The 144,179-nt window shown below is 40.1% G+C and overlaps 2 protein-coding genes across 4 annotated transcripts; both read right to left on the reverse strand.

Annotated features, from left to right (window-relative positions):
• Positions 1 to 18,317: 18,317 nt before the first annotated feature.
• PLEKHO1 (pleckstrin homology domain containing O1) lies at positions 18,318 to 27,718 on the reverse strand. Its single transcript, XM_006049212.4, has 6 exons — positions 27,379 to 27,718; positions 26,557 to 26,703; positions 21,828 to 21,968; positions 20,946 to 21,050; positions 20,472 to 20,573; positions 18,318 to 19,134 (listed from the first exon to the last, which is right to left on the reverse strand). The coding sequence occupies exons 1-6, from the start codon at positions 27,406 to 27,408 to the stop codon at positions 18,430 to 18,432; spliced, it is 1,230 nt and encodes a 409-aa protein (XP_006049274.2). The 5' UTR covers positions 27,409 to 27,718; the 3' UTR covers positions 18,318 to 18,429.
• Positions 27,719 to 32,732: 5,014 nt separating this feature from the next.
• VPS45 (vacuolar protein sorting 45 homolog) lies at positions 32,733 to 99,353 on the reverse strand. Of its 3 annotated transcripts, none has more exons than XM_025287938.3 (15): positions 99,130 to 99,353; positions 98,365 to 98,499; positions 95,776 to 95,836; positions 91,410 to 91,489; positions 90,290 to 90,358; positions 90,031 to 90,168; positions 89,482 to 89,592; positions 86,253 to 86,387; positions 85,707 to 85,820; positions 85,140 to 85,307; positions 73,635 to 73,793; positions 73,144 to 73,251; positions 71,975 to 72,096; positions 57,939 to 58,070; positions 32,733 to 33,744 (listed from the first exon to the last, which is right to left on the reverse strand). In XM_025287938.3, exons 1-15 carry the CDS (start codon positions 99,220 to 99,222, stop codon positions 33,657 to 33,659), a joined length of 1,713 nt encoding a protein of 570 aa, XP_025143723.2. In that variant the 5' UTR covers positions 99,223 to 99,353; the 3' UTR covers positions 32,733 to 33,656. The 3 variants fall into 3 exon arrangements, with proteins under 3 accessions (XP_025143723.2, XP_025143724.2, XP_044800362.2); XM_025287939.3 differs by lacking the exon at positions 32,733 to 33,744 and adding an exon at positions 57,128 to 57,480; XM_044944427.2 differs by lacking the exons at positions 32,733 to 33,744; positions 57,939 to 58,070 and adding an exon at positions 66,487 to 66,883.
• Positions 99,354 to 144,179: the final 44,826 nt, after the last annotated feature.

Below are 144,179 nucleotides of genomic sequence, written 5' to 3' on the forward strand. Positions count from 1 at the left end.
GGAACTTCTGCTCAGTTGCTAGGAATTAATTATTGACCTTAATATTTGATCTCTTCTCATTCCATGCCTATGCCTTTAGATTTTCTTTCCCATTTAAGAGCATTGCTAAAAAAAAAAAAAAAAGCATTGCTAAAAGCATAAGTAACAATCTTAACCATCTGCTACTTAAACCAGAGGGGATTTATTCCTTTTCATTGAAAGGATACTTGTTCCAACAGAAAGGTATTCTTTAGCGACGGAAGCCTGTGGCAGCACGTATATTGTGGTCACTGCTCTGCAGTCACGTCGTGTGTGTGTGTGTGTGTGTGTGCAGGGGGGCGCTCCCCAAAGAGCAAATAACAGATATGAGAGCTTGAGGCCAGAGAGAGCACTGCTGGTCAGGGAACAGAAAGTTTAGTGCACGGGCAGTGCGGCTGGAGAGAGGGGTGAGCGGGTGCCGGGCCCTGAGGCGTCTAGTAAAGGGAGCGGGCAGAGGGAAGGCGAGTCTGCAGAATCCAGATCCAGAGGGCCTTGTAAACCGTGTTAAAGAAAGCAGACTTTAACTCAAGGGCAATGGGGATATGGCTATGAGATTTAAATTTTAGATCACTCTGACTGCTGTTGGATTATGGAAGAGGGAGAATGAGAAACAGTAGAATCAGTGAAACAGAATCAGTGAAACTAATAAGAAGAATGTCACATTAGTTGAAGAGAAGAGCTGATGGCCTGAACCTGCAGGGGCAGAACTGTGAATAACAATTTTGGCATTCAAAGCAAACAGCTAAAAATTGACCTTCAAACAATTCTGTATTTCAAGATACGGCTTGTAAGTGGGTGTGACTGTGCTGTGCCTTCCAATAGCTTTCAATTTAACTAAATATTCTGAATAACCAGGTGCTGCTATTCCTTTAAAATACTTGTTTTTTAAAAAGCAAACAAACCCACACTTCCCTCTCTACATTTTTGTCTCCACAGGCAAAGCACCATCAATTCCTAGTAGTTAACCTCAGGCAGAGGCAAGGGGAGGGAGGGAGGTGATCAGATCAAGGAGATAGTTGAAAAGTAGGATGGACAAGGAGAGCTTTTGAGGGAAAAAGATTTTAAAGTTTTTTTTTTTTTTTAATTGAAAGAGTGACACATACCACAGCAAAATTCAAACAGTACTAAAGATGTACAATGAAAAGTACGTCTCCTTAAACAGAGTCAAGTACTGTTACCAGTGCTTGTGAATCCTTCTAGAACTTTTTGTACTACTGTAAGCTTAAATTTTTAGTATTTTTATTTAAGTTTTCCTTTTTATGAAAACATTTAATATTTTTCTTTTTATAAAAGTAGGAACATACGATACATCCTGCTCTTCCCTTTACTAATTCACTTACATTATATTGTGGCAATTTTGCCACATCTGCTTCATTCTTTTTAGTGATTGTCCATTGAATGAAATGTGTTATCATAATTTTTTGAAATTGATCTCCAAAATGATGGACACTGGGGCTGTTTCCAATTTTTGTTATTTGATTTAGATTTGTACATAAGAGAAGAGGCATGAATTAATAAAGAAGGAATTTTAGGTTGTGAAAAAAAGGTTTCTCTATAAACTGGATCCCCTGGCATTTTTGTAACTGCGGAATTACTCTTGCCTTGCCTAAGCCTTAGGGTGAGTATAGTTATGAGGGTGGAGGTGGGAGAGTAGTGAATGTTTATATGCACCTTTGAGTCTCTGAGACCTAAGAACTGGGCGTTTCTAACAGGGATGGATTGAAGCTGGCATAGTCACTTCTTCACCAAGATCTTTCAGGGCAGGAGGCTGCCACAACTGTGGACACTGACCATGCTCCCCTCCAGTAGAAATGCCCTCTTATCCATCCATGGCTGTCAGTCATGGTATTGTGCCCTAAACCTACCTGCTGTCACAGTTGTTTATCTGGGCTCCCTAACCATTGTGAGAAACAGGAAGGATTTGTAAAAGACAGAAAGTAGGTTTGATAGCTTGGGAGGAATGAGAAATGGGTCGTTTTGTAAGGCTGCCTCCCACGAGTTCCTCCCTTTGGTTTAAGCACTTTGTCCTCTCCCCCTGATGTTGGAAGAGTTAGTTTCAGATGCAACTATTTACCAGTTGCATGATCTTGCGAAAGTCTCAGCATCTTCAAACTTCAGTTTTCCCCATCAGCAAAATGGGTATAATAATTCCTGGTTGCCACAGTGTTGGTAAGTTTGAATAAACCAATGGATGTGAAAGGGCCTGTGTTTCATTTTTACTTTTTTCCAAGGCTTGGCCAGAATGGAGTTTCTGAAGTAATATGTAATCCAACCCAAGACAGTGAAGCATATTCTATTCTTTCCTGGGATGTGCCTGCCAATGTAAGCCTCCTATACCCTCAGCTTTCGTGATTTATTGAATCTTTTCCTGAAAGGTCATCACCTTTAGGAAAATATAACCAGATTTGTATAGCACTTTATGGCTGGCAAAGATACCTTAGTAAAAATGATCTAATTTGAGACTCCCAGCAAACCATCTGGGATAAATAGGGCATACTTTATTCCCATGCAACAGATGGCATAACTGAGATCCCAAGAGATTGGTATAAAGAAACTGAGACTCAGAAAAAACACGGTAATAAAGAGTAGAGAGCAGCAAGAGGTCCGTCTAGACTACTACATTACTGCTTTCAATCTGCCTAGGTTTGGAATTCTTTGGGTCTTAGTTGGAGCATGTAGGCTCTAGTGCCCTGACCAAGGGTTGAACCCAGGCCCCCTGCACTGGGAGAACACAGTCTGAGCCACTGGACCACAAGAGAAGTGCCTAGCTTGGAATTCTTGAGTCTTTCTCCCCAGTCATGTTTTATATCCTAGTAAAATACATGTCACTTTAAAAATAATTTCTCATTGAAAAAGAGTAGTATTAGTAAGATACTTTACAGTTTGCAAAATGCCTTAAAATCCATGGATGCATTTGATTCTTACAATAACCCCATGAAGTAGGTAGAGCAAATGTGAGTAATTCCATTTTGCAGATGAGGAAATAGATTTAGGAATTGAGACCTGCCCAAGGTCAAACTATCAATAAAGAGAAGAGTCAGGATGGGAACCTGGCCTTCTGGCCAGCAACTTCAATGCCTTTTTATACTTTTATTATTGTTATTATGCTTTTTATTGGGCTATGTAATTCTTTTACTTAAAAATTCAAACTAGATAACTTTGTGCACACATTCATTAAAAAATATTTACTGAGTACCTTTGTAAACTGCTCACCATCTAGTTGGAAGAAAGGTAAATAAACAAATGGTTACCATCAAAGACAAAATATACTCATCAGTTTGGAAACTTTAGTAAGTGGTTTTTAATGACAGCATGATGACAACTTTTCTTCAAAAATTGACGATCACTACTGACTTTTGTGAAGAGTGGGATAAAGAAGCCATACATACACATACCCATGTGTGTGACCGCTCCCCCTCCCCAACATCAGTGAAAGTCATCTCAATTTTACATTCTAATAAGTAATTTGCTTGGCATGTTAATCTGTAGGAAATTATAGGCTGCTGTTTGTAGTATATCATCAGAAAATGTCAACTAGATTACAGTATTATGTTACTTTGATGTCACTGCCCAGCATTGTTTTAGTCTTTTTCTTACTAACGGATACATTTGCTAGATCTTATTTCAACAACATCATGTAAAAAAAAAGAGAATTTGTAATAATTTCCTTTGTAAACAGCATATTTCTTGTTTGATAATAAATAAGAAATATGCTTGCTTAATCCTGTCCTCTTGCTTTCTTGGGGCCATGATTGGTTGTTGGTCTGCTCATCTTTCTCACTCTCCAGGACAACATGTGACCTAAAGCAGACTCTAAAAGAGGAAGGATAGGTCAGACTCAGAGATTCAAGATTAAACAGAACAGCATGTTTAGAGCACTAGACTCAAGAGTTTTTTTTAGAAAAGGAAGAGTAAAACTCCCCTGTATAATGAAGAATTATCTTTACCCAAAGAGATGTCTGGCCTTTGCCCTCAGCTGCTGGGAGGTAATATCTAGGCCCCTCAGATGTCCTACCTGATAGGAGTGTCTTTGTCTGCCTGGGGGGTTTGGCTACTGGCCAGTCTAACAATGTGATTTATGATGGGGGCTTTGAAACATGCCATCCATATCAATTCTGGCTTCCAGAGGAGCAGTAGACTACAGGTCAGAGATGTGGGCAGTGTGTGACTGAGCCTCAGTAAAAACTCTGAACACGGGAGACTTGGGTGAGCGTCTCTGCTTGGCAGTGCTCTTGAGAGCTGGCACACATTGGATCCAGGAGGAGGTGATGTCATCCAGGACTCCACGGGAGATGACCAGAAACTTCATGTTTGGAGCTCCCTGACATTTCACCCCATCTGTCTCTTCCCTCTTCAGATTTGTGTCCGTTTGTAGTGATAATACTTTAATAGTGTGTACGGTGCGTTCCTGAGTCCTTTGAGTAGTTCGAGCAAACTCTCAAACTTGATGGAGTAGCAGGACCCCTGCCTTTGAGCCTCGTGTCTGAAGTGAGGGCAGCCTTGTGGAGGACCGCGCCCATAACCTGTGAAGTTCGGTGGCCTAACACTGGCAGTTGGTGTCGGACATCATTGCATTTCCCAAAACCCGATGTTAGATTTAGATTTTGGCACTTTCCAGGTTGGTTGCTTCTCTCAGCTTCAAATTTTTCAAACACTTATTTTTTAACTTTATTATGTTTTTAAATTTTTGGCTGTGCCCATGGCATATGGGATCTTAGTTCCCCAACCAGGGATTGAACCCATGCCCCCTGCATTGGAAGGCTGAGCCTTAACCCTTGGACCACTGAGGAAGTCCCTCAGCTTCAATTTTTTTTTTAGTCCTTCATCTGGGGGTCATTTCTGCCCTACTTTCCTCACAGGGTTAATTCTTAAGATCAAAATAAATGAACAATGTATGTAAAAGCTATAAATAGCAAACAAGAATATACTATTTAAAAACTGTGACGAGCCGTCAAAATATATTAATATTATTACAATGAAAGTAAATGGTGGGGATGAATTTGGCAGAGGTGTGGGTGGGTTAGGTACCATTTTATTCAGTCATTCATTACACGAACAATTTTTGCCTTTACTTTGCGTTCAGAGTGTTAGGGAGATAACAGTGAAGAGTCAAGACCCTGTCCCTGTGGGGGTTACGTTCTACTCAGGGAGAGAGATAATAACACAGTAAACAAGGCAAGTAATGAGACTGTGCTAATCGTTGCTCTATTTGAGGGATATGATGGGGCAGGTCCATTGGAAAGGGTGCTTCTTCAGATGGATTGGCCAGTAAAGAGTTCTCAGGAGAGCTGACATTTGAAAAAAAGATTCTAAGAAAGAGAACTAGAGTGCTTTTTAGGCTGAAGGAATGGGAAAGGGCAAGGTCTTGAGGCAGGAAAGAGGCTGGTGCATTTGAAAAACAAAAGGAGATCTGTGTGGCTGCTTCTGGATAACATTGGTGGGAGGTGTGCCTGGTCAGACGAAGGGGAAGAAGTCTGGATTTTTATTTTGTGATCGACGTGAAACTTGGATGATTTTAAGTAGGCAAGTAGCATGAATTGCTTTAAGAATCCAGCTGCTGAGTGGGGAAGAGGAGAAGCTGGGGTAGCTCACCAGGTCCAAGGGACTGAGAAAGGGAGGTCTGTGCAACAACCTCCGGCTATTACTGTGGTTGGTCTTGGGGTGACAACTGGTAACTTATTGTCTGCCTGCTCTGTTATCTAAATTCCACTCTCTCTCTCTCTCTGCTGGAGATGAGTCCACTGTTACCACTGCTGGCTTACCTGATGGTGTAACCCACACCCTTATTCTTTTTTAAAAAATATTTATTTGGCTGTGCCCGGCCTCTTAGTTGTGGCATGGGGAATGTTTGATCTTCGTTGAGGCACATGGGATCTTTAGTTGTGGTATGTGAACTCTTGGGCTTCCCAGGTGGCTCTATTGGTAAAGAACCCGCCTGCCATTGCAGGAGATGTAGGAGAGGCAGGTTTGATCCCTAGGTCTGGAAGATCCCCTGGAGGAGGGCATGGCAACCCACTCCAGTATTCTTGCCTGGAGACTCCCATGGACAGAGGAGCCTGGTGGGCTATATTCCATAGGCTCACAAAGAGTTGGACACAACTGAAGTGATTAGCATACACAAGCACACACATGTGAACTCTTAATTATGGCATGTATGATCTAGTTCCCTTACCAGGGATTGAACCCAGGCCACTGCATTGGGAGCACAGAGTTGTAGGCATCCAGGGAAGTCCCCTCACACCCTTATTCTTGAGGTGATCTGAGCCCTGATACCCTTATGCTTCACAGGCTGGGCTGTGCTTGCCATTCATGTCACAGTTAGGCCACAGAGTGCCCAGAGGTGCCCAAGTGGACACCTGTGTTCTGTGGGTATCCCTGCCCCACATAGTACCAGGTCTACCTCTTTTTTTTTGCTGATCAGGGTCAATATTCCTGCCTCAGGCCCCTCTCAAAGCTGCAGCCTTGGGAAATGACATGTATGATATAACTTATATTTTTAAAATGTCACTCTGGCTGCTGTGTGGAACCTGAAGGAAAGGGAGTCAGAGTGGAAGCAGGGAGATAAGCAGAGGTTCCTGTGGTTGTCCAGCTGAGACATGGTGGTTTGGGCCAAGGAGGTGGCCATGGAAATACTTCTACTTGCTAGACTACAAACTCCAGGAAGGCTCAGAGCTATGTCTTGAATACTTATGTATTTTAAGCTTCTAGAAAGTGTCTGGCACAAAGTAGGTGCTCAAAAAACATTAGTTGGGTCAATGAGTGAATAGTTTCTTTCTGAAGTAGACAGGAATCAGGTTTAGGATAAATAAAAGTGTAAGCTCTTCTAAAAAAAAAAAAAAAAAAGCTGCAACTCTGTATGTCCCCCAGTACATCGGCTAAAGCAGTATTCCTAGGGGTGGAACATATTGTCTTGAGAACAAAGAGGTTCACTAGAGATTGTGTTTTCATCTTTGTGGATGCAAGATGCAGCAATTTGTCTTCTTCAGATGAATGTCCTAGCATAGTAGGCTGCGGGACCCCAAATGACTTTAATGAAAGGGCAAGTCCCTGAACCTTCATGGAGTTTATATCCCACCCTCTTGAGTGCTTCTGTCTTACCATGGCTTTAAGGTGCTAGTCATCTTTTGCTCATTCTCCCCAGTCAGCATAATATCACTGATATAAAGGATCAATGTGATATTCAGTGGGATGTCAAGACAGTCTAGATCTTTACTGACTATATCAGGACATAGATTTAGAGAATAACCACGGCCTGGGGCGAAAAACAAAATGAATGTTGTCCAGTTCATATGAATGCTGTTCCTGGTCCTCTTTCCTGATTGGGATAAAGAGGAATGCATTTGCTAAATCAGTGGCCACATGTCAGGTACTTGAAGTTATATTTATATGCTCTGGCAATGAGACCATGTCTGGCATGATGGCTGCCATCAGGGCTTGCATTGAACTGGCAGCAGTCTATAGTCATTCTCCAGGATCCATCTGTTTTCTTCAGGGCCCAGACTGATGAATTAACCAGAGATATGGTAAAGACCACTATCCTTGCATCCTTGAGATCCTAAAGAGTGGTACTGATCTCTATCTTCCCTCTAAAATGGGATATGGTTTTTTTTGTTTGTTTGTTTGTTTTTTTAATCTACCATCTTGCTGGGGAGCAGAGGAGTGGGGAGAGGCACACAGTTTCAGAGGTTTCCATTTGCCCTTCTCCACTGTGACAGCTCTTATCACTTAAACCAACAGCCTAAGGTGGGGGCCTTGCCAACTAGCAAATATAAATCAATCTCAACTACACATTCAGGGACTGGGGCAATGACCACCAGGTGGAGCCATGGACCCAGCAGGGCCATTTGAAGATGACACCAACCAGGGCTCCATTATTACCTGGCCCATGTCCCAGCACTCTGATTTGGGGTGGGGGGAGCTCATAATGACATTTTAGGTCTCTCAATATCAGTATCATTTCAGACCCTGTGTCCTGTTGGATATCCACCTCCACCCCCCTCCACCGCCTAGTTTACAGTCACCCAAGTGAAATGGCTGTGAGTCCCTTTGGGAGAAAGACTGGTGGAATTATTATAGCATATACTTTCTGTGACATTGCAGGGTCCTTTCTCCTGGAGACTTGGACACTTTTTCATTCAGCAGATTTCAGGTCTGAAAACAGTTTCAGGTCTTTGAACTGGGCAAGGGATTATGACTTTTTTTAAAAGTGTTTTAAAAAATATATTTAGCTGTGGTAAAAAAAAAAAAAACAAACACATAAAATTGATTAGCTTAACCATTTTTAACTGTACAGTTGAGTTCAGTTCAGTTCAGTCGCTCAGTCGTGTTTGACTCTTTGCAACCCCATGAATCGCAGCACGCCAGGCCTCCCTGTCCATCACCAACTCCCGGAGTTCACTCAAACTCATGTCCATCGAGTCGGTGATGCCATCCAGCCATCTCATCCTCTGTCGTCCCCTTCTCCTCCTGCCCCCAATCCCTCCCAGCATCAGAGTCTTTTCCAATGAGTCAACTCTTCACATGAGGTGGCCAAAGTACTGGAGTTTCAGCTTTAGCATCAGTTGAGTAGTGTTAAGCATATTCACAATATTGTGAAACCCAGCCCCTCAAATTATTCATTTTATAATTTTGAAACTGCACCCATTAAAAAGCAACCCATTTCCCCCTCCCCACAGCCCCTGGAAACCACCATTCTATCTTCTGTTTATATGAATTTGACTACTTTAGATACTTCATATGAAGTGGGAGTACTTGTCTTTTGTGACTGAATTTCTTAGCAGTCCTAAAGGTTCATCCATTAGTAGTATATGACAGGATTTACCTTTTTTAATGCTGAATAATATTCCATTGTACATATATACCAAAATTTGTTTACCCATTCATCCTTTGATGAATAACTTGAGTTACTTCCACATCAGGCCCACCTTAATGATGCTGCAGTGAACATAGGTGTGCAAATGTCTCCTCAAGATCCTGCTTCCATTCTTTTGGATATATACCAGGAGCGGGATTGTTGGGTCATATGGTAATTCTATTTTTTGAGGAACTGCCATATTATTTTCTACAGTGGCTGCACCATTTTACACTCCCACCAACAGCGCACAAGGGTTCCAATCTCTCCACATTGAGGGATCATGAATTTTTTTTAATTGGTGCAACAGTGCTCAGCCCCCTGTTCATCTCATCTTGCATTCTTTTTATGTATTAAACAATGCCCATCTGTTTTATCACTGCTACTGCTAAGTCGATTCAGTCGTGTCCGACTCTGTGCGACCCCATAGACGGCAGCCCACCAGGCTCCCCCATCCCTGGGAGTCTCCAGGCAAGAACACTGGAGTGGGTTGCCATTTCCTTCTCCAGTGCATGAAAGTGAAAAGTGGAAGTGAAGTCGCTCAGTCGTGTCCGACTCTTAGCGACCCCATGGACGGCAGCCTACCAGGCTCCTCCGCCCATGGGATTTTCCAGGCAAGAGTACTGGAGTGGGGTGCCATTGCCTTCTCCACTGTTTTATCACTAACCAACTCAAATATCTGTGGGTCAAGCCCCTTTGATCGGCTCTTCAGTCTTCCTGTTCATTAAGATAGTTGTGACCCCCAGGCTTCTACTGTTGCCACCTGTCCTCCATTGGTGGTGTGGGGGAGGGGGGTTTGATTATCTCCATTGCTGTCAATAATCCCAACTCTGTGGTTGCCTCTCCTACCTTCATCCCAGTGTGCAGAGATGGGCCACCACTGAACTTAGTGATGTTGATGCCCCTCTAATGACTGGTGAATGGTGTGTCTTCTGGACTGTCCATGAAGTCTTCAGGCCTCAAATAATAGATCCATTTTATTACGTCCACTTCCTAAGCTTTTTAATCCTTTCCTCCACTGTCTGATGTAACTTTGCTCAATGTGGGACATTACTTTTTCCAGGCTTCTAGGAGCACTCTAATAACACGTTGGAAACATCTCTGGGGTGCTTTCTAGAAAGTAAACCCTGTATCCCAAGAGCATGCCTCCAAATTAATAAACTCTTATTCAGCTTTATATTCTGGTACTCTTGATCAAGGGCTGCCCAGGCGGCGCTAGTGGTAAAGAACCTGTCTGCCAGCGCAGGAGATGTAGGACGTATAACAGATTCGATACCTGGGTGGGAAAGATCCCCTGGAAGAGGGCATGGCAACCCACTCCGGTATTCTTGCCTGGGGAACCCCATGGACAGAGGAGCCTGGTGAGCTACAGTCCATGGGATCGCAAAGAGTTGGACATGACTGAAGCAACTTAGTATGCATGCACCCTTGATCAAGCACATTCAAAATCGAATCCATGGCATCTTCTCCTGCTCCTGCTATTACATGCTGGGTATTAGTTCCTTTTCTCCTTTATGAGGTCCAGCATGTTCTTAAATGAATTGTGTTGAACTTAGCCCTAGATGTCATCCTGGCAGCTAGAAAAGGTGATGGAGCAGATCCTGGTCCCTGCCACCTTTTAGGGAGGGGCCTTTCCTGGGGACAGGTGGTGCTAACTCTTAATGGGGAGGGGTGGGCCACCTTTGTATGGGTAACCAAAGTCTTATGGGAGGTCTACCATCCGAGGGTACCAGATGTCCCTGCTCTGTGTGTCAGGGTTCCCATGCAGGTTTTCTCAACTAGGGCCCTGAACTTGGCTCAATGGATCTACCTTGTCTAAAGGTTCTAGTTACCTGCCTCAGCTGGAAATTCATCTTTGAAGTTCTGCATGTCTGCTAGTTTCTGGGTTGAGCCCTCATTCTTTATTACTCTCTTAATGGCAGGAGAGAAGAACCAGAGAAGCCTCAGGCTTTCACACTTCGTTTCTGTTGGTTTGGAATCGCTTTTCCTTATCTCCCTGTAAGATGCCAAAGCAGTTGAGTAACTATCAGCCAGTTTTCTTGTCCTTGTATGAGTCATTTCCCTATCCTTTTCAAATACCTGAATCATTTCACTGGCTAGGAGGTCCCCTCCACCAAATCATTCTCCTAAGTTACCAGCGGTAAGTTTTTCTGGCTGGAGACTGGTCCTGCCTCTCTATAATTTTTCCTTTAAATTTTGCTTGCAAACCAAATGGTTCCTTCTTTAGTTCCTTTCTCTTGCAATACCTTATCATTTACAGCTAAGAAAAGCTTATTAGTACATTCGGTATGTTTTCTACCTTCCTAATACCATAGGTGACAGTTTCTTAAATTATTCCACCACTGTTTAACACAAGGTAACCCTTTCTCCAGTGTCCAATAGTAATTTCCTCCCTGTTCATCCAGCCTCTACTAATAGTCTCTTGGCTGCCCTTCTAGCCTCTGTTGGCGGCCTTATCCCAATGCCAATGTCCTGTGTTTTAGGCTTTAATTATGGCAGTTTCCCACTTCAAAGTTTCAGTTTCTACTGCTAAATAACAAACCACCCCAGATTTAGTGACTTTAGATAATGACATTAATTTCTCATGGTTCTGTGGGCTGACTGGATGGTTGGTCTTTGGGCTCGAATGGTGTGCTGCATTTAGGTTGTGTTTGCCCATAGGCTTGAATCCTGGGATGGTTCTGTGTGGTTTCACTGCCTCTTCCCCCATGTGGCCTCATATCCCAGAGATGCTTGGCCAGGTTTCTTACATGCAGCTAAACTTTAAAAGGGCCAGAGAGGAAACTGTCAGAGCTCTTAGGGCCTAAACTCTGGAACTTATACAATGGCATGTTCCTCTGGCCAAAGCAAGTCACAAGGCAAAGCCAGATTCAAATAGCACTTGGAGAAACAGCAATGCCTCTTGAGTAGGGGAAGCAGGAAACTCACAATGCAAGAGCATGGAGGGAGGTTGATTCATCGAGGGTCACTATTTAAGGATCTACCACACTTACTGCTAAATTGCCTCAGTCATGTCCGACTCTGTGCGACCCCACAGATGGCAGCCCACTAGGCTCCCCTGTCCCTGGGACTCTCCAGGCAAGAACACTGGAGTAGGTGCCATTTCCTTCTCCAATGCATGAAAGTGAAAAGTGAAAGGGAAGTTGCTCAGTTGCGTCTGACTGGTAGCGACCCCATGGACTGCAGCCTACCAGCCTCCTCCATCCATGGGATTTTCTAGGCAAAAGTACTGGAGTGGCTTGTCATTGAGGTGCCTATTAAAATGGACTACTACTCAGCCATAAAAAAGAACGAGATTTTTCCCATTTGCATCAACATGGATGGACTTGGAAGGAATTATGCTAAATGAGATTAGTCAGAGAGAGAAAGACAAATACTGTATGATATCACTTATATGTGGAATCTAAAAATATAACAAACTTGGGAATATAACAACAAAAAAAGCAGCAGACTCACAGATATGGAGAACAAAGTAGTGGTTACTAGTTGGGGGGTGATATCAGAGTGGGTGGGTGGGAGATACAAACTATTGAGAGTAAGGTAGGCTCAAGGATGTATTGTACAACACAGGGAGTATAGACAATATTTCATTATAACTGTAAATGGAAAGTGACCTTTAAAAACTGTATTAAAATTTGTTAATAGATCCTATGAGTTCTTATCACAAAAAGCAAAAAAAAAAAAAAAAAGATGGGAGTTCCCTGGTGATGCAGTGGATAAGAATCTGCCTGCTAATGCGCGGGACACAGGTTCCATCCCTGGTCTGGAAAGAGTCCACGTCTTGGAGTAACTAAACTCGTGAGCTACAACTACTGAAGCCCGTGTACCTAGAGCTTGTGCTCTGCAACAAAAGAAGCCGCTGCAACGAGAAGACCTCAAAACACAACGAAGAGCAGCCCCCACTTGCCATAACTAGAGAAAGGCCACACACAGCAACAGTGCAACCAAAAAAATAAAAAATAAAAATAAATTATAAAAAACAATGCCTGTTAGACACCCAAGTAAAGGCGCCAAAAAAAGTATTTAGCTGTAAGTGCCAAGTGCCTTGATCCCAGAGTTGGGGGTTAGGCCAGGAAAGAAATTGGGAATCAGCACATAGCCTTGATGCTTATGTGCATCGTCCTGCCCTGCAAGTTCCTGGTTGCTAAGGCAGAGTGCTAGCAGACAGCAGCCCTATGCACAAGGCTGGGAGAAGCCTAGGGGAAGAGGAACATTCTGCTCTCGCCGTGGCTCCAAGTCCAGGTCCCCACTCGGGTGTAGAGTATTTCACTAGCGCTCTCTTTCCTGCCAGAGCCTAGGCATTAGGGATGAGGTTAGGATGACTGGCTTGCACGCAGAGGATGTAAGACAGGAAATCATTCCACTGTCTTGTCACTTAAAGAAAGGAACCCAGGAAAATGGGGAACAAGCCATCCATGATGCTCTGCTCAATCTTTTTTTTTTTTTTTTGCTGTTCTGCATTTGCTGCCAGGTAATGGACGGAGGAGCCTGGTAGGCTGCAGTCCATGGGGTCGCTAGGAGTTGGACACGACTGAGTGACTTCACTTTCAATTTTCACTTTCATGCATTGGAGAAGGAAGTGGCAACCCACTCCAGTGTTCTTGCCTGGAGAATCCCAGGGATGGGGGAGCCTTATGGGCTGCTGTCTATGGGGTTGCACAGAGTTGGACACGACTGAAGTGACTTAGCAGCAGCAGCAGGAGCAATTTGCAAAAGCAACCATATTCCTATTGTTACCACCTCTGACCACTTCCTCTCATTCTTCATCCAGAAGATAGTAGTTTAGACATCACCCCAAGATATCTTCCCTTGTGGCTCAGCTGGTAAAGAATCTGCCTGAAGTGTGGGAGACCTGAGTTCGATCCCTGGGTTGGGAAGATCCCCTGGAGAAGAGAAAGGCTACCCACTCTAGTATTCTGGACTGGAGAATTCCATGGACTATTAGTCCATGGGGTCGCACACAGCTGGACACGACTGAGTGACTTTCACTTCACCAAGATATCTGACATCACTTTGTTCAACCAAAACTGATTACCCTTATTTTAGATTTTTTTTTGTGTTTCTTGGGAGAAGGGGCTGTTTGCAGTCATGATTTTACTAGCAAGAATGAGACTGAATCTAGTATTTTTGAAAGAAAGAGGTGACTTCAGAGCTATTCCAAACCAGCAGGAAAAACAGGGGAGATAAATCCAGCTTGTCCAAAGGAGAAAGCAAAGAGGAGGAGGGAATGAGTTGGAGGCTGTTTTGCAGATCAAGGGTTCTCTGTTGCCTGCTCTTCTCTGAGTTACTCTTCTCCATATTCTCTTTATGAAAATGAAAACTCCCTTATGTCCCTCGTTTCTGCAGCTATATCAACCTCTCCATCCTGATAACTTAGGAGAAACCGGGAATCTGTATTCTCCAATTGCTCCCCAACCTTCACGTAGTTCTCTCCACACTCGTTAACTCTCCAAGAACTTATTTTTAAACTGGTTTTGCTAATTTTTGCATTCTCCCCAAGCCTGCTTTCAAGAAAGCTCAGGCTGGGGTTGGGGTTGGGGCGAGGCTCGTACAAGAGTTTCTGGCTCCATCTCTCATTTCCTGAGCTGTGAGCTGGGCTGTACTAATTGACCTCGAGGGTCTCAGCTGCGCTAAGTTGGGTGTTTGTTAGATCTCGTTAGGATTGTAATTAGTGCAGAGAATCTGGGTCACAGGCAACTGGTTGGATTGATGATCTCAGGGGGCATGAATAAAGGCGGGGAATAGCAAACAGGTTCCTTGTTTCGTGGGTGGGATGAGCTGGGGCAGGGAATGGTGGGACTTACGTTATACACACAGACAGACACAGGGTCGCGTGCAGAGAGGCGCTCAAGCTCTTAGGGGTGCACGCCTGTGTGTGTGTGTCTGTGTGTGTGTGTGGTGTGTTCCCTCCCGCATTTACTCGGGTTTCTTTCCAATCTCTCCATATATGGTGTGGCTCTAGAGCAGGCTGGGGATTGGCTGCTGTTGTTGGGAGACTGGGAGGTAGGAAGAAAGCAGAAAAAGGAACGAACCCAGCAAAGGGAGGGAGTGTGAAGGGAAGGGGGCTGTAGCCGAGCTTCTTCAAGGGGCGCAAAATGGGCTGGGTCCCCTTGCCCATAACGTTTAAAGAGGGGAGAAATTCCCTGGGACTGTTGTTTTGTGGGGAATGAGGTCCAGTTTACTGTTGCAGAGGGGCTGGCAGAGGGTAGCTATTTCCCTAGGGTCAGCATGGCATGGCTTGTGAAGGCTGGACCCGGGGTAGAGAAATTTGCTGTTTTTTCCTCCTCCTTTTCTTTTCGCCCTAAACAACCTACAGCTCTGCTGTGGAAATAGCATGCAAATTAATTCATCAGTTTTCCAGGTCAACACCTCAGATATTCTTCCTAATGGAGGCAGATCAGGACCGTAGTTCTGTTCCCCAAACCTCTACTTAACAATTTAATGGGAGAAGAACAGGAAAAGTTGAGGAAAATGTCACTGAAATAGGAAATGACATTTAGTTCTTTACCTGCCTCTGTCCCTCACCCCATTTCAACTCTGTCCTGGATCTCCTCATCTCCTCGCCTGGGGCCTCCCAAAAGATTCTCCCTTTTCCAGTTCATTTGTGGAAGAAAAGAATATAACAAAGATGTTGGAAGAGAGGGAAGGAGGAAGAAAAACACACATCCTGAAAAATGTCAGCAACTATATTGTAAGCAGGTTGCCCCACATCCCTTGCTCAATCCACCCATTTACCCCAAAACATGTGACTGGGAAGAAGTAAGGGAAATATTGCAGGTAAAGAAACTGGAGTGATGGAGTGAGGGAAGAGGGGTCTGGGAGGAGGGGAAAGCTAGAGTTCCAGCATTGTTATCCTTCAGCCGCGGCGCTCCTGCTCATGCTTTAATTGACATCACAGGAGCAGCCCACCAACAGGGTATACTCTAAGATGTTCTTCTAGTGGGAAGCCTGGCTTTGTGCTAAGCTCTGAAATTTTTGACGACAGGAGCTCCAGCTCTCCTCACCCCACCTTTCTATCTGTAGCCTTTAGCACAGTACCTGGCATTCTCTCCTTGAAGAAAGGCCTATGGGCACAGTCCACGAACTGGATCAGCTTGTGTACCAGGATGCAGTGACAGTAAGCTCATCCTCTAAGCCTCATTCAGACTGTACTCCCACCAGCTGAGCTACAGTTAACAAGCCACTGAGTCAAACTAATCATAGCAGCAGCTGCCACAGCTGCTATTCACCAGTCAGCAGGCATTTGCCATACATCTCTACGCTTCCATTTTGCAGATGAGAAAACTGACACTTGGAGAGCTTGTGCCTTGCCCAGGGCCTCATAACTAAAAAGTCAGAGTTTGAACCCAGATCTGTCTGGTTCCAAAGCTGGCCTTATTTTACTGCCACCTTGCGGCCTGGTTTTGGTGCCTGAAGAGCCCAGCAGTTCCATGGCCAGTTCTCAGTTTCCTGGTCCCTGGTCTTTCTTTTATGCTCCCCCTCACCATCCTCCTCCTCTCCAGTATCTCCCTCCATCCTCAAGCTCCCCTGGGAGACAACAGATAATTGGCATTTTGGGATATATATGTCACTCCTGCTTTTGTCTTTTTCTTCATTATGTGGGAACAACAAAGATAAAAAAAGGGAAAATGCTAGTAAAATAAATTTATAGAAAGATGCAGACTTCTATAAAGGAAGTAAATACCATTTTAACCTAGACTATTTGTGACAACGGGTATCTCTGCTGACCGTTCTTGGAGTTTAGGTGAGTGAAGCTCGGTTGGAGGACGGAAGTCTGGAGACCCAGGTCCCTCCCCTCCTACCCCACGAGACTCTGGGAGTAACATGTTGGTGGCACCCTGGTGTACCCTCCTCACTCAAAGATGCATGTAATTATGGAACGGCAGGATAGATCTAGGAAAATTCTTCATGACTGCGAATGGTGGGGACCAAAGGAGTGTGAGAATCTCTCTTTCCTACAGATGTTCAACTAAGGTTCCACCATCTTGCTTACGTTGGGTTATGGAGTAAAGTCAGAGCACAAGAATGGCAACTGAGGGTCTTGCCCAAAGGGTGTTGTTTCCCTCCTACCCATCCTCCTGAGTGTCACATGAGGGCAGTCTTGTGGCCAAGATGTCTAGTTTGTTCCCATTTTCTCTCCTTCCTCCCTCTCACCCTTAGGGGAGCTCCAGGTTTTGGCTCCTAGAGGTTAGAGGAAATCTAAGGAAGAGGATAAAGAAGCTAACAAGCGGTCTGCAGTTGACCCTTGACTAACCTTTGACCAAGTTTGAACTGCACAGGTCCACTTACATGCAGGTTTTCAACAAATACTACAGCACAGCTTGTAGTTGCTTGACTCATCAGATGCAGAGGAACCAGGGTTATGGCTGTTAAGTTAAAGGTGGATTAACCCTTATATTTTTCAAGTGTCAACTGTACTTCAAAGGGTTTTTTTAACCCTTCATTTAATTCAGGGGGCTATCTGTCCCCTTCTTTCCAAAAATCATTCCTACCTGGCCTTTATGACTCATCTCTTGACACTATCACTGTTATTAACTTGATCTTAGAAACTTCAGAGGAAAGAAGCAATCAAAAAGGCTCCCCACAGCCAAGGATGCAGGGGAGCCTGGCGACTCCAAAGGGGGTCGGGAGGATGGTGGTGTGAGTGTAAAGATGTTTTTCTAAAGCTGGGGCTTGATTAATATTGGAAGTGAGGTTTGAGGAAGGAGAGGGAGAGGCTACAGGAAACCCGAGCTTGGCCGAAAGAGGAACCCAGGCACATATTTGGTTTTCCCCTTCATCCTATGCATCACAAGTCAGTTTCTTTTTTAGTCTGGTTTTCTGTCGGGTTGACTATCCCTGGTTCTCCTGTGCTAGGCGCCCCCAGCCAAATCCAAAGCTGTCCCCTCCGTCCAGGGTTGTATCTCTGAATCGGGAAGGGTATGAGAGATGAAGGGGAGAAACACCTATTAAGAAAGCTGGGCAGCTTGATCTCAACCAGAGGCTGCTAGGCATGAGAAGCCAGTGCCTGGTGAGGGCCAGGGTCAGGGAGGATTTTAATTGCACAAATCTTCCTTGGGGCTGGGATAAACTTCACTTGTGTGTGTGTGGACAGGTGGCACTGGCTCCCACATCTCTGGAGTTGAGCAGGTGAAATTTCACCCTCAGACTGAAAACTTGGAATGGGACATGAGAGACCCCTCCCCTCCCCCTCTAAACTTAGGAGCCAAACACATGGTTGGGAGCAGCAGGTTATTCCTCACCACACCTCAGAGGGTGTGTGTGGGTCAAATGGCCAAACAGCCTTCATGACCCTCTCTTCATCCAGGTGAAAGCTTCTTAATATTGCTGCAGGGGTCACCTGCTCCTCACACCTGAGGCTTTAGGGCTCAGAGACAGAGGGGAAGGAAGGAAAGGAGGTTGGGAAATGAGGGCTGTAGGAGGGTCAGGCAGCAGCAAGAGCAACAAATTCGATTGTGTTTTTCTTTTTTGACTGAGGTAAATAAAAAAGCTTTTATCCTGCAACACTTGGAGATAAGAATCTGTCCACCCCCACGAGTTCCAGACTCTGGCACCGGCCTTCACATCAGGCTCTTCCGGTACTGACTGTGCTGGGTGGTCTGTCTGAGGTGGGAGTCGGGGGTCTGCAGGTCCATCTGTCTGTACAGGTCCCTCAGCTCCCTGACCTCCTGCAGCACCCTCTTCGCTTGGCTCCAATTCGATGATGCCTCTCCCAGCAGCCGCTCCGTCTCCAGTAGCAGCTGCTCTGACTCAGAATCGGGAGGAGACCGAGGGGGCTCCTTGGCCTTTCGCTTCCCGTCTCCCAGTCCCTGAACCTCTGCCAGCAGCTCCTGAGTCTTCTCCAGTTTCCTGGCTACCAGGTCCTGGATCCGGGACAGCTGCCCCGGGGGGTGTGGGATGGGGGTTGGGGGGTCCTCGGCCCGTCGTTGGATGGTGTGGGCTGGCGCAGCGTCCCGCTGAGACAAGATCTCCTCCAGGGAGGCACAACGGCTTTTTTCTGTGGCGGTCAACTTCTTGGGTGCCTGTGGGGTGTAGGTGGCCCCTTTGTCTGGCTTTTCCCAAAGTCGGGGAAGGCCGCTTGCCCGGTCCGAGGAGGGCTGGATACGGTCTGAGTCTGCTCTCCGCCGGCTACCTGCTAGCTGGGCCACAGACTTATCCAGGTCGACCCGGAAGCTTTCAGCACAGGAGGTTGGCTCCTCAGGGGAAGGGTCTTCCTCCTGGATCAGGTCCAAAGTCAGCATCCCATCGGAGGTAGAGGTTGAAGCCTGGAGAGGGAGAGGGCGGGAAGGAAGAGGGTAGATTGTCATCCATGGGCATTTCAGGACTGACTGCCTGAGAGAGAAGCAAGCTGTGGTCATTTCCCTCCTCACTGTGCCTTCCCTGAATGAGAAGTCCCCACTCCTGACAGAGCCCTCTGACTTTGTTTGCTCTTTCTTATTCCTTTGATGGTGATTTGAACTTAATTCTTTCATTTTTCTGTGATTTCAAGTAATTTCTCTGGTTGCCCATATTTTCCACTTTACCACGAGCTTCCCCTTACAGTGTCTTTTCCTTCTGTGGACTCGCAGCATCAACTGGGTCTGACACACACAGGATGCCTGGCATGGCAGGGCAACTTTTCTTCTGTATCCTCTGAGCCACACACCTCAACCCCCTCTGCTATTTGGACCTCAGAACCCCTTGCCTTTAAATAAAACTTGTTCTATTTCCAGAATACTGTAATTTTTTACAGGGTAAAATACTGTAATTTTTTAAAAGATAAAAAAGTAATACTTTAAAAAAATTATTCAACACCTCATATGTATTGATACACATGTTATTTTAATCATTCCTCACAGCAGCCCTTCACATGGGCATGATTACACCCCACTTTACAGCTGGAGGTGGGCAGCTTCAGCAAAGCTGATTCCAACCCAGCTTTGTCTGATTGCAAAGCCCGCAAAGCCCTCACTCTTTCTACTATACCTGAGTGCCTCATTCCCTAGAGACTTTGAGCTCGGACACGTGAAAGAAAATCCTTGCTCCTCTAAATGCCTGCAATATGTAATGCTCTTACCTGTCAGGATAGCTAGCCACCAGACATCAGCTTACATTGCCTTGTAGTATTCACCTCTTCTATTTCTCACTTTCCTTGTGAGTGTATCTCATTTTCTTCAAAGGATGCTAAATCTATTAGGCATCCGTGTGTGCTAAGTCGCTTCAGTCATGTCTGACTCTTTGCGACCCCATGGACTGTAGCCGTGCAGGCTCCTCTGTCCATGGGATTCTCCAGGCAAGAATACTGGAATAGGCTGCCATACCCTCTTCCAGGGGATCTTCCAGACCCAGGTATCAAACCCATATCTTCTGCATTGGCAGGTGGGTTCCTTACCACTAGGACCAACTGGAAGCCCCTATTGAGGGCATATCTTTCAAATTCACAGTAGGTACTAAATATTTTTGGTTTGGAGGAATCAAAAAAGGGAACAGGGTGAAGGGACTTTCCTAGCTTTTGACCTTGGTACACAAATGCCTCTGGTGGGCTAAGATACAGTCCTGTCTGAGATGAACTGACATGGAGTTAGCCCTTCAGCAATTTTTACTTTCTAATAGTCTTACATACCACAGCCATTAAGTGTCCCCGAGTTGGAGGGCGGCGGGAGTGCTGGATTTTTGCCCTGTCTCGAGTCGGGTGGGCGAGATAGCTGTCCTCCTCAACGGTGACCTGAAGAGACGCACTGTGAGTCATGGGTGCTATTCAGAGACTCCTAGTCCCAGACCAGCTTCCCCTGAGGCCTGAACATGCCTGGCCTGGGAAATAACTCCCAGCTCAGGAACTGCTCCTGAGCAAATCCAAGGGCAAGGATTTATGGGACATGAAGGGGCTTCTTAGGCTTGCTCATGCGTCAGAAAGCGGGGAAACAGGAGCTGGCAGAAAAGACTTAGAAGCTAGGAGGAGAGCAGGGCTTTCCAAAGGAGATACAGCAGCGGAGCTGGTGGGGAGGCAGACAACAGCCCGCGCCACCATCTTCCCTCTGTAACGGGCCACCCAGCTCCTGTGCCTCGGCGTCCGCCTCCCCACAATTACCCCCCTAACCTCATCCAAGACTCGGTTCTTGGCTCGGGTGATGGCGGAGTTGAGGGCATTGATCCATGATTCCTTCTCTTCCGGACTCACTGCCAGGAAGATCAGGTTAGGTGCCTGTGAGAAGATTCGCGTTTCAGTCAGGGTTTTTACAGAGTTGGCCTCACCTTGACAGTGAAGAAATGAGAAGTTAAACTTCATTCTCTTAGACCCAGCTCTTGGAAGGACAGAGATTCTACTTCTGGAGTCACCTGTAACTTAAGGAAATCATCCTCTATTCCTGCAAAATGCCGTTGCTTGGAGACTGTTTTAGAAATGACCGAGAAGAGCTCAGAAGGGTACTGGATATTAATACAGCACTAGATAATTAGAAGAGGTTTGGTGAAGGACAGGTACTAATATAAAGATCTTTAAATGTTTGAAGAAATAGAATGTGACAGGAATGGTTCAGAATTTCAACCACCTACCATGGAACAGGGAAAAGTGGCTGCTTCCCAAGAGGGGGGTGTGTGTGTGTGTGTAAAGTGGCTGCTTACCAAGAGTATGTGTGTGTGTGTGTGTGTAAAGTGGCTGCTTCCCAAGAGGGGTGTGTGTGTGTGTGTGTGTGTAAAGTGGCTGCTTCCCAAGAGGGGTGTGTGTGTGTGTATCTGACAGAGACAGAGAGAGAGAGAGATGATTTTTGCGGCTGGACAGCTTAAAGGCTGGCTTGCCAGGAAGGAAGGAAATGGCCACCATATTCTCAGATTAAATAACAAAAGCTGGTAGGAGAGCAGTAATTCAGGGCCTCTGAGTCAGAGAGCTGAGAGAGATCCCAAAGGGGAAGGTGTTCTCCTCTGGCCTCCACACCCCTGACCCGGTCCGCGTTCCAGGGCCAAGGTGGCAGGAGGAGCATACCGTGTTCCCGGGCTGTTTGGAGTGGGCAAGAGTGAACTTGCTATGATTCTTCTTGCTCCTGCTCTTGGATTTCCTGAGCTCTTCACACTTCTCATAGTCACTCAGGTCAAACACCTCTTGAATGTTTTTCTCATCTTTTACCTAGGGGAGGATTGGAGGTGAGGTGATAAGGATTAAAATTACTTAGTCCCTTCTCCCAAATTGTTAGTTTAGACCAGTCTGAGAACCAGAAGAAGCCTGAGAAGGGATGGATGACAGGATAGGAAAAGGCTGTCCCACCCAAGGGTCACAGAGGCCTGATAGTTGGGGGGGACCCCAAGTCCTGATTCCTTGCATGGGTTTCCATTTAAACTCCTCTCACAACTCCCCTCAGCCAAGCTACTGTTTCCAGAACCCCAGTAGGTCTCTTCATTATGACTCCTACTTTGTCCTTCAAAGGACACCATTACAGGGCTCATACTTTAATCCTACCATTCTGAAGTAAGCAGACCTGGATGGCCCTTGATTGTCCAGAGAAGATAAAGGCAGAGCCAACATTAGGGGATTTCTGGAGAGAATGGAGGGCTGCCTCCAGCCTCCCCTTTCTTACTTGTATGTTCATGCTTTCTTACCCTCATTTAGCTCCTTCCTTAAATATATTCTATTATGATGAGACTCATTTATCTCCTTCATTTCAGGAGCTTTAGCACCACAGGGTGGAGAAGGCAATGGCACCCCACTCCAGTACTCTTGCCTGGAAAATCCCATGGATGGAGGAGCCTGGTGGGCTGCAGTCCATGGGGTTGCTAAGAGTCAGACACGACTTCTGTCTGTTTAGTTTTAACAAGTGCTGGTGGTTGTCGTCTTGGGATGTCTTCTTGGGATGAGCGACTTCACTTTCACTTTTCACTTTCATGCACTGGAGAAGGAAATGGCAACCCGCTCCAGTGTTCTTGCCTGGAGAATCCCAGGGACGGGGGAGCCTGGTGGGCTGCCGTCTATGAGGTCGCACAGAGTCAGACACGACTGAAGCGACTTAGCAGCAGCAGCACAGGGACAGCCACCCCTGTGTTCGGTTTGTTCAGATTGGGTGAAAAGTACACCTGTAGTTCCTACCCCACCTTATTCCTTCCAAGGTACCATGACAACCCAGTGTAGCTCCTGCAGGCTTGAGAAGCCACTAAAGTCACTCCATGTGCTCTAGGCAAAGATACGTTTATACTCTCCCTGGAGGACTACTTGAGAAGAGTGTTCTGCTACCTCTTCCCATGATTCCAGTTTGAGCCCTTTTAAGTCAGGAAGTTCCTCCTTGTGTCTAAACTGAGCCCTTCCTGCTTGTAGAATCTATCCTGCAACCGGCTCCACCCTTAGCAGCTTTATCCACCATTTGGCTCTTAACTCTCTTGCTGAACGTCTAATGAAAGACCACAACTCTGTCTATATCCTCTGACCCCACAAAGTGAGCGCCACAAAGCAAATTCCATTAAATTTCTGCCAAGGTCCGTTTTAAACCCCTCAGGGATTTTTCTCTTCTCCCCTGAGGTGTTCCCATGGCTCTGGCCCTCTGAAGTTGTGATCTGGCTTACAAGAGGAGAGAAGACTTTGTCACTGGTCCAGACAGAGGAGTCTGTGTTTAGAAAACCCTTTCACCCTCTGCTACTTGCACCTGAGGTTAGAAGACCCTGGGGAATGAGCCTGTTCACGTCTTCTTGGGATGAGAGACGACAACCACCAGCACTTGTTAAAACTAAACAGACAGAAGTAGCGTCATATGTTCCTTGGATGGTATCTACCCTCCCTGGCTGGAATTATTTCACAAAAGAGTCCCCACTTCACAAGTTCTGACATAGGAACTGTGAGCATGGAGGTGACTTCATCTATCTGCCTGGCTCTCTCTTCCATCCCCCAACCCATCTCTGCTCTTGTGTCTGCCCATCCTTCTGACTTGCCGCTGGACCCAGGGGACACAGGCCCATTCAGGTGAATGGCCGCTCATACACCCACCTTTGTTTGTTTCAACACGTGTGGCTCCTCCAGGCCTCTCCCCTATCCTGGCTTTGGGCTAGGAAGTGACAGGGGCCTTGAAGGATTGTGGGTGGAAGTGGACAAGATGCTGGCAAGGGGTGTCCCAGAACAATTCCCAGAAACATGGGAGCATGGATGCAGGGTGGTGCATCACTCCTCTCCCCCTCCTTCCTCAGAGCTGAGACTATCAGCAGAGGCCAGAAATCTTGGAGAGGAAAGTGCTGGGTGTGTGTATGTAGCCAGGGGAAGAGAATTACTTGTTTCTGTTTTCCTTAGGGGAGGGGAGGGGAAGGGAAGGGAAGGGAGGGAAGGGAAGGGAGGTATTCTGGCTTGGACATGACTGATAAGCAGCTCTGGGGAGCAGGAGACACAGACAGAGGTCAGCCCTGCATAGGGCAGGGGTAGGAGACAGGGTAAGACAAGCAGTGAGACAGTGCCTGGGGAAGATGGACAGCTCCAGGACCCCAGTTCCCCACTGTATTTTTTTCCCCCCATCTAATTCATACAGTCTCATTTATAATTACCACCCAGCAAGGTCAACCCTTCCTTTCCCCTGATTCTTTGTCCTTAAGCCACAGAAAGGAATTTTTCCTATGCTTGCCAAAAAAGATGCCCTGAACTCAATTTCCTCTACCATGAGGTCTCCGGAAGGTCTAGTTTCTGTTCCTATACATCAGCCCCATGGTCAAAAGGTGCCCTTTGACTGAGAATGAGGAGAACAGTTATTAACAACAAACACAGAAGGATTTCTTTGGTTGAGGCAGTTGCAGGAAAAAGACTGGTGCAAATTCTAAGACAGAGGGTTAGGGATTTCCTTGCATTAACATGTAAATTACAGATATCATAGTACATTTTTTTAAAACTCTTTAATTCTATGGGCTCTGGAGCTTTCAGGAAGGGGACAGAATACAGTCTACATCCTTGATCAGTTTCACCTTTAGTCTAGGCCTTTGAAGCATGGAAACTGGCTCCAAAGAAGAGTAATACCAATAGGCTTGTTCCCTCTTCCTATGCCTTCCTCTGCAGTGGGCAGTTGGCCCCATGACTGGTCAGATGTTCCTGACTCACGGGACACCAGACATCCTAGGTGGAGGTCATTCCATTCTTTCCCCTGTCTCAGTACCCCTTCCTCCACAAACAAGGGTCAGTCACACTCTTTCATCCCCAGACTGTTTTTTAGATTGCTACAAATAAGAAAAAAAAATGTCTTGTTCCTTCTGCCCTTTCCCTGATCTCATGTTTTCCCCACTGACGTGTGGGAAGTTCTCCCCGATTGCTCACTAGAGTTTCCTGCCATTATGAAGTTCAGGGAAGACAGGAGATACACTTGGACACTTGCTCTAAAAAAGAAAAAAAAAAAAAAAAAAAAAAACACCAGAAACTCAGCAAATTGTGGGGGGGGAAAAAAAAACACTTGGGTAGGATTTGGGGTTGGGTAGAGGTGACCCTTAAAGATAAATTCTCCTGTCAAAGTGTTTTCTCACCTCACTCCAACACCAAGTTCTCAGCTTAGTGTAAACAGCAAGGTTTAAATACCCTTAAGAGGGATCTCTTTGGCCCTGGCATAGCTTAGGTCTTTCTTAGCTGCTTCGGTAGATGTTCTGTTCAAGATGAATACTTTCTCCAGGACTGCGTGTGTGTCTTGTTTCAATACCATAAAAGGATTTATTTACCTAAATATAGTCTAAGCAGAAAGCAGAAGAGGTTAGAACTCAGGGAGGACTTCCCAGTTAGCCCCTGGTGAGGGAACTCACCCTCACCAGGCAGGGGAGGGCCATCCTACCAGCGGAACTCAGGACAGTCTCCTAGGCAATGCTGCCCTAGTCACAGAGATAGGGACTGGAATGACTTCTAACCCACGGAGGGGCAATTTTAGTTTCTCCACATTCCTATGTGTTACTGAGCACAAGAATTAGGGATAAAACAGAGAAGAGTTTGGATTCAATATGTGGGTTCAGGTTCTGACCCAACATGGACTGTTTTCATTTTAACTATAGACCCAAAGACACAGAGACATGCAGGGGTTCAAAACTCCACTCTCCCTTCTGATATAATTGGTGGGGGGTGTTGGGTAGGAAGGAATGGAGAATGAGTTCCTTGCTTCTTTGTTTTTAAGTGGAGTGGGGGTGGGGAACAGAGAACATGTTAATTAAGGACACTGGCTTCAAGAGAAATAACTGCCACTTAGAAATACTCTACCTGAGGTCATGTGAGACTGCCTCTGGATGGTATGTGTGTTTTCTGTGATTTGGAGCAGCTGTACTACTGATATGACTTGCATATGTCTCTGTGAGAGACAGGAAAGGGGAGGCTAGCTGGGCTGGCGGGGCAGGAAGGAGGGAAGAATAAGGTGAACAGAGTGTTTCAGCAGCAACAGCAAAGGAAAAAGAATCCTACGGTCAGCTTGAGGCCAGGATAGGGGACGTTAGGGGACACTTAAGAGTTTTGGGGACATCTTGGGAGGGAGTTATCATGGTTATCAGAAAGGTGTTTTCAAACGAAAATCTTTAAATAAGATGCAACTTCTAACTCGGGTCTTCTCACTGAAGGGCGACCTTTCTCTGCAGATAAGATGGGGGTAGAGACCAACCGGACCGCTGAACTCGCTTTCGGAACAAAATGAGGAGTGAGGTAAGGGGGAGACGAGAAGTACACATAAGACCCCTTCGGAGAGAACAGGTCAGGACTATGAGAAAACTGGGTAGTTCGCGGCAAGGGCACCTACCTCCTTTTCAGAGATGTAGAGCTGGTCCCCTTTCAGCACCACGTAGCGGTTTTTCCAAATCTCCCTGAAAATCCCTTTCCCGCAGAATTTCCGGACCCAGCCGACCTTCTCAGGCGGTGCACACTGATGGTTTCCATCCTGAGGCCCCTGCCCCCGCGAGTCAGATGAGAATCGCACGGTTAGGTGGTATGCAGCTTTTTCCTCCTCGCGTTCTGTCCCCCGCGCCCTCCGGAGTCCCCGGTCCCCTCCCCGCGTCCGCCCCGCCGCAGCTGGAGTCGGGGAGCCCCGCGTTTGCTCCCCACTTCTTCAAAGCCTTTCACTCCAAGGAACTCGCATCCCTATCGCTCCCCTCCCCCGTCTTCCAAATAAACAACTGGAATTGCCCGTGCCAGGGGTGAGGGCCGGGCTGGAGCCGAGGGGTGGCCTTCGGGGCTCCGCCGGGCCCCCCGCCCCCTCCCCCAGCTCCCCTCCACGCCGCGCCGGGCTTTACGGCATTTTATTTCTCATTGTCTCCTCGCCGCTGCAGAGCTTGGTGCCAGCGGCCGCCCGCCGCCCGGGGAAGGCGAGGCCGGGGGTCGGGGCAGAAACTCAGCCAAGTTAGCCCCCGGCCCAAGTAAACAAACAAAAGCCCCCGCGGTTCCTCGTCGCGGGCCCGGTGCACCGAGGCCGAAGCTAAGGGGACCGGCGACCAGGCTGGGCGGGAAGTAAGGGGCTGGCGCGGGGTGTCCCCGGCCCCCAAGGCGGCCGCCCGCGGGTCCGACGGGGCCGGGGTCCCCGGGGCACAAAGTCAGCGGCGGCCACGGGGTGGGCGGACGTACTCACCCTCTTGGTGGAATTGTTCTTCTTCATCATTCCGGGCTGCCGGGCGGGCGCCGAGGGGCGGCCCCGCGTCGGGGGCCGAGGCCGCTTCGAGGGGGCTCCTGCCCACGGGGAGGGTGCGCAGAGGCCCCCGGCACCGCCGCCGCTCCTCCCTCCCTCTCCCGGACTCTCCCCTTCTTTGTAGCTCCGGTTACACTAAAGGCCGGCCTCCCTCGCGCTCGCACACACACGCACGCCTGCTCCCCGCCCCTCGGCGCCCTCCATCCCGGCGCCCACGCGGCCCGGTCCCCCGAGCGCGCCCCCGCCGCCCGCCAGCCCGGCCCGGCCTGGCCGCTCCCCCGGCCCGGCGCGATGTGGGCGGCCCAGCCCGCGCCCCGCAGCTCCATCCACCCGCCCGCTGACGTTGCGAGTTCAGAATAAAGGGCGAATCGCCGAGCCGGAGAGAGTGTGCTCCCCCCACACCCTCCTTTGTTTCTGACTCACTGAGGGTGAAGAAGACAGACCTACACCCCGCCGGGGAACGGCGTCTGGGGCGGCGGGGGCACCCAGACTCGCACTGACGGCCGGAGCGAGAGGTGGAGCCTGAGAAGACCGCCCGGGCCGACCTGCCGAGGGAGCCGGCAGGGGCCGATGGAGCGAGCGATGGAGAGACAGGCAGGTTCATAAAGACCGGCGATAACCTAGATCGAGATCTTCTCCCAAACCCCAAACAAAAACAAGAGCGTGAGCTGGGAGGGCGTGTTACCCAGGACTGGCATCCGGAATTCACACGCCCTAGGTGGTGGAGTAGTGGTCTGGGCAGGTCAACTGTTAGGGAAAAGTTTTATGCTTCGGAGGGTACTGATGTGTAGGGGCTCTCCGCTGAAGAACTTAATATTAATACACATTTGTTCCAGTTTACAAATTATTAGGCCTTATTTGAGCCTTGGGAGAATCACCCTATGTATGAGGTAGATATTATCTCCGTTGCATAGAGAGAAAAGTGAGATACAGAATTTGCAGACACATTGTAAGTGCTGGAAGGAATAGAATTCTTGTCTCCAAAGCCGTGATCTGTTAGACCAAGTGGCTTTTTTATAAGCACCAGGTAAGGCTTAAACATCCTGCTATCTGGTGTCTCTCCCTAGTGCACTGACGTGTACAAATTCTACCCTGTCTACCACAATGCCCAGAGGAGGCCCTGGCTGGAGGAAACTGCTGATCACTCCTAAGCCGAATCTGCCTCCGAGCCCACACACCAACATCTTGGTGACTTCCTTTTCCCCCTCAGTACACATTTAATGGGAAGAGGAGAGAGGGAACCTAGTTTGGGTACTGGTTTCATCACTGCTCTGTGGCCTTTGGTCAAGTCACTGAATTTCTTTGGGCCTCAGTTCCTCTGTAGGAACTGACTGCCAGTTCCACCAATAGGAAAGATAGGAGAATACATGAGATGACCCATGAAAGTCCTTTCAAAATACAGTATTGCCCTCTAGGGCTAATTACTAAATAATAATGAGCTAACGAACACACTGCCTGGCATATGGCAGGCACATAGAAACTTCCAAATGAATAAAAATCCCTGGCACAGAGGAGCAGAGGAAAGGAAGAACCTCTTTTTCAGAGATGTCTCAAGATTAAAAAAAATGTTGGTCAAATTGAGGAGTGAAGTGGTCTTGGCTTTCTCTGGTATTTGTCAAATGAAGGAGGGGGTCGTCTCTTTTTTTTTTCCAGCTCCACTTTTCTCCCTAATCCAACAATATTCCTCTTAACCTCTTCTCATTTACATACTAATTTATTCCTCTATTTTAGACTGATACAGAAATGTATCCTTTCATAATGCTCTCATATACAGTTTCTTTAAATCTTTAGTGCCACCTTGTGAGGTATAAATATTATTTCCACTTGGAAATGAAGAATAAATATTATTCCCACTTGGAAAATGAGGAAACAGGGCATGGCACGTCAACCGACTTGCCCAAGTTAACACAGCAAGTTACTGGCTAACTAGGTTAGAATCCAGGTTTTCTGACTCCACAAAGCCTAACACATACACAGTCCCCTTCTCACCATCTCTGTTTTCCACCCTCCGTGGCAAATAGAAGGGGGAAAAGTGGAAGCAATGACATTTTATTTTGGGGGGCTCCAAAATCACTGTGGAAAGTTGACTGCAGCCATGAAATTAAAAGATGCTTGCTTCTTGGAAAGAAAGCTATGACAAACCTAGGTAGCATATTAAAAAGTAGAGACATCACTTTGGCAACAAAGGTGTGTATAGTCAAAACTATGGTGTTTCCAGTAGTCATGTACAGATGTGAGAATTGGACCATAAAGAAGGCTGAGTGCTGAAGAACTGACGCTTTCAAATTGTGGTGCTGGAGAAGACTCTTGAGAGTCCCTTGGACGGCAAGGAGATCAAACCAGTCAATCCTATGGGAAGTCAACCATGAGTATTCATGGGAAGGACCAATGGTGAAGCTCCAATGTTTGGGCCATCTGATGCGAAGAGCCAACTCATTGGAAAAGACCCTGATGCTGGGAAAGACTGAGGGCAAGAGGAACAGGAGGTGACAGAGTATAAGATGGTTAGAGAGCATCACCAACTCAATGGACATGAATTTGGGCAAACCCCTGGAGACAGTGAAGGATAGAGGAGCCTGGAGTGCTTCAGTCCATGGGGTTGTAAAGAGTCAGACAGAACTTACTGAACAACAACTATTTAAAAGTGATTTAAAAAAGAATGAGAAAACCCAAGTTATCTTCATAAGCGAGGAAGGAAAATGTCCCAATATACTAGTGAGAAAACTACCCTGCTTGATGTTTTGAAAGCTTGCTGGCCCAGGGAGACAGGAGTGGTTTGGACTTTTAAATAGGTTCTTGTTTATGGGGAAAAAAAAAATTAATTCATGACCTGCCTCATCTTCCTTTAGTCAGCAAATACTTGAGTACATCCTGCATGCAAGTTACTAGAGTCTGCTGTGCTGTGTCGGCAAGGAGCTGGAGCTTTGTGGAACATCAGGCAGGGTGACTGCTAAAATATCCAAACTCTCCAAAGTAATTTTCAGATTCCAGAACAGATGCTTGTGGGCTGGAGAACCTTCCCTGTCTATTTGCTCCTGAAGCTGTTACATAAATTTCTGGCTTTTCTTTCTTCATTAACCTGTACGGCTACACTCCCTCATGTTACCATCCTGCCCTACCCTCCCTCGCTTGTCTGCTTTTGTCCGGTTCCTCATCCCTCTTTCCCTAAGCCGTGCTCCTCCCCTGGTCTGTTCTTTAGGCTTTACTTCTCTCCACCAGGCGATCCTCGTCGTGGCACCTGAATTGGGATCTATGAATTGGGACTGTTTCCAAAGACCAATCTTTAAGTAAGAAATCTTAGGGTAGGAACTTATGGGTTCTTTTTCTCATTTTCATAGCAGTCTCCTCAGTGAGCTTGACACTACCACACACACAAACCACAAAAATAACTCAAAATACCCCAATTTCCTTCTTTGGTGGAGATAAGATACTGGGGGTACTTATGGTGGCTTACTTCCCTAACTGCACTGCCATGGTAAGACCCAACTGTCAGTAGCTTTGTTCTTAAACTGGCTACTTTATAAGTAACTTCACTTAAAAGAGGAAGAAGGGAGCCATTAGAGGTAAGGATTGTGAATTGCTGCCTGCACATTCACAGGCCAGAAACTGTTAGCCAAACAGTTGTTTAGCTAAATTCAAGCATCTTGGCTTTTGTAGAATGAATGGGACTTAGAGGTTTTGACTAGGGCATTTCAGTCTCCTAGAAGGGAGGTCATTAAAAGCATATGAGACCTTAATTAAAATGTTTTTAGAGATTTCTCCAGCAGTCCAGTGGTTAAGTCTCCAAGTTCCAATGCAGGAAGCACGGGTTTGATTCCTGGTCCCAGAACTAAGATCCCACATGCCATGTGATGTGGCCAAAAGTTTTTTTTTTAAATGATGTTTTTAAAGGGAAAAAAAGAAAGGGCCAGTAATAATATTATCAGCTCTATAAATCTTAAATAAAAATATGAATCTTTGATCCTTAATAAATGAAGAAATGCCATCTTCTGGTATAAAACACCTTGAAGGAAGGGCTCATTTCTTAAGACTTTAAAATTTTCCCCTTTTTTTGGCTGTATCTTGAGGCATGTGTGTGGGATCTTAGTTCCCTGACCAGGGCCCCCTGGAGTGGAAGCACAGAGGCTTAACCACTGACTGGACTGCCAGGGAAGTCCCTAGAATTTTTTTTTATTACTTATTTTAATTGGAGGGTAATTACTTTACAATATTGTGGTGGTTTTTGCCATACATCGACATGAATCAGCCACGGGTGCACATGTGTCCCTAGACTTAATATTGCTAGCTGAGCAGGCATGATGGAAGCAGGTGAATAATGAAGAGAACGATATTAGAAAAGTGTTCTTATTCCAGAGTTATCTTGCCAAGAGAAAGGCAAGCACAGGTAATCCTGTTTGGAAAAAGGAGGTTTCTATTTGAAAAAACTATGTAACTTGTAAAATGCTGCATTTAAAATTTGTCTCCCCTAGCCTTAAAAGTAAGGCTGCCTTACTTTTTTTTTATTATTTAAAAATAAAAGAGAACAGAACTTATTAGATCTTAGCCCTTAGCTGTAATATGGACAAAAGCCTTAGGGGCTTCTCATGAGTGTATGGTGAAACAATGGCCGAGAGCTGAGAGGAGAGGAAGGTGGAGATGGGTCCAATGACCCTTAGGCTCTTCCCTCCTACTTCTTAAACTGCTCATTAATGTAGTGGGAGGATGACAGAAATTCAGTCATTTTGTGTAGTGATTCTGTATCCCCAACTTGGAGACAGAATTCATATTATTTATACTATAAGTCAAATTTCATTGGGTGGTTTACTATGTATCAGACATTGTTCTAAGTGCTTTATATGTATCCTCTCATCTTATTTAGTCCTTACAGTCCTATAAGGAGGAATTTAATTACTCTCTTTTTGTATTAATAGATGAGGAAACTGAGCCACTAAGAGACTTAATAACATTCCCAAAGTCACATAACTGTGGCACAGATTTGAGCCTAGGCTATCTGATGCTACAGAAAATTTATCAACATAAAAGGAAGGTTTAAAAATTTTATGCCAAGCACCAGGAAAGGACTGTGGTAGTTTTTGAGCACACCATTATTTCCTGGTATTAATGACATTATCAATTTCCACTGCTTTCAAGAGAAGTGAAATTGACACCAGAATATATTATTTGCCTTGACATACTTTGCCTATCCTTTGGGTCCAGGCCATGCCTTCTCTCTGTTTGGTGTACAGCCAACTCATGCCTCATGTCATAAATTCCCATAAATAGTTATTAACCCCAAAGAAACAAAAACAAATCACTTGTATCTTTTCATAAAATGGACTTTTATTGTCTTCATACATGGTTTCTCAGTACCACAGAAAACTGCAATTTAGGGACAAACAATTTTTGGATGGTTCTTATAGAAATATGAGTTTTCAGAAATGATTTGTGTAGAAATGTGACGTTAATGAAAAATAAAAGGGGTCAAGAGAAGAGAGTCTGTAGTATATGCATCTAATTTTTACTTTTTAAAACTCCTTTAAGCTCTAATCCTGTACTCAAGTAAGAGCCCAACAAAATTCATCAGAAACTGAAGTGATTGTGCTATCAAATACAAGGAATACATTTTTTTGAACTGATACAAATGGTTTAATTGTTAATTCCAAATACTGTAAACATCTGTACATACATACTTTTGTTCTTACTATTCAGTTTGCCTAAATTAAGTATGAGTTCATGAGCTATTTAAAAAAATTAATTTTTATTGAAGTCTAGTCCCTTTACAATGTTGTGTTAGTTTCTGCTGTACAGCAGTCAGTCAGCTATATGTATACATTATATCCCTTCGTTTTTAGTTTCTTTCCCATTTAGGTCACCACAGAGAATGGAGGAGAGCTCCCCGTGCTATAGCTGTATACAGTAGGTCCTCATTAGTTATCTATTTTATACATAGTAGTGTATATAAGTTGATCCCAATCTGCTAATTAAGCAATACACTTATTTATTTGATAAAGAAACCATGAGAAAAGTGGAGTGGAATGGGCTCAGACTTATTCTCAACTCATCACCGGGAGTCTTGGTGTCTGTGCCAACAGTTCAGGAATCAGCAGGCTACCTGGATGTGGGTTATAACAACAAACACAAAACCCAAGGCTCTTCTCCAACATGCCTCTGGTCAGTGGAGAAAGCCTGCAGCGACGCAAGAGGGGAAGTTGCACCATTCGGCTCACCTCTCCATCACCATTTCATCTTCTGCTTGCTGACCTTGATGTAACCTGAGAGCTTTCCTTGCTTCGGCTGTGCAGTCCAGAAGCCAGAACTTCCTCTAGGAAACTGACCAGTAGACTTGAGTTACTCAAAGGGGAAAAAGAGAAAAAAAAAAAAGGCATCTCCAAAACAGAGTATCTTGCTTATAATATCTATGTAGATGAAAGGATATCATGAGTAGAACACAAGAAGCACTGGTCTGATATCTGGGTGCAGAATAGAGGCAGCAGTTGAGCACGAAAACATCTGGACTGGGAGAGTACCTTTTTGCACTTCCCCAGAGTTCTCACTGTGTTTTTAGTTTTAAACTTGCAGGATTTTTCAAGTTTGAAATTTCTAGTCTGAAATCCAGAATTTTTAAGGACAAGGCTGTATAATCTCAGAACCATATTATATCAGTACCTCTTACTTATACTCTTAAAACTGCCTCAGAACTTTTATTGTGCCTCTCATCTATTCTTTATCCAATCTGCTATCCAAAGTGGCATCAATTTTCTAAATACAAGTTATATCCTATTGTATACTTTCTCCTCTTCTGCTTTAAAAACTTTCTTTTGCTTATAGAATCATATACAAATTAAAATTCAAGGCTCTTTATAATGTGGCCTAATAATAACTAATAGTTGTATTTATTTTGTTCTGAGAATTGGTTTAAGCTATATGTGTGTATACATATAAACAAAAAATATGTATTTATGCTATTATCCTCACTTTAAAAATGAGAGATTAAGTGACTTGAGAAGGTCACAACAGCTAGTTAAGTGGCTTAGCTGGGATTCAAATCCAGCTCTCGAATCCACACAATACTCTCACTTGTCTGGTTCCATCTCTCACCAGCTATGCACCCTATGTGCCTTTCGTTCCCAACCATTCATTGTTCCCTAAATGTGTCCTAAGCTTTCACACCTTTATGCTTTTGCTCTTATGTCCTAAGTCTTAAATGATTCACTACCCCTCCTTTGTCTGATGAAATCCCTTGTATCATTAAGGCTGAGGATTAAAGGCCACCTTTTCTGTGAAGCCTTCCCTAACTCTCCTCCATGCTGAACTAGTCACCGCCGTCATTATCACTCTGTCCTAGAGCTGTTTTAGTACCATATTATTAATTAGGTACTCCATACAGTATTGATGCCAGAATAGACTGTGAGTTACTTAGGGTGGGACTAAGATTTATTCATCTTAGATCTTCAGGGTTTAGCACAGAGGCTGACACTTAGTAGGGGCCCAATGAAGGTATACTGAAGCCTTCTCTGTAATACCGGAGTTTGGGAGGCAGTACTTAGAAGTATGCTGGACTCATTCTCAGTATACAGGTCTAGTAGCAGGCAGAGGGTTGGTGAAATGATCAGGTAACTTAATATTACCACAGTTGTGGCAGTTTTAGACCTGGAAGATTCTAGGCTTAGAGAATTTAAATTCCAAACTCCTTTGCAAAAGAAGAAAATGGTGAAATAGAGGGAAAGGAGTAGAAGCTAAACTCATCTATTCATCCACTGAACACCTCTGTTAATAATGGCACCTCTGTCTAGCCTGGCTCTTTGGCCAGTTGGCCAGGAGACACTTTGAGGTCAGAAAATAAGTGTCAGGAAATGAGGCAGCATTTTTTTTTTTTGAAAGATAACACAAGAAGTCTTTGATTAGTGATTTTTGGTAAGAATGAAACAAATATGCTGGGAAACCCTATGAAAACCTATGAGGTGATCTTTGCTTCACTTGAGACTGTGCTACATGTGCAAAGGAAAGGAGTAACCTTCCTGAAACTGTACTTAAAGACCCTGCTCTGTGGGTCAACAAGACCCCACATTCTTGCCTGCAAAGAGAAAACACTCTTTATATCTGCTAGGCCTAATTTTGTTCCCCAGGGCTATTGTGGCTTTTTAAAAAGTATCTATTTGGGGACTTCGATGAGTCACTTCAGAATGCTTTAAAAATTATGGGTGATGAACATATTGGTATTTGTACCCCAAATTTAGACTGTTTAAAAACAACAAAACAGAATGATTTTTCTTCCCAGATTTGTTTTAAATCCATATTACTTAAAAAGCAAACTCAAAAATCCCCTTCCCCTGTGGTACTGTAAACCCAGTCAATTCAGCTCAGTTCAATTAAATGTAGCAGTATTTACTGAGCAGCCGTTATATATTAGGCACTGAATGAGGTGTATATATGAACACTTGTTATGACTTCTAAACTTTAAGGGACTCTGAGTCAGAGGGATACACAATCACAAAGCAGCGTGAGAGATGGTACCAGGGGCTAACCTAGTGGATTAGCACTATCGCTTGTCTTGGTTTGTGCTGTCATTTTGGGCTCTATGGATAGAAGGAAGGTGGGCAGAAAAAAGCCCTAATTTTTATTTTTATTTATTTATTTATTTTTTTAAAAGCCCTAATTTTTAAAAGTCAAACTCAAAAAATCTTGCATCACACATTGAAAAACAAGTTTCTTTACTTTTAAGTCTTTGGTAAGGGACTAGAGACTAACACAGAATTTAAAATTTTAATTACTAAAATAATTGAAAAGACTGTGTTCCTAAATAAATCTATATATTATAACAATATCTATTCCTTTAAAAAAAACAAAAAACTATACTCCACAGATGAAAATTACATGTGAGTTTCTTACAACAAAAACATTAAAGGAATTTAGAATCAGATCTGAAGAGTGGTATAATGGAAAAAAATGAATGGAATTTCCAGGGAGCAAGAAAACAGAATAAGACATTCTGAAAAATAATGAGAAAAAATCCAAGATATTTGCCTTAATGGAGTAATAAACTTCTAATTATAGCCAAATACTTAGCTGCAATATCGGAATGGGGGAGAGAAAAAGACAAGATGGAACTTTTAATAGCTCAAAATACTGATTACAGTTGTCAGAGCTACTAGTATGTTTCATGTTTCTTTGCTTTTGCATATACTATTCCCTCTGTCTAGAAAGCTGTCCCATCCCTATTGCATTTTACCTAGTGGACCAATGCATCTTGTAAAACCCAACTTGCTCTCACAGTACAACGCCTCTAGGAATTTATTTGTTTTTGTATCTATGTTCCATGTAAGCCTATGAGTTTTTTGGGGTACGAGTAATACATGAATATATTCTTTCTGTAAAAGTGTTAAATAGTATACATAAAGCTCGTCTTCTTTGACTCTTCTTTTCCCCATAGTCTTTCCAGAGATAACAATTTGATCAACAAATATTTATTAAGTGCCTATGTGCCAGGCACCATTTTAAAAGCTGTGAATATAGCAATAAGTGAAGTGAAAAAATTCTGCGCTCATGGCATACATATTCCAATGGGGAAGGAAGGAAGATAAGCAAAATTGATAAGTAAAATGTAATAATAATAATGGTAAAAAAAATCACTTACTACATGTGAAGTACAATTCTAATGAGATAGAAACCATCCTACTTCACAATGAAATTAAGGCACAGGAATCAAGTCTTATATTTTGAACATGACCAAATTGGGATGCAAACCCAGATAATCTTGTTCTCTTATTCAAGAGAACAAGAGTTTGTTCTTTTAACCATGATGCTACACTGCCTCTCTGTAATATGTCAGATGAAGAGAATGCTATGGAGAAAAACAAAGCAGGTTTGAAGGAGAGTTGGAGGTAATGATGGTGGTGTGAGATTTTAAATCCAGTGGTCAAGGAAGACCTCACTGAGAGACTGACATTGGAACCAAGACTTGAGTAAGGCAACGGAAGACATATCTGCGGGCTTCCAAGGCCTGGTATGTTCAGGGAACAGAAAGGAGGCAGATGTAGCTGGAGTGAGGTGAATAAGGTATTGATGCGATTACAGAGATTAAGGGAAGGGGACGGAGGGGAGAGTGAAGATGAGCTCATGTGAGGCCTGGTAATAAGGATCGTAAGGATTGTGATTTGTACTCTGAGTAAGACAGGAAACATCTGGAGGGTTTAGTGCAGAGATGTGACATTATGTACTTTCACAGATTTGCTCTACTGCTATACTGAGAACAGACTACACAGGGGGTTAAAGGTAAGGCATCCTGATGGGAAGTGATGGTGGTACAAATCAGGCAGTTGTGATGAGAGGGTATCAGGTTCTGGACATGCTTTGAAGGGAAGGATCACAAGATTTACTGATAAATCAGCATGTAGGTGAGAGAAACAGGGGAGCCAGGAAGACAAAGTTTTTGGACTAAGCAAATAGGAGAATGGATAAGTCTGAGGGAAGATTATATTTAAGAAGAAATACTGGAAACCTGGTTTGATTACTGTTAAATATGGATGTTTATTAGACATTCAAGTAGAAGTATCAAGTAGACAGTTGGATATATACATCTGGAGTTTGGGAGAGAAGCTCAGATTAAAAATAGTGATTCTCAGGACTTCCCTGGTGGTTCAGTGGCTAGGACTCTGGGCTCCCAATGCAGGGGGCCCAGGTTCAATCCCTGGTCAGGGACCTAGATCCCACATGTGGCAGCCAAGGAGCCCTCTTGCTGTAACTAAGACCCAGTGCAACCAAATAAATAAATAAAAATATTTTTAAAAATAGTGAGTCTCAATGGAGAGGTGTGTGATTTTATGTTCAGGGTACATCTGGCAATGTCTGGAAACATTTTTGGTGGCCATAACTGTGGGAGTGTCACTGGCCTCTGGTGTGTAAAGGCCAGGGATGTTGCTGAACATCCTACAATGTACAGGACAGCTCCCCCCAACAAAGAACTATCTGTCCTCAAATACCAACAGTGCTGAGGTTGGAAAAACTCAGACTAGAGATATAAATCTGGGAGTCATTAGAGGCTATAGTTTAAAGCCATAAGACTAGCAAGGAGTGAGGTGTACACAAGAAGAGAGGGAGTCCAAGAATAGAGTTTTAGGGACTTCAAAAATAGGAAAAATGAACAAAAGAGACAGAGAAGGAATGGCAAGTGTGGTAAGAGGACTAGCAGAGTGTAGTTTCTGGAAGCTAAGTGGTAAAAGTCTTTCAAAGAGAAGGAACTGGTCAACAGTGTCAAATGCTGCTGAAATGTCAAGTAAAATGAGTACTAAAGTTGATTCTGAGTTTAGCCACATGGAAATCCCTGGAACCACAACAAAAGTGATTTCGGGGAATGACAGGCATGAAAGGCTAAATGGAGTGGCTTAAGAGAAGAGGTAAGATTTAAAAGAAGATACAAGTTTAAGGGAATGTATAAGGAGAGGAATCAGAGGTCGTGAGTAAAAACAACTCTTGAAGAATTTTGCTATAAAAGAGAACAGAGAAATAGCATAGAACCTGGGCAGAGACAGGAGGTTAACAGAGAGTTTTTAAAGATGGGGAAAAAACCCAGCATGTTTCTGTGCTTCTATGAATGATCCAATAGAGTGTGAAAAACCCATTCAGGATTGAGAGAGAAGCAGGTCTGGAGCGATGCCCTAGAGAAAGTGAGGGAATGGAATCTGGTGCCCAAGTGGGAGGGCTGGGCTCAGCCAGCAGCACTCACCACTTGATGGGACGGAAGGCGGAGGACAGCGGCAGTGTGGGAGCTGTGGGAGTTCTTGTCTAAAGACTTTTTACCTGCAAGTCCACCTCAAATAATAGCTTCTTGATCTGTGTATCCGCAATATAAAGCAGACACTGAATTAGGTATTTGCTGAATGAATACATGGATCAGATTTCTATTTTTTAAAAGAAGTTGAGACCTCAGCTTAAATGTCACCTATTGTGCTAAACTCTTCCTAAACATCCGGCAGCAATTTTATCAGGAGTAAGGGAACAAGGTGGCTTTGATATCTGCGTCTGAAAATATTAAGAATCTCATACATAGAGATCATACTGCTCTTCACTGGGTGTATACTTTACCCATTTAGAACTCATTATTTCTCAAATGCAATGTACCTTTCCCCACCACCTCCTGTCTTCAGTTATGCTGTTTTCTCAGTCCTGAATGCTCTTTCTTCCTATGGAAATCCAACTTACTCTTCAAGGTCTAGTTCAAATGCTATCTCCACGGTGAAGCATTTCCTGATTACACTGCCAGAATTAATTATTTCTTTTTTGGACACATTTTATTTAACTTACATACATTAACACTTCTCAAACTTTTGTACCTAAGAACCCCTAAACAACAGAAGAGAATCAATTTATTAGTATTGAGGGTACAGTCCAAATGGTTTACTGGCTTATATCTTTCTTTGAGGGCTGATATTTTGCTTTAAAAACACATAACAATTTTGTTATTTTTCATAAAAGGGCCTTTTAAATTTCAACATAAACATATTTTTATTTTTTGCATAGGAGTTGACCAGTTAAATTATTTAATTCTACTCCTGGAATTAGAAGTCCCACCGACTTCTAAAGAAAACAGACATCCCAAAAGATGTGTCATGCTTATTCTGTACCTTTGTGTGACTCTGGTACTAATCATATCCTAATTTGAGAAATACAGGTTTGTTTGCGTTCTCCACCTGAACCATAAGATCATTAAAGACAGGGATCTTATTTTCTTTGTATTTTAGGCCCTGTCTTGGAAAAGTACCTTATATAAAGCAGTTACTCAATAAATATCTTCCTCCCAAATAGTATAATCATAACACTCTGTCAATACCCTTGGCTCACATTTTTTTCTTGCTGCTCTGTGATTAAACCAATAGTAATAGCAACAGTAAACAAAACAAAAACCCAATAACTCAAATGTCTATGGACAGATGAATGGAGAAGCAAGCTGTGGTATATTTACACAGTAGAATGGTACACAGTACTGAAAAATGAATGAACAAAGTTACAGGGAATAGTATAGATGAATCTTAGACATATGGCCAGTGGAAAAGTATGATACAATTTTCTTTATTAAGCTAAAAAATAAGCAAGACTAAACAACGCTTGCTTATTCTATGTTTAGAAATACATAGATTAGTGATAAAAATACAACTCTCCCCATCAAAGCAAGGGAATTAAACACAAAATTTAGGATACTGTTTACTTGTTGTAGGGAGATAAAGGATATAACTGGAGCAGAACATACAGACAGACCCATGGTACTGGGAATTTCCCAGTCCTTTGGTGAAGGATCCAAGAGTATTCATTATATTTTCTAACTTATATTTACATATATTCTTGTTGTTTAGTCGCTAAACACTTTTGGAACCCCATGGACTGTAACCTACCAGGCTCCTCTGTCCATGGGATTTCCCAGGCAAGAATACTGGAGTGGGTTGCCATTTCCTTCTCCAGGGGATCTTCCAGGGATTCAAACTGTGTCTCCTGCATTGCCCATGGCTTCTTCACTGCTCAGCCATGAGGGAAACCCAAAACTACTATGTTAAGATAAAATTAAGATAAAAGCTTCTATATCTAAATGGTTTCTATACTCTGACGTTTCTCACAATCTTTAACAAGCTAATGTGAATCTCTCTACTTTCCAGGAGGATACAGTGATTTAGTTGTCCAAGAAACTTTGAAAAATATCTATCAATATCTCCCAAACAAGTCTTCTATAGAACAAACCGTGGGAAACACTCAATTAAGACATAAATTATTTCCTTGATTATTACCAACTCCAATGAGGTTACTTTACCCCATGATACTTTCTTACAAACAATGTAACCACCTATTGTAGACTACTCCTTCCCAGTTACCACCTTAGTACCAGGACACCTGATTTATGAAAAAATAAGCAAAGCAAAGCAAAACAAGTAAACAGGAGCTCTTGGTCTTACTTCCTCTCCCTCCTGTGAAGAAATAGGGAAAAAGGCAACCAATGGGATTCTGCATGTATCCAACACCTTGCATGTGTCATTCATGTGAGGAGAAAGGATTATCCTCATGGTCCATAGGGCAAAAGATGGACTCCTCAAAGACTGAACTGCCTGTAACATCACTTTCATAAAGGTATGAAAGAAGATTATCATCTGAGAAGAAAGAGAGTGATAGATGTACTTTCTCACTATTGGGAACATTCAAGACCACATCAATTTGTCAGAGCAAGAACTACAGAAGTAGAATGGTGACCACCACACCCAAACAGACAAAACCCCCTCACTCCCCCAAACCAACAAGAAACAAAGCTCCAAACAACCTCTCTGTAGCAAGCATGGATGTTAAAGACTCTGTGAAAGTCTATTAATTATAGAGGTACCGAGTCTGGAGGTTTCAAAGGGGAAATTTGCATGAGCACAACTGGAAATCAAGCTACTAAAGTTTTTCCTGCACAGACCACAAAAGTCACCTGGCATTTGGCTATCTTCATAGTAAATTTTACCATAACCCCAGTATTGCTGGGCATAATAACAGAATTCTGCTCTTGAATTATGTTAAAGTAAGAGTTTTCAAACCAAGTGATTTGGAAGTATGGGTGACAACAGAGGTGGTGATGATGAGTATCCAGCCTTTTTTTACTTGATTTTCCCCAAATGTAATGCTAACAGCAGCAGCAGCAGCAAGCAACACATATTAAGTGCTTCTGCTGTGCCAGATTTTCCTCTAATATTTTATATATATTATATCATCATCCAATCATTATAACAATGATATAAGGAGCTATTATTACCTCCACTTTACAGGTGAGAAAATGGAGGTACAAAAAAGTTAAATAATTTGCCAAGGTCATACAAGTGGGCACATGCAAAACTAGGATTTATAAAAGGTAGTCTGGGGACTTCCCTGATGGTCCAGTGGCTAAGACTCCGAGCTCCCGATGCAGGGGGCCTGGGTTCGATCCCTGGTCAGGGAACTAGATCCCACATGCCACAGCTAAGACCTGATGCAGCCCCTGCCCTCCAAAAAGGTAGTCTGGCCCTACAGCCCTTGGTTTTTTAAATTAAAACAAAAACAAAAACTGTTTATTTGGCTTTGCCAGGTCTTAGTTGTGGCATGTGGGATATAGTGCTTCAATCAGAGACTGAACCCAGTTTCCCTGCATCGGGAGCTCGAAGTCTTAGCCACTGGTCCACCAGGGAAGTCCCTAGAGTTGTTGCTCTTAACTGCTGTGCTACACTGCCTCTTAAAAGATCAAAGGGTATCAAAAGGTGATTTATAAATAATAGGTTTCATTCAAGCTGAGGAGTTCTAATGATAATCCTAATGAAAGAACTTATGTTCTGAAAGATGCATCATTGAACTGGGGAAGTTAAATACAGTTTTGCAGGGCTGTGTAGAGGGTACTCAACTATATACTTTACTACTTAGTAATTGCAAATGGTACCAAACTGACTTTCAAAACTCTGTGGAATATCTTAAAATTTTTCTCATTAAAAAACATTAAAATGCAAATAACATAAGAAATAAACAAGTAAATGAGTCGCTCATGTCTCAGTACACAGAGTTAGCATTTTTGAGTTTTTCCTTTCATTTAAAGTTTTTTACTGTCTAACCCAACAAATCCTGAAACAAATATGCAAACACTGGATAGGGTCTTACATACTACACAAAAAGGCATGTCCTATAAACTTGCAAAAGAGAATATCCCTTTTCCTTAATGGCAAACTTCTGGTTGCAAGAAATAGAAACCCATTCAAACTAGCTCAAGCAAAATAAAAAAAGTATCCTCAGTGACATAGCGGTGGGGGTGGAGGTCTATCACTGAACCAGCGTAAGATCAGTGCCTCTTAAAGGCACTGTGGAGAGCCAGTGGGGGCTGCTTTGAAACCACACAGTATCTGCCTCTGCCTCTTATTTCTGGCTGTCTCATTTACTGGTCTCTTACTTCACACTATCTGCTGCTGCTTTTTTCTCTGCATTTGAGTTGAAATAAAATGTTTTTTAACCAACTTTCTCTGTACAAATTATTTTTTAAATTTGCTATTTTTAAAAATCAGGAGCAGTTAACCTTGGGGTTGGAAGGGTATGATGTGAAGGTATAAACAAAACTTTTCTGGATGGCAAATTAGTATTTAAGCATATTAAAAAAGTTAATAGTCTCTGATGCAGTAATTTCACCTCAACATTGCTAGCAGTGCATGGAATCTAGGATGACAGAAATCTGAACCTGAATTCTAGCTTTGCACTTCCTTGCTCTATGACCTAAGGCAAACTACTTAATTTTTCTCTTAATGTTCTAGTTCTTTCACTTGCAAATTGGGACCACAACAATATTACCTTCTGGATCATCAACATTAAATGAGATAATATATGAAGTGAAATCAGCAGATTGTTTGGCATTACTATTATCCTAAGAGAATACATGGACAAGTGTGTAAAGATGTATATAAAATTATTTTGCTATAGTACTGCTTATAAGAGTAAAAAGTGATAAACAATGACTATCAAACAATATTTGTTTTGTTAATCACCATGTATCTAGTTTCAAGATAGCTTCTGGAATACATAAGTGCTCAGTAAGTACTTGTTGAATGGACAAAAAACTGACAATTGGTTAAATAAATTGCAGCACAATCACACAACAGAGAAGGCAATGGCACCCCACTCCAGTACTCTTGCCTGGAAAATCCCATGGACAGAGGAGCCTGGTAGGCTGCAGTCCATGGGGTCGCTAAGAGTAGGACACGACTGAGCGACTTCCCTTTCACTTTTCACTTTCATGCATTGGAGAAGGACATGGCAACCCACTCCAGTGTTCTTGCCTGGAGAATCCCAGGGATGGCGGAGCCTGGTGGGCTGCCGTCTATGGGGTCGCACAGAGTCGGACACGACTGAAGTGACTTAGCATAGCATAGCACACAACAGAATACCATTCAGTCATTAAAAATGACATATAATTATTTTCACTGAAAGTACATGTATAGTATATTCCACTTTATTTAAACATGTATATGTATATATTCACAGGAAAAAATCTAAATCATCAAGACATTGACATTTCCAATGCTGAGATGGTGGTAGTATGAATATTTTTATTATCTTCTTTTTGCTTAGCAGCAATAAACTTTTTTCCCTACAAGGATTATATACTGATTTTGTAACAAAAAGCGATTTTTAATTAAAAAATATGTTTCAATATACAAATAAACTGGAATCAGGGGACACACTTAGATTTGAATCTTGGGTTAGTTTTTTAAAAAAGCATTGTATTAGAGTTATTCATTTATATGCCTATTTTTCCATCAGACATTGAGACATTTAATGATACAGAAAATGTTTTCATTTTTCTAACACCTTGCACATAATAGCGCTCAATAAATACTTGTCAGTGATAAGCGATACACTCCATCACAGCTCTTGGCAATGGTGTCTTAACATTTTGTTACAAGAGAAAAATCAAACTCTCCCCCAAATCCCTACCAAGATGGTGATAGTTCCAACGGTTTCAAAACTGGTTCTGAAATACCTACAAGTGAAGAAGTGTCCTCTGGATTCCTCTTTCTTTGAAATGCAAATTCTGTCATAGGATCCTAATTTTTCAGTAAATAATTCAGAGATCAAACCAACTCATGGTTACAGGAGAAGGTCCAAGTTTCTAGTGTTACTTGTTTAAGTAGAAATCTATAAAGAACCTGTTGATAATATGAATTGACATCCTCCCAGCTTCCTATTTATTTATAGAACTTCAAACTATAAACTGTTTTCTAAGCCCTAAACTGTACTCTCTCTAAAAAAAAAAAAAAAAAAAAAAAAAAGAACAAATCAGAATTCTATTATTACCAACATTCAGGCATCATCTCAGGTAGTAATAAAACTAATAGCTGCCACTAGTTAATCAAATTAGTCATTTTTACCCAAAGAGCAACACTGTCTTAAATCTCATTCTTAATTATCATTGGATGGCAAAAACCATGAAAGAAAACTAAACAATTCCTTACATTTGTACTGTTTTTTTCCCTGCTTTGGTTTACAGTATTTTTTTAGTAAGCAGAAAGCATCACACAATTTCCATTAGGTAAAAACACATCTTGGCTATCTTATAAGTGACATTCATAAGCAAGGGATTTAAAAAATCATAGCTAGATAAAACTTCCTAAAATATTATTTCAACTGTGTGCTCAGACTGGAAACAAACTGAGTTCAATTCCAGCTTTGCCACTGAGAATCCCAGGGACGGGGGAGCCTGGTGGGCTGCCGTCTATGGGGTTGCAGAGTCAGACACGACTGAAGCGACTTAGCAGCAGCAGCAGCAGCTCTATGACTGGAAAAAGTACTTATCTGCTCTAAGCCTCATCTGAAAAATGAGGTTGATGATAATACAAATACCTACCTCACTGGGTTGTTATGAGAATTAGACAAAAATTTAATGAATAAAACATTACTATCCCACAGAAATGAAAAGCAAGTCACAAAAGGGAGTGGCTATGTAATTTTAAATGTTCTGATAAGCACATTAAAAAGATAAAAGAAACAGGTAAAATAAATTTTAATTGTATATTTTATTTAACCCATATAACTTAGACATTATCAACTTTAAAAATTGAGATATTTTATAGTTTTTGTGTATTAAGTCTGAATCCATTATGTATTTTATACTTGTAACATACCTCAAACTAGGCTAGCCACATTTCAAGTACTCAATAGTTACAGAGGCTACTGGTTACCTTTTTGGAGAGCACAGGTATAAAGTACAGTGTCTAACACATAGTATATGTTAAATAAATTTTAACTTCTTAGTGTTATCATAATCACCTCTTCAGAGTTGCTATAGGTCACTGTTTCTCACATCATGTGCTCATAACACCAGCTTATATCTGGTGGTTCCCGGGCATGTCACTAAATAGCACTGAAATACATAATGAGAAAATTACTTCTGCAGCCATGGACTGCAGCCCACCAGGCTCCTCTGTCCGTGGGATTTCCCAGGCAAAAATACTGGAGTGGGTTGCCATTTCCTACTCCAGGGGATCTTTCTGTTCCAAGGATCGAAGCTGCATTTCCTGCAGTGCAAGTGGATTTTTACCAATTTTTTTTATCCTTCTGACTATATCAAGGAAAAAGTGTCAGTTTGGTACTACAGTGCTATTTTTCAAAATTTTAATTTTTTAATTGAGATATAATTCATAGGCAATAAATGTACCAATTTTAGGGATATCATTTGATGATTCTGAAGAATATATCCAGTCATGTAACCATTTCCTCCATCAAGATATAGAACATTTCCAACACCTGAGTCAGGGCTTCTTTAAAAATCAAGAAACAAACAAAAATCAAGAAGCGAAAAAAACCTCAACAACAAGAACCATGAAGTCAACCCCATGCCTTTGAATGTTGTTGTTTAGTTGCTCAGTCCTGTCCATCTCTTGTGATCCCATGGACTGCAGCCCACCAGGCTCCTCTGTCCATGGGACTTCCCAGGCAAAAATACTGGAGTGGGTTGCCATTTCCTATTCCAGGGGATCTTCCCGCCCCAAGGATCGAAGCTGCGTTTCCTGCAGTGCAAGTGGATTCTTTACCAATTGAGCCACCAGGGAAGCCTCATGTTGCTTTCCAGAAAAGTTATGGATTTACATTTCTAGTAGCAATATTTGAGACTGCCTCACTGTACATTTATCTTGAGAAAATAATTCAGAGGTAGGACAAGGATTTATCGATATACATGATGCTTACTGCAATATTTATATCAAGCAAAAATCTATAAACAATCTAAATGTTGAACAGTAATAGTTAAACAGAGATACACTCTTAAAATGGAAACTGTAGAGCTATTAGGATCATTTAAAATAATTTAAATAATATGGCATAATTAAAAGTACACTTAAAAATAAGCAAAACGAGTCAAAACTTTAAAGACAATGAATGTAATGTGATCCTAAAACTCAAAAACTTTCAAGTAAAGGAAAAAACATCAGGAGGGGCTTCCCTGGTGGTCTAGTGGTTAGGAATCCGCCTGCCAATGCAGGGGACTTGGGTTCAATCCCCGCCCAAGAGGATCCCACATGCTGCGGGGCAACTAAGTCCACGTGCCAGAACTACTGAGCTAGTAGGCCCGCAAGTTACAACTACTGAGTCCACGGGCCACAGCTACTGAAGCCTGCATGCTAGAAGCCGTGCACTGCAGCAAGAGAAGCCACAGACGAGAAGCCCAAGCAACATAACGAAGGGTAGCCCCCCCTCTTGGCAACTACAGGTAGCCTGAGTACAGCAATGAAGACCCAGAACAACCAAAAATAAATAAAAATAAATCTTAAAATAAATTAGGAGAAAATATACCAAAATATTAACAGTGGTTAGCTCTGAGTTGTGTAACAGTATGAATGATTTTGACTATTATACTTAATTTTTATAGTACAATAAGCATGAATTAGTTGGGGGGAAGCCTATTTTTCTTCATTTGTCTTTGCTAGTTAGAAAGAAAAATAACTGAAAAACGAAACAATTATTGTGCAGGCTTATAGTTAATGAGGGTTTAATTGGATTCAGTGGAGTTATAGAGAACCTACTATGTGTAATCATTATTATTGGTTTGAAAGGGAATCTGGCAGTCAGAGGCTGGTTGATCTAGTGTTACATTTCCCCCTTGTCAAAAGTCGAAAGGAAGTACTGAACCGACGGACAGCAACGCGGAAGACTGAGGCGCTCTCTTCACACACATCAGGGGCTCAGGCAATGCTGGCAGCACTACTGATACATCACCTCGCCGCCCTCTTCTCCTTCACTTCTACCCTGTACTCCGAGAAGACAGGGGCTTTCATCTACTGGGAGAATAATTCTATCCGTTCTGATCTGGTTCTTGACCTCTCGGCTCACACAGCTAACCTAGCGTGTCAACTGCTTCCAGCAAGGATCCAGAACTCCTTAACACTGATTGACTTGTGAAGTCGTCAGGCGAGCCAGCTCAAAACCCAAATCAAAATGCTTATTTATTTGCAAGGTAGGATCACATGCTTTGGAAACACAACTAGAATAATGACAGCCTATTGTGGTGGTGTTTTAGTCGCTTAGTTTTGTCTGATTCTTTGTGACCCCATGGACTGTAACTCTCCAGGCTCCTCTGTCCATGGGATTTCCCAGGCAAGAATATTGGAGTAGCTTGCTATTTCCTTCCCCAGGGGATCTTCCTGACCCAGGGACTGGACCCAGGTCTCCTACATTGCAGGTGGACTCCTGCATTGCACGCGGATTCTTTACTGAGCCACCAGGGAAGCCCCCAGTCTATTGTAGGTGAATACATAATGGGTATAGTTCATGTACGGGCTTCCCTGGTGGCCAAGAACAGTAAAGAATCTGCCTGCAGGTTTGATCCCTGGTTCAGGAAAATCCCCTGGAGAAGGGAATGGCTACCCACTTGCTAGTATTCTTGCCTAGAAAATTCCATGGACTGAGGAGCCTGGCGAGCTATAGTCCATGGAGTTGCAGAGTCAGACACAACTGAGCAACTGACACTTTCACTTTCACATAGTTCATTTATACAGTTCATTTAGTTTACTTCCCAGGTGGCACTGGTCGTAAAGCATCCATGAGACATAAGAGATGTGGGTTCAATCCCTGGGTTGGGAAGATCCCCTGGAGTAGGAAATGGCAACCCACTTCAGTATTTTTGTCTGGAAAATTCCATAGACAGAGCAGCCTGGCAGGCTACAGTCCATAGAGTCACAAAGAGCTGGACATGACTGAGAGTGCACGCACACACACACACACACACACTTAGCATGCATAGTTCATTTATACATGTCTGGGAAATTTGCATTTTTATAATAACCCCTGTTCATTCTGAACATTTTAAGATAAATAATACTTCTCTTAATTCATTTTAGCTTTGATCACCATGGTGATTCTGCTAAAATATAAGTCAGATGTCATGATTCTGCTCAAAACTTTACAACACACACAAAAACTTGTACAGAAATGTTTATAGCAGCCTTATTCATAACAGCCAAAAGGTGGAATCAACTCAAATGTCCACCACTGACAAACAGGTAAACAAAATATGGTATTTCATTTCACACAATGAAATACTATTCATCCATCAAAAGTAAAGACAGCTATAACACAGATGAACCCTTGAAAACATTATACTAAGTAAAAGAAGCCACTCACAAAAAATTATATGTTACATGCTTCCATTTAGATGAAATGTCCACAACAGGGAAGTCGATAGAGACACAAAGTAGATTAGTGGTTGCCTAAGGCTGGACGATTCTTTTTGAGGTGATGAAAATGTTCTAAAATTGACTGTGGTGGTGTTTGCACATGTCTCTGAATACACCAAAAACCACTGAATTGTATACTTTAAAGGGGGGTGAGCTGTACGGTATATGAATTTTATCTCCATAAACCTGTTAGAAAACAAAACCCAGCTGTACGGTATATGAATTTTATCTCCATAAACCTGTTAGAAAACAAAACCCCAATGTCCTACGATGCTCTCTGACTCACAGTAAAAACCAGCCCTCAAAATAGTCTCCAAGGCCCTCCATGATCTGGCCCCCAACACCTCTCTGACTGCACCCCAGACCCCAGTCTCCTTGAATACACTGCAAGATCCTGCCTTAGGACCACAGCCCTGCTGTCCTGAGATGCTCTCCCCGACATGTGTCTGGCTCATTCCCTCACTTCCTCCAAGTCTCTGCTCAGACCTCTTCTTCATGAGGCCTTTCCTGATACACTGAGTAGTGTGGCTTCCCTACTGCCTCCAAACACTACAGATTTCCCTTCACTTTGCTCTACCTTTTTCCCCCACAGAATTTATCATCTTCTGATTTACTATAAAGAATACTTATTTATTAAGTTATTATTTATTTCTGTCTCTGCATTAAAATGTAAGCTTCATAAGGATTAGGATCTTTGCTTTCATTCACAGAGGCATTCCAATATTCAGTAAATACAGCTGTCCTCATTTGTTCAGTAAATGTTTATCTATTCTAGAAAAGATAAACTAGGCCAAAATGACTTCTCACTGTTTCACGCAAAGTGGAAATATCTGTGGTGATCTAGAACAACTCATGTCATGTATAATGCCGGAAGTTGAAATTTGAATTATTCCCGCCCTAACTGAGGATCTATTAGGCCAGTATGACTAATGAGATAAATGAAGAGGGAGGGAGTAAGGCAGGGGGAAATACTTCCATAGGAAGGGCGAACACTGAGACAGGAGATGAGAGTCTACACACTGAAACCTGCCTGGACCCCAGAGGCAGAAAAGACTTACTGCTTAGGGCAGGCACTTGCACATGTTCAGGGTACTGTTGAATCCATTTACCTGGATCCTTTTTCAGGGCAGGTTCTCTGCTTTCAAAAAGGCATTAAAATTATGCCCTTAAAGAAGTCCCTGTGATTGGTTACTATCTTTTATTTCTTTGTATTTCATTATATAACAAGGAGAAGGGAAGGCAATACAAAATTCATATTAAACTTCATATGGCTATAGAGAGAAGCAAGTATTGACTACCTCCCTTCATTTGGAAGGCAGTTTTATTAAGAATGTTGCTAAGGAGATAATTAGCTTCTGCAAAGTTCCTTGGTGTCTTAGCAGCAAACACACACCATCTATTTTAAATGGTGTTTAAATCTAAATAAAGATAATTACAATTACACCTAATCAGAGTAGGCCCTATAGAAATAAGTCATATAACTACAAAAGAACTGTAGAACTCTGCTTCATTGTGACCAGTGTTTGAATCATTGAAAAAATATCATAAAAGAACTACTTTAAAGAATTAAGGTATTACTACTTAAGAGAGAGCAGCTTAAAGCAGAACTCTGAAAAGCAAGTTGAATTTCAGATTCAATTAATGTATATTTCCTTATAAAATCTAAGGGACATATATCTTCAGCTAACTTCTGACTTAAAACTTGGCTTACTTATCAGTCAGTCAGTTCAGTCGCTCAGTCGTGTCCGACTCCCTGCGACCCCATGAATCACAGCACGCCAGGCCTTCCTGTCCATCACCAACTCCAGGAGTTCACCCAGACTCACGTCCAATGAGTCAGTGATGCCATCCAGCCATCTCATCCTCTGTCGTCCCCTTCTCCTCCTGCCCCCCATCCCTCCCAGCATCAGAGTCTTTTCCAATGAGTCAACTCTTCGCATGAGGTGGCCAAAGTACTGGCTTACTTATACACGGTCCCTATTCTTTCACCAAAGTTACACTGAGTTCTGAAAGTACTTTCGAGAGGGAAAGAAAGCTTTTTATTTTTTGTTTTTGTTTAACATTAAGATTTTGTTTCAAAACAAAAGTAAAGGTAATGTCAATGTATTTTAGAAACAGAAGGTATCCCAGGATAAAGACTATTAAAGTTGCTACATGAGAGGTACAGATGATTTTCCAGGATGCAAGAGACCAATTTTGACCCATCTACCTATTACATTAATATCTTGCTCCAAATCATAAACTAGTAAGTGGTAGTGCTGGGAGCTGACTGTAAAATAAATCAGATTTTATTTAATACACCAGGAAAATCAAGTGACCTGTATCCCAGTAATATCCTGTAACAGGCATTTCCCACTAGGGAAGGATAACAGATTCTATATCAGCCTGTAACACTCCGAGCTACAAGATATGATTTTTCTTTTTTTTTCCAGCCACACCTCTCGTGGCTTGCAGGACCTTAAGCTCCCCAACCAAGGCTTGAACCTGGGTCATGGCAGTGAAAGCAGTGAGTCCTAACCCCCACACTGCCAGGGAATTCTCAAGGTATGATTTCTGTTTATTGTAATGCTTACCAATCCAGATCTTCGTGGGGCATACCATATTTTACATAATTCTAAGTATAAAAACGAGGGCACTCATCATGACACATCTAAAAGTATAGTGTTTCCTGGTCGTCACAATCTCTCAAAATAATACTTTTGTGAGGGAGAGCTGTGTCATTATCAGTTATTCCTTTGGACTTTTTCTTTAGAAACAATCCATGTATTACACAGGAAATTGTACAGACGCCCACAAAAATTAAACCCTAACAATTCACAGAAACAAATCATTCAAACTTTCTCCCCCTATATATTATTGCTGCTCACAGCCCGACTGTATTGAGGTATAAAGCTGATTTTTAAAAAATATTAACCTTCTCATTTACTGAGAGTCTGGGATTTCAATATGTATTAAGAGTTGTGAACTCTTAATTACTTAATAGTCTAGTAATAGCCAAGGTAGTCCACAATCATCATGAAAAATGAGCTTTTCCTCTAAAAGCTGAAACTGTTGCTTTCAATTACTTAAGCTTTTACAATAACTGGTCTCTGAAATACAAATTTCACTATCTTCTTACTGATAGTGAAAAATTTCACTAGTTACTTCTTGCTAGAGGCTATATATTTATGAAAGTAAATTATAAAAACCAGTTTTTGGAACATTTATGTATTACAAATATTAATTTTTTTCCAGGTTGGTAATTACCATAGCAACTCCCTCTTTCTAAAAGTTTCATTGATCAGGGGGCAGTGAACAATTCTGTCCAAGATTTTATTGAACCTTCTATTGCTAAGGATATCTGCTCAAAGGTAATTTGGTATGAAAGTGAAGTCGCTCAGTCATGTCCGACCCTCAGTGACCCCATGGACTGCAGCCTACCAGGCTCCTCCGTCCATGGGATTTTCCAGGCAAGAGTACTGGAGTGGGGTGCCATCACCTTCTCCGAATTTGGTATACTGCTTAACATATAATTAGGTCAGACAAAGAAATATTGAGCTGGCTAGTTGGAATTATCTAGTCTATAGCTTTCACAAAGCTGCTTTACTTTATTTTTCTGCCTTACTCTCTTACTTTTACATTAAACATTATTTTCTCAGGACCTGGGACACTAATTTAAGGAAAAACCTAGATATTTAGGGTCTCCCTCCCATTTTTAATAAAATATATTTTTATTCACAGTACAATTAATTAGCCAAACATACCTGAAAATATATATTTTTGTTTATATGTAATGTGACTTAATTACAAAGAAATGTGTAAAAATCTTTGCTAATCTAGCTTTCCCTCTAAATCCAAAGTATTTTTTAAATTGAAAGCGAAAGTGAAAGTCGCTCAGTCATGTCCGACTCTTTGCTACCACATGGACTGTCCATGGGATTCTCCAGGCAAGAATACTGGAGTGGGTAGCCTTTCCCTTCTCCAGGGGATCTTCCCAACCCAGGGATCAAACCCAGGTCTCCCACACTGCAGGTGGATTCTTTACCAACTGAGCTATCAGGGAAGCCCCCCTTTTAAATTGAGATACAGGTAATTAGTTTTAAAGGTCTAATACTTCAAGTTAAAGAGAAGATGCTATAGTTCTTAGGTATGGATCAGGAGGCTACAAACACTCAATGGGAAATATTAACTTTCAGAAAGATCACTTAAGAGTCAATTAGCCTTTTTAGATTCTGATAGTAAAGCCTATTTAAAAGCAGATAATTATATATACAAACATGAGGGAACTCATTTAGATTAAGAAAATAAAATCCTATATGTCTATCTAGTAATAAAACATTTTAAACCCTAAATTATTAAATATTATTTAGAAAATAATACATTGTCGGGCTTTCAAGTAATATTTATGAAGGAAATGAAGAATGATCAAAAGCATGGACTCTGGCTCTGAGAACTGGCTCTCTTTGTAACAATGTTTACTTGGGCAAGTTATTTAATCTTTCTGCCTCAGTTTCCATAAGCAGAGTGCTGAAAATAATAGTATATACCTTATTGAGGATTAAATGACTTAATATATGTAAAGTACTTAGTAAGTGCCTAACACATAGTAGATGTTCAATAAATATTTACTACGATTATTACTTTTATTAGCAGTAGCAGGAACAATAGGCTTCCCAGGTGGTTCAGTGGTACAGAATTCGCCTGCCAAGCAGATCAAGGTTTGATCCCTGGGTTAGGAAGATCCCCTGGAGGAGGAAATGGCAACCCACTCCAGTATTCTTGCCTGGGAAATTCTACAGATAAAGAGCCTGGTGGGCTACAGTCCATGGGGTCACCACCACCAGTAGGAGCAATGGGAGAAAACTGAATAAAATAGTCGTGATATTTTGTGTCACTCAGTGCTCAAAAATATTCAATGGTACCCCACAGACTACTGAATTAGGTATAAAATACTCAGTTTGACACTTTAGAATGTACCGCTAAGCTTCCAAATATCACCTAATGGTTTTCAAATTAGAGTAAACTTCATGTAATACTACCAATTTAAACTTTTCCAAGATCACAACCACACTTATACTTCCATTTCTGACATGAAGGCCAACTAGATAAGGTGGAATTAAATAAAGCATATAGAAATGCTGGATAAAAAAGTGACAAACATACTTTTAATTGAATAGCTAAACCTCTTAAGAAATTAAGGGAAACTCTAAGTCATCACAAAAAGGGAACCAAAACTTAGGTTGGCAAGTATAAACCAATGCTTGTGACTACCCGCTAAGTATATGGCAATGTTTATAAACAAGGACACTGTATTTTAACAGCCACAAAGGATCAGGATACAGGGTTTAGGACTCAGTAAGAAAGGGAATTAGAAGACTCTTGAGTAATTGAGAGGCCCTCATTGAAAAGAAGGAATAGAAAAACAAAAATCTGCACAGGAAGATCACAAGGAAACTTAAAATAAACAGGTATAGGTTCTGCATGGTTCAGGAACTCTTCAGGACAGAAGTTAACTTTAAAAAAGTTCTGAACTGATAATACTCTTTGTGTACCTGGCTTAAATGAAATAAAAACTATGCAAAAGAGCTATATTTTCAACTTAGGCCCCTCATGAGTCTTCTCTAAGATAACTCATAACCCCAAATTACAGAACACATGCAGATATGAGTCATCATGAGTTAATATCAGCAGGCACAATAGCAGAATTAGATCTCCAAGGACTTCAGATAATAGAATTAATGTGGTTAAAGAAAAATTTGAACAGGATTTGAAAACATGAAAAAAAAAGAAATTAACAAAAAATCAGGCAAATTGGAAAAAGAAGCAAACAGAACTTACAAGCTTAAACACAGATTAGGCATGGCTGAAGAGAGAATTACTGTACTTAAGTATTAATATGAAAAAAATTACACAGGAGACAGCACAGAGAGATAACAGGTAGATAATATAAATAAGAGGTTAAGAGACATGAAAAAATAGATAAATGCCTAACATATAGCTAACAGGAATTCCAGAAGGAGGGACTAGAGGAAGTAGAAAAAATGCAATATTTAAAGAAATAATGACGGGAAAATTTCCAGAAATTATGAAATGCCAAACATATATTTTCATACCAACTAAAATCAATAAAAATAAATTCACATTTAGATATACAATACTGAAACAAGAACATCAAAGACAAAAAGATAATCTTAAAAAGAGCCAGAGAAGAAAATATTGCCTCCAGATGAGACACAATTATAGATGTTGAGAGTAGACTTCCTAATAGCAACAACTGAAAATAGTATTTCATGGTCATTTTCTTTTTAAAAATTTTTTCATTTTGGCCACACCACACAGCATGTGGGATCTTAGTTTCCCAGAGATGGGACCCATACCCCCCTGCAGTGGAAGTGCAGAGTCTTAACCACTGGACCATTAGGGAAGTCCCTGTATTCTGGGACTGTCTTCTGATTTCTAAGTGCTGGAAAAAAAAAAACTAACTATTAACCTGAAATTCTAAACTTGGCTAAACTAAGATATTTTTAGACAAAAACATCAAGTTGACCATGACCTGAAAGAACTACTATAAGATGTTTCTAGTAAGAAGAAAATCGGATCGGAAAGAAGGACCAGGATGAAGAGCGAGGAGAAGTAAATATGTGGAAAAAATACTGAAAATGAATACTGAAAATAATGATTCATTTGGGGTTATAAAAAAAAGTGGAACAAAAATGCTCGACAAATGTAGTTTATAAGTTGAAGGGGATTAGAGATTTGTCTAAGGATCTATTTGTAAGAAAAGCAGAACTGATTAATTTTAACCATTCTTTATTCATTCAACAAGTATCTTTTATGGACAGGTAAAACTATAATAACAGAAGTCATAAGAGCTATTATTTTACATGGAGATGTGCAAAAAAGGGGACGTGAGGCATAAGGAAGGGTTCCAGAGGTGCTGATAACATTGTTATTTGATTTATGTGGTGGTTACATGGATGTACTCACTTTGTGTTATTTCATTGAGTTGTCTGCTTATCATTTGTATACTTTTCTGTATGTAATTATGTATGTATGCACATGTAATATTTCTGCAAATTTTATAAAAATAAGCTCTAATACACAGTTTACACCAAAATAAAACTTTGATAGATTATAAATACAATTTGATAGATTATAAATACAAAAAAACTTTAAATACAAGCCCTAAAAGTCATGGGAAAAAATAGAGCTTAGTATTTATATAATCTTGACTGGGAAAGAACTTTCTAAGCATGACATCAGAGGCAAAAATCATTGGTAACTCTGACTACATAAAAGTTAAAAAAAAAAGAAAAGTTTTATACAACAAAACAAAAATACCAAATAGAGGAAAGTATGTTTTGCAAAATATATAACAGAAAAATGGTCACTATCCTTTATATAAGTGACAAAGAACATGAATTGGAAATTCACAAAAAGAAATACATAAATGGACAGTGAGCTCTGGAAATCGACAAAGCGGTTAACTAATTTGCATAAATTCAAAAAAATGGTAAGAGGGAAAGATTTGAATCCAGTCTATCTTATCTTTCAATTAATATTTGTTTATTGAATGATTATATATTTAGAACTATAAGAAGTTTTTACCATAGGCTACAAAATGCAGGTTATAAAACAGAAAGTGCAATGAGGCAAATAATACAAAGTGAAAAAGTACACAAACACCTCTAATGCCTTCCTGTGTATCTATGTATACACGGCTCAGCATGGATCTCTCAGGGCTCCCAATCATTAAATTTAACTATCATGCCATGGGTCTCTAGTTTCCTCCTCATCCTTTGTCCTTCCTACCTTTAGCTTCCAAATTAATCTTCCTAAAATACTGTGACCTTCTTGTAACTGTACTGCTTGAAAACTTTCAATGATTCCTCATTTTCTACATAAGAAAGCAGAAAAAAATTCTTCAGCATGGAATTCAAGGCCTTCCACAATTATGGCATTCAGTTAACCTTTTCACTTATTCCATACATTCCAGCTAGTTGACTACTTGCTGTTCTTTTTCTATGTATGTTGTCTATAGCTTTCCGTTACTTGTTCATGTGGTTAAATCTGCCTAGAACGAGCTCTCCCACCTTATGTCCATTTTTTATCCAAGGCTCAGTTTCCACACTATCATCTTCATTAAACTAGTTTCTCTTAGCCACTCAGAATCCACGGCTCTTCTACCTCTCTCTCCAGGCGTTTATTTTATTATTTTTTATGTTCTATCTTTATCTTACTCATTTTTGTATTCAGTTTGGTCAGCACTGACATTACTTTTCCTACATAAAGGGAATTCTAGTCTTCCTCTCTGGGAAAGGGCAAAGAACTACAGGGCTGAATGTTCTCCCTTACCTTTTCGTGTTGTGCACGGTGGTTCCTCCTAGGACAATCCTCACTCCAGGAGTGGTACGGTTCAGGTTATAAACTGTTAGAGCCTCTTCGTAGGTGGCTCCTCCAATGATAAACACAATGATATCCTGAGGTCTGCAATAATGTAGAAAGTTAGTTTTATAGGATAAGGGGGAAAAAAAGGCAAAGATTTGCTGTACTATTATACACACAGTTTTAATTTCTGAATCTTTCTTTTTTGGTAAAGGAAGCAGAATTAAAGCAGAATAAAATAAAAGGTTTAAAAAAAGTTTTAATTATCTCAAATTGGCAGGAAACAGAGCAGGAAATGCTGAATAGTGATTTGCTTTCTGTTTATGAGCGGATGTCTTATAATTCTGTGCTGTGGATTTCAGAATAGCACAATAGTGTTTGCTAGAACCAAATGTAGAAATATTCTTTTATATTCAAGAGGCTGAAGAGTACTTCACTGTGATATGATATCAATATAACAGTAATTTATGCTTACACATCTCCTTTCATATATAAGCCCTTTGTCAAATACTTAGTACAGTGTCATTATAATGGCTTCTGTCCAAGCACCTCAAAGTATTTTGGAAAGTACTGGTATATTTGGATGTCCCCATAACACAGGAACTAGAAACATTTAGTATTTTGAGTGCAAAAAAAGAATGGGACACATAAATTAATTCTAGAATCCCACCTCTTCTTAAAATCTTTGTTCCTCAATCCTTTGACAAACCAAGAAAAAGAAACCATGGAAACAAAGAACTCGTGGGTGGTTGATATTGGACATTCTGACACATCATCTCAGTCACTAGCCTCATTTAGGTCATACTGTGTTGTTTCACTGTTTCAATCGTTATCAAAATGGCTTTATAACAAAAGTGAGTAGTCCTCCTATCAGGTCCTTCTGTAGATATTAACAAGAAGGAGATCTTGTTATTTTCCCTTGTTTCTACATTATTTTCAAAATTGTCAAAATTTGCTCTTTTCTCATGTCATCAAGAGAAGATAAAATTACTTAATCTTAGTAGGCAAGTAACTCTGTTAAATCACTTACTGGACATTACTTAAAATTACATCAAGTAGAAGTATCTATTTTGGAGGTTACAGCACAAAATTAAATAGAAACATCTTTAGTCAAAGGATGTGCATGTTTATGTATAAATCATGAAAAAAAAGCTCCCCAAAGCCCCAACAACCCTACACTGGCCTTTCTGTTTGTCTCTCTGTCTTATTCTAAAACATCTTAAAGGAATCACTAACCAAGAGAGTATTTGTTCTTGTGGGACTTCATGAAAACAGAATCAGAAATTGTGGCTATTAAAAACGTTCCGGTGCAGCCATTATGGAAAACAGTAGGGAGGTTCCTCAAAAAGCTAAAAATAGCATTGCCATATGATATAGCAACCCCACTCCTGGGCATATATCCAGACAAAACTATAACTCAAAAATATTCATGCACCCCAATGTTCACAGCAGCACTATTCACAATAGCCAAAACATGGGGACAATGTAAATGTTCACTGACAGATGAATGGAGAAAGAAGGTGCGATACACAAATACAATGGAATGCTACTCAACCATAAAAATGAATGAAATAAAGCCGTTTGCAGCAACATGGATGGACCTAGAGATTATCATTCTAAGTGAAGTAAGTTAGAAAATATGACACAAATGAACTTATTTATGAAGTGGAAACAGACTCACAGTAAGAGAGAACAGACTTGTAGTTGCCAAGAGGAAGGGGAAATGCAAGAGGGATGGACCGGGAGTCTGGGGTCAGTAGATGTATTACATATGGAATGGATAAACAAAGTCCTACTGGATAGCACAAGGAAATACATTCGGTATCCTGTGATAAACCATAGTGGAAAAGCATATAAAAATGAAAGTATATGTGTATAACGGAATCACTTGCTGTACAGCAGTAATTAACACAACATGGTAAATCAACTATACTTCAATTAAAAAACAAACCAAACCAAAAAAATATTCGGAGACTTCCCTAGTGGTGCAGTGGACAGGAATCTGCCTGCCAATGCAGTGGACACAGGTTCGATCCCTGATCCAGGGAGATCCCACATGTCGCAGAGCAACTAAGTCTGTGCACAACTACTCAGCTTGTGCTCTAGCGCCCAGGAGCCACAACTACTGAGCCCACATGCTGCCATTACTGAAGCCCGCGCACCTGGAGCCTGTGCTCTGAAATAAGAGAAGCCACCGCAAAGAGAAGCCTAAGCACTGCAACTAGAGAACAGCTGCTGCTCACTGCAAGTAGAGAAATAGCAAGGAAGACTCAGCACAGCCAAAAGTAAAATAAAGAAAAAAAAAATGAAAAATATATTAAGATAATCTCTGAGCTTCAGAGATACGCAATGAAGACTCCCAATGATGAAGGGATAGTTATTTTGCAACTGATTCAGCAGAGTCAATTATGACATTTCTATGTGAACTTGGGACTTATAATTATGCCTTTGAAATGTTACTTTTTAAGCCAAAATAAGTTTCATTCAAATCTACCCACTGGAAAAAATGTACTTAGCACCACAATGCTTTAAGTGTTACATAGTGCTGTATATCGGAGAAGGCAACGGCACCCCACTCCAGTACTCTTGCCTGGAAAATCCCATGGACGGAGGACCCTGGTGGGCTGCAGTCCATGGGGTCGCTAAGAGTAGGACACGACTGAGCGACTTCACTTTGACTTTTCACTTTCCTGCAATGGAGAAGGAAATGGCAACCCACTCCAGTGTTTTTGCCTGGAGAGTCCCAGGGACAGGGGAGCCTGGTGGGCTGCCGTCTACGGGGTCGCAGAGTCAGACACGACTGAAGCGACTTAGCAGCAGCAGCAGCAGCAGTGCTATATATTCTACAATCATTTTCCTAATTTTAAAATACCTTGTTTTGGTGAATTCCCTGGTGGTCTGGTGGCTAGGACTCTTGTGCTTCTACTGCAGATGGCCCTGACTTATTTCGGGTAGGGGAACTAAGACCCCACAAGCTGTGTGGCATAGCCAAAATAAAATAAAATAAAAATAAAATATCTGGCTTTGACTAGATAAATGTTTGCATATGGTATAACATAAAAAAGGGTATATTGTAAAAAAAAAAAAAAAAAAAAGGAAAAAAAAATGCTTTCTTCTCACCTCAGTCCTCTTGTACCCCAGTTTCTTTCAAGAGGCAAACACTTACTCATCTCTTATGTATATCCTTTCAGAGATACTATGTGTATAAATTTGTGTATATACATGTATTCACAAATTTACATATTTTTATTATAAGATACACGCATATATATGTATATATTTAATATATATTTTATATACAGTTTATAAACTGCCTTTTATATATAGCTGTGTGGACATATTGTGCATTTTACATTCTGGTAGTTATCTCCAAGGTGCTCCACTGATATCATTCTACCAGCAGTTCAGGAAAGTGCCTACTTTCCATATCCTGTGAGTACTGTGTATTATCGAGGCTTCTGGTCCTTTTAAATTAAGTTGATCATTTGGTCTTTTCTCAAAATTCTTTTTTTACTTGGTTTCCAGGACATCATATTGTTTTGGTTTTCTTCCTACTTCATTGGTTTACATTTTTCAGTGTCTCATGATGGTCTCATCTCATCTCCTTGACCTCTTAATGGTGGAATATCCAGAACCCAGTCACTGGTCCTCCCTTCTTGATCTACACTTACTCCCTGGATCTGGCTAATGTAGTAGCCACTAGCCACATGCTGCTGCTGCTGCTAAGTCGCTTCAGTCGTGTCCGACTCTGTGCGACCCCACAGATGGCAGCCCACCAGGCTCCCGTCCCTGGGATTCTCCAGGTAAGAATACTGGAGTGGGTTGCCATTTCCTTCTCCAATGCATGAAAGTGAAAAGCGAAAGTGAAGTCGCTCAGTCGTGTCCGACTCTTAGCGACCCCATATGGCTATTTAAATTTAAATGAATTAAAATTAAAAATGCAGTTCTTCAGTGTAACTGGCTTATTTTAGTGCTCAAAAGTCATATGTAGCTAGTAGCCTATCTTATTAGATAGCATGGATATATAGTACATTTCCATCATGTAGAAAGTTCTATTGAACTGCACTTCCCTAGGTGATTGCACTCAGTTCTGTGGTTTAAAATGCATCTATCTGCTGATGACTCCCAAATCTCTATATCTAGCCCAGACCTCTCTCCGAAAGGCTAGCCTTAAGTATCTATTTGACATTTCTACTTGGCTGTTTAGTTTATATCTGAATTCAGCATGTTCAAATCCCTAATCTTCTCCTCCAAGCTTGTTCCACATATAGCTCTCCCCATCTTAGCTGATGGCCAATCTATCTTTTAACTTGCTTAGGACAAAAACTTCAGAGTCATCCTAATTTCTCCTTTATGGCAGGTGTGAAGCATATAAGAGATATAGTGAGAGGAGCCTGGAAAGTCACTGGAGCCTGGCTTGCTGCAGTCCATGGGATCGCAAAGAGTCGGACATGACTTAGGCACTGAACAACATAGTGAGAGGGAGAATCTCGAATCTCATAGGTCATGGGGGGATCACCAAAGGGCTGTAACAGGTTACCATGATCAGATTTGCCTTTTTGAATGATAATTTTGGCAGCTATGTGAGAATGAATTGGGGGCTGTTGGTGGGAAAATTTGGGGAACAAAAGGCTACTCTTAAGACTCATGGGAAGATATGATAAAATTTGGAACTAAGAAATACCAGAAGTGGAGGGGAAGGACTGGATATAGAAGATACAAAAAACGTAGACTCTTCAGTATTTGGTCAATGATTAAATGTGAAGGATGAGGATAAAAGAAGAATCCATGATAACTTTAAGAATTCTGGCTTTGGTGACTAGCTATAGTAGTTTAAGTTTGAGAACAAAGAAAGCAAGACTGACTAACTTAAAGGAAGACAAAAACATGCTGTCTTTGAGATACCTGTGGAATATCCCAGTGGAGTTGTCCACCAGACATCTGGACATTGAGACCTGGTGATTTCCCTGAAAACAAGCGGCAACTGAAGCCATGGGAACAGATGAATTCTACCTAGGGAGATCAAGAAGAGTGAGAAGAGAACCAAAAGACAGAGTTGGGAGTGGATTCTTTAAGATTTACAGGAAAAGCAAGAAGAGTAGCTAGCAAAGGCTGCTGAGAAGGAGACTGTCAGAAAGGTAGGGGGAGAAGCAGAGGGAGAGGCCAAGAGATAAGTCTTAAGAAGCACAGAATGGTTAAGTGAGGATTGAAAGAGACCACTGTGTATATTCTTGCAATGCAACTTTTCAAGAAATGTTTCAGTGTATTAGGGTGAAGCAAGAAGCCAGGGTATATGGACTGAAGAAGTAAGGAGTGAAGGCAGTAACTTTATCCAAGAAGCTTGACTGTGAAGGGAAGATAGGTTAGAAGAGAACCCTGACTCAAGGGCTTTAAACTTATTACTTAACAGAAAAACCTGAGTAAATGTGGAGCCTGCAGGAAAGTAACCAGAGGAAGACAAGCTGAAAATACAGAGGAAGGAGGGAGAGGGAGAGAAAGAGAAAGGAGAGACAGTGCAAATAATTACAAGAAAGGCTTCAGACGTGATGGTAGGAGTCTAAAACTAGTGATAGCAAAGAGGTTAGTTCTAAATAAGGAAAAGGATGTATTTCCTTTAGAATGAAGGAAGGAGATAAAGGTAGATACATCTAACTAATCCTATACACATGGGCTAGACACTGAGGGCAGAGGAGGCAACGGCACCCCACTCCAGTACTTTTGCCTGGAAAATCCCATGGACGGAGAAGCCTGGAAGGCTGCAGTCCATGGGGTGGCGAAGAGTCAGACACAACTGAGCGACTGCACTTTCACTTTTCACTTTCATGCATTGGAGAAGGAAATGGCAACCTACTCCAGTGTTCTTGCCTTGAGAATCCCAGGGACGGGGGAGCCTGGTGGGCTGCCGTATATGGGGTCGCACAGAGTCAGACACAACTGAAGCGACTTAGCAGCAGCAGCAGCAGCAGCAGCAGACACTGAGGGACCTAATGTCTGACATATGCAATTTTTTTCACTGTGAAGCAGAAACACTGGTGTGGGTTAGGTGACTTGGAGATTATGGCAAACATTCTAAACTGATGTGGTGAGTAAGACAAAGAGAGAGGGTTCTCCTCTCTCTTTATGTATCTAGGGATACATAAGTCTGATTGAGTACCCCTGAAGGCCCAAGTGAGATGAGAAACAATGAATTTGTAGTGGCCCTAATATATAATTTGTATGATCACCTCTAGTAGTACAGAGAAGTAGATATGAGCCTTAAGGCTGTTACTAATCCAATAGTAATCTGGTGCTTTAGACTACACACCAGATTATTTTATAAACTTCCTATAAATTTATAAATTCTTTATAAACTTATAGGAAAGCATCATCACTGTCTACGAATGACTAACATTTTCTACACCATCAAGGTTTTTTCCTTCACGTCTTTGCTTCTAGTTACTGGCCAGCTTTTTCTTGCGGAAAAATTTGCTTAAGAGTTATATAACAGTGATAGTATATTTTTCTGCAAAGTATGATGATCTCTCAATTATTCGGAGACTGACTATTCAGGCAAAATACAGGTCCTTGTCTTTTCTTACATCTGATATGTGTTGTTTCAACTCTTACTAATATTTCTACAGAAGTATTTCTCTTAGAAATACTAATATTTCTAAGATTTCTACGAATATCTAAAACTCAAGTTCCGCTCTTGTCAGGATCTTTAGGGGTTTATTTCATGAGAAAGGGATCAAATAAACTACAATTGGTTGTAACTTTAAAAACTGGTATGAGTCCCTGTAACTTTTACCATAGTAAAAGTGAATAATGAATAATCACTAAATTTCTAAGGATGTATGTTTTTAATTCTTCCCAATATATTGGTTCTAGAGGTACCAGTGATTCTGAGATAATAATGGCTTCTCAAGTCAGTCTCAACTGGTTTAATATTCATTAAAGGATGAGTTCTGTGGGGAAAAAAATCGAATGTTGTAAGAATGTGCCATCAAGAAGACAAGAAGACATTCTACCAATATTTGGTCTATGTAGGGTCTAACAATAGGTCTAGCTATCTAGGGCTAGCCTACATATTTAGAAAACAAGAAGAGAAAAAAATACAGGCAGTTACAGTATTCAGAAATAATAAAATCCTCAAAACTGAAATGATTTTTTGCCAGAAAATGAGTATTTTTTACAGTAACATTCCATAAGCAGTGCTCTTTACATTAAGGGATGAATACAGCCTGAGACCCATCTTGCAGCTTATTTTCAATAAATACTCATGAATCACGCAGATTGCATCATTAAGAATAAGGGAAGCAGGTTTCTCTCTTACAGGGTACATACGACTGATGAGAGGAACTAGACAGTAACACTTGTTTTGAAGTCCTGGTCTGATACGTGTGTGTGCATGCTTAGTCATGTCCAACTTTGTGACACTGTGCACTGTAGCCCACCAGCCTCCTCTGTTCATGGGATTTTCCAGGCAAGATATTGGAGTGGGTTCTATTTCCTCCTCCAGGGGATCTTTTCACCCCAGGGATCGAACCTGAGTCTCCTGTGTCACCTGCACTGGCAGACAGATTCTTTACCATATGAGCCACCCGGAAAGTCCCTTGGTCTGATAAGTCAATTTAAAAAGCAGCTGAGCAGAGTAACAAGGCTCATCCTGGACATGATGTTGCTTTTCCATAGCTGCCCTCTGCCGATCACCTGCTTCTAGAGTACATATCTTTCTTATGGAAAAGAAAGGCAAGAACTGGGAAGGAGTAAATTCAAGTGGGTTTCTAACACAGCCAGAGAATTTATCAGACTATATTTTAATCTGATAATTTCAGGGTGCCAGAGTATTTTTGTATTGCTGGAGAGGGAAGAAAATGTCACTGGTGGTTACTGTGAGTTTAGGTTGTATCAATGTAAGGACAAACTTACATAGGGATAGGCTCATAGAGCTTGACTCAGTTGTGCACCTAACAGAGATGATTATGTCATATTTGGTTATGAAAACATTAATAAATGTATTTTCCTGCGCTTCCTACTACTTAGGCTGGCTTAAGGAGGAATATCAGTGGAAAAAAATAAAAAAATAAAAAATCTCTGACATTTTTCCATTTAATTCCTTTCTCTGGTGAATTTTAAAAGTAGATGTTCTGATGAGGCCAACAGTAAAACATTTTTATATAATGGGTAAAGGTAAGTGGAATACACAAGTTCAATTCTTTGTACACATCTTCCTGTGCTCTGTAATTCACCATAGCAACTGAAAGCATTAATTAATGCAGATAGTAAACATTAGAAAACATTAGTCTGTTCATGCTGTATATAGATATACAGGGACACCTTGAGAACCCAACCAATTTATATCCTATTCCCAAGTGGTTCAGTGGTAAAGAATCTGCCTCCCAAGCAGGAGATGTGGGTTTGATGCCTGGGTTGGGAAGTTCCCGTGGAGAAACAACCCGCTCCAGTATTCTTGCCTGGGAAATCCCAGGACAGAGGAGCCTGGCAGGCTACAGTCCACGGGGATGCAAAAGAGTCGGACTAAATGACAACAAATTTTATTAGAAGATAAAAACATTTTCACATACAGTATTTCTGGAAATGATTACTTTAATCATTAATCATTAAGCAGAAAAACTTAAAACTTTTAAGAGGCAGTATTTTACCTATTTTGTGAGCTGTTATGGCTAAAATTCACAATTTTGAATTAGTACTTACAGATGGTTAAAGATCATACGAGCATGGATTGGAGGAGAAAAGACCAATGAGAAAGGGCTGCTGCTTCCATAGAAACAAAAGCAAGATTCTACTCAGTTGGTACAAATGTGAACGAGTAATTCCTTTTTGAATTCTACTAAATTTGGAATGCATGACCAGATAGCTTCATTTTCTCATCACATGTTTCAGTTGCTTGTTTTTATCAGGGATAAAAAGCAATTCTGGAGCAAGAAAAAAAATTTAGCCTCAGTGAGATCTGTGAAAGTACCATCTGCGGAGAAAGATCAAACCTAACTTGTGGATATCGCTACACTGCCAAGCAGGTTAACCACTAACTTAGCTAAGGGCTAAAACATTTCTACAATTGTTCCTGGTTTTGCAAAGTTGTGTTCTTGCCAGATCTCCTTTGATATCTTCTACTATTACAGTAACAACAAAATCAAGAAGCTCTATCATGATGAGACTTAAGGTAACCATAAAGATGACTATAATCAATGACTCTTTTATATGTAATGATCTAAGGTGAAGACAGTGACTAGAGCTTAGGGTGGGGCTAAGTGAATACAAAATCAAAATACTGTACAGGCAAATTGCAAACACTGAAATTTTCTGGTAATATCAATCAAATTTATTCTTTAGTTTAAATTTCCCAACTGTAAGTCTTGTCATGTCAACCACTACAGGTGGCTACATAAGAAATCTGACAAATCTACCGAACATCTATATGTAAAGCACTGTGTTAAATATTGTGAAAAACCCACATACTAATAAAACATAGTTCTTACTTCAAGATTAAGTACTTAATACCTAGTGGGAAATATAGATGTGTATACAACTACTGTCTTTTTTTTTTTTTACAACTACTGTCTTAATAGCCAGAGGTAAGCATTATTAAAAATTTCTTATTTATTCTCTCAGATATATTTACTGTATACATAACCATACATGTGTTTGTATATATATATATGTGAGTGAGTGAGTGAAAGTCACTCAGTCGTGTCTGACTCTTTGCAACTCCCCAGGCCAGAATACTGGAGTGGGTAGCCTTTCCGTTCTCCAGGGGATCTTCCCAACCCAGGGATCGAACCCAGGTCTCCCATATTGCAGGCAGATTTTTTACCAGCTGAGCCACAAGGGAAGCCCGCATAGATATATAAATATATGTACAGTCAAGCACAGACTTATTTATATACACCTATGTACACAATCACATTTATGCTAATATACAGTTTTACACAAAAGGGGTATTATAGCATCTTGATTTTCTATCTAATATATCTTAGAAAGTTTTTGGTATCACGCCATGAAGAGTTATGCCATTTCTTAAAAAGAATGCACAGTAATGTACTATAATCTAGGTAGCCAGTTCTCCATTGAAAAATATTTATCTTGTTTCTGGGTGGTTTTTTTTTTTTCTCACCATTACAAATGATGTTTTGGTAAATATCCTCGTGTACATGTCTTTGTGTACTTGTGCGAGTATATCTATATGGCAAATTTTTATAAGTATATTGTTTAGCAGGTCTTTTCAAGTCCTCTGCAGCCTTCCTTCTGTTAAAAACAGGGCCAGGAGGCGGTAGAGGTATCTACCAATTTTCTGCCTTCTTCACAATTTTCATTGTCTCAGAAACTCATGACATAGTTGCACTGTTTTCTCCTGACCTCCTTTCCTGGTCACTCTCTTATTCCCTGAAGACTTTAACTCTGGTTTACTGTCCTCCTTTTCATTCCTGCTTCTTTCAAGATTTTCAGTGACTTTAACATCATCTCACATCCCAGTCTCCTCACCCATACTGATTTGTTCTTCCATCCCTCACAGCCACCAACACCCATGATTATAACATCAACTTTTTCATTACAAGTATCTGCAATACAAAAGGGCTTCCTTGGTGGCTCAGCTGGTAAAGAATCAGCCTGCAATGTGGGAGACCTGGGTTCGATCCCTGGGTTGGGAAGATCTCCTTGAGAAGGGAACGGCTACCCACTCCATCTTGAATTCAAGACTTCTTTCTCTAATAACCAGTCCTTCAACTTTCAACTCACTTATGCTAATATCTCTACTAAGAAATAATTCCTTGACCTCATCAATACCTCCAATTCATTCAACAATACTTTTTTCACTATCCAATACCTTCCTTTTTTTTCACTTCCCCAAATCCTGGCTGAACCCAGCTATCAGCCTTCTCTTCATTTACTCTAGTGCAGCTAAAACCTGCTAGAGAAAAACCACACAACTCGGCTCATGGGCTGTATTTTAAACTAACAACACAAAACTCCAATGGGCACTCAACCCTGCTTAGAAGTTTTACTTACATTTCCCTAGTAAATTTGATTCCAAACCTAAAAATAACAATTTTACAATGTTTTTTCTTTTTATCCTGTACCTCACCTAATAGCTCGATGTCATATTTTACTGAAAAAATAGAAGTAATCAGACAAGGTGGTTTCCATGTTCTCACCATCAAAGCTACTACAGTGAAAGAAGCACCTCTGCTCCCATCAAAATATCTTCTGCTTGTGTTCTAGCTCCCTCAGACTTCACTTCTGCAACTCTTCCCCTTTCTCTTCTGCATTACCTATTTCTCTTTCTTTAGGATAATTCTCATCAGATTATAAGTATGCTCTAGAATTTCTCTTTCCCCCAAGCCCACAGTCTCTTCTGACTATGATCCCATTTTCTGACCCCCTTCATGTAAAACTTGTTAAAAAGTGTTACATACATATATCTGTCATCTCTCTCTTATTTCTTGTAACCCTCTCTAATTTGGCTTCCAAACTCACTGAAACTGGGGAATAAAGTCATCAAAGACCTTCATATTGCCAAGTCTGATGGATTTTTCACTGTCCTCAACTTTTTATGTCTCAGAAGACTAGTCTTTAGGTAACCACTCACTCCTTGATCTTTATGACATCAAGCTTTTCTGATTTTCCTCTCTGTCTCTTCTTCAGTCTCTATTGCTGACTCCATATCCTCTATTCAGTGCTTAGTCCTGGACTCTTTCTTTCCCCCTTCTATGCTCTCTCCCTGAGTGATCTAATCACTTTTAAAGGTGACAAAGCTTTAAGTCACCAAAATCTTGACGACTTCCAATTTAGCATTGAACATTTCCAATTATCTAACAGACATCTGTAATTTAACAATAAAACTCTTGATTTCCTTCTAAAACCTGAGAATTATTCTTGACTTCTCTCTTACCCTTGTCCCATTACTCTACTCCCATTAAGTTAAGTCTATTGATTCTACCTTCGCTCCCAGGCTCTTTATCCAAAGCATCCTCATTTCTTACCTGGACTACTGCAGCCACCTCCTAAATAGTCTTTCTGCTTCTAATTTTACCTTCAATAATCCATGCTCCCCAAAAGCTGATCTTTTAATACATGGTTCAGTTTATGTCACTTGAATGTTTAAAGCTCTTTAGTGGCTTTCTATGCCACTTAAAAACAAAAAACAAAAAAAATCTTTACCAGGGCCTATGAGACCCCATATGATCAGCCCTACTTCTCAACTTATTTCCTCCTTATTTGCTATGCTCCAACTGCACTGGATTTTTTTCTGTTCCATGAACTTGCCAAGTTTTCTTTCTTCAAGGACTTTGTTCTGGTGTATCCTCTGCTTATGATGCTTTTCTTCCTCATCATTATGTGATTGGTTCTTTCTTGTAATTCAAAACTCATCTTCAATATCACTTCTTTAGAGAGGTTCTCTCCATCTGAAGTAGCCCTCCCCACCTTGACAAAGTACTCTGTAGCTTATTATCCTATTTATTTCCTGAATAGCACTTATCTCATCCAAATTATATTTTTTATTTGTTTACTACTTTACTGTCTGTCTCCTTCATGTAAGTTAAGGCAGGTACTTTGCCTTTCCTGTCACTTCCACTTCCCCAGCATCTTAAGCAGTTCTTTACATATAGAAAGCATTCAAATATTTGTTATAAAAAAGGATGAAACAATTGAATTATTAATACATATTTAGGTAATAGTGACAAATGCTTTAACAGATGCTGACAACTGATAAACTGTGCATTTTGCTGGAAGAGCATCATTTTGAAATTTATTTGGAAACGAATTCCCCAAATTAGAAAGGTTTGCTGTCATGAACTAATCATCTACTCTTCTGGTGATCTATTATGTCCCTTTAGCCAATTTCTTGTTCAATAATTCTTATATGAAATTCATAAGAAAATCAATATTTTTACTTTTATCATGTTAATTATAAGGCTATTTAATAGAATTATTCTGTTTTTCAAAAAGCCTCTCAGGTGAATAGCTTTGGGCTGGCTTTCCTTTTTACCACTTTGCTGACATTTCTAAATTTTGATTCCAAATGAGTATACTGTCTGAATTTAACCCCACATGTTCTGCTTCTCAACCCTGGATTTTTAAAAAGAATTTTTTTCTGTTCTGTTACCAGACTACAGAGTTTTTTTAAGAAAAAAAGTGAAAAAATACATTTTTATCATACAAGAGTTATTTATGTACCTCAAAACATTTTTCTCCTTTTGGAAATTTATTACATTCATAAAACATTATTCTTCCAAGGCCTTAGATTATGATTAGCTGAAATAATAGAAGAATTATACTAACAGTAACAATTCGCAAATCAATCTAATAGGATTCAGCTACATATATTAGGCTCTTTATAATATGTGGTCCCAATAAAAAATACATAAATTTTTTTTGTATTGAATTTATAACTAGGTAGAATTTATGTATATTTAAAATTTCAGGTTGGCTTATGTAAGTTTATTCTGGACAAGCTTTGTTTTTATTAAAACTTAACAAACCACCGGATTAAAATGACAATTGCTTCCTTCAGTTAATACCTAAAAAGAAAACCATCCTTTCCTCCAGTGTGACAAAAGGCCTTTGTTAATTAGGTCTCAGTGTGTATATTGGCCACATTTGGCAAAGTCCAGTCCTCGCCAAAAATAGTAACAACCTGCTCTGGATGGCAATCAAGCAGCAAATCTATTTTCAGCTTTAATGTTTGAAACTCCAAATGCTAGATGCCATGGAACTGAACCTTAAATGGCATAAGTGAACTAGTCTGCTACTTAAGGACAGGACACAAGTATTTGGAGTGCTCCAAAACATTTGTTTCTGTATTCCAAAAGAAATAATACTCAGGCTTGATAGAGGAATTTAAATCTAACTTTGACACATGTAAAACCAGAAGAACCTGAGAACTGAAACAACTGGGAAAGGAAGAGTAGAATGACAGAATCTTAGTTGTAGTCTCTTATAGTACCCTAAATTTCCTATTTTCTTAGTATTTCTGATTTTTATCATTAATATCTTTGTTCTCTTACCTGTCTCTGAGTGTGCTGGGGCCTAGATAAGGATACAGGTTTTCTTTAAGCTTTCCTTTGATGAGATGGTCCAGGGTCTCATGTAAGAAAGGTTGATGCTGAGTATATACATTTTCTACTCCCTAAGACAGGGGGAAATGGTTCTTATGTCATTTTTTTTGAAACGTGCAATGTAACTGTTAATGATACTCATATCAGAAAAGGACATGCAATAGCGATTTCAAGGGGTAAGAGTCAACCAGGAATTTTAGGAGAATTTTAGTTATTATTTTTATCAATAGAAATGTTCCAATCTTATGAAAATACTCTGTAATTTAAGGCTAGCTATTATAAAAGAATTTTTAAAATGCAACTGCTTAAATTCCTTATCATCTCTTCACTGATTCATTTTTTTGAGAAAATATTATATGATAGGTAAACAAAAAGAAAAGGACTATGTAGCAAAAGAGACTAGAAACACTCAGGAAAATGAAAAAATTTCGGGAAACATAAAGGCTAGCAGATTACAACTAACTTTTGACCATATTAAGAAAATAGGTAGTTTTAAAAGATTTATAATTGGTTGCTTCATCTTTAATTTCTGTCACAGGAAAAACTACCTGACAAACCTTAAATTATAAACAAATGGAGTAAAATAGTTATGACTAACAGAACTGGCTGCCTTTTTATTCTTGGGTATTTCCTGGAAGTATCTTACTATTCCCTTATTAGCTGTTTGGGCCAATGCTGATGCTGTTCCAATACAGAAAGTATTTAAAAAAAAAAAAAGTATTTAAAGAAAAAGCTTTCAAGAGACCGTTTGCTTTAATTTCATTTAACTACATGCACGCATGCTATGTCGCTTCAGTCGTGTCCGACTCTTTGCGACCCCATGGACTGTAACCTGCCAGGCTCCTCTGCCATGGAATTCTCCAGCTAACAGTACTGGAGTGGATTGCCATGCCCTCCTCCACAGGATCTTCCCAACCTAGGGATCAAACCCGTATCTCCTGTGTCTCCTGCATTGGCAGGCGGGTTCCTTACCACTAGCGCCACCTGGGAAGTCTCTCACTTAACTGACATAGTACTAAATCAGCGGCAATCCTGAAGTTACTTGGAAGATCACATTCATTCACTCTCAGGGTCAGGGGCTTCAACTGTTTCTTATTTAGGAAAGCACAGCAATATACCTTTAATCCTTTGAGGAACTGCTTGGTAATAGCCACAGCATCTTTGGGGCTGAAGAGGTCACTTCCTCTGACCCGTTTACCACCATATTCAATTACTGCAGACACAAGCTTTGTTTTAAAAAAAAAAGAAAAAAGAGAGAGAGAAACAACTTCTTACTGCTTGGGGAACAGGAAGAAAATAACTTTATTACGGAAATGAAGACATGAGAGGACAGAATTAGGATCGAACCCAGCCTCCTGCATTGCAGGTGGATTCTTTACCAGCTGAGCCACAAGGGAAGCCCAAGAAGTGGGTAGCCTGTCCCTTCTTCAGTGGATCTTTCTGACCCAGGAATCGAACCAGGGTCGCCTGCATTGCAGGTGGATTCTTTACCAACCCAGCTACCAGGGAAGCCCATAAAAACAGTATGACTCATCATCTGTCAGAACTAAAAGGCTGTAACAATAGAGTTGGTTCCTGTTTGGCGGGATTCATATATAAATCTGGTTACCTTTCGATACTTCTCAGAAACACCTTTATTCCTAAGGTCCATCATTAATCCTGGCAGGCTATTGCTGCTGTGTCGCTCGTAATGTAGCGCATAAAGCATCACCAGGCGGGCAGCATCAAACTCTGTCACTCTGGGGTTCTGTAGGAGCCTCTTTACGTTCTGAAAAAACAGAGAACTGTTATTTATCCTCCCTTCACTTGGGTGATGTATAATATCTTAGTTCTAAGAATTACTGAATGGTAGTGATACATCTGACTAAGATATCATGACTAAGATCACTGGGCTTCCCAGGTGGCTCAGTGGGTAAAGAATCTGCCTGCAAAGCAGGAGACACAGGAGATACAGGTTCGATCCCTGGGTTGGGAAGATCCCCTGGAGAAGGGCAGGGCATTCTAGTATTCTTGCCTGGAGAATCCCATGGACAGAGGAGCCTGTCGGGCTACAGTCCATAGGGTTGCAAAGAGTTGGACATGGCTGAAGTGACTGAGCACACAAGATCACTACTAAGGCAATGTACAGGTCATAGGTTTAGCAACTGTTTCAACTACAGAAAATTAGATGCCTTTTGCCTAAGATAAGAATTAAATAAGGACATAAATTCTCATTGTAACTGCTTAAGACAAATATGAATTTAACCATGGTTATTTCCTCTTTTCTTTCCTTTGACTGAGATAGTTCAGGGTCTTATGTGGGAGAGATTACAATTTCCTTGCCAAAATAAGGAATACATATTATTCCCACCACTAGTTCTACTGCTTCAGTCAATATAGCACACAAGAGAACTTACTAGTTGACTTGTAAAACTCTACTGCCTTCTTTCAGTGTTAGTGACTGACCAGTGAAACGAAGACACATTGGTAGAATTTTACATAGGAGAACGGGCTTAATCTCCAAGAAGCATCATATGTAACAATATGTCTCAACATGGTTCACAGAGATATGAATATGTGACAGCATGTAATCTGTAAATGAACACTTATGATCTTAAGAGGGCAGGTACTGACAGCAAAGGAAAGCAGACAAAATTATGTTTAGGTTTTATCAATTCTCCCATAAGGAGACTTCCCTACAGTATAGATTTATATTTATTATGCAGTAGAACACATTAATTAGAGCCAACAAATACTTTTGATCACTCTCTTAAGCACAAGGTACTATGTCAGGCACTGGAGGTGATACAGAGATAAGTTAGAGACACTTTCTGTCCTCAGTGAGTTCACAGACAATGAGGATAAAACAGTATAGCTCATTCTTCTATAAAATACATTTCTTAATGTGCTTTAGCTCTATGAGATGGTAAACATGGGAATAACACAGAAGGCATATTGGTTTGTATGTAATTTTTCAGCAAGTTAATATTTAGAAAAGATCAGGGACAAGTTTCCTCTTTAAAGAACATGCTTCACCAATATGTTAAGGAAAAAGATGAAAATTCAACGGAAAGTAGTGTTTTTTAAAGAAGTAACTGGCTTTGCAGCTTTAAGAACTGCTGCACTTTCCACAATGTTAAGCTACACGGGGAAGGGGAAAACGAGAATGAAAAGAATGCAAAGATGTTTATCTGTGTCAAAAAGAAAAACAAAACAACCCAAAACTGACTGATATCTTCATATTGTACTTTTAATTTTGATGACACAAGTCTCTATGAGAAGCAGATATTTTTGAGGCCTTATTTGCTGAAGAAAAAGACATGAGCCACAAGAGTAAAACCACAAAGGATGGTCTGAGTGCATTTCTAGGTGCAAGCGTTAGTTGCTGTCATGTCCAACTCTTTGCGACCCCACGGACTGTAGCCCACCAGGCTCCTCTGTCCATGGAGTTCTCCAGGCAAGAAAAACTGGAGTGGGTTCTCATTTCCTTCTCCAGGTCCAAATGCCAGTGGAAATTTAACTGTGCTAGCATTTTAATTAGGATTATTATTTTATTAAGGCTCTGATTACAAAGTTATATAGATTTTTCTTTCTTTTTTTAGTTATATAAATTTTAAGTGATCTGCTTATAACCCTATTTTCCCATAACCCTTGTTTATTTTTAGTCCATGATTTTGCAGAATGTGAAGTTTTTTCAGGAACACATATGTGGTATTATAACAGAAACATATGTATGAAAAAACCAAAAACTGAAAATCAGTGCAATGGGGGAAAGGGAACACAAAGTAAAGAGACGTTCGTCTAGTTACTGAGGAATCATAAAAAACTTCGTTTCTACAAAAGGCCTTAAAAACTAAGCTTTGGAATTAGTTTGAGAGGCTGAAAGAGATAGTATTAATAGGGATATGGAAATCAGAGAAAGAAATGAGTTGAAAGACTAGTAAGAGTCTTTGGAGGGCACCGGATTCCGAGGACATAACCATTAACATCTGTATAGTACTCTGCAACTTACAAGATGTTTTTAAATACATTATCTTTTTAGTACTTCACGACAACAATGTCTAATGTCTAACAACTCGACTATTCACCCTAAAAAGAGGGACGATGATGAAATGCAGAGCCTCCTAGGTAGCTTTCAAGTAGAAAGTTCTCTCAGTAGGATTTCTACTGTTGCTTTTCTGGGTGAACATTTCACTACCATCATCCTTACAGGATCAAAAAGGAAGAAATTTCTCTTCTACAGATTTAAACCCTGCTATCACAAAACTTTCCTTACTTCTTTTCCCTTTTGTGGTAACTTTTTCAGACAGCAGTGACTAAATATAGGCTGTTTAGAATAGCCTGTTCACATATTTCACTAATTTCTATTATAATATGGAGAAATTTCAGGATACAAATTCCTTATCAAGTAAAAATACACCATTTCAGAAGTATCTCAGTCACTTGGCATAAAACATCCATCTGAGATCTCTGTTGTTGCTTTTCTTATAAGCGCAATGTTTCACTTTCTGCCCTTGTAGTCTCTTTTTACCTTAAATCTACTCAATTTCTGACTGATCTGTCTTTGTTATTTAGTCGCTAAGTCATGTCCAACTCTTGTAACCCCCTATGGACTGCAGCCCTCCAAGGTCCTCTGTCCATGGGATTTACCAGGAAAGAATACTGGAGTGGGTTGCCATTTCCTTCTCCTGGGGATCTTCCCAAGCCAAGGATGGAACCCGTGCCTCCTGAATTCGCAGGCACCAGGGAAGCCCGACCTGTCTTTGTACATCTAAGCAAACCTGAGATACTCAAGTAACTATAAACCCACAAAAACCAGAATGGTGACAAAGACTATTTGCAGCAATTAGTTTATACCCTTCCTATTTGCTCCCTTTCTAATTACCTTTCCTTCAATCTTGACTCCTGGCTCTGTTTCTCATTAATAAATCCACTTGTATTCCTTGAAATGTGGTACTGGTTTTTAGAGTCTGTGGCTTGACTCTTAGCTTTTCCTCGATGAGCAGCCTTGTGATCTGATAGCCCAGATCTGGTCCAAGACTACTCTGCTTTCTCTTGAGCCCTGAGGACCCAACCCATGGCTCAGGTCAGTGTTCCAGTTAAACTCACCTAGTTCCTCATGAAAAGACACATGTAGGTACAAGCTGAATTCTTTCTTCTTTCTCAGTTATATAAGTCCTTGAAGAAGCAGGGCCTTTTTGTCTGCCTGGATGCCACGTTATCCTTTGACTTAATTTTGAACTATTTTCCCTCATGGCTACTTGACTCAACTTGACTGATAGTGACATACATTATACAGAGATTCCAGGGTTTTAACCAAGGAAGAGGAGAAAAAGAATCTGAGAGCCTTTAATTACATAGGAGGTATGTGCTTCATGGAGGTATTTATATGTTAAAAATATGGCTGAATTATATAATGACTTTTTGGTATCTTTTTTCTTATTAAATTTCCCATAACCTTGAGATAATCAAAAGAGAAAAGTATACTGTTACATAATAACAACAGCTGACTAAAGAGTGAAATGGAAAACTACTGTCCACTGAGGAAGATGGGATTCAAAAATGTTCCACTGGATTCTAACATTACTATAGGCCCAATGAAGGAATAGGAATAGAAACGCAAAAACACTATCTGTGAAGGTCAAGTTTCAAAATGGAGCTAACATTCATTCAAAAAGACATTAACTAAAAAACAATTCTGATATTTAGAGATTCTTCTGTTATCTTGGGCTGACTACTTTTCTGTTTTCTTCTACCAAAACTATGCTAAAGCAGCACAAGAAAAAAACATTTGTATTGACATACCTATATTTTATGGAGAAGGAAATGGGAAACTGACTCCAGTATTCTTGCCTGAGAAATCCCATGGACAGAGGAGCCTGGTGGGCTGCAGTCCATGGGGTCGCAAAAGACTTGGACATGACTTAGTGACTAAAAGATGACAATGACAACCTATATTTTAAACTAATGTACAGTACAGTTGAAGTCTGCAACTAAAGATAATTCTCTCTCTCTCTCTTTTTTTTTTTTTGGCTTTAATTTAACCTAAAGAACAAGCTCTGTACCCTGTTATCAACTATCACAGTACTGTAGTAAAACACTCAATGAATAGCATTATAAGCCAACAGATTAGAATAGCAAGATGAAAGTGGCAGAAGTCTTCAGCATGCTGATATGATTTTAAAAATGAGTCTAATCTAACAGTCTGAGAGAACAGTTATGGAGAGCTTATCTAGAAAAAAATGACACAAAATAGGCGAGATCTAGTTCCAGTTCCACTAACTGGAAAATACATCAGGTTTCTTTTACTTAATGACTAGTCAAATTTAGCTTTCTTGTAGGGCTTCTGCTGGTCAACACTGTTTCTGAAACATTAGTTAAATGATGGTTTAGAGAGACAGGATCATTTTTAATCTTAGTTGGTCAAAGTAAAATTGTCACCTCAATTTTTTGTGTCCCAAACAATTTTCTTACAATTCTAATGAGAAGCAAAAAAGCTTTTCTAAAATCAGAGAGAGTTCCAAGATCATGAGTGAATTAAAAAACATGTCCTGGATGCCATAAAAAAGAGAATGCACCATAAAATAATAATACTGAAAACACTGATAGTTAACATTCATTGAATGTTATAAGCACCAGGTATATTAAGTGTTTTATATGTACTAGCTCACTGGATCCTCACAAAAATCTTTGAGCTAAGTACTGATATTTCCCCCCATTTTACAGACAAAAAGACTAAGACTGGAGTGGCTAAGAATCATTTTTAAACCCAAGACATCAAAGATCCAGGCCCTTACAGTCGCTATTCTATTCTACACTGCTTCAAATAGAACTCTTTACCTTCATTTCTCTGACAAATATTTATTGTCCTATGTGTTATTAATGGCATGATTTGAGATCTTTTACCCAAGGTCAAAGAAATAGAGGAAAACAACAGAATGGGAAAGACTAGAGATCTCTTAAAGAAAATTAGAGATACCAAGGGAACATTTCATGCATAGATGGGCTTGATAAAAGACAGAAATGGTATGGACCTAACAGAAGCAGAAGATATTAAGAAGAGGTGGCAAGAACACACAGAAGAACTGTACAAAAAAGATCTTCACGACCCAGATAATCACGATGGTGTGATCACTCACCTAGAGCCAGACATCCTGGAATGTGAAGTCAAGTGGGCCTTAGAAAGCACCACTACGAACAAAGCTAGTGGAGGTAGAATTCCAGTTGAGCTGTTTCAAATCCTAAATGATGATGCTGTGAAAGTGCTGCACTCAATATGCCAGCAAATTTGAAAACCTCAGCAGTGGCCACAGGACTGGAAAAGGTCAGTTTTCATTCCAATCCCAAAGAAAGGCAATGCCAAAGAATGCTCAAACTACTGCACAATTGCACTCATCTCACACGCTAGTAAAGTAATGCTCAAAATTCTCCAAGCCAGGCTTCAGCAATATGTGAACCGTGAACTTCCAGATGTTCAAGCTGGTTTTAGAAAAGGCAGAGGAACCAGAGATCAAATTGCCAACATCCACTGGATCATGGAAAAAGCAAGAGAGTTCCAGAAAAACATCTATTTCTGCTTTATTGACTATGCCAAAGCCTTTGACTGTATGGATCACAATAAACTGTGGAAAATTCTGAAAGAGATGGGAATACCAGACCACCTGACCTGCCTCTTGAGAAACCTATATGCAGGTCAAGAAGCAACAGTTAGAACTGGACATGGAACAACAGACTGGTTCCAAATAGGAAAAGGAGTACGTCAAGGCTGTACATTGTCACCCTGTTTATTTAACTTATATGCAGAATACATCATGAGAAACGCTGGGCTGGAAGAAGCACAAGCTGGAATCAAGATTGCCGGGAAAAATATCAATAACCTCAGATATGCAGATGACACCACCCTTATGGCAGAAAGTGAAGAGGAATTAAAAGCCTCTTGATGAAAGTGAAAGAGGAGAGTGGAAAAGTTGGGTTAAAGCTCAACATTCAGAAAACGAAGATCATGGCATCTGGTCCCATCACTTCATGGGAAATAGATGGGGAAACAGTGGAAACAGTGTCAGACTTTATTTTTCTGGGCTCCAAAATCACTGCAGATGGTGACTGCAGCCATGAAATTAAAAGACACTTACTCCTTGGAAGGAAAGTTATGACCAACCTAGACAGCATATTAAAAAGCAGAGACATTACTTTGCCAACAAAGGTCCATCTAGTTAAGGCTATGGTTTTTCCAGTGGTCATGCATGGATGTGAGAGTTGGACTGTGAAGAAGGCTGAGTGCCAAAGAATTGATGCTTTTGAATTGTGGTGTTGGAGAAGACTCTTGAGAGTCCCTTGGACTGCAAGGAGATCCAACCAGTCCATTCTGAAGGAGATCAGTCCTGGGTGTTCATTGGAAGGACTGATGCTGAAGCTGAAACTCCAATACTTTGGCCACCTCATGCAAAGAGTTGACTCATTGGAAAAGACCCCAATGCTGGGAGGGATTGGGGGCAGGAGGAGAAGGGGACGACAGAGGATGAGATGGCTGGATGACATCACCGACTTGATGGACATGAGTTTGGGTAAACTCTGGGAGTTGGTGACGGATAGGGAGGCCTGGCATGCTGCGATTCATGAGGTCACAAAGAGTCAGACACGACTGAGCGACTAAACTGAACTGAACTGAACCCAAGGTCAGGAAAGAAGAATATAGACTAGATTCTTCTTTCAAATGAAAAGTTGTGATATGTCAACACAACCATGCAGAGTGGGGAGGGCAATTATTTATTTTCTGAAGATTTTTCCTTTATGGTATGAAAAAAATCTTCCTTACTAAACAGTCTTTTCCAAGGCTATGCATATGTTTCAATGACAGTACACTGCAGTTTGGTTCTAGTGAAATTCTTCTGAATCAAACTGGATAACTCGTTAGAAGTGGCAGCAATTTTTAGGTTAATTTTTAGCAATATATGAGCTTTTCTTCCCTCACCATCATACGGTCATTATTCAATAAAGCAAACCTCGTCTCTACTCAAAAATCAATTCATTGCTTCATGACGTTATTATCATCTAAGGTCAAGCCAAGGAATGCTGTATCCCATCTAGGGGTCAAGCCGCTGGCATCTACTCATTATTAAACAAAAGTTCTCTTTATTGACTATTTACATCATGTTGCCAAAGAAATCCTTTATGGTGGTGGAGTCGAAATCAACTGCTCACTGTAAAACCCTAATACCATGGGCAAGAAAATCTTCAAAAGATAATTTTTTTAAATATAGGGATTTCTTGGCAGTCCAATGGTTGAGACTCTAGGCTCTCAATGCAAAGGGCACGGGTTTGATCCCTGGTTGGGGAACCCTGCATGCTGTACTGGCAAAGTGGATCACAAATGGAATTCATATTTTAAAGTGTCAATTTTTCTTTTAAAATGAACAAAAAATAAGATTTCAAGCAAAGGAATTATAGTAGCCATTTCTAAATGCTTTCCATATGGTGAGATACAAATAAAGATACTAAAATTGGCTAGTGATTAAGTTTGGTTCTATTGTTTTAAAGGGAAAGCTAAAATGATAAAGAAACATAAGGAAATTTAAATTTAGTTACAGGACACAATTCTGTTTTTATTTCATAAGAGAACAAAATTCATTTTATTGAGAAAAATAAAAAGTTTTCCATAGGAATATTTCAATTAGGCCCACAGACCAACTCTAAATTGTTATTAGCAGTGTTGTTTAAAGAAAGTTAGTGAAGTTAAATAGATTATGAAGTATCTTTACAAAGGAATACTATTTAGTGATTTGATAGAATGAGTGTTTAGGTTCTAGTCTGGAACAGTCTCTGAGACACAAAGTAAGTGAAAAAGCAAAATGCAGAACTATGTGTACGATATGGTATCATCTGAATTTTAAAAAAGAGAGAGAAGGAAATACACACACTCACACAGGCTTGCACATGCACAGAATAACAGTAAGGATGCAAGTGAAACTACTAACAGATTCAGTTTGTACTATTTATCTCTTTCATCGAATACTTATATTATCTATTTAAGAATTAAAACTTACGATAAACCATAATGGAAAAGAATATAAAAAAGTATATATATATAAAACCAAAATCACTTTCCTATACAGCAGAAATTAACACAACAATGTAAATCAACTATATTTCAACAAATATTGATTAAAAACTAATTAGAATTTAATACAACTAAAAATAATAGTCACCCTAAAAGTTCTCTGAGAAGATTTAAGAATACAGAGATAAAATTAGAACTGCTGACAGAAGTACTTTTCATAAATATAAAGCAAATAGCATCTTTATGATTTTAAAAATAATGTTTACCAAGAGGAAATCTTGATAAAGATTTTTAAAAAGTAAAAATCAGCAACTATAAATCACAGTATATAACTAAAGCAACCATAGGTGGGTGAATTTGTTTCTTTCAGTTGTATCATATCTTTAAAAGATACGCTTAAGGACTTCCCTGGTGGTTCAATGGTTAAGAATCTGCCTGCCAATGCAGGGGATGCCAGCTAGATTCCTTGTTGGGGAACTAAGATCCCACACACTGTGGAGCAACTAACCCCATGTGCCACAACTAGAGAGCCCCGCACCAAGGAAGGATCCCGAGTGCCACAACTATGACCCAAGGCTGTGGCTATGCTTAGTCGCTCAGTTGTATCCGACTCTTTGCGACCCCATGGACTGCAGCCTGCCAGGCTCCTCTGTCCATGGAATTCTCCAGGCAAGAATATTGGAGTGGGTTGCCATGCCCACCTCCAGGGGATTTTCCTAACCCAGGGACTGAACTAAGGTCTCCCGCATTGCAGGTGTATTCTTTACCATCTGAGCTACCAGGGAAGCCCAAGCCAGCCAAAAACAAAACCAAACCAAAAATTATGCTAAGAGGAAAGAAACTAACTTTTACAAAGCACCTATCATATGGGAAGCACTTTACATCTGAATCCTGATAACAACCTAAAAGTTTGAAATCATTATCAAACTTTATGATAGGCGTGGGCAAAATAGGTAATTTTCCCAAAGAAATGTTGATACATAGAGACAGGATATAAGCCACGACAGTCTGGCTGCAAACCCTGTGTTGCTTCCATTATACCATGCTGGCTTTATTTTACAAAGAAAAATTGCAGGAGAGAAAGAGACTAGGATTTAGAATATAGGGTCCTATTAGTAAGGAAATGTGCTTCTTATAATAAATGGCTTAGAAACAGCCATTTCCCAAAGGACTCTCATTCCCAAGTTACTTACTGTCGGTGATACCACATTTTGTCATGTCTCAGGAACTTTGGAATTATCTCTCATTTGTTCTCTCGTTATCCTTATAGCCAATCTGTCTCTAAATTATTTTCTCCCTTTGATATTGTCTTTCATATTTGTCCTTCTGTACATTTTTACTACTATGAAGAGTTTTTTAGCCTCCCTGGTTTTAATTTTTTCACCTCCAAAGCATCCTTATTAGATTAAATTTCCTAAAATACTACTTTCATCATATCAACTTCTATATAAGACTCTATGCTGGATTTCTTTGCCTATCTCAGCAAATACAAATTCCTCTGACAAGCATCTTCATAAACTAGCTCCTGTTTACCAATTCAATTTTATCTCCTATTTCTCTTCCACACCCACTCTCAACAGGTCATGCTGTTTATTATTTTTTTGCATACTTCTGCATCTTTGCTTTGCTGAAATCCTCCTCCAGATTCTATTCATTATTTACAGTCCATCTAAATATCACCTTCTCTAAGAAACTGTCCCTAATAACCTCAAATCTTACTATAGTCAGTACCACAACTCTGACTTAAATATTAACTTAAAATGCTGCCTAATTGTCTGATTATGTTACTTTTCTGCTGAAATCCTCTGATAGCTCCTGTCATTTTAAGATTAAAGCCCTATCTCCTCTCAATGGCTATAACCAGGACTTAATCTGTCCTTCTGGCTTATCTAAGACCATCCCTTATCTTGTATCCAGCACTAGCTACATTGAGTTAGTCTCTGTTCCCTTGGCTTTTTTTTTTCTTAACATCTCCATGTCTACATTCTCTCTGCCGAGAATTTCTTTTCTTGAAAAGTAATATCATCGTCTCTAAGAAGCTCTAAGAAGCCACATCCTTACAGAAAATAGCCGTCCTTCCTCTGTATTTCCATATCCCTTTGAAATACCTCCAGTATAGCACTTATTGCATATATTATAACTCCTGGTTTACATTTCTTTCTCCCTTACTAATATGTGAACTCTTTGAGGAAAAAGATGGCATTTTATTTATTTTTGTTCCTCTAGATACTCATTGTACATGGAGCAGACATTCACATGTTTGTGGAATAAAAAGCAGATGCTCAATAGTATAAATTTCAGTTCAGTTGCTCAGTCGTGTCCAACTCTTTGTGACCCTATGGACTGCAGCACGCCAGGCTTCCTTGTCCATCACTAACTCCCGGAGCTTGCTCAAACTCATGTCCATCAAGTCAGTGATGCCAGCATTTTAATAGATACTGTATCTTTAAATCTTCCTAACAATCCTGTGAGATATATATCATTATACCTATTTGACAAATAAGGAAAATGGCTAAGAAATTAAGCCAACAGCTCCAGGTCCCAAAGCCAGCAGTGGCAAATCAAACACTATAATTTAGATCTTCTGATTTTCGTCTAGCATTCTTTCTAGTTGACTGGGTTGCCCTCCTAAACACTCAGTTAATCGCCTGAACCCTTAGGGAGTGCACATTTTTTCTTCTCCTGTGCCTCTTATCATCTATCTTGTGTGTGTGTTAGTCACTCAGTCGTGTCCACCTCTTTGGAACCCCATGGACTGTAACCCACCAGATTCCTCTGTCCACGGATTCTTCAGGCAAGAATAGTGGAGTAGGTTGCCATTTCCTTCTCCAAGGGATATCTTCCCCATCCAATGACAGAACCTGGGTCTCCTGCAGTGCAGACAGATTCTTTACCATCTGAGCCACCAGGGAAGCCCATCTATCTTAAATAATCCTAATTTGCGTTCCTGTCTCAACTCCTGGTTAGACTGTAAATTCCATGTTGGTTAAGAAGGATTACTTGCCTTCGTATCACCTGCTCTGCTTGCCACAGTGGCTTACTACAGTAGGTGCTCATCAAATTGGACTGAACAGATACCTGGAGAGCACTAGAATGGTCGTTTTGACAGGCCAGTTCTTGTTCAACCTCTGAAACCTCCAGCAGATTCCGCTCACTGACCAACCGAGATAGTTCTCCAACCACTGTCACATGCTTTGACACAGTCCCAGACATCTTCTTGAACTGTGGGTAATTCTCAACAAAGGCCTGCCATGAGAAAAATATCAATTGGGGGTTCTGTTATTTCTTGAGGACAGGCATGTATGAAGAAGAGAAAAAAAAGGAAGGGATTATTCTTCTGCCCAGACTAAGGCGTCTAAAACTTTCAATCACACAGCATTTTATTATGCATAAGAAGAGAAGGACTGGTATATGTCAGAAGACTGAGTCATTAAATAGTTCAAATATGACTGAGGAATGGAAAGAAGTTCATGGCTTACTATGAAGTTTTTACTATATTGTTTCCTAAAGAGAAACAGAAAATAATCTTGAATCAAACACAAGGAATCAAGGCAGAAATCAGACCCAGAATATTCCAGAAATGTTGCTTACATGAATAGTTCCAAAGTCTTGCATGTTAGTCATCCATGTACATGTTCAATTTACCTTCATGTCTGCTATTGATTCTAGTTTTTGCTGTTCTTTTGGTTTCTTCTTCTGAAAGTCTTCCATGAGATTCTTTATGTTGCTGCCAATCTCAGCAAAGTTCAGGTACATATTCTGTGAAAAAGGAAGTTGCACATACAGTTCTATCCACTAGGCTGACTTTCAGACAATTTAAAAGGAGTGAAAAAGAACAATGAATACAGTTAGAACTGAAGGGCAAGAAAATTTCATTGTAATTACCAAATCTGGATATCGGCCAGGACACTGGTGATGAATACCACTACTAATCTCACAAAGAGCTACGGACAGGAGGGCGGTAAATAAATTGGGTTCTGATTTTTAAAGTACAAAACTACGTACATGATTACTAAGAAAAAAGTATTGTTAAAGGGTTAGAAAAGAAGTCTTCTGTCTTCCCTTGAGATGCAGTTTATCTATAGGATGCCTCTCGCATCCTTCCACACAAAATCCCACAGCTGCTCCCATTCTAACAAATCAGGATTAACCTCACATGGAAACAATTAAAAAGAACTCTAAACCACTTACGTTAGCATAGAACTCATCATTTTCAGCAGATAGGACCACCTCTCTCAAATCTTTACTGATTCCTGGCACTCTGGAAAGATCAATCCGATTGTTGTTTATACCCAGTAGTTCATGGACCATGGCCTGGTATGTCCACTAAATAAAGAATGACAAAAAAAACTGGTAACTGACAAAAATGTGGAAATATTAATTGGCAGGAAAACAAAAACTGATAATATTCTTAGCAAACTGGTCTTTTTTACATGGAGGTTCTCTATTCAGCTCAAATTTTATTAATATTTTGTGCTATACTAAGCATTAAGATTCTCATTTTAATTGGTTAAACATCCAAAAGTCAAAATACTTTTAGATTTCACACTTTTGGAAGAAGGGCACCCAGATTAATATTCCTGATAGAAAGAAAACAAATTAGATCTATCATTAGCTCCAATTTTTGCCTGTGAATTAAGAGCATATTTTTGGCTTCACAGATAGGGCTATATTGGTACTGCAGTTATAAGCTGTACCATTTCCTGTATGCTTCTGTGGTTTTTCTGCAGCATGAGAAGTATGTTCTTGCAGATCTGAGTAGTGCTATATTTATCCTGGGAACACTAATATTATCAGAAAAAACCCTGTAGGTTGATCAAAACATGCATATTCAGAAAGTTGCCTGTGAATCCATTTTATTTTATATTTTTACTTAATATGCATTGTGAAGAAGGACTGGTTTCCAGTTTTACAAAATGTGAACTTTTTTGGTAAAACTGAAAAGGAGAAACCCCAAAATTTGCCTTCTCACCTTTTATGGAGAATAGGTTACTTTTAGTCATAGGCCCATTAGAAAAAACTAAGTATTTTCCAGCAAATTACCCCCTAAACCTAGAGTCTAAAACTAAATATTTATATATGTATAAGTGTATACATTGGAGAAGGCAATGGCACCCCACTCCAGTACTCTTGCCTGGAAAATCCCATGGACGGAGGAGCCTGGTAGGCTGCAGTCCATGGGGTCGCTAAGAGTCAGACACGACTGAGTGACTTTACTTTCACTTTTTACTTTCATGCGTTGGAGAAGGAAATGGCAACCCACTCCAGTGTTCTTGCCTGGAGAATCCCAGGGACGGGGGAGCCTGGTGGGCTGCCGTCTCTGGGGTCGCACAGTTGGACACGACTGAAGCGACTAAGCAGCAGCAGCAGCAAGTGTATACATATATAAATAATCTAGATTTGTTATAATAACTTAAGACGTTATAAAAGAAGGCGCTTTATTTCCTAAAATATTTGCCAAGTAAATCCTTGAAAAAACAAGTTTCATTAGAGCATTTAAAATAAGTACAATGAAATGTTTTATGCTTCCATACACAGCATCCTGTGCATGCTTTTGCCATTAGCACATGCTTCATAATTAAAGTGATCTGTTTACTTTCTCTTCATTGGATCATGAACTCTTTGAGAACAGAGACTGTATCTTTTAACCTTTTATCTCCTGTACTTAATACAGTACCTGGTACCTAACAGGTCCTCAGTGAAATTTGTTGAATGAATGAATGATTGCTTTTCTTTGGGAAACAGAATTAAAGGCAATTATTTTTCTTCCTACTTTTTTACACTGTCAAATTTCTTTAATTATTACTAAAAGTATATAAAATATGTCAAGTTATATTACTTTGAATTTTAAGACTATAAGGCTGTCGTATCATAGAGGAGTTGTACTCCACAGCCACAGATTTCCCCTAGCATTAACATTATTATAAGCTGAGATGGAACTGAAATATAGACTGTTCCTATTCCTACAAATTTAAAGTCGCTATTAATAAAGCATCTACAAACTGTAAGACATTGCACTTGAATTCACAGAACAAGCATTAGTAAGACATAGTCTGCCTTGAAGGGATGTACAACCTAGGAGAGTGTGAAAACAAAGGTACAACATAGAAAGTGCAGTATGAGACATGAGAGAAAAAGTTCTACAGTAATTCGAAGGAAAAAAAAATCATATATGACAAAAAAGTAAAAGCTTCAAGGAGATGTTTCAAGTGGTTTTAAAAAATAAGAATTTTAAGAGGTGAAGATGGGAAGAGAATGTATTCCAAACATTCCAGAGTTCAGATCGAGGTCACAACATGAATAAACTGATGGCAGAGAATAATGAGGCATATCTACACAGTAGTGAGCTGCAGGTTTTCCATAAGGTTGAGCCCACATTATGAAGGATCATGGTGGTCAAGTTCAGGAATCTGTATTTAATTCAGCAGGCAAATGGGAAACAGGTAAGATTTTTAAGTCAGGAGTAATAGGTTAAGAGTTGTGAGCTTTAGTAAAAGTAATTTAATAACATTGTATTTGTGAGATACATTATAGTGGAAAGCACTTGAAAGTGGGAAATCCAGTAGATGACTATTTCCTATAGTCCTAATGACTATATTAGGATGACTAATTCCTATAGAATTCCTATAACACAGGGGTCTCCAACCCCTGGGCCGCAGACTGGAATAGGTCCTTGGCCTGTTAGGGACCAGACTGCATGGCGGGAGGTGAGCCTTGGGTGAGCAAGTGTAGCCAAGCTTCATCTGCTACTCCCCACAGATCGCATTACCTGAACACCACCATACAAGGCCAGAACACCACCCCTCTGGCTGCCCTCCCCCTGAGCCCTTCTGTAGAGAAACTGTCTTCGATGAAACCTGTCCCTGGTGGCAAAAAGGCTGGGGACTACTGCTATAAGAGATTAGTTACACCAAGGTAATGGGAAAGAACAGATAGACACTGGAAAAGTAGAATCTATGGAACCTAGCGTGCATGCGTGGTCAGTTGCTTCAGTTGTATATGACTCTTTGTGACCCTGGCTCCTTTGTCCATTGGAGTCTCCAGGCAAGAACACTGGAGTGGGTTGCCATGCCTTCCTCTAGGAATCTTTCCAACCCAGGGATTGAACCCATGTCTCCTGTGTCTCCTGCACTGCAGGAAGATTTTTCACTGCTAAGCCACCATGGAAATCCCAGAGAACCTAGAAGTTGCCTTACTTAGGAATGGTGGCAGAAAGAGACAGGAAGGAGGAGGCAGAAGCAAGAGTTGAAGATGACTGTGGCTAGAACACTGATACCAGAATATTAGGAAATACAAGGCAAAAACAAGAATAGCTGAAAATAAGGAGGCAAATAAATGGACCATGTTCGTTTCCACATCTGCATTTTGATGAACACCACTTGAAATCATCCTTCCATTGTGCTAACAAAGGGCTCTGCACCTGGTTTAGCAATGGGGTGATGGCATCATCGCAGCGATCTAAAATAAGTAGCAGCGGAGGGACCTCAGTCCGCCGGAATTCAAACAGTTCATATTCTTTAGTTATCACTTGCTGTGGGTAAGAGAGAAAGACGTTTGGTCAACCAATTGGTAGCAGATAGAGATGACATAAATAGAAAATTCATACATAAAAACCACATTTACAATAGTTTTTTTGCACTTTCACAGGCCTTCCATAAAAGGATTCAAAAGCTTGACAAAATTTTAGTAGCATTCTGTTTAAGGAGTTAGGATTTGAAACTCTTATTTTACAAGTGGTTTAACCGGATCAAAAGAAGTTAAGTAGCTTGCAAATGTTTCCTGAGTTAAACCTAAGAATCTTAGCTCTAATTTGTTGCCTTAGGTCTTAAAATATAATTCCTACCTCTTTGCCAATAAACCTAACAAATCATCTCCTTGGTTTCAGATAAAATATTCCTTTAGTTTTGGAAATATGATAAGGAAATGAATGGTCTTGATGTTTTGGAACTGGGGATACAGAATGCCATACCTTAACACATTCTGCAAGTCTCTTTGCTGCTTCTGATGAAAGCTGATAACGAATCATCGGACATTTCTTCAGAGATAAAAGGAGAGCTGTCAGACCTTGAGTTGTTCTGGATAGTTGGACTGGATCCCAATTTCGACCCTTTTTGTTAAAAACATACATTCATAGAACATATTTGAATTTTTTCTTACAAGTCCAATTACTTACTGAATTAACTTCCATCTGATAAATAAACAAACAAAAGCCTTCCTTCTTTCCATACCTGGCAGCAACCCAAAATATTGAGGGAAAACAAATGTGGATTCACAGCAATGTAATCACCATAAAATTCCTACAAACAAAGCACCAAGATCAGTCAGTTATTCCACAAACTCCTAACTGTATCATGCAATAATATTTTTCATATGTGATATAATACTATGTGATACAATCAAGTTGGAGGAAATGCAGGTATAAAAAAGAAAAATTGATCAATTAACAATTGAGTAACAACAGTCAATGTGAGGGGATTAATAAGACAATTATAGAATAGAAGCAAAAATAAATCTTAAAAAAAAACCCAATCAAAAAACAAAAGTTGTATAAGTATACATATCATATTTAAGGAGACTTTTCAATTAGTAAAAATAAAACACTGCTAAAGATATACAGTGTTACACTCAGATGAGTAAGAACATTGCTGTCCAGTGTATTCTCATGAGGGAGAATGTGATTTAAAATAGGTCATTCTTTTTTATTCATTTATCACCTAGCACATCCTTATAAAAATCCAAAACTTGCTTATTTGCTCCCCTGAGGATGATATTCTTCACTGAGGTGATAAAAGTGTTTAAAACATTTGTGCTAAATGTGTTCAAGAACACTAAAGGGTTTAAGAAGGAAAAGGTAACATGAAATGTTCTAATGTGAGGTATTTCATAGCATGTAGAATATTGAAGAGTTTCCAAGTTTTAACCTAATGACCAATCTGCTTATTCCCAAAGCAAGATAATCACAAACAGAACTTTAACAAACTCATTCATCCTTTACTTCCTATTCTCTTCCAATCAGACATAAATTATAACTGTGCAGATGAACATTCTTATAGCATAGCTCATAAGACTACCTTTATAAAACATAACTGCCTCTGACTCCAACCCTCCCTACCAATCCAGTACCATTCCAATCTCCTTATTCCCACTGACTTCTTTAATTCTATTCCCATTCATTTGATACTTCTTCCAAACTTTCTATATATATATGAGTAGAGTGTGATGCAATGCACATTTATTGTGTCTGATCAACAGCTTCCTTTCTTAAGAGATAGCACTTTCCTTATTTATAGACTCAAATCTTTCAAAAGGGCCAATAAAAGAGATGTGTTAGAGGAACAATATATTTACCTGAACCTCAGCCACAACTTCCTGTTCATCAGCTTCAGCTAATGACTTCACATCACTCTTGCTTATCACATTACTGAAATCTGAAACAGACATGTAAGATGTGGTTTACTCAGAGGAGATAATTTTTGTTACAATTAGACATAAAGGGGCCTGACAGTTAAAGTCTAATAAACTAAGTGAAGTTTAGTATATGTGGTACTATACTTTACATTGTGGTATATGTCAAACACCTTCACATTGGAATGAATAACACAAATATGTTTAAATCTGTAAATTCATAATACTAAAAAAAAAAAAGGAACCATCATTATAGGCATTGGAGGATGTCAGGGAACCAAATCATTATATTGAAAAGAGCAAATACTTAGGAAAAAATAAGTATTTGTCCTTTTATATCCCAACTGTACCATCAGATAACCAAATAGTATTAATAGATGAGGGGAAACTCTTTATAGCAATTTTCCAGCTAAAAAGCAAAGCAGGAATAACGATAGAATTTAAAACACCATTTTTTTTCCCAACTCCTAATGAATCAATGGATAGAAATATTGAGCATTAACCTTTGCTAGTGTCGCAGTAAGACAGTCAACGGAAGCACACAACACTGCTGATGAAAGTCTTGTCAAAAAGAAATCAAATCTGAATTTAATTAAACCTGTGTATCCAAGTACCAATTTATAGGAACTGAAGGATAGTTCTTTAAATTGCAAAGAGCATGTTAAACTATCCCATGTGGATGTAATCAGCGAGATCCAGGCTGAAGGAAACTAACAGAAGGAGGCGGTTTAGTGGTTTATTCAATAAATAGACTGTGTGGGGGTGAAGTTAGAGAGAGGAACTATAGAAGATTCAAGAAATTTCAACAATGAATCTTCCAATAGCAATGTGTGGACCTTGCTGCTGCTAAGTCGCTTCAGTCGTTTTGGACTCTGTGCGACCCCATAGAGGGCCTCCTACCAGGCTCCTTGCTATGATCCTAATTCAAACAAACTGAGCAGGGAAAAAAAGGCATGAAAGAATTTGAAATTTGAGCACTGAATGAATACTTGCATAAATAGGGATTACTTTTCATTGTTTGGATGTACTAATGGTCTTTTTTAAAAATGAGTCCTTATCATTTAAAGATGCACATGGAAATATTTATGGATGAAATCATACAATCTGTTAGATGTTCTTCAATATAATGTTGATGAGGGAGTAGATAGCAGTACAGCTAAAACAAGATTGGTCATGGTACAGTAACTGTAGAAACTGGGTGATGGGTACATGGGGATTTATTAGGCTATTCTGTCTACTTTTGTATATATTTGAAAACTTCCACAACAAAGTCTTTTTAAAAATAAAGGATGGGATACTAATACTAATACAAGATATTTAGTACACATAAGAATATACAAAAATACAATCATTAAAAAATGACATAAGCAGAAGGCCAGTTTAGTGCTGATATAAATTGTGCTGAAAGTCTATAAAGAATAAAATCACTATATATAAACTCATTTTCAGTTCAGTTGCTCAGTCGTGTCTGACTCTTTGCAACCCCATGAACTGCAGCACACCAGGCCTCCCTGTCCATCACCAACTCCCGGAGTTCACTGAGACTCACGTCCATCGAGTCAGTGATGCCATCCAGCCATCTCATCCTCTGTCGTCCCCTTCTCCTCCTGCCCCCAATCCCTCCCAGCATCAGGGTCTTTTCCAATGAGTCAACTCTTCGCATGAGGTGGCCAAAGTACTGGAGTTTCAGCTTTAGCATCAGTCCTTCCAAAGAAATCCCAGGGCTGATCTCCTTTAGAATGGACTGGTGGGATCTCCTTGCAGTCCAAGGGACTCTCAAGAGTCTTCTCCAACACCACAGTTTAAAGGCATCAATTCTTCGGCCCTCAGCTTTCCTCACAGTCTAACTCTAACATCCATACAGGACCACTGGGAAAACCATAGCCTTGACTAGACGGACCTTTGTTGGCAAAGTAATGTCTCTGTTTTTGAATATGCTATCTAGGTTGGTCATAACTTTCCTTCCAAGGAGTAAGCGTCTTTTAATTTCATGGCTGCAGTCACCATCTGCAGTGATTTTGGAGCCCCCAAAAATAAAGTCTGACACTGTTTCCACTGTTTCCCCATCTATTTCCCATGAAGTGATGGGACCAGATACCATGATCTTCATTTTCTGAATGTTGAGTTTTAAGCCAACTTTTCCACTCTCCTCTTTCACCTTCATCAAGAGGCTTTTTTAGTTCCTCTTCACTTTCTGCCATAAGGGTGGTGTTATCTGCATATCTGAGGTTATTGATGTTTATTTCAATTAAATAAAACTGTGAAATTGCTCCACCCAAGACATTTCAACAGTCTATTTTTCCTAGGCTTAGTGCTAACTACTTTAACATATATAATTTTTTCCTTCGACTTCATAGATTCACAGCCTAAATCAATCTCTAGAACCAGAAGAGTAAATATTAGATTTATTATTCATTATTAATCTTGGCCACTGTATCAGATAACTCTTCAGAGGAAAAAGGAGTCTTTTATCTCATGATCTATTCACTTTTTAGCTAAGAGACTCAGCAAAACAGTGATTCTATTAAATGTGCACATAGATTTGGCAGCATGGAGAATCAATCTCTTTCTATAAATGTGTGTGTGTGTGTGGCTGAATACAAAAGTTTCTATACTTTCCTATCCTAAGTACCTCGCTTGTAATCAGATTAAAAAACTACTGAATGACTAAATATGTATCAGAATGGCTAAAATGAAAACCAGGGACAACACTAAATGCTTGTTAGGATACAAAGAAATTAGATTGCCTAGATATTGCTACTGGAAATGTAAAATGGCATAGTTATTCCAGAAAACATTTAGTTGTTTTTTAAAAACATTAAACATGCAGCTACCATATGACCCAGCAATTGATCCCTGGGAATTATGTATTACAGAGAAATAAAGACTTACGTTCACACAAAAACCTGTACACAAGTATTTATAACAACTTTATTTGTATTAGCCCAAACTAGAAACAACTCAGATGTCCTTCATTATGTGAACAGTTAAACAAATTGTGGTACAGTCATATCATGGAATAAATTAAAAAAAAAATTTTTTTTTAAATCAAGTATTGATACGCAACAACCTGGATGAATCGTTAAAGAATTATGCTGAATGAAAAAAAGCCAATTTCAGAAGGTTATATACTGCATGATTCCATTTATATAACATTATTGAAATGACAAAATTATACAAATGGAAAAGAGGTTGGTGGTTGCCAGAGGTTACTGAGGAGCCTGGGATGGGAGGAAAGTAGACAAAATGCAATGTGAGGGATCCTAGGAAGATGGAAATGCTTTGCATCCTTACTGTATCAATGTCAATATGGTATGATGTGATACCCAACTATAGTTATGTAAGATGCTTCATTAGGGGACACTGGGTAAACAGTATATGGGATCTATGTATTATTTCTTACAACTGTATGTGAATCTACAATTATCTCAAAAGAAAAAGTTTAATTGAAAAGGAAAACCTGTGATTATTAACCAAAAAGAAAACACTGACAAAAACAAAAGTAGGATAATAGAAATGAATAAAATTGCCTATTTCTACCCTGAGGTTGTTTTAAAGGCTTAATTTTTGGTACCATTATTAAATTGTAATATATCCTGAAGAAAGTATGTATGTCTTAGACTATAGTCTAAACCCAAAAACTCCAAAGCTTTTAAGTAACCTACATTAATGTTATAAAGATCAATAATGACATCTAGAGGAGAAAAGATGTAACTTCCAAAGCAAAAAAAAAAAAAATCCATATAAATTGTATGATAACCACAAACCTAGTTTATTTCCAGGCCTCCACCTCTCTTCCCCTCCCCAAAAGTTGTGCAAATAGGACATATGTATCTGATGACTTTTACTTTCAAGTGTTACATAAAGTTGCAAAGAGAAGAATGGTATGTAAACTAAATCTCTGCTTTTCCAATAAACACAACTACATCCTCCCTCTAAATAAATAAATTGGCTTCTGTGCCTCAGTTCATAACAGTGTAAAATAGGAATAAGTATACATACATTTTTTGGCAAAGGGGAATGTGAAAGTTAACTACTTACAACTTTTGACTTATTAAGAAATATGAAAGGCAAGGTAAAACTTAAATTGTTTTTTTTTAACCTAAGCAGTCAATGATGAGTGGAAACCACATTTAGCTCTCAGAAACAGAATGCTGGTCCAATTGACTGGTAATACTTTGAAGGACAAAACACCCACCAGACTCTTAAGAGTGATGGATTCAATTAATTTACTCATGATATGCAGTAGCTAGTAGAACATATTAGCTAGGATTTAGTTACATGATTGAACAGGTGAAAAAATACTTACAAATAAAATATATACTGTATTTAGGTCTTCGGAGCTCCTGAATCAGATAATCCACATTCTCCTAGAAAAGAACAAGCAAACAAAATGAGAAAAACCACTTAAGTGATGAAGTAATAAGTATGTATCATCCATTGATTTATTTAAGTATTTACTAAGAGTCTACTGTGCTGAGGTCTAGATTAAGTGTACCTATAACGGGACGGGTGAGGACTGGGGATAAAAGAGATACATTAAATATAATGATCAAATCATATGTGATATAGCTGTACTGCTCTGGCCAAATTAGTTATTAAAAAATATAAAGTACATAGATGTTGAAATACAACATAAAATAGGTAATAATTATGCAAATTTGCCTCAAGCTGTTTGTAAACTTGTATTCATCTCATCAAAATTCTTATTTTTTTGTAGAATATCAAAATTTGTCTAAAATTTTTTAGACACATTTAAAAACCAACATTCAAGAGAAAATATAGTTAATTATATTCACTTGGGCTTTTAACTTATTGGGACCAAAGGTGGCAGAACTGCAGTATTTCTGAAGTATTTATAAATGGTAGGCTAAGGCCTTTTGTATAATTGCATTATTTAAAAATAAAACATGAAATTTAGAAATAAAAAACAACTGATTTTCAAATGGTCAAAACATAATTCCAATTACGTAAGATCATAATGAAGGTTTTATCTACTTTTGAAACTATAACATATGGCTAAATTTCAGTATAAAGTTGATCTCCAAACTATACATGATATAAAATATCATTTTTGAATGTTAAAAAACCATACATTTCCTTACAGAATGAAAAGTAATGTAAGCAATACATATTGCTTGTTAAATGGAAAAAAGACCTTAAAAATTGTCATTTAAATTTTAAACTATATTAAAAATTAACTTTAAATGTAATCTTAAGGAAAAATTGTTTCTAAGAACACATTTTGAGCTTGAGAGAACATATACATAAGGCTGTGAAAGAGCTTCTCTAATAAAAAAAAGTCAGGCAATGATGGACTAAATTATCTTTAAAACCCCTCTCAGAACTAAAATTTCATGACTAATAAACAATTGGAAACTACTATAACAGAAGAATTACTTGATATATTAATTAATTCAGAACTACTTATTGAGTATCTGCTATGTGGTAGACACTGGGGACATAGTAGTGTGAAAATATGGACATCATCTCTGCTTTCCTGGAATTTACTGCTGGTACATGAGACATATTAATTAATCATACTAACCATATGAGACTTCAACCATGACAAGTAATAGGCTGGAGAAGATGCTGCTATAAGTACTTATAAGAGGGGGATTTGACCTGGTCAGCAAGGCCAGGAAAGATTTGCTTGAGGGAGTGAAGATGGTCCAGGTAAACAGAGAAACCTGTGCAAAGATCCTGCGGCATGATGGAATATAGTGGACTGAAAGAATAGTGTGGCTAAGACCAAATGGGGAATGGTTTGAAATGAGGCTATAGAAATAGTAGGAACTAGACCATACAGGGCCTTGCATGCCACACTTAAGAAGGAGTTGTGTGTTTATCGTAAAAGCAATGAGAAATCATTCAAGGATTTCAAGCGTGGTGACATGGTCAGATTTTCATCTTGGAAAGTACATAATATACAAGCACTGGAGTTAAGAACATAAATATAAAACAAGAGAATATACAAAATAAGACAGAAATAGTAAAGGATTTTTAAAGGAGGATTCATGTTAGATTTAGAAGATAATGGACAAAAAATGACTGAAGGCTGCTGCTGCTGCTAAGTTGCTTCAGTTGTGTCCGACTCCATGCAACTCCATAGACGGCAGCCTACCAGGCTCCACCGTCCCTGGGATTCTCCAGGCAAGAACACTGGAGTGGGTTGCCATTTCCTTCTCCAATGCATGAAAGTGAAAAGTGAAAGTGAAGCCGCTCAGTCATGTCCGACTCTTAGTGACCCCATGGTCTGCAGCCTACCAGGCTCCTCCATCCATGGGATTTTCCAGGCAAGAGTACTGGAGTGGGGTGCCATTGCCTTCTCCGACAGAAAGCTAAAGAACCTTTAATTAGGAGAAAAGAACAAACAGAGGGCAGGAGTGAGCATGTAGAAGGATCATACAAAGGCCTATTTGGCTGCAGTGGAGGAGCAGAGATAGGACATACAAGACTGAATACCTAAGGGCAGACCAGGCCGGCTAGAGGGCCCTGAGGGCTACTAAATATGTCAGGGAAGTAAAATTGAGCCATTAAAGGTTCCTGAACATAGATATGAATAAAATGATAAAGACTCAAAACACTGACATAAGTAGGTAAGATTAAATGGTAATGGTGTTCAGTGTGATAGGTGTGGAGTTTCATTCAGAATAAAGAGATGTGGGTCTCAGGGCAGTTAGTGGCGTTGCAAGTAGCTGAGAATCTACAAAACATCTTGAAGGAAATCTAGCTGTGAGGAGTGACTGAGATATGGAAAGTCATGGTTATAACTGATAAGCCAGTATAATTATGATGCCACAAACGATGATAATAGAAATTTATTTTGTCTTCATAATACTTCTAGATCATAGTGTGCTGTATTTGCCTAAGCAGATGGCAGCTGTTTATGTAGTACCTTGGTAGGTCGAAGAAAACAAATTGCTTTCAGGTGTTTCATGATCTCTCGATTTTGAGAATCAATGCGTTCAAAAAGGTACACTTCCTTCTGGAGAATTTCTGATTGTGTGTACACCATACTCACTATGCCAGTCTGTAAAGAAAAAAATTAACTAATATTATGCTAGTCCAGAATATTAAAAACAAGCAGCAATACCTAAGACTTAAAAAAATTTTTTTTTTCATTAATACTACTTACTGGGATAACTTAAATACTAACATATGTAATAACATTTACTGAGCATCTAAAATAATAAGTAATGTACCAAAATGAAATGCTCTCTCTGAACACGGACAACCCATAAATTGACAAAAAATTTCCCACCATCTTAAGAGTTCTTTTTTTTTTAATTTTGTGATGATAAATAATAACCTGTCATCTCAGTTTGAGCTCTAATAGCTTTACTTTAAAAACACAACGCTGAGTGGAAACAACAGGGCAATCCCAAAGTCTTCCCAGTGGTCTGTCTTATATATCATTTCTTGGCAGAGGCATTTAGAAAAAGATTTCTGATTTCAATCCATTGTTTTGGGTACAAGAAGACTCTCTGGCAGTGGTTAGAATCATTCAGAGTGAAAACCATCTAGGCAAGCTTTATAAAGCCTTTCAGTTCCATGCTAAACTTAAAATCTTTAATTAAATGCTAAACCCTACACTGGAATGGGACCAGCTATTGCAAGGGAGGAGGGTTCCCCCCCAAACACTGAGCAAAAGCAAACTCACCGTCTCTTTATCCATGAGAAGTACTTTCATGCCAGGTCCGCTGTCCTCTATCATTTTGGAAATGTATTGCTTTACAGCAAAAACCACGTTCATGGTGGCGAACTGACAGGTTAGCCCTATAGCTCTTCCCACCCCCCGTTTTTCTTTCTAAATTAACCCCCGTTCTTTTGGCCGGGTCTCAGCAACTTCCTCCCCGGCCAGCTCTGGCTTCCGGAAGTCCGGCAGCAGTGGTTTCGGGAGTTGTAGTTCCGCTACGCGGTCCGGGGAACCCAGCCTCCCGACTGGATGGACGAATTCAGCAGAGACACCCCGCCAATCCCGGACGTGATTCTCGATCCACCTCCAGCCCGGAGGTTTTTGAGGCCTCAATGCTCAGACCCCTCCCTGCCCGTAGCCTCGAGGCCTGGCCGCGGCTTGCCAACCCTTCTGCTGGCTTGGGGAGAAGGTGGCGCCTCGCGGTGTGGAGGAACTTGGCAAAAGGCTGGCTCGGATGCACGCACGGCAGAGCTTCGCCGTGGTCGCTCTTTGCCATTAACGCTTTCTTGGGTGGTAGTGAAGGATGAAGGGAAGGGAGGAGGCCTTATGTTCCCCGCAGATTCACGGCACTTGGAGGGGCAGCGTTTGATAATATCTGCTAAATAGTGCCTGAGATTCGTCTTCCGCGGCTTCTTTGGATCACTAACAAGGTGAGGACACTGCCCTGCAAAGTGAGGCCCGAAATGATTTTCCGAAGACTGATGGGCATCGGAAGTTGAACACGTTTGTTGAACAAACGAACAAAAGGAACAGGATATTCTGGGAGAGGTCTCAGATCCCCTAGGAGAGCCTGGAGCTGTGGTCTGCCGCTGGAACTCTCAGGCTGTGGGTCCAACGGAGCCAGGAACCTCCCAGTTTTGGGGGCCCTGGGTTTTTAGACTCCGTGGGCTTCAACTCGCCCAGGATACCGGGGACCTGTGATGCTGAAACTGCGGGCAGGAGCAGTGAACAGGGTCAAAAATGGGTAGGGATCATGTACTTGGTTGGGCTAATACAAAGAAGCGCTGGGATTTTAAGGAAAAACTCAAAAATTTTATTTAAGAAATGACAAAAACTTAACAACAGAATGAATCTTAGAGCCATCAACTTCCAAATGTCCGCCTTTGTGTTTATACCCTGCGAGTCTTCTCTCCATCATGCCATTTTTCATAAAGGAAGGTAAATATTAGATTTCTGCACCTTTGAGTTGGGGAATTGTAAAATCAGGAACATATCAAGAAACAACTGCAAGAAATCAGTGACTGTAATTGCATGTAAATATTTCTACCAAAAAAGTAACCAGTGTTTATTGGGCTCACAGTTTAATCAATACATTCAACATCACCAAATCATTATTCTTTCATTCTATTGGGGGAAGTGTACAGTTAAAACTACACCCGGAGCACGCTAACATGAATCTGGCTGTTAAGTTTATTTTATTAAGCTTTGTATACAATTTTCAAATCCTTTACAGGAGATCAGAAACCCATTGAAATATCATAGGTTTTTGTCACCTCTAAAGTTTCTTTCCTTTTCAGTTTTTCTACCGCATAATAAAACTTCCCTTTTGGCATTCTTTTCTATTTTTGAGGTACATTTTGCAAGAAAAGTTATATTAAAGTGAAAATACGAATCTTTAAATGGATACAAATGAGAAAAACCTTAATATCTAAAAATTGTTATTTAAAATGTTATTTGAATTTTTAAATATAATAAATATTTTACTTAAAGTATAATACAATTTAAAATATAGAAAACAGCAAACAATTGTTAATGAAAAAAGTAACTGCAGATCTTGTAAGTTACCACTAGTTGAAAATTCTCTCGTGTCATTGGTTTTTGTTTTTTCTTATCTATAATTTGGACTTCCTTGGTGGCTCATTGGTAAAGAATCCGCATGCCAGTGCAGGAGCTTCAGGTTCAATCCTTGGTCCAGGAAGATCCCCTGGAGGAGGAAATGGCAACCCATGCCAGTACTTTTGCCTGGAAAATCCCACGGACAGAGGAGCCTAGCAGACCACAGTCCACCAGGTCACAAAGAGTCGGACATGACTTAGCAATTGAACAATAGCAACCTATAATTTGAATTTCAATGTGGTATAAGATTTTTTTCCATTTTATTCATTTTTCAGAAGAAACAAGGAGAGAAAGACTTGTCTATGAACTTTGTGCTTTTTTTAGACAATTGTCAACCTGTAAGTAATACATGGACACTGCATCCGTTTAAGTATTTATATTTAGACAATTATAACATTTTAGAGGTGGAGGAATATGCCTATTTTGACAAGACTTACTGACTCATTCCATTGTCCATGAAATTCCACTGATGTCAGTGGCAGTGTTATTTTATATGTGGCTAAGATACAGTATTTAATAGAATGTAAACATTTTATACAAGATATATAGTTAAAGGATGTTGTGATGATCCTGAAGTTTGGCAGCCTGTTTCCTTTTTGAAGAAAACTAAAAGAGCCATTTTAAGTGTCTCCAGATTAAGAACTTCTTTTGTATTCCCGTCCCTCTAAAAATAGGACTGAAACGAATGATCGTCTCCAGCATAAACCCAGTGACTTGTTTTGTTGTAGGCAAGACATGGCAAATCCAGAAGCTAATATGAAGTACCTGTGTGTGGGTTAACTCGCTTCAGTCCTCTCTGATTCTTTGCAACCCTACGGAATGTAGCCCACCAGACTCTCATGTCCATGGGATTTCCCAGGCAAGAATACTGGAGTAGGTTGCCATGTCCTTTTCCAGGGGATCTTCCCCACCCAGGGATCGAACCCCTGTCTCTTGTATCTCATGCATTGGCAGGCGGGTTCTTTACCACTAGCACCACCTGGGAAGCCCATGAAGTACCTTACTTCTATTTGAAACAATTGAGGGTGTAACTAAACCATAATAAGACAAATATTTAATGATAAAAACTTCAAATTTGAAAAAAAATAACAATCTTCAAATATAAATGATTATATTAATTATAAACTTTCTGATGCAGTTATTTACTAGATTCAGGGAATCAGTGCTTTAACGGTGGAAAACAACATTAAAAAATATGGTGTTTACAGATGTCAAGAACAGACTTTTGGACTCAGTGGGAGAAGGAGAAGGTGGGATGAATTGAGAAAATGGCATTGAAACATACATATTACCATATGTAAAATAGCCAGTGGGAGTTTGATGTATGACGCAGGGCACCCAAAGCCAGTGCTCTGTGACACCTGGAGGGGTAGGGTGGGGAGGAGAGTGGGAGGGGGCTTCAGGATGGAGGGGACACGTATACCTGTGGCCAATTCATATTGATGTATGGCAAAAACCATCACAATACTGTAAAGTAATTATTCTCCAATTAAATAAATTTTTAGAAACTTAAATATGGTCTTTATATGTGTACATTTTGTTTAGACTTGTAAATATGTGTGTGAATGAAATAATCAAGAATGATTACCTGAGTAATGACATTTGCTTCAGCTTCTTACAAAGTGTGTACTATTTGAAGTTTAACTGCCTATTTTATATCTAATCAAAATCATGATTTTCCTCCAGAAGAGCTCAAAGTTTGATATAAAACAAAGGATATGTAAATAAGTTCAGTATAATTATAATAACAATATGGCCAACTCTTAGTTATCTTAGATTAGTAATTATTTACCATTCTTGTTGCTGTGTGTTAACATACATCTGCATAGGAGGAAAGTAAAGATAAAAGTCAATGAAACTCAAATTAATTCGATTTTCTTCTTCTTAGCAATTGAAAAAAATATTTAGAAAAAGAATGACAGTATTGCTTGTGTCAGACAACCCATCCTTATACAATATTTTTAACCTTTGTAACCATTTACATATCTGATAAGTGGTGGTAATATAATCAACCTTAGGAAATTGTGAGAATTAAATGAAATCATGTGCAGGAAAAAAGCTGTGCGTGGTACATAGTGAAGACTCAATAAATATCAGCTTTAATTATTTGAAATCAAAAGATACACATACCTTTTATTTTTTGCATATGGCATATTTCAGTTTCCTTTGTTAATACTATTTAAAAATAGAATGGGTTTCAGAAGTTGTAAACTATAGCTTCCAAATATAATTTCCATAATAACTGTAATCTATAATAATAGAAATATTAATGGGAATATTTGGGAATATTTACAAATATTTTGTACCAAAGGGTACAAAGCTGTACCCTTTATTTCTTTAAAGGGTACAGTTTTCATGAAGACAGAACAGTAAAAATGCTTCAGTTGATTTTAGAGACTTGGTGCCTACCTAGTCTCAAATCAAGCAGAATTTAAGTTTTTGTCACAGTTGGTAGTTTAGTACCAAACTTTATGGCAGCAAAAGTATTGAAGAGCTTTAAATCATTAAGTAAAAATTTTTTTCGTGGAAGATTCTCTCTGCACATTCAGTAATTACAGTGATTCTACCCTTCTGGCAGTGATGTTAACTTTGATCACTTTGTTTAGGTGGTGTCTGCTGGGTTTCCCCACTGTAAATTTACTATTTTTCTCCTTATTTTTAATAAATACCATATGGAGAGATGCCTCGATTAGTTGCAAATATCCTATTCTCATCATTTACCTGTTAATTTGAACTAGAATCTGTTGATGGTTCTTGCTTGCAAAAGTTGATGTTTACCTAATGGTAATTATTTTCCTCATTCCTTCTACAGTTATTATTTGGAATTCTTCTGTAAAAAAGCCATCCTTTTCCCGCATTTATTTATACAATCATTTATTTATGTCAGACTCATGGATATTTAGAGAATTGTCACATTTCAGTAATAGATAAATACAGAAGTTGAGAGCACTGGCTTTGGAATCAGACAGCCTGGATTTGAGTCTGCTGTTGAGTAGTTGCACGACAGTGGTAAGTTACATAAGTGATTAGTGACTCAGTTTCCCCATTTGTTAAATGGAGAAAATAACACCTGTTTCAGGTTATTGTGAGAATTAAGTGAGATGATACATGTAGTCTTTAGCTTAGCTTTAAGTACTTTTTCTTAGTGAATGTTTTATATTGTGCTTAGTTTTTTAAAAAAAACCTTCATTTATTTATGGTTGCAAGCAGCTTTCTCTAGTTGCAGTGAGTGGGGTCAACTCTTCTTTGCCATGCGTGGGCTTCGTGTTGTGGTGGCTTCTCTGTGGAGCACAGGCTCAAGGCACAAGGGCTTCAGTAGTGGCAGCTCCAGGCTCTAGAGTGCTGACTCAGTAGTTGGCTTAGTTGCCCTGGTATGTGGGATTTTCCCAGACCAAGGATCAAACCTGTGCCCCTTCCATTGGCAGGCAGAGTCTTACCACCAGGGAAATCCTATACTGTGCTTAGTTCTACTGTTTGTTTCCTCACGCACAAACTGAATTTAAAAAAAAAAATTGTTACATGCTTGCCCTCCCTGAGAAATTATTAAAATTCAAAAAATAAATTTTAAGTGTTTTGTAATGTTAAGGAGAGTGAAAAAGTTGGCTTAAAGCTCAACATTCAGAAAACGAAGATCATGGCATCTGGTCCCATCACTTCATGGGAAATAGATGGGGAAACAGTGGAAACAGTGTCAGACTTTATTTTGGGGGGCTCCAAAATCACTGCAGATGGTGATTGTAGCCATGAAATTAAAAGACGCTTACTCCTTTGAAGAAAAGTTATGACCAACCTAGATAGCATATTGAAAAACAGAGACATTACTTTGCCAACGAAGTTCTGTCTAGTCAAGGCTATGGTTTTTCCAGTGGTCATGTATGGATGTGAGAGTTGGACTGTGAAGAAAGCTGAGTGCTGAAGAATTGATGCTTTTGAACTGTGGTGTTGGAGAAGACTCTTGAGAGTCCCTTGGACTGCAAGGAGATTCAAATAGTCCATTCTAAAGGAGATCCAACTAGTCCATTCTAAAGGAGATCAGCCCTGGATGTTCTTTGGAAGGAATGATGCTAAAGCTGAAACTCCAGTACTTTGGCCACCTCATGCGAAGAGTTGACTCATTGGAAAAGACCCTGATGCTGGGAGGGATTGGGGGCAGGAGGAGAAGGGGACGACAGAGGATGAGATGGCTGGATGGCATCACCAACTCGATGGACGTGAGTTTGTGTGAACTCTGGGAGATGGTGATGGATAGGGAGGGCTGGTGTGCTGCGATTCATGGGGTCGCAGAGAGTCGGACACAACTGAGCAACTGAACTGAACTGAACTGAATGTTAAGGAGATGCTTTCTAAGTTCTTATTTCTAAAAAGGAAAAGATTACACTATAAATTGCTAAGATTCTTTTGATGACCATGATTCTGTTCGTGGGCTGCTTTTGTTAGAAATGATCAGTTCAGTTCAGTTCAGTCGCTCAGTCGTGTCCGATTTTGCAACCTCATGAACCGCAGCACACCAGGCCTCCCTGTCCATAACTATTTCCTGGAGTTTACCCAAACTCATGTCCGTTGAGTCAGTGATGCCATCCAACCACCTCATCCTCTGTTGTCCCCTTCTCCTCCTGCCTTCAGTCTTTCCCAGCATCAGGGTCTTTTCCAATGAGTCAGCTCTTCACATCAGGTGGCCTAAGTATTGGAGTATCAGCTTCAACATCAGTCCTTCCAATGAACACCCAAGACTGATCTCCTTTAGGATGGACTGGTTGGATCTCCTTGCAGTCCAAGGGACTGTCAAGAGTCTTCTCCAACATCACAGTTCAAAAGCATCAATTCTTCAGCGCTCAGCTTTCTGTAGATGACCATAAAATGCAATGAAGTTATTTTAAAATTTTAAATATTTCAAGAGAATAGGCAAAGCATATGAAGTAAGTACCAGAAAATGTGTGTTCTTATGAATCCTAAATTTTGTAAGTGGTAAAGGAGTCTTAATTACATTTTTATACTGAAATAATTCCTTTAGAAATGGCTAATTACTGATTGAATAAGCAACTCATCAGAATCACTTTTCTTTACTAGAGAGAATAATGTTGAAAAAATAAAATAGAAAACATTTCGTTTACATATCTTACCATTTGAAGCAAGTGAAATTTAATGTAGAATGCTATTATTTAAGATTTCTCTTAATACTAATAAATAAAAACAACCACCTTTAACAGAGCATTTACTATATGCTGAGTCCTTTGCACATATTTCAGTTAACTTGTGCAACTTTCCTTTGGGGTGACTTTTATCTCCATATTACAGAGAAACTGAAGTTCACAAAAGTTGAATAACTTTCCCAAGGTAACACAGAAAGCAAATTGAGAGAAGCTTATCTTTTTCAATGCACATCTTACCCGGTATTTCTTTTTTCACATCCTTTTTAAAAAAGTAGATTGCCGTTTCTTTGAGGATAGAGGACTGTTTTCCCCATCCTTTTCACCTAGTGCGGTGTCCTGTACACAGAGATACCCAATAAATATTTAATGTTGGTGATATACATTACTGGGCAAACTGCTACAGTGGCATGTTAAATAAAGTATAGACTTTTATGCAGACAGAACAAACAAAGAGATCAATATACTTATCTAGGCGATCCATGCCAACAATTTCATTGAACTATGTAAAGTAAATTCTGGGGAAAGGGGCCTGGATTTTCTTTCCAATTCCCAGTAAATTAGAGAAACGTAAGACCGGAACATTCTGGTGCCCTTGTAAAGCGACATTTGTCTTTTCTGACAATATGCTAGCAGTTATTAAAGAGAAGATTAATTTCATAAATTGTTAAGAATTTACTTGAAAAGCCTCAGCTTTAAAAAAAAGTATTTCTTTTAGTGTAGAGTTGAATTTTTTCAGCTCCCTGCCAGAGGGCGCCCTTGAACCACTAAGAAGGTATGGCTAACACTGCTGCTGCTGCTGCTAAGTCGCTTCAATAGTGTCCGACTCCGTGCGACCGCACAGACGGCAGCCCACCAGGCTCCCCCATCCCTGGGATTCTCCAGGCAAGAACACTGGAGTGGGTTGCCATTTCCTTCTCCAATGCAAGAAAGTGAAAAGTGAAAGTGAAGTCGCTCAGTCGTGTCCAACTCTTAGCAACCCCATGGACTGCAGCCCACCAGGCTCCTCCATCCATGGGATTTTCCAGGCAAGAGTACTGGAGTGGGGTGCCATTGCCTAGGATAACACTAGGATCTTTGTAACTTCGGGTGCTGGTTCTCTGAGTAATAGTTACACCAATGAAGGAAAACGCATCATTTTGGCCAGAATAGATCATGAAATGCTTTAACGTTGAGTTTAATCTGTTTTGGCTTTAAATCATACTGAATTGTTGCATGAATCTACTGCTTTATAATTTTTTTCATTTGGGGGAGAACTAGACAAAACTAATAGCTATAAAGTTTAAATAAACAGGCGTTCAATTTGGAAGGTTATTGTAGTATAAAGTCTAAAATTTGAAGGGTGAGAATCCGATTATAATTTCTACTCATATCTGATCGCAACTGACAGTGCGTGCGTGCATGCTAAGTCGCTTGGTCGTGTCCCACTGTGCAACCCCATGGACTGTGGCCAGCAGGCTGCGCTGTCCATGGGATTCTCCAGGTAAGAATACTGGAGTGGGTTGCCATTTCCTCCTCCAGGGCAATTGACAGTAGATGTGTCAATATACACGTGTGTGTTTTAGGCTATGTGCTGAATACTTTCCTTGCAATTGAATACAGCATATTTTTTGTTGGGCCACAGAGCTTGCAGGATCTTAATTCCTCAATGGGGGATTGAACCCATACCCTTGGCAGTGAAAGCCCAGAGTCCTAGCTACTAGATCACCAGGGTATTTTGTTGCCCTCTTTTGGAAATGAGAAAATTGAAGCTTAGAGAGATTAAGAAGATTTCTGCTAGAAAGTGACAAAACTGGGATTTGAACCTGGAGATGTGAACACCAGAATCTATGTTTATACCAGAACACTGTACTGCAAATGACAGTTCCTTCCATTCATGACAGGAAATATGCAAATAACAGTGAAATTGCTTTTTTCCTTTAATTTCCAGTTATTATTGAAATATCCAGACTCACCACAACTTAATTTAGGCATAATGTTGAGAAATAATACTTTTATTTCCCGGTGATGTAGTAATTTAAACTCAGGTACTATAGAATTCCTGCTCAGAGGAACTCTCAAGTTTAAAGAATACCATGATAGAATGAAAAGAATAATGAATTGGGAGCCAAGTAATCTGATTTATAGCATGCTTCATTACTAACGTTTAGATGTGTTTCAGAGATGATTTCGGAGAAGGCAATGGCACCCCACTCCAGTACTCTTGCCTGGAAAATCCCATGGACGGAGGAGCCTGGTGGGCTGCCGTCTCTGGGGTCACACAGAGTGGGACACGACTGAAGCGACGTAGTAGCAGCAGCAGCAGCAGCAGAGATGATTTAAGGTCACTGCTGCTGCTGCTAAGTCACTTCAGTCGTGTCCAACTCTGTGCAACACCATAGATGGCAGCCCACCAGGCTCCCCCGTCCCTGGGATTCTCCAGGCAAGAACACTGGAGTGGGCTGCCATTTCCTTCTCCAATGCATGAAAGTGAAAACTGAAAGTGAAGTCACTCAGTCGTTTCTGACTCCTAGCGACCCCATGGACTGCAGCGTACAAGGCTCTTCCATCCATGGGATTTTCCAGGCAAGAGTACTGGAGTGGGGTGCCATTGCCTTCTCCCTATAGCATGCAGAAAATAGTATTAGAAAAGAAAACATATAGCTTTAGAAATGCACTTGGAAAACATGAAAGGTTGAAAATCAATGAACCAAATGTTAAACTCAATAAGCTAGACAAAGAACATCAACAACCCCCCCCCCAAAAAAGCAGAAGGATGGAATTAAGAGATAATGGAGTTGTAAAGAAACAATAAAAAATTATGCGTAAAAAAAATTACGCTTGACTAATATACCTAAAAATGATTCTTTGAACAAAAGACCGATAAAATGGACAATCCTTGTTAAGTCTGATAAAAAGAAAGATGGAGGAAATACAAAAAAAAAACCAACAACCAACAGTGGGAATGAACAGGGGACATAATCACAGAAAAAGTGAATATCTAAAAAGCATAAGAATGTATTGTGTACTACATTATAGCAATAAATTTAAAATCTAAGTGAAACAAAAGAATTTCGAGGGAAATACAAACCAAAATGACTTGATAAGAGACAGAGAACTTAATAGCCCAATAACCATAGAAGCAACTGAAAAGGTAGTAAATATATTTAAAAAGGAAAAGAGCACAATAATGTGAATATACTTACTGCTATTGAAGTGTACACTTAAAGATGGTTAAGACAGTAAATTTCATATTTTTCATCACAATAAGAATAAATTTTTAAGAGGAAGACCCCAGGTCTAGGTGATTGTATGGTTATAGAAAACCTTTAAGGAAGAGATAAGTTCATTTGTTAAGTATGCAATTCTATGGCGTGGCAAATAGTGAAATACTTGCAATATATTTCTATAATCTAACTTTGACAAGGAAAGCAAAAAGTATAGCACAGAAAAGAAAAATTAACATCAACCTCACTTATAAATATTAAATACTTAATCAAATATTAACAATTTAAATTCAGCAACAGATCATAGACATCTAGGTCATAGACATCTTAGTTTCCTGAGGAATCATTGTCAGTTCTCTAATACATGCCAAGTGCCCAGAAAAGTGCTTGATATATATTAGATACATAAATTTTTGTTGCAGTAAATGAATTGAGTTAGCCAATAAGGTTAATTCCAGTAATGCAAGTGTGGTTGATATTAGGGAATATGTTCCTATACTGAAAAACTGAATAATATTAATAAAAAGGTAATCTTGTAAGATGCTGAAACACTTTTATTAAACCAACTCTCATTTCTGATAAAAGTTATTGTAAGCTAAGAGAAGGAAATTGCATTAATTTTATGGAGGCCATCTATTAAAAAACTTAATTGAACATCACACCTTATGAAACATTAGAAAGTTTTTAGTGAATAAAACAATAATACTATCTGTTATAACTGCTGCTATTCAACAGTGTTCTAAATCTCTTAGCCAATGTATCAATAGAAGAAGAGAGCTAAGTACTGGAAAGGAGGAGACAAGAATCACATGCCGGCAAAATAGTTGCCTATTTAGATAATCTTGAGACAACCAATGAAACATTAACTAGAATTAATAAGAGAGTGCGATAAAATGGCTGAATAAAAGATAAACAAAATCAACATCTACCTGTATGCCAATAATAACTAATGAAAAATTATAATGGAAGAAAATCTCATTTATAAAAATAACAAGCATATAAACCCAATATGAAATACATGGCTTGTATGGAAAAAAATTATAAATATTTCTGGAGAGAGAACTCAAAACATTTTGAATAAGTAAAGAAAGAATAAAATCTTGGGTGGGGAAGTAAATATTATAATGATGTCAATCAGTTTCAGTTCAGTCCCTTAGTTGTGTCCGACTTTTTGCGACCCTGTGGACTGTAGCACGCCAGGCCTCCCTGCCCATCACCAACTCCCAGAATTTACTCAAACTCATGGCCATTGAGTCAGTGATGACATTCAACCATCTCATCCTCTGCCGTCCCCTTCTCCGGCATTCAATCTTTCCCAGCATCAGGGTCTTTTCAAATGAGTCAGTTCTTCGAATCAGATGGCCAAAGTATAGGAGTTTTAGCTTCAGCATCAGTCCTTCCAATGAATATTCAGGGTTGATTTCCTTTAGGATGGACTGGTTGGATCTCCTTGCGGTCCAAGAGACTGTCAAGAGTCTTCTCCAACACCACAGTTCAAAAGCATCAATTCTTCGGCACTCAGCTTTCTTTATAGTCCAACTCTCACATCCATACATGACTACTGGAAAAACCATGGATTTGACTAGATGAAACTTTGTTGGCAAAGTAATGTTTCTGCTTTTTAATATGCTGTCTAGGTTGGTCATAGCTTTTCTTCCAAAGAGCAAGCATCTTTTAATTTCATGGCTGCAGTCACCATCTGCAGTGATTTTGGAGCCCAAAAAAGTAAAGTCTGTCACTGTATATCTCCTATTAATCTCTCAATTCAGCATAACCTCAATCAAAACCCCAATGGGAATTTTTCAGACAGTAAGGACTTGACACATTAGGAGAGAATATGGAGAAGAATAGACAATTGAGAAATTTATTTTTTTTTCCTTTTACAGAGTCATGCGTAGTAGAAGGATTTGCCCTATTAAATATTAGACCATTAAGAGTAGTTAAGATAGTTTGATAATATACCTGGAGAGATAAGTATATTGGAATAGAGTAAAACTCACAGAAATAGACCCACATTTAAATGTAAATGTACTTTGTGATAAAGATCATATTTCAAGTTAATACGGAAAAGATGAACAATGTAAAAAGGGTTGAGACTATTAGCTATCCATTTGGAAAACAAATAAAGGTAGATTCCCTCCCTGAAGCTCCACACAGAAAGAACTGTAGATGAATTAACAATCAGAATATATAAATAAAAACTATAAAATTACAACAAGAAATAAAGAACATTTTTATTCTTTAATAATAGGCTTTCTAAGCAAAATGTAAAATTAAAAAACCATAAAGCACCATAATGTTAACTTTGTAAATTAAGTATGCATAATAAATGCATATTAAAAATAATCTTCCCAATTTATGCATAATAATATAATAAGAATAACAGTTTAAAGAAATGGAAAATGAATGTATAACTTAGAAACTAAAAACCAGGAGGAAGAAGGAAAAAAAAAAAAAAAGCCCAGCCAATCCAATAGAGAGCAGGAAGTGAGGAAGAAAAGACATGGAAAAGAAGTCTAAAGAGCCAAAAAATAAGGTGGCAGAAAATAACCTAAATATAGCATAGGAACCTGGAATGTCAGGTCCATGAATCAAGGCAAATTGGAAGTGGTCAAACAAGAGATGGCAAGAGTGAATGTCGACATTCGAGGAATCAGCGAACTGAAATGGACTGGAATGGGTGAATTTAACTCAGATGACCATTATATCTACTACTGCGGGCAGGAATCCCTCAGAAGAAATGGAGTAGCCATCATGGTCAACAAAAGAGTCCGAAATGCAGTACTTGGATGCAATCTCAAAAACGACAGAATGATCTCTGTTCGTTTCCAAGGCAAACCATTCAATATCACAGTAATCCAAGTCTATGCCCCAACCAGTAACGTTGAAGAAGCTGAAGTTGAACGGTTCTATGAAGACCTACAAGACCTTTTAGAACTAACACCCAAAAAAGATGTCCTTTTCATGATAGGGGACTGGAATGCAAAAGTAGGAAGTCAAGAAACACCTGGAGTAACAGGCAAATTTGGCCTTGGAATACGGAATGAAGCAGGGCAAAGACTAATAAGAGTTTTGCCAAGAAAATGCACTGGTCATAACAAACACCCTCTTCCAACAACACAAGAGAAGACTCTATACATGGACATCACCAGATGGTCAACACCAAAATCAGATTGATTATATTCTTTGCAGCCAAAGATGGAGAAGCTCTATACAGTCAACAAAAACAAGACCAGGAGCTGACTGTGGCTCAGACCATGGACTCCTTATTGCTAAATTCAGACTGAAATTGAAGAAAGTAGGGAAAACCACTAGACCATTCAGGTATGACCTAAATCAAATCCCTTATGATTATACAGTGGAAGTGAGAAATAGATTTAAGGGACTAGATCTGATAGATAGAGTGCCTGATGAACTATGGAATGAGGTTCGTGACATTGTACAGGAGACAGGGATCAAGACCATCCCCATGGAAAAGAAATGCAAAAAAGCAAAATGGCTGTCTGGGGAGGCCTTACAAATAGCTGTGAAAAGAAGAGAAAGAAAAGCAAAGGAGAAAAAAAAAGATATAAACATCTGAATGCAGAGTTCCAAAGAATAGCAAGAAGAGACAAGAAAGCCTTCTTCAGCGATCAATGCAAAGAAATAGAGGAAAACAACAGAATGGGAAAGACTAGAGATCTCTTCAAGAAAATCAGAGATACCAAAGGAATATTTCATGCAAAGATGGGCTCGATAAAGGACAGAAATGGTATGGACCTAACAGAAGCAGAAGATATTAAGAAGAGATGGCAGGAATACACAGAAGAACTATACAAAAAAGATCTTCACGACCCAGATAATCACGATGGTGTGATCACTGACCTAGAGCCAGACATCCTGGAATGTGAAGTCAAGTGGGCCTTAGAAGGCATCACTACGAACAAAGCTAGTGGAGGTGATAGAATTCCAGTTGAGCTATTCCAAATCCTGAAAGATGATGCTGTGAAAGTGCTGCACTCATTATGCCAGCAAATTTGAAAAACTCAGCAGTGACCACAGGACTGGAAAAAGTCAGTTTTCATTCCAATCCCAAAGAAAGGCAATGCCAAAGATGCTCAAACTACTGCACAATTGCACTCATCTCACACGCTAGTGAAGTAATGCTCAAAATTCTCCAAGCCAGGCTTCAGCAATATGTGAACTGTGAACTTCCTGATGTGCAAGCTGGTTTTAGAAAAGGCAGAGGAACCAGAGATCAAATTGCCAACATCCACTGGATCATGGAAAAAGCAAGAGAGTTCCAGAAAAACATCTATTTCTGCTTTATTGACTATGCCAAAGCCTTTGACTGTGTGCATCACAATAAACTGTGGAAAATTCTTCAAGAGATGGGAATACCAGACCACCTGATCTGCCTCTTGAGAAATCTGTATGCAGGTCAGGAAGCAACAGTTAGAATTGGACATGGAACAACAGACTGGTTCCAAATAGGAAAAGGAGTACGTCAAGGCTGTATATTGTCACCCTGTTTATTTAACTTATATGCAGAGTACACTGGACTGGAAGAAACACAAGCTGGAATCAAGATTGCCGGGAGAAATATCAGTAACCTCAGATATGCAGATGACACCACCCTTATGGCAGAAAGTGAAGAGGAATTAAAAAGCCTCTTGATGAAAGTGAAAGAGGAGAGTGAAAAAGTGGGCTTAAAGCTCAACATTCAGAAAACGAAGATCATGGCATCCGGTCCCATCACTTCATGGGAAATAGATGGGGAAACAGTGGAAACAGTGGCAGACTTTATTTTTCTGGGCTCGAAAATCACTGCAGATGGTGATTGCAGCCATGAAATTAAAAGACGCTTACTCCTTGGAAGGAAAATTATGACCAACCTAGATAGCATATTCAAGAGCAGAGACATTACTTTGCCAACAAAGATTCATCTAGTCAAGGCTATGGTTTTTCCTGTGGTCATATATGGATGTGAGAGTTGGACTGTGAAGAAGGCTGAGCGCCGAAGAATTGATGCTTTTGAACTGTGGTGTTGGAGAAGACTCTTGAGAGTCCCTTGGACTGCAAGGAGATCCAACCAGTCCATTCTGAAGGAGATCAGCCCTGGGATTTCTTTAGAAGGAATGATGCTAAAGCTGAAACTCCAGTACTTTGGCCACCTCATGCGGAGAGTTGACTCATTGGAAAAGACTCTGATGCTGGGAGGGATTGGGGGCAGGAGGAGAAGGGGACGACAGAGGATGAGATGGCTGGATGGCATCACCGACTCAATGGACGTGAGTTTGGGTGAACTCCGGGAGTTGGTGATGGACAGGGAGGCCTGGCGTGCTGCGATTCATGGGGTCACAAAGAGTCGGACACGACTGAGCAACTGATCTGATCTGATCTGATCTGATAGCAGTATTCATGATAATCAGCATAAGTGCATTAAATGCACTAGTTTTAAACCATATTGTTTTACGAGATTAGAAGAGGAGCTACATGCTGTTTGAGTTTCCCTGGTGGCTCAGTGGTAAAGAATCTGCTTGTGAAGGCAGGAGACACTGGTTCCAACCCTGATCTGGGAAGATTCCATGTGCTGGGGAGCAGCTAAGCCCCTGTGCCACAGCACTGAGCCGGTGCACGAGAACTCCCAAGCTGCAACTCTGGAGGCTGGCATGCCCTAGAACTCGTGCTCGACAAGAAGGGAAGCGATGGCAAGGCAACTGGAGAGTAGACCCTGTTCATCTCAGCTAGGGAAAAGCCCGAACAGCAATGAAGACCCAGCACAGTCAAAATGAATAAATTTAGAAAATTATATTAATAAAACCTCTCTATACCATCCAGATTATACCCAGAGTACTGAGTTTTTATAATTAACAAATAGTCATGTAATTTTTTAACTAGAAAAAGGTCTGAAGTTTGTGAAATAAGATTAAGTCTGTTAAAATAGATGCTTATCCAGCTTTCCAAGATTTTGTTGCTGTTATCTTTGCTTCATTCTATTTGTTCTGGAAGGCATATGTTTTTATTGCCATTTTAGTGGGGTTTACACAAGATAAATACTTGTTGAATCCACCATCTGTAAAAAATCTTTTTCTCTAGATTAAAAAATGAGCAATAAGATAAGAAGGCTTTATTTTAAAAGGGGAGTGGTAGTATTTTGTACTATTAATTGAAAATTTTGAGAGCTATTCTACCAAGACAGGCTTCCCTAGTAGCTCAGATGGTAAAGCTTCTGCCTGCAATGCAGGAAACACTGGTTCAGGAAAATCCCCTGCAGAAGGAAATGGCAACCCACTCCAGTATTCTTTCCTGGAGAATTCCATGGATAGAGGAACCTGGCCAGCTACAGTCCATGGAGTCGCAAAGAGTCAGACACAACTGAACGACTAACACACACACATTCTACCAAGACAACTAGCACATATTCTCAGGAATTGATCTTTTACTATCACTTTTATTAGATAAAATGTTGAGTTGATTGGACCATATTGCAATAGTAATAGGTACTTAATTAATGTTACCATTGTGTGCCAATTGGCACTGTGTGCTGATCTAATTTTTGCTAGCTCTTATTTTCTCATATGCTTGAAAATACCTGTAAATAAATAAAATACCTAATTTAAAAGTTAGCTATTGTATTTTGTGTCTTCAGGATGAATAAGAGCAGTGGAAGAGCAGTTTACCATTATTTTTTAAAAGCCTGAATATTAGAGCATTTTTGTTGCATAAGTATAAATCTACATGACGAATAATTCATTTTTAGGAATGAATTTAAAGATACATCAGTTCAGTCGCTCAGTTGTGTCCGACTCTTTGCGACCCCATGAATCGAAGCATGCCAGGCCTCCCTGTCCATCACCAATTCCTGGAGTTCACCCAAACTCATGTCCATCGAGTCTGTGATGCCATACAGCCATCTCATCCTCTGGCGTCCCCTTCTCCTCCTGCCCCCAATCCCTCCCAGCATCAGGGTCTTTTCCAATGAGTCAACTCTTCGCATGAGGTGGCCAAAGTACTGGAGTTTCAGCTTTAGCATCAGTCCTTCCAAAGAACACCCAGGACTGATTTCCTTTAGAATGGACTGGTGGGATCTCCTTGCAGTCCAAGGGACTCTCAAGAGTCTTCTCCAACACCATGGTTCAAAAGCATCAATTCTTCGGCCCTCAGCTTTCTTCACAGTCCAAATCTCACATCCATGCATGACCACTGGAAAAACCATAGCCTTGACTAGACGGACCTTTGTTGGCAGCGTAATGTCTCTGCTCTTGAATATGCTATCTAGGTTGGTTATAACTTTCCTTCCACAGAGTAAGCGTCTTTTAATTTCATGGCTGCAATCACCATCTGCAGTGATTTTCGAGCCCAGAAAAATAAAGTCTGCCGCTGTTTCCACTGTTTCCCCATCTATTTCCCATGAAGTGATGGGACCGGATGCCATGATCTTCGTTTTCTAAATGTTGAGCTTTAAGCCAACTTTTTCACTCTCCTCTTTCACTTTCATCAAGAGGCTTTTAAGTTCATACATGAGCTCAAATAATTCAATTTTATGGCTCTTAATGTTACATTGTTTTTTTGTTAAATAAGATATGAGAACTATTTTAATCAATATGAAAATCACCTTAAAGTGTATCTTAATTTCATAATATTTCTTTCTGGTATCATTCCCTTGTGGATCATTCCATTAAAACAATTTTTCTTAAATTCACCATAGGTTTATCTATGATCATAAAAATTTCAACAATGGAAAAATGATTGATTACATAATGATGACTGCCTTGGGATACTAAACAGTCATAAAAGTTATGATGAAGAACATAGTAACACAGTAAATTCTCACAAGAGAACAGTATGTGAGCAAGTAGCAGGCAAAGATAGTTCATGGGAGAGGCAATGTGATGTCATGAAAAGACACTGACTTTGAACTCAAAGCAAACAGGTTCTCAATTTCAGCTTAACCCCTCACCAGTTGTATGGCTTGGCTCCCTGGACCTGTGTCTCCATCTATCCAATGGGATATAATTAGCTACTCTGCAAGTTTTTTATGAAGATGAGAATTAAACCGCTACTTAGCACTGTCCTTGGTACACAGTGGTAATATTAATTGAGCACCTGCTACTACTGCAACCATAAAGAAGACTTAACCCTAAGGGAGATAGTAGAATCACACATGTATGGTAAGCCCAGTACTAGTGATATGGTTGACATGTTGCTTCTCTCTTTGCTAGAACCTGGAACCCAGACAGTTGTCAGTTCATGTAAGAGGACATAGATTTCCTAAATGTCACTGTAAGTAAGGGCACTCATGCCGCATGCACCCTGTGTTCCTCTCTGAGGCTCTGGCCTCGGGGACTCAGGCTGCCTTTACCTTTCCTGATACAACATCACTGGGCTCAGTCTCTTCCAAGCTGAGCTCTGGATTGGAAGACTCTTAACCCAATTTATCATTCCTCCCAGGTCTTTTTCATTAAAAATTTTTTTATTATGAACCATTTTGGGGAGTCACAAAGAGCAAACAGTGGGGAATTACAAGATACATGAACATCTTTTAATAGTGGTATTACGCTATGGTATGCCTCTCTGTGGGGTGGTGACTCAAGCGTGGAGCTCACTATAGTAAGCTGAATGATGCCCCCCTCCAAAAGACATCCTCATTAGGATTAGGATCCTTGGAACCTGTGAATAGGCCATGTTAGATGGCAAAGGGACGTTAATGTTGCAGAAAGAATTAAGGTTGCCAATCAGCAGAACTTAAGTTAGCAAGAGCATTGCTAACAATTATAGTCGATGACTCTGGAGGAGGGCATGGCAACCCACTCCAGTATCTTTGCCTGGAGAATTCCAGGGACAGAGGAGCCTGGTGGGCTACAGTCCATAGGATCGCTAAGAGTCAGACACGACGGAAGCGACTTAGCACACACACATACTTGGTGACTACTGTAGTGTAGTGGGCTTCCCTCGTAGCTCAGCTGGTAAAGAATCCACCTGCTATGTAGGAGAGCCTGGTTCAATTCCTGGGTCCGGAAGATCACCTGGAGAAGGGGTAGGCTACCCACTCCAGTATTCTTGGGCTTCCCTGATGGTTCAGATGGTAACGAATCCACCTGAAATACATGAGACCTGGGTTTGATCCCTCTCCAGTATTCTTGCCTGGAGAATCCCTGTGGACAGAGGAGCCTGGTGGGCTCCAGTCCATGGAGTTGTAGAGTTGAACACTACTGCGTGACTAAGCACAGCACAGCATAGTAGTGTAGTATATTGGTACCTATAGGAGTTGCAAGGTTAAACTAGTTTCAAAAAAGTTTTAGACATGATTTACCTTTCCCCCTTCTGTTAATGTTATACTGATAGTGCAAAAGCAATTGTGAATAAAATGCTAGTCCCTTAGCACAAATTAAGCAGTGACACCAAACTATTAATATACTATTGGTAGTGACTGTATTTTTCACTGCCAGGCAATTACAGAAATAAGGAGGGGAAAGGGGAGGAGAGGAGAAGAAGAGCAAGGAAGGGAGGGTGAGAAAGAAGAAAAAGGAAAGAGAAAGAAGGAAGGGTGGGAGAGAGAGAGGAAGGAGGAAAGAAAGGAGAGAGAAAGAAAGAAAGGGAAAGAAGGAAATGCTAGTTTCACCTAAGACTATTGATGAAGCAGGAAAATTAATTTTATTAAATGTTGACTCCTGAGTACATTTGTTTTTGATATGCTGGATGATGAATTTGGTGCACATAAGCACTCCTGCTGTATTCCAAGGTATGAAGGTTGTTTTGTGGAAAAGCATTTGTGGAATTGTTTGAATTGTGGGTTGAACTAGCCATTTTTTTGGTCATGGAACACCATTTTACGTGAAAGAATGACAATCTGTGGATATTGAGACATAGGTAAATGGCAGGGGTGTTCTCAAAAATGAGCAAAGTGAGTCTAACACTTCAAGGAAAACAATTGACCACGTTTGTTGCCATTGATCAAATCTGGGCTTTCAAACAAATACAGGAATTCTGGGAGAATTATACCTGCCTTTGTGAACTTGACGACTTCCCACACTTAAAGATATTCTAATGAGGTTGTATTCATAAACATAATATATTGATATTAAACAATGAAGTGCGTTAACATTCAGAAAGCCTGCATCATACAGTGGCTCAGTATTTTTCAAATGACCAGTACAAAATAAGTTCAAGATAAAGTATTGGATTTTAATGTAACAGAGTATGAAAAATTCATTGATATGCTCTCAGATTCCATATTTTGCAACTAATGTTTTAGAAACTGCTACTTGGTGAGTTTGGGTATAGTATCAAAGAAAAATATCCACAGTTATTTGAAGAAGGCTTTGAAATATTCCTCTTTTTTATAATTGTGCATCTGTGTGAAGCTGGATTTTCTTCAACTATTTCAATCTTTTAAAATAACATATCCCAATAAATTGAATGGAGAAGCAGATATGAGAAAGAATCCAGTTGTCTTCTACTAAGCCATATATTAAAGAGATTTGCAAAAATGTCAAGCAATGCCTTAGCAAATAAACAACAAAACAATGCCATCTTCTTACTAATTTCTTATTTTGAAAAATACAGTTATTTTTCTTAAAACTTGTTGTATATTTAGCATATAATGGGTTTATTTTTAAATGAATTAATAAACAGTTTGAAAATATCTCAGTTTGGGGACTTCCCTGGTGGTGCAGTTGCTAAGACTCCATGTTCCCGATGCAAGGGCCTGGGTCTCAACTAAGAGTTTGTACGCTGCAACTAAGACATTGTACAGCCAAAACAAAAAGAAACTCAGATTTAATTTTTAATATGGTAAGTATTAATAGCTATAACTCACATAACAAAAAAAAGCTCTTTGAAGTCCTTAATAATTTTTTAGCGTTAAGGGTTCCTGGGACCAAAAAGATTGAGAACACTGAAACAGGTGCTTACTATAACCATTTTATTGTGTGTTGATCTTATGAAGAAAATTGCTAAAATTAAGAATGCAATGAGCCTTGTTAGTATTTTAGATCATATTGACATTTTTTAAAGGCCCCCTAAGTAATATAAAGTAATAGAACTGTGGTATTCAAAATATGCTATTTTGGACAAGTCAAAGCCTGCATTTATGTTTATATTTTTGGCCTAATCTAATGCCATAACAACCCCAAAATTTATAGTAAAAAAACTCAGGAACTTTTATACAAGCACTGGAAAATAGATTTCCAGATTGTTCTGACAGAGCCTTATTATGCTGAACGCCAGAGGGCTGAGCTGCTTCAAATGTTTACAGAAATGATTTCTTTTTTAAAAGTAGCTCTGTCAGCTGGAGAACAGAAAAAGAACAAACTTGCTGAATGAGGATGGTTTGAAACTCCTGTCATAATTCTGTAATTGGCATTCCTGCTGCAGCTAGGAGAAGCCTAATTGTGTGTGAGATCTATAGGGCTGTCATCTACATGTAACTCAAAGTGCTGATGTGAGTAATTTTAAAGTTCCAGTGCAAGTATGGGGCTGGTTATGACCTTGTGTGTGTGCTAAGTCACTTCTGCTACTGCTGCTGCTGCCAAGTCGCTTCAGTCGTGTCTGACTCTGTGCGACCCCACAGATGGCAGCCCACCAGGCTCCTCTGTCCATGGGATTCTTCAGGCAAGAATACTGGAGTGGGTTGCCATGCCCTCCTCCAGGGGATCTTCTGACCCAGGGATCTAACCCGTGTCTCATGTCTCCTGCACTGGCGGGCAGATTCTTTACCACTAGCGCCACCTGGGAAGCCCTGATTATGACCTTATTGGAGAGCAACGCCCATGTAAGATGTTGTGTTTCTTGTTTCCTGCAACAGACAGCCTCAGTTACCTAATCTGTGAACTGATCACAAGGCCTCTTCATTATGTTCCACAAACTTATTGTCATCAGCACCAGACTATATGTATGAAATTCTTTTGAGAAATTAAAAGTATTTAATTAGATTTATTTTTGATAACAATATTCTTAGAGACATTTTAATATAGTGGTTTTGGAGTTAGACTAGTCCAGGCTTCGATTCGGGCTTTGCTGCTGCTGATCATGTAACTTGAAATGTGTTTCTTTAATCTGCGTGACCCTCAGTTTTATGTGTGTTAATACTTAAAATAATACTTATCTCTTGGGCTACCATGAGGATTACTGAAAGTAAAGAGCTTATTACAGCACTTAACATAATAAAGTATGCAGTAGATGATAGCTGCTGTTATTAACAATTATAATAATAATTACACTGATGGTAATTTCATACCTTAATGATAGAAGTTAGGAGAGACTGAAGATCTCCTATATCTTAGTCCCATTTACTAGCAAGTTCTTTGAGGCATAGAGACAGTTGGGTATCATTTAAGGACATAGATAAGATTCTTGTCTTCTCTTGACCATTTCAGTTAGTTGTCTGAATAGCAAGGAAAAGAATGAGGTTGGACAGCTGGAGGGAAAAATATTGTGTCCTCAAAAGGCCATAGTTAAAAGACGCTTATTTTTGTTTAGTAGACCTTTTCTGGGCAGTGTCAGCAGCTGTTCAAGGAAATGAGCTAGTGGAAATGTGAACTGGTACAATTTTTTTGTCAGGCAATTCAGCAATATATATTAAAGATCTTGAAAATTTTCAATCTTTAACCCAGCATTTCTAATTTTTAGGAAATTTTTCTAAGGAAAAAATATAGGGATATATAAAAAGATTTGTGTTTATGGATGTTTGTCACAGCATTATTTTTTAATACAATAGTGAGTTAGAAACAAATTAAAAGCTTAACAATAGAAACTGCTTAAGTACAGTATGGCCTAGTTATAGAATGAAAGAATATTCAACTACTAAAAATCATGTTGGGTACAAAAAGCTTAGCCAGTAAACTAAATGTGTGAAGCTTCTGAGTAAAATACTAGCAAGTGGTGAGGACTGTGATAAACTGGAGATTTTGTATACTATGCTATGGCATTAAAATTCAAATAATAAAACAACACTATTTGGTAAAAAAAAAAAAAAAAAAAGATGAAGTCTGAATTCTGCCCATACATTTACCAGCTTGAGACACCTATAATTGAAGAATATTAAAATGTGGGAAAATATTCATGATATAGTTTAAAAAACCTTTTGTTATATTCAAGTATCATTGATTTACAATGCTGTGTTAACATCTGCTATACAGCAAAGTGAGTCAGTTATACGTGTGTGTGTATATATATATATACTTTTTCATATTCTTTACCATTACAGTTTATCACAGGATATTGAATATAGCTCCCTGTGTTGTACAGTAGGGCCTTGTTAATCCCATCTTGATGTAATAGTTTGCATCTGCTAGTCTCAAACTCGCAATCCCATCTATACCCTGCCTCCCCTTTGGCAACCACAAGTCTCTCTATGTCTGTGAGTGTGTTTCTGTTTCCTAGATAAGTTCATTTGTGTCACATTTTAGATTCCACGTAGAGTGGTATCATATGGTATTTGTCTTTTTCTGACTTACTTCATTTAGTAGGATCATCTCTAGGTCCATCCATGTTGCTGCATTACTTCAATGCATGGTATAATTTCAGGTGTCAAAAGCAAATAAGAAAAGTAGTGTAGATATGGATGATTCCAATTTCTTTTAAAAGCATGTGTTTTTATAGACATATCGCTTTCCTGTCTGGTGGTTGGGCTCGTCTATCTGGAACAATATTTGCCAGAACAACAATAGCCAACAGTTACACAGAACTTAACAATGTGCCAGTGATTGTTTTGAGTACCTTGTGCGTGTTTAACTCATTTAATCTTCAGAGCAAAAATAGGTCCTATCACTACTCCTGTTTTACAGATGATAACGCTGAGGCACAGAGAGATTAAGCTCAAGATCACACAGTTAGAAAGTAGTAGAGGTGGGATTCAAGCTGAAGCAATAGAATTTGGGCTCTTAACTGCTATGCTGTATTAACACAAAAAAAGTTATCACTTCTCTGAGATTTTTTGTGTGGCTTTTATTTTTTGGTAGTTAAAATTTCTTTCATAATAAATATGTATTTTATAATCAGAAAAAGCACAATATTTTATTGAAAGTATACCTTTACTGCCTATGCATGTGCTCCTTCTGGCTTCTCCAATTACTGTTCTCTATTAATGAAAATTAGTCTGTTTGATTTGCTGGCTGAAACCTTAGGCCCTGAGGAAATAAAAAATAGGACAGGTAAATTTTATGGAGGTGAAAGGAAAAGCATTTCAATAACAGGTTCTACGGGGCAACAGAAGAGCATTGAGCAAGGAAGAGTAAGATTAGATTAATAAGGAGTGCAATGCGGGTGGCTATTGCTGGAGAAAAATTTTGTTTGGGCCTGCCCCTGTTGCCTCATTTAAAGCATGATGTTACATGGGGAATTCCCTGATGGTCCAGTGGTTGAGACTCGGAGCTCCACTGCAGGGGGAATGGGTTTGATCCTGGGACAGGGAAATAAGATCCCCACACTCCCTGCCACAGGGCGAAAGGATAAATAAGAGATGTTACAGTGCTCTTCCATATCACTTGAAATTTTCGTTGATGTTGAAATTTTCAATAACAGAAAGTCATTAGATCCTTTCTTGATGGGCACAAAAAGCATACAAAGAGGACTTCCCTGGTGGCACAGTGGGTAAGAATCTGCCTGCCAATTCAGGGGACACCGGTTCTGTCTGTGGTCCAGGAAGATTCCACATGCTTCAGCGCATCTAAGCCGGCTCACCCCAACTACTGTGCCTGTGCTCTAGGACCCAAGAGTCCCAACTACTGAGCCTACATGGTGTACTACTGAACCCCGGGCACCTAGAGCCTGTGCTCCTAACAAGAGAAGCTGCTGCAATAAGAAGCCCGAGTTCCGCAAGGAAGAATAGCCCCCACTCACCACAACTAGAGAAAGCCCGCACATAGCAACAAAAACCCAGTGCAATCAAAAATAATATAAAAATAATCAATAAATAAGCAAAAGGAGTATATAAAGAATCTATAACTTGGTAAGGGACATTAAGGCATACAGTACTAGAAAATGGTCTATAATTATAGTTAAGACACTCTGAGAAGGCAATGGCACCCCACTTTTGCCTGGAAAATCCCATGAACGGAGGAGCCTGGTAGGCTCCAGTCCATGGGGTTGCTAGAGTTGGACACGACTGAGCAACTTCACTTTCACTTCTCACTTTCATGCATTGGAGAAGGAAATGGCAACCCACTCCAGTGTTCTTGCCTGGAGAATCCCAGGGACAGGGAAGCCTGGTGGGCTGCCGTCTATGGGGTCGCACAGAGTTGGACACGACTGAAGCGACCTAGCAGCAGAAGCAGCAGCAGTTAAGACACTATGTACCTTGAGAGGTCAAAGTGGGGAGAGCTTTATCATATTTTTCTAGCTGTATTGAAATATAATTGATGTAAATATAATTCATGTAAATTGAAGGAGCACAAGGTGATGACTTATATGTTGCAAAATATTTACCACAATGAAGCTAGTTAACATCATCTCACTTAATTACCTTTTGTGTGGTGAGAACACTTAAGATGTACTCTCTTAGCAACTTTTAAGCATACAATACAGTATTGTTAACCATAGTCACCATGCTATACATTAGATTTGCAGGGAGACCTTCATTTTTCAAAATCTTTTTGAGCCTCTGTGAGCTGTTAAGCGCGGTTCTTGGTACTGGGAAGATTGTAAATGATGAGAAAAAGACAGTTCCTGCTCTCGCTGAGCTTACATTTCCATGTTGAAGACAGAAAAATAATTGTAACAGTCTAATATAAAGGCACAGAAAAATGAAAGAAAATGCTCTAGCTCACATTATAACCTGGCAAAGTCAGGATATCAAAAACATATAAATTACCACCAGAAAAGAATAGTATAGATCATTTTTACTTATTAACACAGTACAAAATCTTAAATATTAGCAAATAAAACCAATAGTGTATTAAAAGAATAATCCATCATGACCAAGTAGGATTTATTCCAAGTATATAGAATTATTCAATATTAGGACATCTATAAATATAATTCACTAAATTAACATGATAAATATGGATATCTATCTATTCAATAGATGGATAAAAAAGATTTGATAAAATTTAACAGCCATTCCTGAAAAAATAATAAAAATTCTTAGCAAAATAGGAATCGAGAGAAAAATTCTTTTTAAAAAAGCTTATTTATTTTAATGCAGGATAATTGCTTTACAATATTGTATTGATTTCTGCCATACATCAACATGAATCAGCCATAGGTATACATATGCTCCCTCCCTTTTGAATCCCCCTCCCACCTCCCACCTCCCACCCCATCCCAGCCCTCTAGGTTGTCACAGAGCACCAGGTTGAGCTCCCTGTGTTATACAGCAACTTACCATTAGCTATCTATTTCACATACGGTAACATATACGTTTCAATGCTACTTTCAATTTATCCCACCCTCTCCTGTCCCCACTATGTTCGTAAGTCTGTGGAATAGAGAGAAAAATTCTAAACTTGATAAAGAGTTCTTAGTACATGCAGAGACATTATAGTTAATAGCACAATTTCAGAAGAATTTCCAGACAAGGGAATTCATCGCTACTGTTCAACATTCATTGGAAGACAAACACAATAATGTGAGAATAATACGAGGGATATAAACTGTAAAAAAATTGTTTTTATTTGGAGATGACATGATGATCCACATAGACAAGAAAGTAAATGGGCAAACCATTTAAAAAATTTGTTTTATTCAAGTATTGTTGTTGTTGTTTAATCACTAAGTCATATTCTACTCTCTGCAACCCCATGAACTGCAGCACGCCAGGCTTCTCTGTCCATCACCATCTTCCTGAGTTTCCTCAGACTCATGTCTGTTGAGTCAGTGATGCCATCCAACCATCTCATCCTCTGTCACCCCCTTCTCTTCTTGAAGTATAGTGGATTTACAATGTTGTGTTTGCTGCTATATAGCAAGTTATTCAGTTATACATATATACATATATATATACACACACACACATTCTTATTCATGTTCTCTTCCATATAGTTTATCACAGGATATTGCATATAGTTCCGTGTATTATATAGTTGCTGCTGCTGCTAAGTCACTTCAGTCGTGTCTGACTCTGTGTGACCCCAGAGACGGCAGCCCACCAGGCTCCCCCGTCCCTGGGATTCTCCAGGCAAGAACACTGGAGTGGGTTGCCATTTCCTTCTCCAATGCATGAAAGTGAAAAGTGAAAGTGAAGTCGCTCAGGTTGTCTACTTGAAAGTTACACAGTTGTGTCTGACTCCTAGCGACCCCATGGACTTCAGTCTACCAGGCTCCTCCATCCATGGGATTTTCCAGGCAAGAGTACTGGAGTGGGGTGCCATTGCCTTCTCCATGTTATATAGTAGGATCTTGTTTATTAGTTTGCATCTGCTAATTCCAAATTCCCAATTTATCTCTCCCACCTCTTCCTCCCCCTTGGCAGCCGCAAGTCTGTCTGTTTTCTTTGTGAGTCTATTTCATAGATAAGTTTTTTGTGTCATATTTTAGATTCCACATGTAAGTGATATCATGTGATATTTGTCTTTCTCTTTCTGACTTACTTCACTTACTATGATAATCTCTAGGTCTATCCATGTTGCTGCAAATGGCATTATTTCATTCCTTTTTATGGCTGAGTGAGTGAGTGAAGTCACTTAGTCGTGTCCGACTCTTTGTGACCCCATGGACTATAGCCTACCAGGCTCCTCTGTTCATGGGATTTTCCAGGCAATAGTCCTGGAGTGGATTGCCATTTCCTTCTCCAGGGGATCTTCCTAACCCAGGGATCGAATCCAGGTCTCCCGCATTGTAGACAGACACTGTACCGTCTGAACCACCAGGGAAGTCTTGCTGCTGCTGCTAAGTTGCTTCAGTCGTGTCCCACTCTGTGTGACCCCAGAGACGGCAGCCCACCAGGCTCCCCTGTCCCTGCGATTCTCCAGGCAAGAACACTGGAGTGGGTTGCCATTTCCTTCTCCAGTGCATGAAAGTGAAAAGGGAAAGTGAAGTCACTCAGTCGTGTCCGACACTGAGCGACCCCATGGACTGGAGCCTACCAGGCTCCTCCGTCCATGGGATTTTCCAGGCAAGAGTACTGGAGTGGGGTGCCATTGCCTTCTCCGAGGGAAGTCTTGAAAGTGAAAGTGAAAGTGAAGTCGCTCAGTCGTGTCCGACTCTTTGCCACCCCATGGACTGTAGCTTACCAGGCTCCTTCCTCAGAAGGATTCTCCAGGCAAGAATACTGGAGTGGGTTGCCATTTCCTTCTCCAGGAGATCTTCCCAACCCAGGGTTTCCTGCATTGCAGGCAGATGTTTTACCATCTGAGCCACCAGGGAAGACCCTGAGGGAAGTCTTGAGTAGTACCTAAATAGGCAAACTACTGAAACCAATCAGAGTTGGCTGACAAGATCAAACATGCAAAAATAATAAATGTTTCTCTAAACAAGTAGCAACCACTTCAAAAATTAAATAGGGAATAAAATTCCTTTCACACCAGAAATAAAGGTATTTAATATAAAAATCTAATCAAATAAACTAAGTCTATATAACATGATAATTTTAAATGTGCAGTAAACACTATATTCAATGGCTCTTTCTCCTGATGTGGCTTCACCCAGGTCCTCCTGGGAATCACAAAACTTTACACTAGGCCAAATGATCTTGTTAGGATTTACTCTGGTGGTTACTATAGTGCAAGCTGGGCTCTTTAGAACTTGCTACCGCCTGCTTGGTTCCTTGTGCTTAGTTTCACAGTGTCTGTTGAATCAGGGACACAGTTGACAACTGAATCCTAGAGTCTTGCCAAACCTGTTTGATTTCAACAAATAACTCTTTGAGCAGAATGGTTATGTACAGTCATCTAATGAAAACATGAGTGTCATTGAATATTACCTATTATCTAAAAACTTAATTTTTTTTATCTAAAGGAATTCAAGTTAAATTTATGATTTAATTATTTGGATATTTACAGATTATTTTGGCTGCTTCAGAAAGCTTTATTTTCCCCTGTATTAAAAATGTCTGAGAGATTCTCCTCATCTTGGCTAATCATCTTAATAATTTGAATTCACCAAATTAGTTGAAGAAATTTCTTTGCTACTGAAATCTCTCATGATAGAATAGAATTTATATATTTCATAGTGAAAGTAAAAGTCAGTCATGTCTGACTCTTTGTGACCCCATGGATTATACAGTCCTTGGAATTCTCCAGGCCAGAATACTGGGATGGGGAGCCTTTCCCTTCTCCAGGGGATCTTCCCAACCCAGGAATTGAACTCAGGTCTCCCACATTGCAGATGGGTTCTTCATCAGCTGAGCCACAAGGGAAGCCCATTGGGAAGAGATAAGGAAAATAAATTTTAAGAAATTTTAAGAAAATGTACTTTTTCTTAGCACTTATTCTTTCAGCACTGGAGGATACTAGTAGAGTAGCCAATTACGAAGAATCTTGTTTGATGAAGCTGGAAATGTCCAGCTGATCACTCCTTCCTTTGTACCATTGCCTACCTTTTACATATCTCTATACTATCACAGGACTGGAAAAGGTCAGTTTTCATTCCAATCCCAAAGAAAGGCAATGCCAAAGAATGCTCAAACTACCGCACAATTGCACTCATCTCACACGCTAGTAAAGTAATGCTCAAAATTCTCCAAGCCAGGCTTCAGCAATATGTGAACCATGAACTTCCTGATGTTCAAGCTGGTTTTAGAAAAGGCAGAGGAACCAGAGATCAAATTGCCAACATCCGCTGGATCATGGAAAAAGCAATGAGAGTTCCAGAAAAACATCTATTTCTGCTTTATTGACTATGCCAAAGCCTTTGACTGTGTGCATCACAATAAACTGTGGAAAATTCTGAAAGAGATGGGAATACCAGACCACCTGATCTGCCTCTTGAGAAATTTGTATGCAGGTCAGGAAGCAATAGTTAGAACTGGACATGGAACAACAGACTGGTTCCAAAAAGGAAAAGGAGTACGTCAAGGCTGTATATTGTCACCCTGTTTATTTAACTTATATGCAGAGTACATCATGAGAAACGCTGGACTAGAAGAAACACAAGCTGGAATCAAGATTGCCGGGAGAAATCTCAATAACCTCAGATATGCAGATGACACCACCCTTATGGCAGAAAGTGAAGAGGAACTAAAAGCCTCTTGATGAAAGTGAAAGTGGAGAGTGAAAAAGTGGGCTTAAAGCTCAACATTCAGAAAACGAAGATCATGGCATCCGGTCCCATCACTTCATGGGAAATAGATGGGGAAACAGTGGAAACAGTGTCAGACTTTATTTTTCTGGGCTCCAAAATCACTGCAGATGGTGATTGCAGCCATGAAATTAAAAGACACTTACTTCTTGGAAGGAAAGTTATGACCAACCTAGATAGCATATTCAAAAGCAGAGACATTACTTTGCCAGCAAAGGTTTGTCTAGTCAAGGCTATGGTTTTTCCTGTGGTCATGTATGGATGTGAGAGTTGGACTGTGAAGAAGGCTGAGCGCCAAAGAATTGATGCTTTTGAACTGTGGTGTTGGAGAAGACTCTTGAGAGTCCCTTGGATTGCAAGGAGATCCAACCAGTCCATTCTGAAGGAGATCAGCCCTGGGATTTCTTTGGAAGGAATGATGCTAAAGCTGAAACTCCAGTACTTTGGCCACCTCATACGAAGAGTTGACTCATTGGCAAAGACTCTGATGCTGGGAGGGATTGGGGGCAAGAGGAGAAGGGGACGCCAGAGGATGAGATGGCTGGATGGCATCACTGATTCAATGGACGTGAGTCTGAGTGAACTCCGGGAGTTGGTGATGGACAGGGAGGCCTGGCGTGCTGCGATTCATGGGGTCGCAAAGAGTCAGACACAACTGAGCGACTGATCTGATCTGATCTGATACTATCACATGCTATCACAACTATTTATTTCCTCTGCCTCTCCTACAGAGCATAAGAATAATGACATACTATTATATTCCCAGAACCAACCTAACAGGGTGCCTATCACATATAGAAGACACTCAGTACAGTACAGTACATTGGATTTATGATACAACATAATATATTTGATTTACATTATCTGAAGCCTGAAAGTTAAAAGATCATTTTAGCAGGAGCACATCACATCATCCAGAATCTCCTTGTTTCTTTCTCTTCAGTTTTTTACCTCTGCTTCTTTCTCTGGGTTGGCTTTAATCTTTTAAGTTGCTGCCACCATATTTCAAACATTGCCTTAAGTAGCCCTGGGCCGTATCTTTATGACCTCATAACCTATGAAAAATCCAACTAAAAAATTCTAGGGAGGGAATTTGGGTTGTGTCAACTTTGTGTTAATCACTGAGGTCAAGAGGTATGTGATGTTATGTTTGAAACAACTTGGATCAGGAGCTCGTTTCTGTGGCCAGTGAAGCGGAATACTATTATTGGCAAGTCCTTCCAATATCACTTGGTTGCAGTTGGAAAGAAAAGGTTTCTCAAAGAAGATAAGTACTGCTATATTCAGACAAAATAGTAAATATTCATTGCATGGTCTATGACATACTTTGCTAGTTTTCTTCTTCTATTCCTTCTGATCTTCTTCCTTAGTAAAAGCTTCTCAGTTTAAGTTGGCAAACGGTTATCTAGAATAAATAATACATTTACATTTATGAACTTTCTTTGCAGCTGGGTGCCATCATGTGACCAAGGTCTGGCCAATAATGTAAGCAGAAATACTGTGCATGCATGCCTTCTAAGTCACTTCAGTCGTGTCTGACTCTTTGTGACCCCATGGACTGTAGCTCCTCTGTCCATGGGATTCTCCAGGCAAGAGTATTGGAGTGGGTGGCCTTGTCCTCCTCCAGGCGACCTTCCCAGCTCAGGGGTCAAATCCGCATCTCTTGTGTCTCCTGAATCAGCTGACGGGTTCTTTATCACTAGCACCACCTGGGAAGCCCCTAGCTGTGTGCAGTGCCTAAGAAATGTTCTAAATATAGGGAATATATGCTTCTTCATTTTTTTCCTCCTCCCTTTGGAGAAGTAAATGGCAACCCACTCCAGTCTTCTTTTCTGGAGAATCCCAGGGACGGAGAAGCCTGCCAGGCTATAGTTCATGGGATCGCAAGAGTCGGACACGACTTAGCGCGATCTTTCTTTCTTTCTTTGAGGAACACAGGAAAGCTTTCACTCAAGGTCACATTGCTCCAGAACTCTCTAGATCCCCTTGCAGCCGTATAGAACTCTCCCCACTCTGCTTCCCCTATATTGTTTGGTTCCAAATATGAACACAAACCCTGACCACATCTCCTTTTCCAATCACATAATGTTTTTTGACCAAATAAGAAGTTATTTTAATCATAACAAATAGCACCTAGAAAATTAAAATGATCTTTGAAACTATAAAAATACTACAATATAGTAAAAATAAGACTTAAAATTAATAATTTAGCTGGCATCACATTTGTTAGTACTTCTATTTTGACTACATTGAATATTACAAATTTAATGAAGAATGTGGTACTATACTAATTCCCTTTGATAGAGAATTAGTTTTTTGGTAATTTTTATTGGAGTTTAATTGCTTTACAATATTGTGTTAGTTTCTGCTGTACAGTAAAGTGAATCAGTTATAAATATATGTATATATCCACTCTTTTTTAGATTTCCCATTTAGGTCACCACAGATCATCAAGTAGACTTTCGGGTGCTAAACAGTAGGTTCTCATTAGTTACCTATTTTATACATAGTGGTGTATATATGTCAATTCTAATCTCCCAATTCATCCCACTCCTTCTTATTGCCTTGATAACCATAAGTTTGTTCTCTGTATCTGTGACTCTATTTCTGCTTTGCCAGTAAGTTCATCTGTTTCATTTTTCTAGATTCCACATATCAGCAACATTATATGATGTTTGTTTTTCTCTTTCTGACTTACTTCACTCCATATGATAGTCTCTAGGTCCAGCCACGTCTCTGCAAATAGCACCATGTCATTTCTTTTAATGGCTGAGTAATATACCATTGAGAAGCTTCCCTTGTAGCTCAGTTGGCAAAGAATCTGCCTGCAATGCAGGAGACCTGGGTTCAATTGCTGGGTTGGGAAGATCCCGTGGAGAAGGAAATGGCAACCCACTCCAGTATTCTTGCCTGGAGAATCCCATGGACAGAGGAGCCTAGTGGGCTACAGTGCATGGGGTTGCAAGAGTCGGACATGACTTAGAGACTAAACCACCACCAATATACCATTGAATATATGTACCACTTCTTTATCCATTCCTCTGTCAATAGATATTTAGGTTGCTTCCATGTCCTGCCTATTGTAAACAGTGCTGTAATGAACATCATACTGTTCATGGGGTTCTCAAGGCAAGAATACTGAAGTGGTTTGCCATTTTCTTCTCCAGTGGACCACATTTTGTCAGAACTCTCTACCATGACCTGTCCATCTTGGGCGGCCCTACACGGCATGGCTCATAGTTTTTTCATTGAGATAGACAAGGCTGTGGTCCAAATGATCAGTTTGACTAGTTTTCTGTGATTGTGGTTTTCATTCTGTCTGCCCTCTGATGGATAGGGATAAGAGGCCTATGGAAGCTTCCTGATGGGAGAGACTGAGGGGGAAACTGGGTCTTGTTCTGATGGGCAGGGCCATGCTCCATCATTCTTTAATCCAATTTTCTGTTGATTGGTGGGACTGTGTTCCGTCTCTGTTGTTTGACCTGAGGCCAAACTATGGTGGGGGTAATGAAGATAATGGAGACCTCCTTCAAAAAGTCCCATGTGCTCACTGCCACACTCAGTGCCCCCGACGCTGCAGCAGGCCACTACCGACCCACGCCTCCAACACAGATTCCTGGACACTCACAGGCAAGTCTGGATCAGTCTCTTGTGGGGTCATGCTCCTTTCTCCTGGGTCCTGGTGCACACAAGACCTTCTAGAACTAACAGCCAAAAAAGATGTCCTTTTCACTACATGGGACTGGAATGCAAAAGTAGGAAGTCAAGAGATACCTTGAGTAATAGGCAAATTTGGCCTTGGAGTACAAAATGAAACAGGGCAAAGGTTAACAGCATTTTGCCAAGAGAATGCACTGGTCATAGCAAACACCCTCTTCCAACAACACAAGAGAAGATTCTATACATGGACATCAATGTATGGTCAATAGATGGTCAATACCGAAATCAGATTGATTATATTCTTTGCAGCCAAAGATGGAGAAGCTCTATACAGTCAGCAAAAACAAGACTGAGAGCTGACTGTGGCTGAGATCATGAACTCCTTATTGCCAAATTCAGACTTAAATTGAAGAAAGTAAGGAAAACCATTGGACCATTCAGATATGACCTAAATCAAATCCCTTATGATTATACAGTGTAAGTGAGAAATAGATTCAAGGGATTATATCTGATAGACAGAGTGCCTGAAGAACTATGGATGGAGGTTCATGACATCATACAGGAGGCAGTGATCAAGACCATCCCCAAGAAAAAGAAATGTAAAAAAGCAAAATGGTTGTCTGAAGAGGCCTTACAAATAGCTGTGAAAAGAAGAGAAGCTAAAGGCAAAGGAGAAAAGGAAAGATATATCCATTTGAACGCAGAGTTCCAAAGAATAGCAAGGAGAGATAAGAAAGCCTTCCTCCGTGATCAGTGCAAAGAAATAGAGGAAAATAACAGAATAGGAAAGACTAGAGATCTCTTCAAAAAAAATTAGAGATACCAAGGAAATGTTTCATGCAAAGATGGGCACAATAAAGGACAGAAGTGGTATGGACCTAACAGAAGCAGAAGATATTAAGAAGAGGTGGCAAGAATACACAGAAGAACTGTACAAAAAAGATCTTCATGACCCAGATAATCACGATGGTGTGATCACTCACCTAGAGCCAGACATCCTGGAATGTGAAGTCAAGTGGGCCTTAGGAAGCATCACTATGAACAAAGCTAGTGGAGATGATGGAATTCCAGTGGAGCTATTTCAAATCCTAAAAGATGATGCTGTGAAAGTGCTGCACTCAATATGCCAGCAAATTTGGAAAACTCAGCAGTGACCACAGGACTGAAAAAAGTCAGTTTTCATCCCAATCCCCAAAAAGACAATGCCAAAGACTGTTCAAACTACCACACAATTGCACTCATCTCACATGGTAGTAAAGTAATGCTTAAAATTCTCCAAGTCAGGCTTCAACAGTACATGAACCATGAACTACCAGATGTTCAAGCTGGTTTTAGAAAAGGCAGAGGAACCAGAGATCAAATTGCCAACATCTGCTGGATCATCGAAAAAGCAAGAGTTCAAGAAAAACATCTACTTCTGCTTTATTGACTATGCAAAGCGTTTGACTCTGTGGATCACAACAAACTGTGGAAAATTCTGAAAGAGATGTGAATACCAGACCACCTGACCTGCCTCTTGAGAAATCTGTATGCAAGTCAGAAAGCAATAGTTAGAATCGGACATGGAACAACAGACTGGATCCAAATAGGAAAAGGAGTACATCAAGGCTGTATATTTTCACCCTGCTTATTTAACTTCTGTGCAGAGTACATCATGAGAAACTCTGAGCTGGATGAAGCACAAGCTGGAATCAAGATTGCCGGGAGAAATATCAATAACCTCAGATATGCAGATGACACCACCCTTATGGCAGAAAGTGAAGAAGAACTAAAAAGCCTCTTGATGAAAGTGAAAAAGGAGACTGAAAAACTTGGCTTAAAACTCAACATTCAGAAAACTAACATCATGGCATCTGGTACCAGCACTTCATGGCAAATAGATGGGAAAACAGTGGAAACAGTGTCTGACTTTATTTTTCTGGGCTCCAAAATCACTGCAGATGGTGACTGCAGCCATGAAATTAAAAGACGCTTACTCCTTTGAAGGAAAGTTATGACCAACCTAGACAGCACATTAAAAAGCAGAGACATTACTTTTCCAACAAATGTCCATCTAGTCAAAGCTATGGTTTTTCCAGTAGTCGTGTATAGATGTGAGAGTTGGATTATAAAGAAAGCTGAGTGCTGAAGAATGGATGCTTTTGAACTGTGAACTCTTGAGGGTCCCTTGGACTGCAAGGAGATCTAACCAGTCTATCCTAAAGGAGATCAGTCCTGAGTGTTCATTGGAAGGACTGATGTTGAAGCTGAAACTCCAATACTTTGGCTACCTGATGCAGAGAGCTGACTTATTTGAAAAGACCCTGATTCTGGGAAAGATTGAAGGCAGGAGGAGAAGGGGATGATAGAGGATGAGATGGTTGGATGGCATCACCAACTCAATGGACATGAGTTTGGGTAAACTCTGGGAGTTGGTGATGAACAGGGAGGCCTGGCATGCTGCAGTCATGGGGTTGCAAAGAGTCGGACACAACTGAGCGACTGAATTGAACTGACCTGAAAGTTCTTTCTACATTTGAACACTATTCTATCCCAGCACAGACTGACTTCTTTCACCCAAGAGGGAATAACAACTCCAAAGCCTTGAGTCTCACAGTGCTCACCACCAGCAAGGGTGGAGACCAGCTTTCTCTGTCCAAGTTAAAAAAATCTGGACTAATAGTTCTTATTGAAGCATGCAGTGAATCTGGTGCCCATCATCAGATCAATGAATTATGTCTATTGTTGGGGATGGTGAAATATGTTTGGGTCACATGTCCGGCCTAGACCACAGTGTGGCCAGTGATATGGAGTCATATAAGAATATGGAAGGGGACTTCCCTGGTGGTCCAGTGGTTAGGACTCTGAGCTTCCACTGCAGGGGATGAGGGCTCCATCTCTGTTCAGAAACAGGGATCCTGTAGCACGCCACTCAGCCCAGCCCAAAAAACAAGAAAGAAAGAACATGGAAGCCTCCTTAAGGAGGAGTACATCAAGGCTGTATATTGTCACCCTGCTTATTTAACTTCTGTGCAGAGTACATCATGAGAAACTCTGAGCTGGATGAAGCACAAGCTGGAATCAAGATTGCTGGGAGTGTATTTGACTAGTATTTGACTAGTAGAGGAAAACAGACAGAGCAGTGTTTGACATTAATCAGGCAAGATCTTTTTTGGTTCCACCTCCTAAAGTAATGAAAAATTAAAAAGATAAACTGGATCTAATTAAACTTAAAAGCTTTTGCATAGCAAAGTAAACCAGAAACAAAACAAAATGACAACCCTCAGAATGGGAGAAGATATTTGCAAACAAAGCAACTGACAAGGGATTAATTTCCAAAATATACAAACAGCTCACGCAACTCAATATCAGAAAACAAATAACTCAGTCAAAAAATGTGGGAAATGTAAATAGACATTTCTCCAAAGAAGACATACAGAAATGGCCAAAAAACACATGAAAAAATGCTCAACATCACTAATTATTCAGAGAAGGCAATGGCACCCCACTCCAGTACTCTTGCCTGGAAAGTCCCATGGATGGAGGAGCCTGGTGGGCTGCAGTCCATGGGGTCATGAAGAGTCGGACACGACTGAGCGACTTCACTTTCACTTTTCACTTTCATGCATTGGAGAAGGAAATGGCAACCCACTCCAGTGTTCTTGCCTGGAGAATTCCAGGGATGGGGGAGGCTGGTGGGCTGCCATCTATGAGATTATTCAGTTCAGTTCAGTTCAGTTCAGTCACTCAGTCATGTCCGACTCTTTGCGACCCCATGAATCGCAGCACGCCAGGCCTCCCTGTCCATCACCAACTCCCGGAGTTCACCCAGACTCACGTCCATGGAGTCAGTGATACCATCCAGCCATCTCATCCTCTGGCGTCCCCTTCTCCTCCTGCCCCCAATCCCTCCCAGCATCAGAGTCTTTTCCAATGAGTCAACTCTTCGTATGAGGTGGCCAAAGTACTGGAGTTTCAGCTTTAGCATCATTCCTTCCAAAGAAATCCCAGGGCTGATCTCCTTCAGAATGGACTGGTTGGATCTCCTTGCAGTCCAAGGGACTCTCAAGAGTCTTCTCCAGCACCACAGTTCAAAAGCATCAATTCTTCGGCACTCAGCCTTCTTCACAGTCCAACTCTCACATCCGTACATGACCACAGGAAAAACCATAGCCTTGACTAGATGGACCTTTGTTGGCAAAGTAATGTCTCTGCTTTTGAATATGCTATCTAGTTTGGTCATAACTTTCCTTCCAAAGAGTAAGCATCTTTTAATTTCATGCAAATCAAAACTACAGCGAAGTATCACCTCAAATCAGTCAGTATGGCCTTCACCAAAAATCTACAACAATAAATCCTGGAGAGGGTGTGGAGAAAAGGGAACCCTCCTACATTATTGGTGGGAAGTTTTCTGCCAGTATAGAAAACAGTATGGAGGTTCCTTTAAAAAACTAAACATAGAACTACCATATGGCCCAGCAATACCACTCCTAGGCATATATCCAGAGAAAACCATAATTTGAAAAGGTGTATTCACCCTGATGTTCATTCAGTTCACTCACTTCAGTCACTCAGTCATGTCCGACTCTTTGCGACCCCATGGACTGCAGCATGCCAGGCTTCCCTGTCCATCTCCAACTCCGGGAGCTTACTCAAACTCATGTCCATTGAGTTGGTGATGCCATCCAACCATCTCATCCTCTGTTGTCCCCTTCTCCTCCCACCCTCGATCTTTCCCAGCATCAGGGTCTTTTCCAATGAGTCAGTTCTTCACATCAGGTGGCCAAAAAATTGGAGTTTTAGCTTCAGCATCAGTTCTTCCAATGAATATTCAGGGCTGATTTCCTTTAGAATTGGCTGGTTGGCTCTCCTTGCAGTCCAAGGGGCTCTCAAGAATCTTCTCCAACACCACAGTTCAAAACCATCAATTCTCTGGCTCTCAGCTTTCTTTATAGTCCAACTCTCACATCCACACATGACTACCAGAAAAATCATAGCTTTGACTAGATGGACATTTGTTGGCAAAGTAATGTCTCTGCTTTTTAATATGCGTCTAGGTTGGTCATAGCTTTTCTTCCAAGGAGCAAGCATCTTTTAATTTCATGGCTACAGTCACCATCTGCAGTGATTATGGAGCCCCCAAAAATAAAGTGTCTCACTGTTTATATTGTTTCCCCATCTATTTGCCATGAAGTGATGGGACCAGATGCCATGACCTTAGTTTTCTGAATGCTGAGTTTTAAGCCAAGTTTTTCACTCTCCTTTTTCACTTTCATCAAGAGGCTCTTTAGTTCTTCTTCACTTTCTGCCATAAGGGTGGTGTCATCTGCATATCTGAGGTTATTGATATTTCTCCCGGCAATCTTGATTCCAGCTTGTGCTTCATCCAGCCCAGAGTTTCTCATGATGTACTCTGCACAGAAGTTAAATAAGCAGGGTGACAATATACAGCTTTGATGTACTCCTTTCCCATTTTGGAACCAGTCTATTGTTCCATGTCCAGTTCTAACTGTTTCTTCTTGACCTGCATACAGATTTCTCAGGAGGCAGGTCAGATGGTCTGGTATTCCCATCTCTTTCAGAATTTTCCACAGTTTGTTGTAATTTGCACAGTCAAAGATTTTGGCATAGTCAATAAGGCAGAAGTAGATGTTTTTCTGGAACTCTCTTGCTTTTTCGATGATCCAGCAGATGTTGGCAATTTGATCTCTGGTTCCTTTGCCTTTTCTAAAACCAGCTTGAACATCTGGAAATTCATGGTTCACATACTGTTGAAACCTGGCTTGGAGAATTTTAAATATTACTTTGCTAGCGTGTGAGATGAGTGCAATTGTGTGGTAGTTTGAACTTTTTTTAGGATTGGAATGAAAACTGACCTTTTCCAGTCCTGTGGTCACTGCTGAGTTTTCCATATTTGCTGGCATATTAAGTGCAGCACTTTCACAGCATTCTTTTAGGATTTGAAATAGCTCAACTGGAATTTCATTACCTCCACTAGCTTTTTTCATAGTGATGCTTCCTAAGGCCCACTTGACTTCACATTCCAGGATGTCTGGCTCTAGGTGAGTGATCACACCATCGTGATTATCTGGGTCATGAAGATCTTTTTTGTACAGTTCTTCTGTGTATTCTTGCCACCTCTTCTTAATATCTCTGCTTCTGTTAGGTCCATACCATTTCTGTCTTTTATTGTGCCCATCTTTACATGAAACATTTCCTTGGTATCTCTAATTTTTTTTGAAGAGATCTCTAGTCTTTCCCATTCTGTTATTTTCCTATATTTCTTTGCCCTGATCACGGAGAAAGGCTTTCTTATCTCTCCTTGCTATTCTTTGGAACTCTACATTCAAATGGGTATATCTTTCCTTTTCTACATTGCTTTTCGCTTCTCTTCTTTTCACAGCTATTTGTAAGGCGTCTTCAGATAACCATTTTGCTTTTTTGCATTTCTTTTTCTTGGGGATGGTCTTGATTCCTGTCTCCTGTACAATGTCACGAACCTGTGTCCATAGTTCATCAGGCACTCTGTCTATCAGATCTAGTCCCTTAAATCTATTTCTCACTTCCACTGTATAATCGTAAGGGATTTGATTTAGGTCACACCGGAATGGTCTAGTGGTTTTCCCTACTTTCTTCATTTGTAACAAAGGCTGTAGACAGTCCTGAAGACATTTGATTCCAGTCGGTTCTTCTTGAGGTGACTCATATAGAGTACCATCCACACCTCAGCTCAGATCAGGTTGTGGTGTCTTGTAAAACTTCAATGAAGACTCAGAATTAAAAGAAGAATTGCTGAGAGGATTAAGTAAGAAAAACATCATCAATCCTTTAGCTTTCTATGCCTGGCATGTAATATGCTCTAAAATGATAGCTGCAATTATTGCTATTTATTGAGATATTTGTTCTCAATAGCTATATTTATGGCATTACAATTCTTGTCATATAATGTATCTCAGGCTAAGCTCCTAAAAGATCAAAAATAATTTTTCTAGTTTTTGTGAAGAACATGGAAAGCAGCATAGGAATCGATATCTTTAGTCTTCTTTAGTGTTCTTCATCAAGCCATCTGTTCCTAGGCTTTATCACCTTGTACTCAAATCCCTTATCCTCTTTATTGTTCCCCTCCTATTTAAGCTAATGTTCCCTCGTAAGCCTGTGAGATCCTTTATTCCCCAGTGTGTAGAGGCAATAATCAGGGACAAGCTCCTGGCAGAAAAACTGTTACCTCAGACATTATTGTTTGCTATGGTCTCATCCTTGACAACAAAAATGAAAATGGCTCTGTTTGAAGGGACATATAATTTGTGATCTAAAATAGATCATATGGGCTTAGAAAAACTAAGCAGGGACTAGATTTGACTTGTGGAAAGGAATACTTATTCCATTGCCTTATGCAAATAAATGCTTGGAAAGTATTTTATTGTGTGTTAATTTTATGCTAAGTGTGGCGCTCCATTGAGAAATTATTACCTTTCATGTCCCTAGAACTGATGTAACTGATGTGTTCCAACTAGGAAGGAGGTAGCTCTCGGCTAAAAGTGAAATCCCATCATCAGTCACTGACATCCGTAGGAATAAGCAGAAAGTATGGCTGTCACTAGGTCAGCTTACTGCATCTTTCTGTATTTCTGTCAATAGTCCCTCCTGATTCTGCTTTTAGACTATACACCAGGTAAGAGGCATCTCTTTGTCTTTTCTAGTGTCTAGTTTCCCACTGCCAGCTATCATTTAATTGTGATAAGCCTCTTGCCACAAAAATGGCAAACAATAAAATCTTATTGGAGTCTAATATTCCTTAGCCGAAGGAAAAGACCCTGTTGCTGGGAAAGACTGAAGGCAGGAGAAGGGGGAGGCAGAGGATGAGATGATTGAATGGCATCACCAACTTAATGGACATAAATCTGAGCAAACTCCAACATACAGTGAAGGACAGGGAAGCCTGGCGTACTGCAATCCATGGGGTCACAAAGAGTTGGACATGACTTAGCAACTGAACAACAATGAAAATTCCTTAGCTGAGGCTGCTGATCCTGAGGATAATGTTCTGGCCTTTTAGGAAAGAGACTCTTCAAAGTTTATAGTAATTGGGTGCTTTGAGATTTTTTTTTCCTCTTAGGTCTTAAAAACATAGCTACTATTGAACCTAAGATGAATTCAGTGAGATAATAGAGGGCTTAATACAACTGAAGGTAAATGGAGAGCAACTCCTCACTGACCTGCCCAGGGGATAGACTCCCGTGTGTTGTTTGTGATTTACAGAGCCTGTTTTAGAGACATGGTGATAAAATGTCATTATACGGCCTGTGAAATCTCTCTATGCCCACAGGTCTATTTCCAATGAATTTCCAGGTCAGACCAGAGTCTGAGAACCACATGAAGTACATGCTCTAGTCACATGAGCACGTGTGGACAGGGACCAAGGGCTGGAGTTGCTCCCTCAGCCAGATCAGCTGCTTTGGAATTAGGCAGGAGATTTTATGGTATTTGTTACAGATGAAGACTGTGGGACTAACCCTGATTCATCACTACTTCCATTTCAAGTTCCAGACGCTTGGGTAGCGAAACAGGAAGAATAATTTTTTTTTAAAAAGAGACATATGCTAGATTGTTCTTCATTTTGGAATAAGAAGCTGGTGTTTTTTTTTTTTTTTTTTTAACAACAGTTGAAACTGTTGAAATGCCTGGGTTAGATGCTGCATTTGGTGGCAAGAGATAGTCGAGAGTAGCCACTGTGCCTGCAATGTTAGTGAATTTTAAATGTCCACGTTCATACCTTGTCTTCCCTTCCGCCTCTCTTCAGGAAAACTACTGACTTACATAAGAATATTCTCATACATCTTATATATTCTTCATACATATTGTTGACTAATTAATAAGTAATTTCATCATCTGAAAAGTATTCATTGAGTACTAGAGCCTGGATTCCTTTGGGCTGCTGCTCTCATGTCTTTTTCACTAAACCTGACCTGGGCTGAGCCCTTGTTTGCTCATTCCACAACAGGGAGCTCTGGGGCTCAGTCTATTTCATTCTATACTGGACTCTTTCACCTCATACCTGCCTTAATCATGGAACTTAAGTTTACTGAGTTCTTGGTCTCTGACTTCATCTTCTATTTTTGGCTCTCAATTTGCCCCCTGGACTTGATGACAAGGTTTGGCTTCTCTAGATTAATAATTAACCCCTGCCAGACCTCCCTAGTATAGTTTTACACTCACCCTCTGGCTTCATTCCCTCCCAGCTGCTGTGAGTAAATATCTTACTCAAGTCCTCCAAGCCTCTGGGACCTTGCCCAAGGCTGCCTGCCTTCCTCCTTAACCCCACTGGAAAAAAATCAGACATCAAAAGACTTACAGTACATTATTTGATACAGCAAAATAGAGTGCTTCCTACTAAAAGTATATGACCCAAAGGGGGAAAAACCTGACTGACTTAAAAAAATTGTTAATTATTTTTCTTTCGAGAGAAAGGAATATAAAAGTCTATTCATTTACTATTGACAAAAAGTCTTTTAACCTCGGTACTTTAAAAATATGTGACTTTCGTTTCATTAGGAGGCTGATGGAAGTGGAAGGAGGGGGACTAAGCCCAAGCCGATGAGAAGAAGTGGGAGGGGCTTCCCCAGGAGAGACCCCCCCCCCACAGCAGGGCCAGAGGAGGCCGACTAGAAGCCAGGATCCAAGCCCTTGTTTGGAAACTAAGAAATCAACAAGTGCCCATAATTATTTTGTTACCTCAAACATGTTTAGGGATACAGACAATTATTTGATAGGGGTCTACTTCACTTTAGAGAAAAATTTCCAGATAAATCAGTCAGTAGCTGTAAATAAAAATCTAGGTTTGTAGCTAAGCTTTTAATCAATAGCAGGGAAGCATATTTTCTCTTAAATACACAGTTCTTCAGTCCCAAGCACTTTATTAAAATTTATTTTTCTTAATTTTTAATCTTCGCTGCTCTGGGTCTTCCCTGCTGCACTTGGGCTTTCTCTAGTTGCAGCAAGCAGGGGCTACTCTCTAGTTTCAGTACACAAGCTTCTCATTGCAGTGGCTTCTCTTGTTGCAGAAAATGGTTTCAATAGTCACAGCTTGCGGGCTCCAGAACGCAGGCTCAGTAGTTGCGGCACCCAGGCATAGATTCCCTGCAGCATGTGGAATCTTTCAGACCAGGGATCAAACCCATGTCCCCTGCATTAGCAGGCAGATTCTTTACCACTGTACCACCAAGGAAGTCCTAGCACTGTATTTTGAATAGGGTCACCCTTAACATTTGTAGGCATGGGGCAAGAGTACCAATAGAGGCCCATATACAAACAAGTTTTTAGATAAAATATGTTTTATGTTCCTAACTCCACAAATATATTTTCATTAAAACTTGGAAGGCCAGGTTCCAATCTGGACAGAGGAGCCTGGTGGGCTACAGTCCATAGGGTCACAAAAAGGTGGACACAACTGAAATGACTTAGTACACATGCAGGAATTCTAAAAGATGGTTCCCAGGTGACAAATCACACCAACCATCAGGCCCATGCAAGGGGTCCAATAATTTTAAATTGGAACCTGGCCTTCCAAGATATAATGAATATATATTTGTGGAGTTAGGAGCATAAAACATATTTTATCTAAAAACTTGTTAGTTCTATGCTTTAAATATTTAGACATATAGTACATGGACACGACTGAAATGACTTAGTACACACACAGGAATTCTAAAGGATGGTTTCCAGGTGACAAATCACACCAACCATCAGGCCTCTGTCCAAGGGATTCTCCAGGCAAGAATGACCATGGAGTAGCCATGCCCTCCTCCAGGGAATCTTCCCGACCTAGGTATCAAACCCAGGTCTCCAGCATTGCAAGTGGATTCTTTACGGTCTGAGCCACCAGGGAAACCCCTTTATAATTCCTACTCTACTACAAAGCCCCTGTCTTTTGCTTCTTCTCTTGTCTACTGTCTTCCCTCCAGACACACAGAGGCTACCGATTGTTCTGCTCAGATCCTTGTTTTACTAAATAGGACACAAGGATGGTATC

The sequence above is a fragment of the Bubalus bubalis genome, chromosome 6 (genome assembly GCF_019923935.1).
Source record: "Bubalus bubalis isolate 160015118507 breed Murrah chromosome 6, NDDB_SH_1, whole genome shotgun sequence".
Lineage (NCBI taxonomy): Eukaryota > Metazoa > Chordata > Mammalia > Artiodactyla > Bovidae > Bubalus > Bubalus bubalis.

What these genes read in the sequence shown, in the direction of transcription:
- PLEKHO1 (XM_006049212.4), bottom strand. Translation starts at nt 27,408, where the DNA reads ATGATGAAGAAGAACAATTCCACCAAGAGG. An exon ending in AGAACAATTCCACCAAGAGG is followed by an intron (nt 26,704 to 27,378) that starts GTGAGTACGTCC and finishes TCGCGGGGGCAG; the next exon opens with GGGCCTCAGGATGGAAACCA. An exon ending in GGGGACACTTAATGGCTGTG is followed by an intron (nt 19,135 to 20,471) that starts GTATGTAAGACT and finishes CTCCCTCTCCAG; the next exon opens with GCTTCAACCTCTACCTCCGA.
- VPS45 (XM_025287938.3), bottom strand. Translation starts at nt 99,222, where the DNA reads ATGAACGTGGTTTTTGCTGTAAAGCAATACATTTCCAAAATGATAGAG. An exon ending in ACCATTCTAGTGCTCTCCAG is followed by an intron (nt 73,794 to 85,139) that starts GTATCTGTTCAG and finishes CTGTTTTTTCAG; the next exon opens with AACGTAAAGAGGCTCCTACA. An exon ending in CCCAGCACACTCAGAGACAG is followed by an intron (nt 58,071 to 71,974) that starts GTAAGAGAACAA and finishes ACATTATTGCAG; the next exon opens with ACCTCAGGATATCATTGTGT.